This window comes from Stenella coeruleoalba, assembly GCF_951394435.1.
Source record: "Stenella coeruleoalba genome assembly, chromosome: 20".
Lineage (NCBI taxonomy): Eukaryota > Metazoa > Chordata > Mammalia > Artiodactyla > Delphinidae > Stenella > Stenella coeruleoalba.
This window is the reverse complement of record NC_137166.1, coordinates 47038669-47163179: the sequence shown is the minus strand read 5'-3', so window position 1 is coordinate 47163179 and position 124511 is coordinate 47038669. Positions and strand designations below refer to the sequence as shown.

The window sequence follows — 124511 nt, the reverse complement described above, 5'->3', positions numbered from 1 at the left end:
TTGGCTGGGATTTGATCTCTTTTGTTTACTGCTGTGCCTCAGGGCCTAGAACAGTGCCTGGCCCCAAGCAGGACTTTGATACATATTTGTAGGGTGAGGGCATGAATTCTCACCAGCCTCAGTTTTTTTACCAAATCCCTGAGCAATGTGGGTCCCTTCGACCCCCTAGGCCACCGTAGAGATTTATTCACTTCCAACAGATCTCTCTGGCCACCATCAGCCTCGTACAGTCTCCCCATCCCTTCCAGGATGTCACTAGAGGCCCAGGCCTCTTGGGGTTTGTGATGGTCCTGGAATATTAAACACAAAATTCCAGCCAGGATCATCAACAGAAGCCTAAACCACTGAGTGAAAGTTTGATGAGGAACAGGATATTTATTTAGTCTCAAAGTACCCTCCCACAGATTACTTATTAATTACAAAGGAAAAAAAATAGTATTAACGGACAACACCAGCAGACACCACCTAAAACCAGGTGATAGAAGTTAACATCACCAGTATCGGGACAAATGAACATCGTGTGCCTCCTGATATGCACTGAAAAGGACACAACATCATTTCTGTGGTGTTTTTCTGCCAAAAATGCATCATCCGAATTGAATCATGAGAAAACATGGGTCAAAGCCCAACTGAGGGACACTCTATAAAGTACTTGGTCTGTACACTTTAAAAATGTCAGTGTCATGAAAACCAAAACAATAACAAAAATTTAAAAGCTGGCAGCCAGTTCTAGATTAAAGGTGACTAAAGAAACATGACAGGGCTACCCTGGTGGCGCAGTGGTTGAGAGTCGGCCTGCCGATGCAGGGGACGCGGGTTCGTGCCCCGGTCCGGGAAGATCTCACATGCCGTGGAGCGGCTGGGCCCGTGAGCCATGGCCGCTGAGCCTGCGCGTCCGGAGCCTGTGCTCCGCAACGGGAGAGGCCACAACAGTGAGAGGCCCGCGTACCGGGAAAAAAAAAAAAAAAAAAAAGAAACATGACAACTAAACAAAGTGTGATCCCGGATGGAAAGCAGATGGTGACAAGGTATGTTATTGGGACAATGGGAGAAATTTGAATATAAACTATAAATTAGATGATAGTTTTCTATCAATCTTAAACTGATACTTGGGGAAATGTTAAACTGGTATTATGGTTATATAGGAGAATCCCCTTGTTCTTAGGAGAATTTTACTAATATAATGTTACGAATTATATTTACGAATATAATATATTTGCATATGTGTGTATATGTGTGTGTGTGTGTATGTATGCAGAAAAGCAAGCAAAAGAATTGAACAAAACTTCACAGAAAGAGGAAATCCAAGGGAGAGAGGAACATTTAAAAAGTTACTCAACTAATCATTAGGGAAATGCAAATTAAAATCACAGTGCGATACCAATATACACCCACCAGAATGGCTAAATGAAAGAAGACACCACCAGGAAGTGTTGGTGAGGATATAGAGTGGGGAAACTCTCATACACTGCTGGTGGGCATCCAAATTGGTCCAACCACTAGGCAAACTGTTGGGCAGTTTCTACTATAGCTGAATGTATCCTATGACCCAGCAATTGCAGTCCAATCAGATATGAACATATGTCCACCAAAAAACAAATTCCCATCAACAGGTGGATAAAGTGTAGCATCTTCACACAGAGGAAACTATATAGCAATGAGAATGAAAGAGCTACAGCCACATGCAATAGCATGGGATGAATTTCACAAACAAAACACTAAGCAGGGATTCCCTGGTGGCGCAGTGGTTGAGAGTCCGCCTGCCGATGCAGAGGACACGGGTTCGTGCCCCGGTCCGGGAAGATCCCACATGCCACGGAGCGGCTGGGCCATGGCCACTAAGCCTGCGCGTCCGGAGCCTGTGCTCCGCAACGGAAGAGGCCACAGCAGTGAGAGGCCCGCGTACCGCAAAAAAAAAAAAAAAAAAAAAACACCGAGCAAAAGACAGCAGACACAAAACAATGCATATTGCGAGATTTCATTTATATAAAGTACAAAAACAGGCAAAATTAATCCATATTGTTAGAAGTCCAGTTAGTGGTTTCCTTTGGGGGCATCCTGGAACAGGCATGAAGGGCATCCTGGAGGGGCTGGTCATGTTCTTTTCATGAACTGAGTTCTGGTTACCAGGTGTGTTCAGTTTATGAAATTTAATTCAGCTGTTCACTTATGATTTGTGCCCTTTTCTGTACACTTCAAAACATTTATTTTTGAAAAACAGCGAGTTAGATCTAAAGATATGGATAACTTTCCAAGATGTATCACTGAGTGAAAAATGCAAGATGTGGGAATTCCCTGGTAGTCCAGTGGTTAGGACTCAGCACTTTCACTGCCGACGGCCTGGGTTCAATCCCTGTCAGGGAACTAAGATCCCACAAGCTGTGCCAAAAAAAAAAAAAGCAAGATGTAAAAGAATATGAACAGTCATTCTGTTAATCAGTACAGCACTTCCTCAAAAAATTAAAAACAGAATTATCATATGACTCAGCAATTCCACTTCTGGGTGTATACCCAAAAGAACTGAAATCAGGGTCTTTTTTTTTAATAAATTTAATAAATTTTTAAAATAAATTTATTTATTTATTTTGGGCTGTGTTGGGTCTTTGTTGCTGTGTGTGGGCTTTCTCTAGTTGTGGTGAAGGGGGTGCTACTCTTCATTGCAGTGTGCGTGCTTCTCACTGTGGTGGCTTCTCTTGTTGCGGAGATGGGCTCTAGGCGCGCAGGCTTCAGTAGTTGTGGCATGCAGGTTCAGTAGTTGTGGCACGCGGGCTTCAGTAGTTGTGGCACGCGGGCTCTAGAATGCAGGCTCAGTAGTTGTGGTGCATGGGCTTAGTTACTCTGCGGCATGTGGGATCTTCCCAGACCAGGGATCGAACCCACGTCCCCTGCGTTGGCAGGGCGATTCTTAACCACTGTGCCACCAGGGAAGTCCTGAAAGCATGGTCTTGAAGAGACATGTGTACGCCCATGTTCATAGCAGCGTTATTCACAATAGCCAAAAGGTGGAAGCAACCCAACTGTACATCGACAGATGAATGGATAAAGCAAATGGGGTGTATATATAAAATGGGATATTATTTAGCCTTAAAAAGGAAGGAAATTCTTTGATGACCATTTTGTAGTGTATAGAAATACTGAATCATTATGTTGTGCACCTGGAACTAACATGGTGTTGTAGGTCAATCATACTCCAAAATAAATAAATAAAAATCGTCATATAATTAAAAACAACAAAAAAGGAAATTCTGACATGCACTACAGCATGGATGATCCTTGAGGACATTATGCTAAATTATTCTAAATGAAATAAGCCAGTAATAAAAGGACAAATAATGATTCTACTCAGATGGGGCACCTAGAGTAGTCAAATTCATAGAAATAGAAAGTAAATAGGTGGTTTCCAGGGGCTAGAGGAAGGGAGGGATGGGGAGTTTTTGTGTAATGGGTACAGAGTTTCAGTTTTGCAAGATGAAGGGAGTTCTAGAGATCGGTTGCACAATTATGTGAATGTACTTAGTGCCACTGAATTGTATACGTAAAGATGGTTAAAATGGTAAATTGTATGTTATGTATATTTTATCACAATTTTAAAAACTTTAAAAAGTACAGGGACTTCCCTGGTGGCGCAGTGGTTAAGAATCCGCCTGCCAATGCAGGGGACATGGGTTCCAGCCCTGGTCTGGGAAGATGCCACATGCCGCGGAACAACTAAGCCTGTGCGCCACAGCTACTGAGCCTGTGCTCTAGAGCCTGTGAGCCACAACTACTGAAGCCCGCGCGTCTAGAGCCCGTGCTCGGCAACAAGAGAAGCCACCACAATGAGAGGCCCGCGCACTGCAACTAAGAGTAGCCCCCGCTCACCGCAACTAGAGAAAGCCCGCGCGCAGCAACGGAGACCCAACACAGCCAAAAATAAATAATTAAGATCAATAAATTTTTTAAAAAAGAATAAAAAGTACATAAATATTCAGTGTGCTTCTCGTAAAAAAATGTAAAATATGCTATTTCAGTAACAACAACATAAACAATAAAAACCATCAATAATAACAAACATTTATAGTGCTTCTTATGTGCCAGGCCCTGCTCTAATTTCATTAGGCATTTGTATTCGTTATTATTGCTGCATAACAAATTATCCCCCAAAACTTAGTGGCTTAAAACGACAAACAGGGACTTCCCGGGTGGCGCAGTGGTTAAGAATCCTCCTACCAATGCAGGGGACAGGGGTTCGATCCCTGGTCCGGGAAGATCCCACATGCCGCGGAGTGACTAAGCCTGTGTGCCACAACTACTGAGCCTGCGCTCTAGGCCTGTGCTGTAGAGCCCGCGAGCCACAGCTACTGAAGCCTGCACGCCCTAGAGCCCATGCTCCGCAACAGGAGAAGCCACCCCTCGCCGCAACTAGAGAAAGCCCACGCGCAGCAAAGAAGACCCAACACAGCCAAAATAAATAAATAAATAAATAAATAAACAAACATTTACCATCAGACAGTTTCTGTTGGTTAGGAATCTGTTGATGGCTTACCTGGCTGGTTCTCGCTCAGGGTGTCGTGAAGCTACAGTCAGCATGTTGGCCAGGTGCAACAGTCACTGGAAGATTTGATGTGGCTGAAAGATGTCCTTCCAAGACGGGTCACTCACATGGTGCTGGTTTGTTGGCACGGGGCCTCGGTTGTTCTCCATTTGGGTCTCTCCGCTGGCTGCTTCACTGCTGTCACAAATGGTGGCTGGTCTCTCTCAAAGTGAGCCATTCAATAGAGAGGTGGATGAAGAAGCCTCAATGCCTTTTATGGCTTAGTCTAAGAAGTCACACAGCAACACTTCTACCACATTCTGCTGGTTAGAAGCAAGTTACAAAGTGCAGCCTATACTCAAAAGGAGGGAAATTAGGCTCTACCTAGTGAAAGAAGGAGTGTCAAAGAATCTGTGGACATATTTTAAAACAGCTTCATACATTCATTAAATCCTGACAATAATCTAACAAGGTGGGTACCATCACTCATTCTCACGTTACAGATGAGGAAACTAAGGTACAGAGAGGCTAAAGGTCACACAGAAGAGCTAGAGCTAAGACTTAAATCCAGTAGTTGAACTGGGAAGCATTTTCTTAATCACTAATGTCAACCAGTGGGAAAGAAACCAACTGAAGAAAAAAATATTTAAGAAGGAGCATTGTGTGAGACTTTTGTTTGTTTTTTGGCCATGCCACGTGGTATGCAGGATCTTAATTCCCCAACCAGGGATCGAACTCCATGCCCGCTGAAGTGGAAGCGCGGAGTCTTACCCACTAGACCGCCAGGGAAGTCCCATGTACGGGACTTTGATGACTGGTTGGACGTGGTAAGTGATGGAGTTGAGGATGACACCCATAACCTCCATATTCCTTTGATACTGGGAGATGTGTATCCAAGAGAGGCAGGACAGCAGGAAGTTAAGAACATAAGGTGTGGGGACGGAGTGAGACAGAGCTATAATCAATTTGGGTTTTCTAAAAATAAATTTATTTATTTTTTATTTATTTTAATTTTGGCTGCGTTGGGTCTTCGTTGCTGCGCGTGGGCTTTCTCTAATTGCGGCGAGCGGGGGCTACTCTTCGTTGCGGCGCGCCGGCTTCTCATCGCCGGTGGCTTCTCTTGCTGCCGAGCTCAGGCTCTAGGCACGTGCGGGCTTCAGTAGCTGTGTGGCTCGCGGGCTCTAGAGCGCAGGCTCAGTAGTTGTGGTGCAGGAGCTTAGTTGCTCCGCGGCATGTGGGATATTCCTGGACCAGGGCTTGAACCCGTGTCCCCTGCAGGGGGATTCTTAACCACTGCGCCACCAGGGAAGCCCATCAATTTGGTTTAGGGCAAACGATTTTGCCCTAATTTCTTCATCTGAAGTAAGGCTGATAATTACCCACCCTGTGGGATATCTGTGAGGATTAAAGGAGATCATGGATGCAAAACAATCAGTTTACAGCTGCTGGCACGGAGAAATCACTTGATAAATGGTAGCTTTCAAATATACCTATTAGTGAAATATTATTGAATTGTATACCTATTGAATTATTTTATCTATATAAATACTATCCTATTGAAACGTTGCCCTCTCCCTATAACTTTCAGCTGGTGACTCTAACTTTTGCAGTCCCCGTTTTGCAAAACGTAGAGGAATAAGTTCCTTTTGGACTCCCGGTCTGGGCTGGAGGAATAAGGCACAAACTACGGTGGGGAAGGCACCAGCTCAGGAAATCACAATGTGTGAGTGCCTCTGACTCAGTCATTCCCCTTGTGTCCATTACATGGATGCGATAACTGAGACCTAGAGCTGTGCAAGGTCACAAGTTACTGACAGAGTCCAGTCTTCAAAAACAGGATTTTTTGCAGATAAAGAGGCCTCAGTTCCTCATTTCTCATACCCCTTCCCCCAACCCACCCCCTGCTTGCTCAGAATCAGCACTAACAGTGAAGGAAGTTGAATTTATCATTTCTTGAGGAGCTTGGAGGAATTCTAAAAAGGAACCCCGTCCCCAACTTCTCTGAGGTTTTTTTTTTCCAGTTATGAGGCAGGGGGATGCACACAATGACGTGAGGGAGATTTCCCTCCTGGCTCTGGCTCAAGTCTCTGACTTGTGGCTCCGATTGAGAGAGAGTTTTAGGGGGCACGGGACATCGATGGATTTGCTTATTCTGTTATGAGAGTATCTGGGACAAACAGTTGGTGCACAAACTTCCTCAGCCACGCTCAAGATGGCCACATAAGGCCACGCCGCAAATGGCTGAACCGTGGTTCGCGGTTGGAGAGACGCCTTTCCCAAAATGGAGAGGGGGGAGAGAAAGTGTCCATCACAGGTTAGCCCCGCCCCCACAGATTGCTAGGGCCAATTAGCGACCCGCAGGGCGGGGACAAGGCCAGGGGAGGAGGCTGCCGTTGCCCCAGCAACAACTAGGGAGCCGGGAGGCGGGCTCGGCTTCGGAGGGATTGGCGTCTCAGCAGTCTTGCTGCCGGGAAGGTCCTGCGAGAGGCGCGAGCTAGGCCTGGGAAGTCAGCGCCTGCGGAGAGAGGGACAGGTCAGGTCCATGAACTCCAATCCCCGCTCTCGCCTCTCCTAACCGTTAGACGCTCTGAGGTAGGAATAACGCATGCGCGGGCTCAGAGGTGGAGCTAAGGTGCCCTGCACTTAGAACGCATGCGCCTCATGGCGGTGGGGGGCGGAAATCTGACCCGAGGAGGCGGTGCTTTTGTGTTGTGGGCGGAGCCATGTTCCCCTGGGGCGGGACTTTCTGCTGCAATGAGCGGGATGAAAAGGTTACTTTAGAGGCAGGCGGAGTTAGATGCCAGCTCCTTGGAGCGTCCGTTTCTCGCCCCTCATTTTTCTGCGGCTCTCCTGGAGAGGCAGTTAGTATCATGGTTAAGACCGCAGCCTCAGTGGTTTGACGAAACTAGCTTGGAATCCCAAGTACTGCTCCTTACTTGGTGGGCCTCAGTTTTCCCATCTATTAGGTGGAGATAATTGTACACTTTTCTCATAAGGCTGTGATTATATTTTCCCCAGGGCCATGGCTGAGGTGCACGTGATTGGGCAGATCATGGGGGCCACCGGTTTCTCGGAAAGTAGCCTCTTCTGCAAGTGGGGCATCCACACAGGTATTCCCGAGCATGGTTCATTTCCCCACCAAGACCCCGCAGCCTAGACGCCTCCACCTACTTTCCTTGATCCCCTGACCTCAGTCCCTGATCCTCAGCTTCCATGGGCTCTCAGGACTCCTAACCCTGACCACGCTTTGTTCATGTGAGTCTCAGGCTCCCTTCTTATTATCCCTTCCCATCCCATCTCTGGGGACTCAGACTCCCACTCTCTCAACACACATTCCCTAAGGATATGAGACTATAGGCTGGACCCACCCAGCTACCCCAGCACACACTCCCTGTCCTCAAAACACTTGACAGCGGTAACGACACTGCTTGGACTTCATTCACTGTCTTAGGGCTGCTCTGGTGCCTCCCCCATCTTAACTCTTTGCTTAACCATCTCCATTTGTTGAGCTCTTAATGTAAAATGGAAGTTTCCATCTTGAAATGAAGAGGCGAGGCCACCCTCCTGTATTCATATTTCTCTGTGAGAATGTAGGAACGCTGTTCTGACAGTTATCCAAGTCCATCCACACAGGCCCAGGAGGACCTTGGAGGTCTCAATTTTCACGCCTCTCCATCAGAGGCAGTGTAGTGTGGTGGGTGGTGTGATGGCTAGGGCCACAGGCCACCAGGTGGCCACGAGGTCTGGGCTCAAATACGAACTCCCTTGCCTATTGTGAGCCTTTGGACTTGACCTCTCCGAGCCTCAGTTTCCTTGTCTGAAAATGAAGCTAATGGCAGCCGAGGCAGCAGAGTGCTGAGGTTAAGAGCACAGACTGCCTGGGTTTCAAAACCAGCTCTTGCTTATTAATTGTGTGACCCTGGCCACTTGTCTTTGCCTCGATTTCCCTGTCTATGAAATGGGAATAATAACACTACCTCATGGGGTTGCTGTGAGGACTAAATGAATATCAGTAGCACTTAGAAGAGGGCCTAGACTTGTAAGTCCTCAGTAAGTGTTTGCCTGGCTTGTGTAAAAATTGGATGGGCTCTTGTTCCTAAAGCCCTAGGTATGTTGCCTAGCACAGATAAATGCCCAAGAAATGAGTGTGGCCATTGCCATCATCATCTTCTCAGGCCTGGGGTTCTTTGCGATTTCACTGGTGGGTAGGTTGGTGGTTGAGATTCCCTGGGAAATTGGGATCCTCCAGCTGAGCAAATAAGAAGCAAGGCCTGGAATCAGACTTGGTTTCCAGTACCCTCTTCCACTCACTTGCTCTGTGACCTGGCAAGTGCTAGTCCCTCTCGCAGCCTCAGTTTTCTTATCTGTAAAGTGTGACTCTTTGTTCTTCGTAGGGGTGTCAGGAAGTCTTGTATGTGAGGATCCTGACTGAAGGCTTGGTGCTCTCCTCACCTGGCCTGCAAGGGAGCAGTAACCAACATGATTTTTATTTCAGGGGGCTCTTGGTCAGGGAGAAGCGGGGTAGGGGGCAGTTAATCCAATAGAGAGCCAAGGCGCGGTCAGATAAAGGGCTTGGTCTCTGCCGTCAGTCAGAGCTCCATTTGAGGGATTTCCCAGGCGGTCCAGTGGTTAAGACTCCGAGCTTCCCCTGCAGGGGACACGGGTTCAAGCCCTGGTCGGGGAACTAAGATCCCACATGTGGCGTGGCACGGCCAAAAAAAAAAAAAATAACGAAAACCTAAAAACGAAAGCAGAGCTCCATTTGAATCAGCTCCACCATGGGACCTTGGTCTGCTGTGGTCCTGCTGTAGCCCCAGCATGGAGAACAGTGCTTGGCACAGAGTAGGTGTTCAGTAAAGGTTTGTGGAATGAAAGGTAAAGATTTCTTTACCTGTAAAATGGGGATTGTATTAGCCCCCACCTCCTAGGATCATTTATTTGTCCAAAACAAACATTTATTGAACACCTTCTGTATACCAAGATCTGGGTTTGAGGTTCTAGGGATCCAGTAGTTTACAACATCCCTGCTCTCTTGGGGCTCACAGCAGGGGAGACAGAAAAGAAATAAGCAGATAAAGACGTGAGTGCAATGATTACAGGTAGTGTACTAGGTACTAGGAAGAAATGAGATGAGAGATGATGTGAGAGGGACTGGTTAGTTTTGGGATAAGAGGGTGAGGGAGAACCCCTCTGTGAAAGTGGCACTTGAGCTGATCCCTGAAGGATGAAAAAAAGCCAGGCATAGGGACATCCAGGAGCAGAGTTTTCTGGGCAGAGGGAACAGCCAGTGCAAAGGCCCTGAGGAGGGGAAAGAAATAGGACCATTGAGGCTAGAGGGTGGTGAGGAATGGGGAAAGTGATGGGAGATGAGTTCAGGAAGGGGTTGGGGGGGGCACAGGCCAGGCCATGTAAGGCCTTGTAGACTCTCCTCCTGTGGAGGAGAGTCTGAAAACTGGGGGTGGGGTGGGGATTAAGAGTCCCAGAGGGTGGATTAAATGAATTCATTACTAAAGCGCTTAGCGCAGCGTCTGGCATTTAGTAAGCAGTCGGTGCATTTTTGCTATTATTTTCACCCTCAGTAGGATTGCTGTTACGACGCACCGTTCACGATTTGCTCTGTGCTTCTGCTTGTGAAGGACCGCCTCAGCTCCATCTTAGTCCTTGGACTTGGCCTCTAAGCGTGGGGTGAGAATAGTAGTAAAATGATCCCCGGCACTCATCTGGCACTCACTATGCCCCAGACACTGTTCTCAGTGCCTCATGTGTATTAACTCATTTAATCTTCTCACAAGCCTGGGAGGAATGCATTATTATTACACCCACCTTACAGATGGGAAGACGGAGGCAGAGAAAGGTAACTGGCCCAAGGTTGCATGGGCAGGAAGAAATAGTGCCAGGATTTGTACCCAGACATTTGGCTCCAGGGTCCATGCTTTGCAACCCTCCGCTCCCCAATGCCAGGGAGAAATGGGGTCCTATAGCCACAGTGGGATCCCCTTCCTGATGGCTGCCTCCCACCCCGCCCTGCCTCATCCGTGTCCTGGCTTTCACTGCAGGGGCAGCATGGAAGCTCCTGTCGGGCGTGCGGGAGGGCCAAACACAGGTGGACACCCCCCAGATAGGGGACATGGCCTACTGGTCCCATCCCATCGACCTGCACTTTGCCACCAAAGGCCTACAAGGTGAGTTCCCGGCCTGGGCCCCAGGCTAGACTAAGGGGAGTGGGTTAGAGGCACTCAGTGCTGCGGGGACTGGAAACATCAAGTGCTGTTCCTGCCCCCATGCCCTTTGGGTCCCTTTCCTGACCACGCTTGGCCCTGGAGAGGGTGAGCTGAGGCCTCCCCAGGCCAGCTGTAGAGTGCATTAGGAGTGGGGCAGAGGCAGGGGTGGACGGGGCAAGGTCAAGGGGAGAGCCAGGGGGAGAGGGAGGTGGCTTTCACAGAGACAAAGCAAGAGAGTCTTCAATCAGCAGGAAGCTGGGAGGGGTTATGAGAGAGAGAGGTGAGGGCTGGTAGCTATTCTGCAGGTAGGGCTCCTCAGCTGCTCAGAGGGGAGATGAATACGTGGGGGAGGAGGGGTATCAGAAAACCTCTTCTGGCAGAACATTTGGGTCATTAAAGAGGGGTGGGGCTTCCCTGGTGGCGCAGTGGTTGAGAGTCCGCCTGCCGATGCAGGGGACGCGGGTTCGTGCCCCGGTCCGGGAAGATCCCACATGCCGCGGAGCGGCTGGGCCCGTGAGCCATGGCCGCTGAGCCTGCGCGTCCGGAGCCTGTGCTCGGTAACGGGAGAGGCCACAACAGTGAGAGGCCCGCGTACCGCAAAAAAAAAAAAAAAAAAAAAAAAAAAAAAAGAGGGGTGGATTCCAGGAAATAGCCTAGGTAAATATGCCATATATTTCTACCATATAAATAATAGTTACTGAGTGCCTGCCCTGTGTCAGGTGAAGCCAGGGAGATATCAGTGATTGAGACAGCTCCCCAGCCCTGTCCCCACACAGTTCATCATCCCTTGGGAGAGACAGAGCTGCCCTCAGACAGTGGTAACCCAGAGTGGGCAGGACTGGGATGGGGGATCTTGAAGGGCTATGGGAGGCCAGCAGAGGTGCCTGACCCTGCTGGGGGGTTCAGGGAGGGCTTCCTGGAGGAGGGGGATGTTTGAGCTTTGCTGTGAAAGGACAGTAGGAGCTATTAAAACAGAAAGATGAAAGAGGGTTCTGGGTAGAAAACCATGTGTGGAAGCCTCAAGGGGGAAAGTGAGCCAGGGGCGTTTGGAGGACCGACGGAGAGCAGGAGGACTGCGGGGGGTGAGGTGGCAGGGGACAGGGGACAGGCCATTGCAAGGCCTTGAATGCCAGGCCGCAGAGTGGAGGCCATATCCTGAAGGCACTGGGGAGCCAGAGCAGGCGATTGACAAGTCAGGTTTTGCTTTTAAGAGATCCCTCTGGCTGCCTTGTGGGTGATGGATTGGAAAGTGAGGCAGGCAACAGTCCTTTCAGCTCTTAAGGACCCCGAGTCTCTGAGTGTGGGCATCATCCTTGCCTCCTCTTTTCTCCTACCCGCCCCAATTTTGTCCATCAGGAAATCCCATTAGCCCCACCGTTGAAATGAATCCTGAATCCCACCACTCCCCCTACCCTCTTCCCAGCACCCCGATCTGTCCACCCTCACCTCTCACTGGGCTATTACAGTAGCCTCTTTACTGGTATTCCCACCTCAGCCCCATAAGTCTGTCCCCCTGTGAACACCTAAGTTAGGTAACATTCCTCCTCTGCTCAGAACCCTCTGTGGTCCCCATCTCACTCAGGGTAAAAGGCAAAACCTTACCATGGATCACAAGGCCCTGCTCAATCTGATTCTGTCACCTCCTCCCCCTCTACCCCATCTCACTCTGCTCCAGCCACATCGGCCCCACCAGGCAGCTCCCACCTCAGGGCTTTTGCACTAGCTATTCCCTCTGCTGGGAGCACTCTTCCCTAGATATCCACATAGCCCCCACTGCCTCTCCTCCTTTAAGCATTCACCCAGATGTCACCTTCTCAGGAAAGTTTTGCTTGATCACCCCCTTTCTAAAGCCACATGCCAGGACTTCCCTGGTGGCCCAGTGGTTAAGACTCCACGCTCCCACTGCAGGGGGCCCGGGTTTGATCCCTGGTCAGGGAACTAGATCCCACATGCTTGCCACAACTAAGAGTTCGCATGCCACAACTAAGGAGCCTGCCTGCTGCAACTAAGACCCAGTGCAACCAAATAAATAAATATTAAAAAAACAAAAACAAAAACTGCATGCCTACCCTCACCGTACCCAGCTTGTTTTTCTTCAGAGCAGTTATCACCATCTGACGTACCCTATAATTTGTGTATTTACTATGTTCGTTGTTCAAGACGTCAGCTGCACAAGGGCAGGAATTTTTGTCTGCTCTGTTCACTGCTGTGTCTCCAGCTTCTAGAACAAGGCCTAGGACGGAGGGGCTCAGAAAGGAGGGTGAAATGGAGCTGGGTCTCCGAGGGCTTTGCCTACAGGCTGAGGAGCTGAATTATATTCTGAGTGAGGACACTGGGAAACCTATGGAAGGGAGAGAAAGATGCTTCCAGCTGCCAGGTGAAAGTTGGATTGGAGGGAGCAGGAAAGAAGGCCCTGAGGCCAGAAAAGAGGACAGGGTGTGGCCACGGGGAGAGAAGGAGGGAGGCATCGAGGACAAGGCCCAACATACTCACCTGGGGACTGGGCTCCCTTGAGACGGGGACACAGAGGAAGAGGCCACGGAGAGGGAAGTCAACAGATGCCAGACCTAAAGGGCCTTGACTGTTCAGGTCGGACTTTATACTGAGTGCACTGGGGAATCATAGAAGGGTTTTGAGCAGGGGAGGAATACGGATTCAGAAGGATCCCTTTGGCTGCTCTGTGGGGGTAGGAGTCCAGAGAGGAGGCTGGGGCAGAAACCTGGCGGGGAAGGACGGGCCTGGGATCTCCAGGAGCTCCTGCTGGGCTGTACCCATCCCACTTTGCCTCCCTCCCTCCTATGCTGCAGGTTGGCCCCGACTCCATCTCCAGGTGTGGTCCCAGGACAGCTTCGGCCGCTGCCAGCTTGCAGGCTACGGCTTTTGCCATGTGCCCAGCAGTCCAGGCACCCACCAGCTGGACTGCCCCACGTGGCGGCCCCTAGGAAGCTGGCGGGAGCAGCTGGCAAGGGCCTTCGTGGGTGGCGGGCCTCAGCTGCTGCACGGAGATGCCATCTACAGTGGGGCTGACCGCTATCGCCTGCACACTGCTGCCGGTGGCACCGTGCACCTTGAGCTGGGCCTGCTGCTGCGCCACTTCGATCGTTATGGCGTCGAATGCTGAAGGACCCTGTGTGGACCGCTGGCCCCCAGCCATATCTCTGGACACCCGGTGAGGGGCAGGATGGCACAGGGGTCAGAAGCATGGGCTCTGGAGACTGTCTGACCTGACCCCAGCCAAGACTGGTGTGGCTCCTATCCTGACTAGCATCTCAAGCCCAGTGGCTGCCCCTCCCAGGTCCAGTTTCCCCATCTGTAAAATGGGGGCAGTAAATGTGTGGGCTCACAGGGGTTGGGTGCAGAGAAGCTGTTGGCACATGGAAGGGCTCAGTAAAGGAGAGCAGTTCTTTCAGATGTGAGTGCTTTTCTGACCTTCATCTGTTGGATGTCCAGTGCCCCATCCTCTCACTGTCACCCTCCTTCCTCAGGCCCCCTTCCCCTGTCCTCTGCCTCAACCTCTGACCCCCTCCCCACTCTGGGTGATGCTCTTATGGCCCCCACTCCTTGGGGGTCCCCCTCCTCTGTGCCCCTCTCCCCACTGGCTCCCTGTCTTCTGACTGAGCCTCTCCCCCACTGCCCCAGCTTCCCACTCTCCACTCGGGGTGGTCGTCCTCGGATTCCCTGTACCCTGCGTCCCCATCCTCTGACTGAGCCCTCTCCGCCAGGTCTTTATTCCCTCGGTGACCCTCGCACAGTCCTCAAAGCCACACGCAGCACAGCCGCCCGCTTTGGTAGCGCTCAGCCGCCAGGAGGCAGCACCCTGTTGGTGGGGCGGAGCCGGGTGCCCGCCCCCTCCCCCCAGGGCTTAAGGGACCCCCCTCGGAGCCCGCCCACGCGAGATGAGGACTGTGGACCGGCCCCCCCCCCCATGCCCTCCCCCTGAGGGCCGCCCCCGCCCCGCGCGCTTCCTGGGTGGGGCCGGGGCGGCTTCAAAAACCCCCCGCCGCCCCAGCCGGTCGCCGCCGCCGCCGCCCTTCGCGCCCCAGGCCGTCCCACTCCCTTCCTCCCGCCGCGGATCCGCCAGACAGCGAGGCCCCCGGCCGGGGGCAGGGGGGACGCCCCCTCCGGGGCACCCCCCGGCTCGAAGCCGCCCGCGGGGCCGGCCTCAGCCGGGAACGGAGGAAGGAGCCGCCGAGGAGCAGCCCAAGGCCCCAGAGTCTGAGACGAGCCGCCGCCGCCCCCGCCGCCGCCGCCGCCACTGCGGGGAGGAGGGGGAGGAGGAGCGGGAGGAGGGACGAGCTGGTTGGGAGAAGAGGAAAAAAGTTTTGAGACTTTTCCGCTGCCGCTGGGAGCCAAAGGCGCGGGGACCTTCGCGCAGCGCTGCTCCGCGAGGCAGGACTGGGGGACCCCAGACCGCACCTCCGCCCTGCACTGCCTCGGACGCTTGCTCCCTTCCTTCCCCCCACACGGCGTTCCCCGGGCGCCCCCATTCCGGACCAGCCCTCAGGAGCCTCATACCCGACTCCCGCGAGGACTCGACCCCAGACATCGGTCGCACCCTCCCGCACGGCCCCCAACTCCTAGCCTCTCTCTTGAGCCCCCGCGCATCCAAGGACCCTTCTCCTCCGGGATCCAGGAGACGGGATCAATCTCAGACCTGCCTCAGCTTTCCTATTCAAGACCACCCACCTTTGGTACCAGATCTCGCTCATCTCGGTTTTTGCCGTGGGATACCGAGAACACACCCATCAGAGCCGCCCCTCCAGCTCCGCTCCGTCCTCCCTGAGGGCCTCAACTCCCTCCCTCCCCAGACCCTCCTACCTTTCCTCGGGAGACCCCCCCCCCCCAGCCCCTGTAGGGGCGGGGCCTCCCTCTTCCCACCCCAGCCCGGCTTGCGCTCTCGGCTGTGCCGGGGGCGCCGCCTCCCTCATGCCGCCCTCGGGGCTGCGGCTGCTGCCGCTGCTGCTGCCGCTGCTGTGGCTACTAGTGCTGCCGCCTGGCCGGCCGGCCGCCGGACTGTCCACCTGCAAGACCATCGACATGGAGCTGGTGAAGCGAAAGCGCATCGAGGCCATCCGCGGCCAGATTCTGTCCAAGCTTCGGCTCGCCAGCCCCCCGAGCCAGGGGGAGGTGCCGCCCGGTCCGCTGCCCGAGGCCGTACTGGCTCTTTACAACAGTACCCGTGACCGGGTGGCCGGGGAAAGTGCCGAACCTGAGCCTGAGCCAGAGGCGGACTACTACGCCAAGGAGGTCACCCGCGTGCTAATGGTGGAAAACAGCAACGGTGAGCTCGGAGGGGCAGGGGAACCCTGGAGGGGAGCCCCCAGGGGGCGCCGGAGTGCAGGGGTCACGGGGAGGAAATTACCGGTAGAGGAAACTGGCTGGGGGAAGAGGACCCCCGGGGGCGCCGGGAACTTGGGAGGGGGAGTCTCAAAGAGGATAGAGCTGAGCTCCCTACCCCCCAGGTATCTGGTCTTGAAGAGGAGATAGTGAGCGGAGTGGACCGCTTTTGGAGGGCTACAGGAACATGCGAGATCGTGGGCGGGGGGAGTCCCTTAGAGGGAGAGAAGCGAAGTAGTTACGGGGTGGGGGTGTAGAAAAAGACTTCCCCTTGCAGGGTGCACTAGAGTGCGGGGGTCGTGGGTGGGGCCCGCAGAGAGGGAGCTCGCTTTGGGAGAAGCGAGGACCCTGGCATTGGGGAGAGGAGAGGTAGTGGGGAAAGCTGACCCAGAGCTCACGGGTCATGAGGCAGGAAGATTCAAGGACAGAAAAACTAGGTGAAGCGAACCCCAGAGGTTCCAGAAAGTGGAGAGTGGACGCATTTGCACACGGCGCGAAGAACACGCGGGATTGGGGAAGGGCTTAGAGAGAGAGGCGGGGAGGGGGTGATCAATGCGAGGTCAAAAGGGGGCGCGAGGTCGTAGGGTGGGGGAAACTGGCGGGAGAGAAGCGGAGACCCCAGGGGGATGCCGGGGATGCGCCGGGAGGTGCTCTATTTCGCAGACGGACGTGAGAGGAGGAAGCCCAGCGGAGGAAGCGAGCCCCCAGGAAACCTAGAATACTGGGTCGTGGGAAGGGGTATACAGAGCGGAGAGACAAGCGTGGGAAAGGTGGACCTGGGAGCGGGCAGAGGAGAGATGGACGGTGCCATGCTGGGAGCAGCGAGCCTCCGCCACGCCGCGGGATGGAAGGGAGAGGGCTGAGCGAGGAGTCGAGCCGTAGAGGGAGAGGTGGGTGGGTGCGACTCTACAAGACCCGGGTGAGAAAACCGAGCTGGTAGGGGTGAGGAAGCCCCACGTGTGTGCCACGCGCGGGGGGCGGAGCCTGCGCTTCCGGAAGGGGACAGGAGAACCCCAGCAGAGCTGAATGCTGAGAGCCTGGACCCCAAACTCCTAGTTCCTCTCTAGGAGGCTGGGGAAACCCCAGCGTCCGGCCGCCTAGCCCTCCCTCCCTTCCTTTCCTTCCCGTGCCTCGGGGGGCGGGGATCGCGCGCGGAGCCTGGGGCGAGACGAGGCAGGTCCGGTCCCCGCCCTCGCGGTGGCAGCGGCGCCTCCCGCCCCCTTCACCCCCAGCTCAGGGCGGCACTACCGCTGGGCCCGCCCCATCGGCGCCCGCGGAGACCCAGGCGTTCCGCGTGGCCCCGAGGCTTGGGGGCGACCCCCCTGCTTTCACTTTCCCTCTTGGGCATTAGACTTGTGGGTCTCTGGCCCATTTGTGTACCCAGTTGCCGCTTCAGCCGAATGACACCCCTACCCTCCCACATCTCCGTCTCACCTTTTCCGTCGTAGCTTCACCTTGGTTGTAGAGATTTTTCCAACACTGATACCTTCAGTCTCTCTTCATTCCTCTTCTGCCTCCATCTCGCTCCCAAACCCTATGTCTCTCTTCCCCGTGTGTCTGTCTCCCATCTCTGCCTTTCCATCTCTCCCGCATCACCGTTACTCTCTCTGTCCCAGTCTGGGTCTCCCAGTTTCTGTCTCTCCATCTCTTCCCTCTCTCTCGCTTTTTCTCCTCCATACCCTACTCTCCATCTCTCCCTCTGACCGTTCCTAACCCTTCTATCTCTCTTTTTCCCTATCTGTCTCCCAGGCCTGGGCTCTACCCTTCCTTTGGGGTCTGCTGAGTAACTCCTGGGCCAAGATAGGGCTTTTTTTGTGCGGGGCAGGGGCTGGCCCGGCTAGAGAGGGGAGAAGTAGGGGAAGGAGGCCCACAGAAGGGGCTTCCTCTGTCCTTTCTCATCGGATGTCTCCACCATTTCCATGCCCCCACTGCAGAGGCCTAAAGCAGCTGTCCCAGTTGATCCAGGAGTTCATGGCTTGCCCCGCTCTTTCCCAACCCCCAACTTTTCCTAGACTAGAAAACTTCCTAATTTTCTCTGTTCCCCTTCCCCCGCCCCTGAAGCCATTCTTACCTAGAATGAACTTTGCCTTTTCTAACCAGCTGGGGAAGGAAACAATAATAATAATAACAACAACAACAAGAGTAATGTCACATTAGCAGGAAGGCAGCATAACCTAGGGGTTAAGAGCACAGTCTCTGGAATCAGACTGGCTGAGTTTGAATCCCCACTCTGCATCTTCCTGGCTGCGTGATCTTGGGGCCAATTGTTTCATCTCTTTGCCTCAGTTTTCCCATCTATAAAACGGGTATACTAATAGTATCTTCCTCATGGGGTTGTTGAACACACACATTAGAGTAAGCATTGTATGCAGACTCTGTACGACATACTTTATCTGCATCATCTCGCTTATTTCACACTAGCAACCTGTAATCAGTCCTTGTCTTACAGGTGAGAACCTGGCACACAGAGAGGAATTCACTTGCCCAAAGTTCCCGCGCTTCAGTTAGGAGAGCCTGGGTTGGGAGGCAGAGAACTTGATGTCAGGTTGATCTTTCCCCAAAGAATAGGAAACTGAGGCTCCGAGAGGGCTTGTGACTTGCCCAGGAAAGAAGGCAGTCGAGGCACAGTCCGATTCAAATGCCCGTGATCCCTGGGCTGCGACATAACTTGCGTTTGAGGCTCCACGTGCTGGGGAGGCCTAAGCAGTTAGAGCAGTGCCCAGCCCTGTGCCAGCTTTGTCCTGAGGGGCACTTCCCAGTTGATGGGAGGGAAGGGTGGATAAGATCCCGTCTAAAGAGGTGGAAACAAACCCAGAGAGGGGAAGCCAGTCACCTAAGGTCACACAGCCAAAATGTGTTAGGGTTAGACTCCAACCCAGGGCTCTTTGACTTGGGGTGCGCCAGCTCCCCTGCCCCCGTCAAACCCTGACATCCCCCCTCTCGGCTCCTTCTGCCTAGAAATCTATGGGAAAATCAAGCGTAGTCCACACAGCATGTATATGCTCTTCAACACGTCGGAGCTCCGGGAAGCGGTGCCCGAACCTGTGTTGCTCTCTCGGGCAGAGCTGCGCCTGCTGAGGCTCAAGTTAAAAGTGGAGCAGCACGTGGAGCTGTACCAGGTGGGGGCGAGGGCCCCAGAGGTGGCCTGGGCTGGGGCGGCTGGAAGGCTGGTGGCTTCAGGGTCCATAGTGACCGATCCTGAAGGCACGGACTGTGGGATCACAGGGCTCTGAAGCTTTCAGACTCCTAGAGCCCTAGAAGGTTAAACGTTTAGAAGGCCGGAATCTTAGGAGTTGGACTCTAAGAACTCAGGACTTTTGAAAGTTTGAATCTCTGTAAGGGTTGCAGACTTTCAAAGTGCTCTGTCCCCACACAGTAGCCACTAGCCACCTATGGCCATTTAAGTTGATCAAAATTAAATAAAAGAAAAAATTCAGTTCGTCCGTCTCACTGGCCATAGTTCAAGTGGCCTGTAGTCACATGGGGTTAGCAGCCGCTATTTTGGACACCACAGATAAAGAACTTTTCCATCATCACGGAAAGGTCTCTTGGTTAGCTCTTTTCTAGAAGAGTCTCCAGGAAGATGGGAGCCTCAAGAAGTTCTGGATTCTCTTGAAGGTTCTGTGACCCAGAATCCCTGTCATGTGGAATGTTAGATTCAGTAGTAGGTGTTAGACTCTTACAACAAGGGAACTTTGGGCTTCCCTGGTGGCGCAGCGGTTGAGAGAGTCTGCCTGCCGATGCGGGGGACACGGGTTCGTGCCCCGGTCTGGGGGGATCCCGCGTGCCGCGGAGCGGCTGGGCCCGTGAGCCATGGCCGCTGGGCCTGCGCATCTGGAGCCTGTGCTCCGCAGCGGGACAGGCCACAACAGTGAGAGGCCCGCGTACAGCAAAAAAAAAAAAACAAAACCAAAACAAGGGAACTTTGTCTGATGTTAACTTCTTGGAGTCTAGAGAATTCGCTTTTATCCTGCCAGCTCCCAGGGGATCATTCCACGTGGATGTCAGGCGTCTGCAACGTCTAGGTTTGTGGCATGTCAGACTCGTGGGTCTGTAGAACATGAGTCCTCTGGAATGTCTCAGGCTCATTGAATGTGTAATTCTTGGGGTGCCACTGAGCACTGGCGTTATGGAATGACTTCTAACATAACTTCTAGAAAGTGATAACTCGGGGCTTCTCTGGTGGCGCAGTAGTTAAGAATCTGCCTGCCAACGCAGGGGACACGGGTTCGAGCCCTGGTCCGGGAAGATCCCACATGCTGCGGAGCAACTAAGCCCATGTGCCACAACTACTGAGCCTGTACTCTGGAGCCCGCGAGCCACAACTACTGAGCCCATGTGCCACAACTACTGAAGCCCGTGCGCCTAGAGCCTGTGCTCCGCAACAGGAGAGGCCACCGCAATGAGAAGCCCGTGCACCGCAACAAAGAGTAGCCCCCGCTCGCCGCAACTAGAGAAAGCCCGCGCGTAGGAACAAAGACCCAAAGCAGCCAAAAATAAATAAATAAAAAATAAATACTTTTTTTTCAAAAAAGAAGGAACGTGATAGACTCTCAGAATTTGGGGGGCCAAATTTGCAGAACTGTCTATAGTCAGTGACCCCTACGATGTCAGTAGGAGAATCGTGGCATCGTGGGCTGTCCAAGCTGAAAGGGGCCGCCTGGCATTTCATCAGTGAGGAAACCAAGGACAAAAGGGGAGAGGAATTTTCCATGGCCATGCCGGGGTCAGGCATAGAGGATGAGCTGCCCAGGTGCCTTGACCCCCCAGCCTGGGGTTCTCTCTCCCCTCTGGGCTGCTGTGGGGTGGGTGGCTCCTGTGGGCCCCTCGGTTTGGGTGTCTGGGAGGGGACAGTCTGCAGGACTGTGTGGAAGCCCTTTTCGGGGAGCAGATGGACTCAGGGGTGCAGTGTACATGAGGGGTGTGTGGCAGCATCTACCCACTGTCTCTCCCCCCAATTCATTATCCCCCAGAAATACAGCAATGATTCCTGGCGCTACCTCAGCAACCGGCTGCTGGCCCCCAGCGACTCGCCGGAGTGGCTGTCCTTTGACGTCACTGGAGTTGTGCGGCAGTGGCTGACCCACGGAGGTGAGGACCGCTTGTCTGCCCCACCCCTATTTTTTTTGTGTTTTCTGGCCGCACTGCGTGGCATGTGGGATCTTAGCTCCCCGACCAGGGGTCGAACCTGCAGTGGAAGCGCGGACTGTTAACCATTGGACCACCAGGGAAGTCCCTCCCAACCCCTATTTTGTAATGGGGTTGACCCCATTGTTTGTCCTGGGGCTCCCCTGCCTAGCACCGCCCACCCCATGTTGGTGCCAAAGAGCCCAGACCTGGGCCTCCTTCCAGGCACTCAAACCTGAGTGATTAATGGTAAATCCATTTCCTGAGCACCTGCCCTGTGCTGGGTGATGCTGGGGACAAAACAGTAACCAAAACAGCACCATACTTGCCCTCGTGAAGCTTATCATCCATTGCTTGGGTTAAGAGATTTGGGGAAAAGACCTGAAAACCAGGTAGTAATGTCCCAGAGTGGGCAGGGTTGGGAGGGGGAGCCCAGAGGAGGTGCCTGACCCAGCCTGGGAAATCAGGGAGGGCTTCCTGGAAGAGGGGACATTAGAGCGGTTGTCTGAGGGATGAGTGGAGCCAGCCTGGGAAAGACGGAGGGGCAAGAGTGTTCAAGGCAGAGGGATAGGCTGTGCAGAGCCCTTGAGTCCAGGGAGAGCCTGACACACCTGATCTGTCCAGAAGAGGACTGTCTGTCCTGTCTCATCTGAGTCCACAGTACCCACATCTCCCTTCCTAGTCTCCGTCTCGTTCATTCCTTCACTCAGTAGATGCCAGTAGCTTCCTGCTATGTGCCTGGCCCTGTGCGGGTGGTGTGGGGGACACAGTGGTAACCATGACAACTTCTAGGCCTGCCCTCATGGGGCCCACAGTCACTTCTAGACACCTAGGAAATCTTGCCAAAGCCCTAGCAGGGAGCCCGCCTGACTCCCATTGTGATGGCCACAATGACCAGAGCTGGGATGGGGGAGCCGAGAGTGGGCATCCAAACCCATCTGGAGGGGTCCAGGAGGGCTTCCTGGATGAGGATGATTGTGTTGAGACTCATGAGATAAGTGATGGTTTGGCCAGAGGAAAAGATGGGGGTTAGGGAGCAGGTGAGCGCTGCGACAAGTGTCCTGGGCTGATTGCTGAGTCCAGAGCCCCCAGCACAGGGTCCAACACATAGTGGGAGCTTAGAAAGGCATTCACTCATTCATTCAAGAAAACTTTCTTCCACACCGGCCCTGGGACAAGAGCCCAGGCACTTGCATCCCAGCCCTGCCTTTTCCCACTTTGGGCAAGTCACCCCCTCTCCGTGGGCCTTGGCTTCTTCATCTGTAAAATGGGGAGCTTTGGTGAGGATTAAAGGAAATAACGCACAAAAAGTGTTTAGAACAGGGTCTGGCACCCAGTGCGAACTCAGGAGATGTTTGTTTTTACTGTGACTGTGGGCCAGGCCCAGTGGGGAACAAGAAAACAAGGATCCCTGCCCCCACGTATCCTGCTTTGCCACTGAGAACAAAGAGGGGAATAAATAGTCAGATACAAATGTCAGGGTAAGTGCTATGGAGAAAATAAAGTGCTGTCATAGTGGGGGAGGGGCTGTGTCCTGGAGGGCTTCCAGGAGGAGGTGGCCTTTGAGCTGAGACCTGCAGGAGGAGGAGGCTGCAAGGCAAAGGACTGGAGCACGAGGGTGCAGTGAGAGGCCAGGCAGGGGAAGGGGCAGGAAGGAGGTCCCCCCACCCCCACGCCGGGGGTTTGCTACTTCCTTTCTCCTCCCCCAGGGACTGGGTGAGCCGCCCCCTCACACTGGCTTCCCTCTCCCCACTCCCACAGAGGAAATAGAGGGCTTTCGCCTCAGTGCCCACTGTTCCTGTGACAGCAAAGATAACACACTCCAAGTGGACATTAACGGTGAGGCCCACCTCCCCGGCCCGGCCCCATGCCCACCAGTGATGTGTGTGTGTGTGTGTGTGTGTGTGTGTGTGTTTCTTCCCCTTGACCATCTCCCATTCATCCATCTGAGAGTGTGTGTATGTCTCCCCCACCCTCCCTACCGCCTGACTCCCAAACCAAAGCAGGGTTCAGTTCCGGCCGCCGGGGTGACCTCGCCACCATTCATGGCATGAACCGGCCCTTCCTGCTCCTCATGGCCACCCCGCTGGAGAGGGCCCAGCACCTGCACAGCTCCCGGCACCGCCGAGCCCTGGACACCAACTACTGCTTCAGGTGAACCTTGCAGCCTTTCCCTGACGCCTTCTGGGCTGGGGGCCTCCTTGCCGTCTGCTGAGCAGGCACCGCAGATTGGGCACCTGGCTGGTGCTACGCTTGGGCTGGCATCTGCTTCAGCCTGGAGCGTTCGGGGGATGAGGTCCGAGGCCTAGGATGCTGGGATGTGCGAACTGGGAGTCATTGAATGCTGAGAGCAGGTGGCTCTCTGGCTGGTGGGTTGCAATCAGAGACTATTAGAACGTTGAACACTGAGAATTCAATACTGGAAGGTCGCCACGTTAGATTTCTGTCCTGCTGGCAGGTTGGGGTTCGAGCATGTGGGGATTCTAGGATGTGAGAATCGGTATTCATTATTGAAATCTGAGAATGTTGGACTCAAGGGATGTTGGGATCCTAGAACTTGGGAATTCAGAACTGGAAGATTGCCCGTGTTGGATTCCTATACCATTGACAGACTGGAGTCTCCCGTATCGGCAGATTGGAGTCCTTGACTGTTGGGCCCAGAATAGTGGAGTCCTGTGTTACATTATTAGCATCCACAAATGTTGGAGTTGGAGAAAGCCAGAGTCTTGGTCACCTAGAATGTTGGGACTCAGGGCTGGAATCTTGTGAGAATCTTGGAAGGCTGTGATCTTAGAACGTGGCAGCTTGGACCTCTTGAGTGATGGGCTCAGAATTGTGGAATGTTGGAATGCAGTTTTTTTTTTTTTTTTTTCTTTTCCCGTACGCGGGCCTCTCACTGTTGTGGCCTCTCCCGTTGCGGAGCCCAGGCTCCGTTCGTGCAGGCTCAGCGGCCATGGCTCACGGGCCCAGCCGCTCCGCGGCATGTGGGATCTTCCCGGACCGGGGCACGAACCCGCGTCCCCTGCATCGGCAGGCGGACTCTCAACCACTGCGCCACCAGGGAAGCCCTGGAATGCAGTTTTGAAATATTGGAATTCAAGAATGCCAAGATCTTGGAGAGCTGGAATGTGGGAATCCTAGAAAGCTGGAAAGCTTTGGTGTGTTAGAATCTTGAGAGGCTGGTGTATTGCAGTCCAAGAAAACTGAAAAGTTGTAGTCCTAGAATGTTGAAGTTCAGAGTTAGAGTGTTGTGAGTTTAGAATGATAATGTGACCTTGGCCCTCCCCTGCTTAATATTTTGATGGTGCCTTTGGGCTTTGTTACATGCAGTTCTCCTGCCGGAAAGTCAGCTCTGCTCCCAAACTCCTTCACCCCCAGATCCTACCCTCTGCCCAACAATCCTGTGGATGAATGAATGGATTGAGGTCGTGAGTGCCAGCAGCTTATACTATTACAGTGAGAGAGTGCCAGCCACATGAGGGACACAGCGTCACTTAGGAAATCTTCCCAGAAAATCAAACCTGAAGCTGATCAGTGCGGTAGATCCAATTTTCCAGAAATATGAGAACAGAGAAACATGTTAGACAACACCGTGGTCGTGCAGTCAGCAACATCTAGATCGTGGGAAACCTGACCCAGTTTCTTCAACAAATACAATACAAAGTGGGGAAACAGAGAGATGGTTCTGTAGACTTTAAAAAAGAATATTAAATATGTATCAAATAATTGCCACGTATAGACCATATTTGGGTCTTTTTTTTTCTTTTTTGGCCCGAGCCATGCAGCATGTGGGATCTGAGTTGTTCCCTGACTGGGGATCAAACTGTTGCCCCCTGCAGTGGAAGTGCAGAGTCTTAACCACTGGACTGCCAGGCAAGTCCCCCAAGTGGGTTTCTTTTACTCGTCAGGCCCTGTTGGGTCCTGGTAGACTGGAGGGCAGAGTTGCAAACGCCTGGACTGCATGTATCACAGGACCTGGAAAGCAGCAGGCCCCAGGCATGCACCTCAGGGTCACCTGGAAGGCTTGTTAAATGTGGCCTGCTGTCTCCCACCTATCCCCACCCCCAGTTTCTGATTCAGTGGGTCTGGGGTGGGGCCTGAGAATTTGCATTTCCCACAAGTTCCCAGGCGGTGCTGCTGCTGCAGGGACCCTACAGGGAGAACAGTTGAGTTGGATAATAGAATCACACACTTCAAGTCTTAGGACCTCAGCACCCTGGCACAGTTGGACCAGAAATGAAAGATTATTCTGGACAGTGGTTCTTCCCCTTTTGTGAGTCCGGGAACCCCTTGAGAAGTCGAAAGCCAGGAACCTTTTTTCCCCAGAATATGCCTATACATACACACGTAGGTGCCTGTGGTTTGGGGGGCTCAGACCCCTCCCTCAGCCCATCCATGGATTTCCTGACGCCTCCTGGGCCCTTAACAACATCTTATTTGATCCAACATCCCTTGCATCTTTGTACAGATGAGGGAACTGCGGCCCAGCCAGACTGGGGAGGCGCCAGGCTGAACTCACGGGAATCTAAGTTTCCTAACTTCCTTCTCAACGTCCTGTGGCTCTTGGGAGAGGCCTTGTCTTGCCCTGGGAGATCCTGTCACATTGCCTCTTCCCCCTCTGCTTAAGCTGACATGGTTGCACTGGGCAGATGAGGGCACAGACTCCAGGGCAGCACAGAGTTAGCTGTGAACCTGGCCCCAAACTCCACCACATGTAGGCTACAAGTGAACAGACAACATCCCCCTTTCTCCGAGGCTCAATTTCTTCATCCTTCAAATGGGAATAATAATAAGACCTGCCTTGTAGGGAATTCTCTATTGATATTTTTTTTGGGCCGCACCGCACACATGCGGAATCTTAGTTCCCTGACCAGGGATCGAACCCGTGCCCCCTGCAGTGGAATCATGGAGTCTTAACCAGTGGACCGCCAGGGAGTTCCCGCTATTGATTTTTTTTTTTTTTCTCTATTGATTCTTGAGTAGGAAAATGCATGCACTTGGATCAAACCCAGAAAGGATACTCAGAGACCCTCCAGCTCTGGCCCCCAGCCCCTCTATGAGGAGGCTTTTATTGTATTTCTGTCTCCTCCCAGAGAGTCTCTGTATGAGACACTTACACATAGCCATGTATATGTTTTTTATTTTGTCCAAATGGTATAGTCTTTTTGGGGGGGGTGGGTACTGCATTTTCTTTCTTTAAATTTTATTTTCTGATTCTAAAAGTAACACATACCCACTATCGAGAATTTGGAAAATACAGAACGATATCCCCCATCACATTGCCACATATGAAATGTCACTGTCAACATTTTAATATATTGCCCTCCAGTCCTTCTATTCAAAACAGAATTTGGATCATACTGTACCTGTAACTTTGCATAGTGTTTCTTTCATATGTTATGAACATGGAATTTAAAGTGTTCTCCGCTGCCCATGAGTCAAGCTTTTTAGTTAAGTTCCCAGCCCATCTCAACCATGGCCCCAGGGGCCAGCACAGAAAATGCCCCATTTCCTTCCAGACATGAAGGAGCCAGGGCCGCAGACTGGGGAGGACTGACTTTTGCATCCGAGCCTGGGACAGAGATCACGAGTCCAGGGCAGTAGAGTCTTACATACCACCACTCTCCAATGTGCTTTTATTTTTTATTTTGTTTTGTTTTTTAAAAAGTATTTATTTTTTTTGGCTGCATTGGATTTTAGTTGCGGCACACAGGCTCTTTGTTGCGGTGAGCGGGCTCTTCGTTGTGGCGCGTGGGCTGCCTTCTCTCTAGTTGTGGCGCCTCAGTAGGCTCTAGAGTGTGTGGCCTCAGTAGTTGCGGCGTGCAGGCTTAGTTGCCCCGCAGGATGTGGGATCTTATTTCCCCGACCAGGAATCGGACCCACGTCCCCTGCATTGGGAGGAGGATTCTTAACCACTGGACCACCACGGAAGTCCCTCCAATGTGCTTTTTAAAAGACCTAACATATTGATCAATTATTTTATACAGCCAGTACTTGCTAAGCACCTGCTGTATGCCAGGCACTGTTGCAGGGACACATTTAGGGACAAAATAGACAAAAAGTCCTGTCCTCAGAGGAAGACAGAAAACGAACAGATAAACAAATCAGTATCTAATAAAAGAGCAGGTGGCAAGAAGGAAAACCAGTCTGAGGAAGGGGAAAGAAAGAAGTCATTGTGATGATTTATTTTTCCTCTTCTGATTGAAATTTCTTTTATTAGGGGAAACTTTAAATGTATTCATAAGTAACCAAGATGGTACAAGGAACCCCCATGAACTCTCATCCAGTATCAACAAGTATTAAGATTTGCCCCATTTCAGCTGCAGTCATTTTCATGTTTTCTCACATAACTGAATGCTGTTATTACACTGTATGGAATTAACAAACATTTGGATTGGTATTTTGGGTAGGATGGTCCAGGAAGGACTCTGAGGAGACGACATTCATTTGTTTGACTGATACTTATTGAGCACCTACTGCATGCCAGGCAGTGTTCTAGGAGTTAAGGGTTCCTGAGTGAGGGATGTTTGAGCATACATACAAATGGAGTGAAGAAACAGAGCCAGAGTGGGTATCTGTGGGAATAGCAAGCCAGGCAGAGGGAACAGCAAGTGCAAATGTCCTGAGCTGGGACTCAGGAACAGCGAGGATGGTAATGTGGCCGAAGGAGAGTGAGAGTGGGAGTGGGGAGGGAGTTGAGATCAGCCAGATCTGGTAGCGCCTTGTGGTCCATGGCGAGGGCTTGTTCAGAGCAGAGGAGCGACTGGACAGTCTCTAATATGTGGCCCCATAAGGCAGGGATTTCTGTCTGTTTTGTTTGTACTGCGTCCCCAGTAGACCGCAGCCCAGCACACGGTCGTAGCTCAGTGAACATTTGTTGCACACGTAGAACGTATCAGTACACGTGGCGCTGCGTTGTGTTTTTTATGTTCCAGTGTGTGGATGTGCTGTGGTCGGTGTAGCCCCCTCTGGACGTTCATTTGGCTTCTTAGAGGCTTGAGCATTGCCTGAGATAATGTTTATGAGGATGCCCTTAGCGCAGTGCTGGACTAGAGGAAGTGCTTTATCAGTGTTAGTGATGATCATTACTATTACTGTTATTGCTGTTATCATCACAGGGGTTGCAAGGGAGACCAAGATGGAGACCATGCTGGCGGGCAACCAGGGTGAAACACATGCACAGCCGGGGGAGGAGGGGCACCCCTCCGCTCTCCTGACTCGGGTTCCTCCCTCCCTCCGGCCTGCAGCTCCACGGAAAAGAACTGCTGCGTTCGGCAGCTCTACATTGACTTCCGCAAGGACCTGGGCTGGAAGTGGATTCACGAACCCAAGGGCTACCACGCCAATTTCTGCCTGGGGCCCTGCCCCTACATCTGGAGCCTGGACACGCAGTACAGCAAGGTGCGTCTGGAGCCCTGGCTGGGGGTGGGATGAGGGTAGCAGGAACCGAGGGAGGAGAGGGAGAAAAAGAGGTAATATCAGATGAATTGGCGAGATAGTAGTCAGAAAGAGAGGAGACAGGGAGATTGGCGGGGAGGTGGCAAAGGGGTGGGAGAGAAACTAGAGGCAGGGTCTGAGCAGTTAGAGACACGAGGCAGAGGGAGACAGAGATATGGGGAGACCCATGGAGATGCATAACTTGGGCTTGGGAAGAGGTGGGGAGATGGAAGGAGAAAGAGAGAAACGGAGGGACACAATGAGAGAGAAAAAGGCAGGAGGATAGAGAATTAGGAAGATGGAAGGAGAAAGACAATGAGACACAAGCCAAGAGTGGAAACTGGGGAGAGGCAGAGAAACAGAAAGAAACGGAATGAGATAAGACAGAGGGAGATGGGGAGAGGCTGGCGGGGTGGGGGTACCCTCCCCATGACCCCCGACCCTGACCCCGCCCACCCGCCCCGCAGGTCCTGGCCCTGTACAACCAGCACAACCCGGGCGCGTCGGCGGCGCCGTGCTGCGTGCCGCAGGCGCTGGAGCCGCTGCCCATCGTGTACTACGTGGGCCGCAAGCCCAAGGTGGAGCAGCTGTCCAACATGATCGTGCGCTCCTGCAAGTGCAGCTGAGGCCCCGCCCCTCCCGACAGGTCCCGCCCACCCCGGCAGGCCCGGCCCCGCCCCCCACCCGCCTCATCAGAGTTGTATTTAAGGACACAGCGCCCAAGCCCACCTGGGGTCCATTAAAGGTGGAGAGAGGACTGGGTCTCTGTGTCGTTGGGCGCCTAACTAGGGTTTCTCTTCCGACGTTCCCCGACCTCCCCCCCAATGCCCCCTGCATCTCCTTACATTTACACTTTCATCTGCCTCCTCCTGTCTCTGCCCATCATTCATTTGCCCCTCCTCACACAAACACTTCTTAGCGCTTGTTATGTTTCTTACTCCTGGTGAACAAGGGTTAGATTTATTTATTGAGCACCTTGGACCCTTATGTTAACTCATTTAACCACCATAACAAAGCTCTGAGATAGACTCTGATAACACCCACTTTTAATGTAAGGAAATGGAAGCCCAGAGAGGTTAAGGGAATAGTTCCTGCCTACCAGGAACCTACTTTCTGGGGAGGAGCAGACATAGTAAAGTTGTGCGAAAACAGGAAAGCAGGAAGGGTAAGAGATGGCTTTGGGGAGGAGGGAGGGCTTCTTGGACGAGGTGGCATTTGGGACTTGAAGGAAGCCAAGAAGGCAGCCTGGGGGAGGGTGTTCTTGGTAGGAAGACAAAAGCAAAGGCCTGGAAGTGAAGATGAACTTGGGGTGAGCTACACAGGCAGGAAAGGGGCCAGTGCGTTTGGAAGGGAGGGGCAAGGGGAAGGGTGTTAAGATCTGAGTCAGAAAGTAACACTCACAGGCCAGAGGATAATAACAATTCTCCACTCCACTCTACTAGCTCACGGCATTCTCCCCACAGCCCAAGAGAGCATGGGTTGGCAAACTATTTATTGCCTGCAGGCAAATTCTGACTTGCTGCCTGTTTCTGTAAATAAAGTTTTTTTTTTTTTTCCTTTGCGGTAAGCGGGCTTCTCACCGTTGTGGCCTCTCCCGTTGTGGAGCACAGGCTCCGGACACGCAGGCCCAGCGGCCATGGCTCACGGGCCCAGCTGCTCCGCGGCATGCGGGATCCTCCCGGACCGGGGCACGAACCCGTGTCCCCTGCATTGGCAGGCAGACTCTCAACCACCGCGCCACCAGGGAAGCCCTGTCAATAAAGTTTTATTGGAGCACAGCCATGCTCACTTGGTACTGTACTGTCTGTGGCTGTTTTAGTGCTACTAGGGCAGAGTTGAGTAGAAACTGTGCAAAGTCAAAAATATTTACTATCTGACCCTTGACAGAAAATGTCTGCCAACTCCTGCTTTGGAGATCATTTGCTCCCCACTCCACAGATGGGAATGCTGAGGCACAGAGAGGTTAACTTATTTGTTATGGTCACATAGTTAGCAAACGGCACAGCTGGGATTCAAACCCAGGCAGCTAGAGTTGAGGGCTTATGCCCACAACTTCTGCACTGGTCCTGCCTTCCAGACCACATCAGGCCTGTGGGGACCTGTGATAACTTGTACTCTGAGAGAGGAAGGCACCATGACAGGGTTTGGAACAGAAGAGGGATGTGATTTGACTGAAGTGCTCAGAGGGTCCCTCTGGTTGATGGTTGAGAGTAGACTGAACGGGTGTGAGGGTGACTGCAGGGAGACCAGTTGTCCAGGAGAGAAATGACAGCACCCTGAGCCGGGGTGGGTTTCCCTCTGCTGTGTTTCTTCCCATCTGCTGGGGTCTTGCTGATGAACTCTCTCCCGCTTCCTCTTTCTCTGGCTTCTCAGTTTCCCCTCTTCCTCCCTGGTTTCAGTTCCCCGTCTCTCTCCCCGGCCCTTCTCAGGTCCGGGGCCTTGACCTGTTTTGCTCAGTGACTGCCCTGGGGGAGGATGGTGTGAGTGCTGAGCTTCCTTTGCAGGTGGGTCAGTGGCACCAGGTCTGGATGGGTGGGCCCCGGGGCCTGCCCAGCCCAGCCCAGCGGTAGAAATGTGGTCACTCCTCCTGGCCCAGGTCTGGGAGCCATAGAGGGCTGGGGGTGAGGTGGGGGCCGGAGGAGTTCCCTATCCAAGGATGTGCTGCCCCACCAGCCGCCCCATCACGTGCACACAGCCCAGCCTTGGAGCTTGGCTGGGACACAACATAAGCAGAGACTTCCATAGGGACGCAGCAAGATGGAATCACACAAATACATCCTGTAGGATCCTAGGCACAACCACCACACTGCGGACACAGATACAGAGGCAGTGCCATGCACAGACACACTCCTCACTGCATCAGAGCCCCGTCAGGAAATGAAACAGAGACTCCGGCCCCGACCCACCGACAGTTATACAAACATCCTCCATGGGGTCACGGTCACAAACAGGCACCGTGTGCACGCACAGGGCCTGACACGTCACAGTCCCACCCAGACACATACCACACACGGAGATCTGACACGTCAGGATCTCGCAGACCGCCAGGCGGTCGTGCCCACTCGGCCTGACATCTGCCGGCCCCACACGCTCAGGCCTGGGGAGTCCCACACGGCCCTACGGACGGTAGCCGACCCGTCATACTTAGACTCACTGTCACACCCCGGGTCCCAGACGGAGAGTCCCGCACACCCAGACACACCCCCGGGGCCGTGGCCCTCACACGCCCAGCTCGCGCCTCGGCCAAGGACAAGTCCCGGCCGCACACCGGGCCGCGCGCTCCCGCGGTCGCCGAGCCCTGGCCACGCCCTCGGGCCGCACCCCGCCCACCCGCCCGGGCGCCGGGGACGGGGAAAGCCGCGGGCTCAGCACCTTCCCGGCCGCGGGGGCGGCTCCTGCCCCGCCCCTCCCGGCACCTGGCCCCGCGGGAAGGCCGCGCCCGGCCCCCAGCCAGACGCAGGGGCAGGCCCGGGGGTTCGGGGCGCCCCGCTCCCCTCCCCCGCCTCTGCAGGCAGGCCGGGCGGCGAGGGAAGTCGTTGGGGGGAGCCTGGGTTCCGGCTGGAGCCTCGGCTTCCCGTCCTGCCCCCAAGGGGCAGGAAGCAGGGCCGTGGAAGGCCAGCTCAGGCCTTCCTGCCCCCTCCCTCAGACAGGCCTGGGACCTGGGACGGGGTCAGCGTGAGAGGGAGAAAGGGAGGGGCGAGGTGGGGGGAGGGAGAGAAAGCCCCCTTCCCCCTAGATCTCTGGACATCCAGCGCGTTGGTGTCTTTCGTGTTTCTAATGTGAATTTGAGTGTGTCCCAGCAAGCTTTGTGGTGTGAATTTTGTGTGTCCAGCATAGGGGTCTCTAACACACGGCTGGGTGCCTGATGGCTGTGTTGGGTATGGACCAAGGGGGATTTTCAACTGGTGTCTCTCCAGCACGGGTTCGTGTGTGTGTGTATGTGTGTGTGTGTGAGACTGTGCTGCGTGTGTGTGTGTGTGTGTGTGAGAGAGACTGTGCTGCATTTGTTGTGCCTGCACCTGTGTTTTGTGTTTCTGCTGCACAAGCCAGTGTGCACTTTGGGTTCCGTGTCCGGACACGGTGTGACCCGGCTAGTCTGCGTGTGTGAGTTGGTTGTATCCCTGGGGTGTGTTATGTGTCTGGATTTTTTCTCAGCACACTTGCTCTTCTTTTCTGGGTGTAAATTTGCACATTATTAGCATAAGTTTGATGAGAAGTGTGGGTGTTTTCCGTGTATGTTCATGGGTCTGTGAGAAGTGTTTCCAGGAGGTACTGTGTGTGCGCGTGTACATTGTGTTTCCTACTCAGGATGTTCTCACTGCCTGTGTGTGGCGGTTCCCAGTGTTTGTGTCTGCGGGTGAGCAGCTTCTGGGTTACGTTTTGTGATCAGCGTGTGCATCGCGGTTATTCCGAGCATGTTTGTGTGTCTACGGGGTGTGTCTCCCACATGCTTGCTGTCCTCCTCCCAGTCTGTCCATCTCCGGGACTGGTGTTCTCAGCCTCTAGGGGTGTCTGTGAGCAGGTGGTGTCTGCATTTTGTGTCCCCACATGTGGGCTGATGACTTCAGTGTGTAAGCAGTCGTGTGGGTCTCTATTTTGCTCTATCACTCTCGAGTTTTCAGTGGGGTGAGTGTGTTCGTGTTCACAAGCAGCTGCACGTGTGGGGCTGCATTTGTGCTGGTGTTTCCAGGGATGGGGGGCATCCTGTGTCCCTAGTGAAGCCGCTGGCATCCCGAGTGATGCGGCCTCCATGCTGAGTGCAGGCTGTGCCTGCGGCGCGTCCCCTTGCCGGCTGGTGCCACGTTGGCTCGGGGCTGGCCGTGGCGGGCAGGGCAGGGCAGGGGCTGTGGTGGGCACTGGACCCACGCCCGGACCTCAGTATAAATATCTTGGGCTGCCGGCGGCTGTGTTTACTTGGCCCCAGCCCGGGGGCGGCAGCAGCCGGGCAGGTCTTGGGGGCGGGGGTGACCAGGCCACAGCACAGTCACTTCCTTCTGGCCAGACAGGCCGCAGCCTCCCTGCCCCCTTTCTGGGTGGGGGCGAGGTGGTGACCCCTCATTCTGGGCTCCCAGGGGCCACCAGTGAAGCCCTGACCCCGACACCCCCGCTGGGCTTCCCAGGATCTGGGAGAGAGACCAGCAGATGGGACAAGGGCGGTGGGCCAGGAGACAGTGGAGAGAGGGGTAGGAAAAAATGAGGGTGAAGACGAGGCCGGGGGGGGGGGGGCTCTGACAGAAAGGCACGGGGACGGGGACGCAGAGACAGAGAGGGAGGGAATGACAAGGAGGGAGAGGAGAGAAGAGGAGGCAGAGGCCCGGGCACAACGAGGGGGAAGAGAAGGGGCTGAGAGAGGGGAGACGAGAAGCGATGGGGAGACGATGACAGTCAGAGAGCTGCAGAGACAGACCGAAAGGGAAGACGGAGCTAGGGGAGAGGCAGAGGAAGGAGACAGCAGCAGCAGGGAGAAGGGACAGCGAGGCAGGCGGTTGGAGGGGATGAGAGAGAGGCAGGATGCAAAGAGGTGTCAGACATGGGGGGGTGGGGTGGCAGCCAGCAGAGCCTGGCCAGGACAGACAGGAGACACGGGGTGGGGGCCGGATGCCCTCGGAGGGGCTCTCCCTTCCCTGACTCAGCTTCTCCGCCCACCCCAACCCCAGAACCAGGAGTGGAGGGCCAGGCGCCTCTCTGGGCACCTCCAGGTCTCAGCGGGTCTCAGGCTGTGATGGGGGAGTGCCTCTGGGCTCCACCTCGGTCTCTGAGACAGACGCTCCTTCTCTGCCATCTGACTAGCCCTAATTCTGACTCAATTGCCGTCTCTCATCACTTAAAAAATGTATGTAACAAATTTAGGCATGGCACAGTGTATCACAAATTTAATGATCAAATGACAGACTGCTGAAAAATGTGCCCATCACCCAGGGCTGATGCCTGTATTATGAAAGACCTCTCACAACTTGAGGGCAGCAATACAAGCACCCGAGACAAACATCTCTCCCAACTGTGAGTCTAGCTGGCTGGATCGCCTTGGGCCTCCTCTGGGAGACACCCTATCAGTACTGACAGTTTATACTGCACGGGACCTCTGTGATGGTTCAGTGACTCAGGTACTAAACACTAGATGATGCCGTCCATCTGTGCATAGGAAGGACAGTGCCTAGCGCGCCAGGAGGGCCCCAAAGGTGTTAGCTGCTGTTATCCTCAACAGCTAACTCTCCTTCAGTCGTTACCCCTGAAGAAGTCTGTGCGTCTGTCTACTCTGTGTGGCCCTGAGCGCGGACAGGCAGGCCAGGAGGTGGTCTCCAGGACTTATGATTCTACACCCGAGTTTCCATCTCTGATGGCCACGTGGCCTTGAGTACGTGACACCTCCTTTCTGGGCCTCCTGTGACCCACATGCGGAATGGAGCTGAGCCCCTCGTTCGCGGGGCTGTGTGGAGGATTCAGTGCGGCATCGGGCACCTTGCTGGGGCCTGGCACAGGACAGAACTGCTCAGTAACCGGAAGTTTCCTTATTTAATAGTCTGTCTGAACATCCCTTGGCCTCTGTCTAGCTCTCACTTCGTGTCTGGCTCTAATTCCAGTTGAGCCAGAGGGCAGAGGCGAGGCCTGGGGGTCAAAAGCTGTGGCCCCAGGAGTCCGTGGGGTCTCCCCGGCACTCTGGGCTCCACGCTGGAGAAGGCAGTTTTGAGGGTCCTTCAGGCCTGGCTCACAGAAGTGAGGGGTCCCCGGGCCCCACCTCTCCAACACATGGCCTGTGTCCTCCCCTGCTAGCAGCTGGCCCCTTCCCTGCGTATGTCTACTGGGGGAGCCTGAGCTGGGTATGGGGGCATGGGAAGGCGGGATGCCTGGGTTCCCACAGGCCAGTGGCTGAGTCACCAGGCGGCCATCTGGCTCCCATTAGCCCAGGGCGGCAGGGGGCTCGGTGGGGCCGGCTTGGGGCAGGGATGCTGGGGCCGGCTGTGTGTGTGTGTGTGTGTGTGTGTGTGTGTGTGTGATGACTCAGGACCCATGATAACAGCCTGTGCATATTTTGGAAGTGTAAACAGGAGAGGGAGAGGGAGGTGGAGGAAGTGAAGGAAGGGAAAATTGTGGCTGGGCAGAGGGGGGGCTGGTGGGGCTGGGAGGGGAAAGTCCCTCCTCTCCCTCTATACCCGACCTGGCAGGCCCACGATCCCACGCTGCCCCTGCACACCTCTCCCAAACCTGGGTCCTGAGGGAGAGGTGAGAGCTGGTGGCCACCCCCAAGGTCTCCCCACTGCCCACAGTGAGGCCCGATTACTCCGCAGTCAGGCTCTGTGGCCCACAGCAGCCAGGACGGGGGATGCTCAGGGCCTTGCGGGGGGGTACTGAAACCCAGAGATAAAGCCTGAGAGACAGAGAGGGACAGAGCCAGCACAGAGGCTGCGAAAGATGGAGGGAGGCCGAAGGAGATGGAACGTACCAGAGGCAAGGAGGTGCCTGTGAGACAGCCTCAAGCACAGAGGGGCAGGAGAGCAGAGGCGGGGCTGGGGAGGGAGAGGCGGAGCTCCGCTCTGGGTCAACCTGGCCAGCTCCAGCGACAAAGGGCCCCACCGGCCTAGGTCAAGGGGAGGATGTTCATCCTGGGCCCTGCTGTGGGGACAGAGGCCGAGGCACAGAGAGAGGGGGAGAAAGAGAAAGACAGAAAGGAAAAAGAGGGAGGTGGAGAAAGAGCGAGAGACACAGAAAGCAGGAGACAGAAAGGTGGTGAGAAAAAGACTGAGAGAGAGGAGAGGAGAGGGAGAGAGGCACCAGGGTTCAGGGGGAGAAGGAAATGGAGAGCAAGGGGGAGGGGGCCGTGGAGACGGGACCAGGCCTAGCGAGGCTTGGTGGTATAGGGCAGCCACCCTGCTGTCGCCTAGAGAAAGTCACTGAGCCGGCCTGGCCTGTAACCAGCAGCCGCGTTGGGGCGGGGGACAGGGTGGGCGCCGCAGCCATCAGTCCCCGTCCAGCTCTGGGCTGGGTGCGTCCTCGGGCTCCTCCTCGTCGAAGTACCGCTCCTCTTCATCCCGGGCCACGATGTCCAGGTTGTCGAAGTCAGGGTTGTCGTCCACGGTGCTGCAGGGGGAGGGAGCTGTCAGGGGCTGGCTCTGCCTGCACCCCAGCCTCCCCGCTTCTGTGGAGAGGAGCTGGGGCCCGGGGCCCCCTGAAGTGAAAGGCCATACGCTGGCAGCTGTAAGTCAGAGCGAACTTACAGCTGGGTTATGTTGCCTCTCTCAGGGCTTCAAACAAAAGGCAACATTTTCCAAAGCAGAGATTTTACATGAAAACTTCTGGTTTCTCTTAAAAAGCCAGAAGACATGGTGACACATGGGCCCACATCTGGGCCCTGAGGCAGTGGTTCTCAACCAGGAAGATTCTGCCTCCCCCCCCAAGGAACATTTGTGATAACTGGAGACATTTTGGTGGTTACAAGTTGGGGGGCTGCTACTGGCATCCAGTGGTGGACGTCAGGGATGCTGCTCGACACCTGCCACACACAGGACAAAGGGTTATCCAGCCCCAAAGGCCCACAGTGCTGAAGTTGAGAAACCTTGCCCTCAGGCAACAAGTGATCCTAAGTTGTGAGAAGGACCCCCGGTTGTGCTCCAAACCCACCAGGCTCCCTCACACTCTCTTTGGTGCAGGAAGCCCTGTCCAATCCAGCCCTGCCACCCCCTGATGAGACCGCCTCCCCCTCACCCCTCGCACACCGTGCTGTTCCTCTGTGCCCCTCAAGGCTCTTGCACCTGCTGCCCCCCCTGCCAGGAACGCTCTTCCCCAGGGTATTGATGTCGCCTGCCTCTCACTTCCTGCAGGTCTTTGCTCCAATGTCACCTGCTCATTCCCCGGCCACCTCATCACCCTGCTCCCACCCCCAATGCCGGGACCCTGCTCTGTCTTTCTTCCCGGCCCCATCGCCACTAGATGTTTCGCACCTCCAGCACCTCCCTTCCGCTCCTTGCTGCCTTCCTCGCCAGAGTGGGACTCCTTCAGGGCAGGGAACCCTTCCATCGGTTTTGTCCCCTGCTTCATCCCCAGTCTGGACCCAGCAGCGCTGAGCACCTGGTGGCTGCATGCAGCTCGGAGAGGGGACAGGCTTCGCTCCCCACCACGCCCCATTCCTCACACCAGGGCCGACTTCCTCGTGGGCACCTGGCTTTATGACAGCAGTGGTGCCCTTACGAGGGCTCCCCACAGCCCAGGGACTCTACTCACTGCCTTGTGTGGAACACTGAGATCAGTCAATGGAAAAGTGCATCAGCCAGACTCGCCTCTGGAGCTGGGGGTCCCGGGCTGGGCCAGCAAGGCTCTGGGACCAGGCGCTGCTGTAGCTGTGGCAATCGTGACACCACCCCCCGCGCCCCCGCCGCCATCCTACTGACGAGGCCCTGAGGCTCTGCTTGTTCATGTCATGGGGGCTGGGTTTGAAACCAGGGCCCTCTGCTGCCACACGTGACGTTCCAGACCACAAGGCGAGGCTGCCTCCGTTGACAAAACCGTTTATCTTTTACTCTGATACTTCACTCGCCTGTCCTTTTCCCTGATGGCAAAATCCTTTTCCAAAGCAGGTGGCCCAGGTATCTTATCCCTGGGGTTCTACTGGAGAAATGAACAACCAGCACTGCAGGGGCACCCACCGCAGGCCCCTCCACGCCAGGCATTACCCTGCCAGGGATTACTTCCTGCAGCATGAGGAAGTCCGGGGTCCTGGGGGACACTTAGGAAGCTTGGAGTACTGGCATCCTACCAGGTCACCACCACCACCTACCCAAATGGGAATGTTCCAGTGTTTTATCAATACGGAGCTGAACGTCAGCCCTGCTCACTCCCCTCCTTCAGGTGAGGGGACAGGCTCGGACAGGGACAAAGCTACTCCAAGGTCACCCACTGATCTCTGATCTGAAACCCTTAGGCTGTGTGACCCCAGAGCCCATGTCCCACGGGGTGCCGGGCTGGGGGACTGGTGGGGGGTGCGGGGAGGGCACGGGAGCACCTGTAGTCAAAGTCCCCATCCTTGCCGTCCAGGAAGTGCTGGTGCATCCGGCTGGTGAACTCTTCCCGCAGGATCAGCCTCTCTTCCGAGTCGGGGACCCAGGCCTCCAAGTCCTTGTCAGGCCTCTGGTCTGTCGGGGGAGACACCCAGGGTGGGGTGCGTGAGGACTGTGCTGCACACCTCCACAGAGAGCTGCATCCTTCATGCTGGGTGACTGGGAACACAGCAGTGACCAAGACGGCCCCGCCCCTACCTTCCCGGGGCACACACTGAACACGTGACAACACAGTGCTCTGGAGGCCACAGAGCAGGGTTAGGACCTGATGCCTGAAGGGTGGCAAAGGGAAGGCACTCCTGGCAGAGGGAACGGCATGAGCAAAGGCCTGGAGGTGAGGGACTGCTTGGTGTCTTCGAGGAGCAGGGACAGGGATGCTGGAGAGGACGGGAAGGGCCAGGGCACTCAGGCCAGGTAGGGCAGGGCCGTGATCTGCTCCCGCAGGCGGGCCTGGCCTAGTGCTGTGGAGCTGAGACACACCAGCCTGGGGCCGGGCTGTGCGACACCGGGGCCTCCCCACCCCCGGGCCTCACCTTCCTGGTCGCTGTCCTCCTCCTCCTCCTCCTCCTCCAAGCAGGCCTCCTCCTCCTCCTGCTGCTGGAGCAGCCGCTGCTGCAGCTCCCGCTCCTGGTAGGACTGGAGCAGCAGGTCAGAGAGCGGGCAGGCGGGAGTGCCGGGGGGGCCGGGCTTGGGAGGCCGCTGGGCCGGGGTGCGGGCGCTGAGCTCCTCTAGGGTCAGGTACTGCCCGATGTACTGCTCATACAGCAGCGGGGCCCGAAACCGCATCTGCTCGTCGCTGAAGTACTCGCCCTCTGCACGGAGGAGACAGGGTGGGCGTGGAGGCAAGGGCCTGCAGGCCAGGCGAGGGGCTGGGCGGAGGGTGAGTGGGCCTGCGCAGACCTGTGTCCACCCAGGCGTGGACTGCGCTGACGGGAAGCCGTAGACACACAAGTGTGAGTGTGATCGTCCACATTCAGCAATGTATACAAACACACGCAGATGCCTGAGGTCGGGACCACGAGAACTCATGCACGTGTCTAAGCACGTGTGCGCGACCAGGCCTGTATCTACGTGTGGACTCACGTGTCCAAACATGTAGGGTACACAGTCAGGTTGCTGGACATCCTGGCCTGAGGCACTGCTGGCCTAGGGCCCGTGTACGACTGTGCCTGGGCAGGATTCGTGTGTGTGTGTGTGTGTGTGTGTGTGTGTACACTGCTGTGGGTCCCTGCATCTGGGAGCTGGTGTGCAGGACGTTGCGGGCAGGTATACTGTGCGTGGAAGCCAGTATGTAGACTGTGTGTGCCTGTCTGCTGAGCCCCGTTCTGGCTGTTGGTGCACACACCTGGACACGCCTGCACTGCTGGGCACATAAGTGTACATCTTCATGGAGCAGACGTGTGTGCGCACAGCGTCAGGTCTAGCAGGGCATCTGCCCAGCTGTGGGTGTCCCTGTTGGTCTTTCAGACCCCAGATCTCACCTCTCCCCAGAGCGTTCCTCTCTGCAACCACCCCTTCTGAGGGCCTGGCTTCCCCACTCCCCAAACCCAGGGCCTTCATACGTCTCCTGATGTCTCTCAGCATAGGCAGCTCTGTCCCTCAGATAACAGCTAAGCCTGCCCAGCCCCTCCCGCCGCTGGTCCTAGCCCCGCCCTCAGAGCCCAGGAATCCTGGGACCATCCCTGTCCTGCCCTCCATCTTGCCTTCTCTCTCTTACCCGCCTCTCTCTGTTCCCCATGTTTCCCACCACATTCTGTTTCTCTCCCTCCTTCTCCCTATCTTTCACTGTCACTCTCTCTCTCTGGGTCTCAGTTTCTCCCTCCCCTCCTCTGCCCCTCTGTCTCCACCCATCTCTGTCTCTGTGTCTCTCTCAGCTTCTGTCACCTAACCCCACTTCTTTCATTCACTCATCCTCCCTCCTCTCTTCATCCCTGCTCCTCATCGGTCACTGTGCTCCACTCTCTCCGGATCCCTTTCTCTACAGCCTGTGCCTTCTCCCTAACTGGAATCTTAACTCACTCTCTCCTTCATTTGCTCTCATCTTTTTTTTTTTTTTTTTTTGTCTGTATGCGGGCCTCTCACTGTTGTGGCCTCTCCCGTTGCGGAGCACAGGCTCCAGACGCACAGGCTCAGCGGCCATGGCTCACGGGCCCAGCCGCTCCGCGGCATGTGGGATCTTCCCGGACCGGGGCACGAACCCGTGTCCCCTGCATCGGCAGGCGGACTCTCAACCACTGCGCCACCAGGGAAGCCCCTGCTCTCATCTTTTAACTTTAGTTCTGGTGTCTTTGGTCACAAAGCTGCTTGTAACTACATCATGGTCAAAAAGGTACCAATCTTACAAAAATAATAAATAAGTAAATAAATAAAAAAGAGAAATGTACCAATGTTTTCCTTCATGCTTTTCACATGTGTTTTTTTTTCAAGAGGCCTTTGCCTCTCCTGGGTCAGGAACATATTCCCCTAGGTTTCTGTCAATGCCTCTGTGTACAGTGTGAGGTAGGGATCTGGTTTCCCTGAGGGGTAACCAGTTCTCACGGTGCTGGATACTGTGTGTCCTCGGCCTGCTGGTCTGAAACGGCACTTCTGTTATCTACTAAATTCTGACCCTTCTCACTGCCTGTCCCATTCTCTTCCCTTGGGGCCCTGTTTGTCTCTCCCTATCTCACCCTGTCACCTCACATTTCTGTCTCCGTCTCTCCCCGGGTCCCTGTCTTAAAACTTATCTCCCAGGATCTCTGTCTGCGTTTCTGTTCCTGCATCCTTGTTTCTTACTTCCTCTGCTTCAGTCTCCCCTCCCACCCAACCTGTCCGCCCCCACACCTTGGATGAGCTCACGCAGGGCAGCGTAGCGGCGGTTACGCAGGCGGGTGCGCAAGGTGCGGGGTCGGGTGCTGCCTTGCCGGGCCACTTCGGCACAGTAGAAGTCCGCACGGTGGTCACCGCGCAAGTGGCCAAAGCAGGCCAGGTGCTCCTCCCGGAGGCCCGTGCGGAAGCGCTCCAGGAACACCAGTGGCTTCTCATGGTACAGCTGGCCCAAGATGGCCACCTTCTCCTGCTCGGTCAGGTCGGGCTCGCCCTGCTGCTGGCTGCACACGGGCAGGCGGCTGGCCGCCACGGCGTGCAGCATAGCACTCACTGCCGCGTCCTCGACCTCTGAGAGGTCAGTGTCTAGGGCCCTTGGCGCTCCTTCTGCTGCTTCTGCCTTGTCCTGGGGTCTGGATGGGACCGGCGTCCAGCTCAGCTCCCCCCAGTGCCCAGGACTGGGCTCCGTGCAGCCTGTGGGGAGAGGGAAGATCAGCCAGTCCGGGGATGGGAAAGCGGATGGGGCAGTGGGTGAAAGGGACTGGGTGCTCACTCACTCACTCATTTCACATTTATTGAGCACCTCCTATATTCTGGGCACCTTTCTAGGCCCTAGAGATACCACAGTAAGCAAGAGATTGACAGTTTAGTGGGGAACGCAGGCATGTGAAAACATAGTTAGTGAAAACATATAGTGCGTTAGGTGGTTCCAAGAGCTGTGTAGGAAAATAAAAAGGGAAGGAGGAGGGAATGGGGGTGAGGCTGCAATTTTGAATGGACAGTCAGAGAAGGCCTTGCCAAAAAGGTGACATTTCAGTAGAGACCTGAGGTGGTGAGGGACTGAGCCATGAGATTTCTGTGGGAACTGGCAGAGGGAACAGCCAGTGCAAAGGCCCTGAGACAGTGTGCTTGGTGTATTTACTTGGTCCTTGACCACTTCATTCATTGATTCACTCAATTTTGCCTTTTCCCTTGCTCACGAAATCATCAATACATTCACTAACGCGTTCACTCACCCACTCATTCATTCTCTCCTACTCATTTGCATATCCATCCAACCACTCTTCAGCAACTCTACATCTATGCCGGGCCCTGAGCTGGGCAATGCTGAGGATCCCCGGAGGGATCCAGTTCAGCTCCCAGGGAGCACCCTGTCTGATGGGGGAAGACAGGCAAGGTCAAAGACAGCACAGGCACTGGGAACAGAAAAGCTGAGCGCTGGGCAAACCCTGGTGCAAGCTGCTTCTCAAAAGTGGTGGCAACTGGAGCAAGGCTACAGCAAGCAGGAAATAAGTGAAGACAGGACGTACAGACAACTCCTTCAGCTTGGCTGGGGTGGGGAAGAGAAAGAGGGTGGTGGTTATAGGCACAACGGGTTTCAGGGAGGGTTTTTTTTTTTCTTTTTCGGTACGCGGGCCTCTCTCTGTTGTGGCCTCTCCCGTTGCGGAGCACAGGCTCCGGACGCGCAGGCTCAGCGGCCATGGCTCACGGGCCCAGCCGCTCCGCGGCATGTGGGATCCTCTCGGACCAGGGCACGAACCCGCATGCCCTGCATCGGCAGGCGGACTCCCAACCACTGCGCCACCAGGGAAGCCCCTCAGGGAGGGTTTTGATGACGGAGGCAAGAGAAGACTGGGCTGGACCAGGTAAAGGGGCTGTGGAGGAGGGGACAGGAGGGGGTCGTGGTTAAAAAGACGCTTGGGAGGCCGAGGAGGACAAGTCATTGGAATGAAGGGCTGGGAGGTGAGGGAGGTATCCAGTTAAGGTACAGGGCTCTGGCCAGGGGACTGGTCAAACTGTCCCTGACACAGAGACATGGATGAGGAGCAAGCCTGGGGGAAGATGCTGAGGCCGGTTTGGGACATGGACGGTATGACAGGCCCAGGAGACATCCAAGGGGAGGCATTTACAAGACTGCTGGTACATGGGAGACTTCTCAGGGGAGAAGTGCGCTGGGGACTGAGTTATGGGAGTCGTCAGAGCAAAGAACAGAAGTAAAGCTGAAGGAAATAAGAAGTCGCGGGGAGGGTGGGGGGAGTGTGTAAAGTATGGAAAGAGAAGAGGGGCCAAGAAACAGTCCTGACTGGATGGGGAGAAGACATGTCTGTGAAGGAGGCTGTGAGAGGCTAAAAAATGGCCCCCAAAAGATAGTCACGCCTTAATTCCTGGAACCCGTGAATGTTACCTTACATGGCCAAAAAAAAAAAAAAGGGGGGGGTCTTGGCATATATGATTAAATTATGGATCTTGAGATAGGGGGATTATCTTGGATTATCCAGTTGGGCCCTGAACGCCATTACAAGTGTCCTATGAGAGGGAGATTTGACACACACAGAGGAGAACACAAGGTGAAGACAGACAGAAGCAGAGATTGGAGTGATGTGGCCACAAACCAAGGAATGCCAGGAGCCACCAGAAGCTGGAAAAGGTGAGGAATGGGTTCTCCCTTAGAGCCTCTGAGGGAGCTCTCCATGGCCCTGCTGACACCTTGATTTCAACCCAGTGATACTGACCTCAGACTTCTGGCTTCCAGAACTGTGAGAGAATAAATTTCTGTTGTTTTAAGCCACCCAGTTTGTGGTCGTTTGTTACAACAGCCCCAGGAAACTAATACTGGCTGAGCAGGAGCCCGAGAGATAGGAAGGATATCAGAAGGAGTGGTGTCACAGAAACCAAGGGAATATTTTCAAGAAGGATGGAGGGGTCAATGGCATTGAATTCTCCAAGTAGTCTAATAAGGAAAAAACTGAACAGGGTGACTCAGTTTAACTACACAGGGAGGTCACTGCGGACCCCGATGGGTGCAGTTTCTGAAGGTAAAAGCCAGACTGCAGTGGGTGGGTAGTGAGGAAATGGAGGCAAGTGTGCATGACTCTTTGGAGAAGATAAATGGTATCTGGAAGGCAGCATGGAATCAAGGGATAGATTTCCTTTTTAGGTTAAAGCTTTTTTCTTATTATGGAAACTTTCAAACATGCACATAAGTAGAAAGTACAATGACCCCCCCACACACACCATATATCCATCATCCAGCTTCAAAAATGACCAATTCTTGTCCAGTGATGTTTCAACCAACCTCTCAACCGCACCTCACCCCACACGGGATTACTCTGAAGCACTAGAATTTTTTTTTTTTTTCTGTGGTAGGTACGCGGGCCTCTCTCTGTTGTGGCCTCTCCCGTTGCGGAGCACAGGCTGCGGACGCGCAGGCTCAGCGGCCATGGCTCACGGGCCCAGCCGCTCCGCGGCATGTGGGATCTTCCCGGATCGGGGCACGAACCCGTGTCCCCTGCATCGGCAGGCGGACTCTCAACCACTGCGCCACCAGGGAAGCCCCCAGGATAGAATTTTAAGATGAGCAAAACAAAAGCATTTTAGGTACTGATGGGGAGGCACCAGGGGAAATAAAGAGACTGGCAAAAGAGATGGGGGAGCACAGAAATGGATTAACGACCCTGAGGAAGCAGATGGGACTGTGGACTTTCGGAGAACGGGAATTAGAATGAAATGGGGGGAACCGTTAGTATGGTCTAAGTAGAGTTTGCATGGGACAGGAGGAAGCAAGGGAAGGAGGGAACTTAAGAAGCACGGTTGGCTGGGACAACGGGAGAGCCCAGGACAGAGACGTTTATGCTAGCCTGAGAGCTTGGTAAGGAACTAGATTAGCCTAGGACACGGAAAGAGCCGGCTGGAACTTGGAAGAGGTTAATTTCGGGGGAGGGGATGGGGTAAAGGAGGTCAGCCTGCAACGAAAGGGGTTAATCTGACAAAGTGGTGAAGGGAACAGTTAGGGCCGAGGGCAGGTGTCCCCCTTTTTTTGTTTTTTTTTTTTTGCGGTACGCGGGCCTCTCACTGTTGTGGCCTCTCCCGTTGCGGAGCACAGGCTCCGGACGCGCAGGCTCAGCGGCCATGGCTCACGGGCCCAGCCGCTCCGCGGCATGTGGGATCTTCCCGGACCGGGGCACGAGCCCGTGTCCTCTGCATCGGAAGGCGGACTCTCAACCACTGCGCCACCAGGGAAGCCCAAGTGTCCCCTTTTAAAGAGTCCTCCTTCGCCTTCACGGGGAATCATTTCCCAGTGACACCGCAACTCCACCCTCCCGCCGCCTCCGCGTGGCCAGGACCTCACCTTCACCGGGTTCCGTCGCCGCCGTCGCAGTCGCAGTCGCTACGGCCTCCATCCCGATTCTCTACGACTTGTCACCTGCTGTGGCAGGCTCCGCACACCATACCCACCCCAGGTCCTCAGCGGCCACTTCCGGCCGAGCACACTCCCGGGGCCGGGTGCCCCGCAGCACCAGGAACCAAAGTTCCGGGACGAAGTTGGATTTTCCTATGCGCATGCGTGCTTCCGCCCGGCCCCGCCCACCCCAGGCAGGAAAAGGGCACCAGGGTCAGATAGATTCTTCCGGCACGCCGCACCCCCGCAATTTGAACCGCTGCGAAACTGGACTATCAAGAGGGAAGGCCTTGTTCACCCTGTGACTGCTGTGACTCCAGAGCCCAGCATGCTTAATTTGGGGATGAATGTTTTGAATGACCACCCTCCAGGGCCTCTGAGGGCTTGGGCTCTGGTTTAGACCCCAGGCTATCATATTTCCCCACCACCTCAAGAATATTTACTAAGCCTTGTCGCTTGCTTCTGTCATCACACCCAGTCCCTGCTTAGCATGAGATAGGTGGTGAGATCAGACTCAACTTCCCACTTTGTGCTCCCAGGACCTGAAGAATCTTCAGGTGTGGAGAGACCTTGGTCCTGATTTGCCCTACGTGACGGGTAGGGACTCACATTCAAGTGTTACCAGTGCCCTGAGTGGGCCGGGCTGATGGACCCAGAGGTCCAGCTAAGGGAGCTGCCCACCCCAGCCTGGAGGGCCATGGGAAGGTTCTTTTCTGAGAGTAAAGGACACCCAAAATGAGACCGGAAAAATAATCAGGAATCAGGGTAAGAGGGAGGTAGAGAAGGGTCTCATGTAGGAGGATGGGCAAGGCAAACCCCTGGAGAGGAAGGCAGGCATCAGTAGTTCTGGTTGCTTCTGTATGGCCAGGTAATAGGAAAGGAGTTCTAACTTGAAGGTCATGATCGGGCTGCAAGGATTGGAAAACCTCACAAATCTTTATGCAAAATTCAACCAACCCCTCAACCGTACACATGTATTTCCAAGGCAGAAGTTCATGGCATTTAGATTCTAAAAGGGATTTGTGATTCCCCTAGAACAAACTAGTGATCTTAAGTTTGAAAGGGGAGTGGTAAAAGGTAATGCCAGTGAGGTCACCAGGGGCCAGGCATGTGGAGCCTGTAAGCCATATTAAGTAGCTTGAGCTCCTTTATCCTGTGGGGAGTGAGCAGGGGGGTATCAGGGTAAGGGACTGGAGGTCAGAGAGATCTGTGAGGAGGCTGATGCAGTAACCCAGATATTAAGGCCAAAGGCAGAGGAATAACTTCCCGTTTGCATTCCCAGGATAAGGGATCTGGAAGAAAGTGGCTCATTTGTCACTTGGGATAGATGGAGACTGACTACACTTAAGACATATTGCCAGGAGAGGCCAGCAGAGGGCACTGTTGCCCAACACATGGACCTGCAGGGAAGGGGACTTCCCAGCCTAGAGGACCTGAGGCCCTCCCTAGGGAGAGGCCACTCTAGGATTCCCTTTAGCCCAACTAGCCATCAACCTTGGCTCCGCCTCATGTTCAGATGCCTTGCATCTGACCTCAAAAGTAGTCAACCTTCTTCCTCCCTGTTTTGTAGCCTGTGTTCCCTTCACAAGGCTCTGAGACAGTTCCTGTGAGGGAAGAGATGGAGCTGAACTGGCTGCTCCTGTGCCCCAGCCTTGTCCCTCACAAGAGGCCAGGAGTACAGCATGCCTAAGGGGATTGAAGAAATGACTCAAGTTGCTGGGGAAGGAGGATAGGCTGTGGGGATGCAATCAGAAAGTCTTTTTTTTTTTTTGCAGTACGTGGGCCTCTCACTGTTGTGGCCTCTCCTGTTGCGGAGCACGGGCTCCGGACGCGCAGGCTCAGCGGCCATGGCTCACGGGCCCAGCCGCTCCGCGGCATGTGGGATCCTCCCAGACCGGGCACGAACCCGTGTCCCCTGCATCGGCAGACGGACTCCCAACCACTGCGCCACCAGGGAAGCCCCAGAAAGTCTTTTGTCGCAGCTCATTCCTCTTTAAAAAAGTTCCCTTCTCCACGAAGGCCTCACCTCACCACCCCCCTCCACCCCAAGCTCTCACAGCTGACCTTGGCGCTGTCACCATTCCATGACAGGTCCGTGTTACCTCTGGACTGAGAGCCCCATGAGGGCAGGGTCCAGGACTGCCTTGGTCATGCTGTGTCCTCAGCACTGTCCAGAGTGGGTGTGGGTAAGGAACAGAGCAAGTACCTAACACTGGCTGGATAAAGCAGCTCCTGGAATCCCCACTAGCCTGGATCCAGGAGCACGGTCAAGAACCATCCTAAGTCCAACACAGAGGCCAGGCCTAATGTGGATGGGCAGTCACACCAAGGGATGACCCCAACAGTCCAGCCCTAGTTTCCAACCATCACCCTACCTTGCTCTCTGCCTAGGGACTTGTTCCATCCTTTTCTACTCACAAATTCCGGGAGGGATTTGGGACTGTGGGTGAACTGGAAAGGGCAGAGACCAGAAAACCACGTTAAAAATGAACTAGTGGATTTTAAACTGAGGGCCCCAGGTTTAAGGGGGCATCCCCAGCACCAAAAATGGGGACAGGCACACAAATCCCACAATAAGTGTTTAATGAGTGAGTAAATAATGTCCCCTTGAAAAGGCCCCCGCCCCAATTAAAGGCCAACTGCAGTAACACTTCAGGGTTGAAACCTTGCTTCCTTCCTGCTAGGAGGTGCCATGTCATTTATTGAAACAAAACAAAAACAAAACAAAACAGGGCAAACACATTTCTTAATAAGTGCAGTTTGTTAAAGTCCTATTAAAACATATGGGTCAAGGGGAAGTAAAAATAATCAGAGGATCACTGTAGGAAAAACCTTTAGGTCTGGCACCTGGGAGACCTTTGGAGAGGAGGCAGTGGGAGAAACTTCATGTTCTGAAAGGAAGGAGCCCCCCAACTCCCTTCTTCCCTCTCACCCGATTAATCCCACCAGAAACTACCAAGACGCCCAGAATAAAATGTTTCAAGTTCAATAGTCACACTCTCTCCAAATACAAAAGGCAGGTACAATTCAACTCAACACAGAAGCTTGTGTGCAAAGTTACCGGAAACTGAGACATTGTATAAAAAGTTAGGTTAAAGATGATTCTGTGGTTTTGTTTTGTGTGTGTTTTGTTTTGAGGGTGTGGCTCTTCCTCGGTCACCTGAACTCAGCAAAGAAATGGTTATCCTGATGAAATATCAACAGCCGACCCACAGTAAAAAGGGACAAATTCTAAAAATTAAAAAAAAAAGCATAATTACCAAAAAAATATGTCACTTCTTCCTCCCTCTGCGTTTTGCTTTTTTAAACTTGTGTGTGTTTTTAAGTTTTTGATTTTTTTTTTTTAAATTCTGAAAAGTAGACAGTAAAACAGCTCCTGGAAGAATTTACAACCAACTGCATGAGAATCTGGGAAGCTGAGGGGCTGGAGTAGGGCTGGGACCAGAGGACAGGAAGGGGCCCTCCCCACAGCCCTGTAGCCTCACTGTACGACCAAGGGAGGGGGGGGTCTTTAGTCAAAAAGGAGGAGGGGAGGAAGAGGAAGAGGAGCGGGGTGGGGGTACAAACAAAATAAATGGTCATTGTTGCCTGTTTGAATCCGGAGGAAAATGCCCGGCCCTGTGTGGGGGAAGAGCCCCTTGGAGGAGAGGCAGCCCTGGGAGGACCCGTCCCCCAGCACCACGTGACCCGGAGGGGGTGGACAAGGGGGGCCAAGGTGGGCGCTGGTGGAGGAAGCCGGCAGGGGCCTCCAGGACACACTGGCTACTGTGTGCTTGTGCCCCCCTGTGTGTTCCCGGAGTAGCTCCCGTAGTCATAGTTCCCGTAGTACGGTGGCCACTGGCCCTGGTTCTGATAGTACTGGTTCCACTGCTGGGCATACTGGGGAGAGAGAAACCAAGAGCACCAGGTTGTCGTTCATCCAGACCCACATCTGGCTTCTCCCCTGACCCCACCCTCACCCATGGTGGAGATGGGCACGGTGATGACAGTCAACACATAGGTCTGACAGAGAAATCAAGGTACCTTGGGAGGATAAGTGAATGACCTAATGTCACATGGGTGGGCAGTTAGAGACTGAAGCCCCGGTCTCCCGGCTTGCCAACCTAATGCCCTTTCAGGTACAGCTAGATACCATGTTCAAAATACTCAAAAGCAGGTATGGGGCCTAGCATGAACCAATCAGAATGGACACTGGCCATGGTACTGAATCGGGGTTTGAGGCCCCTGCTAAGCCCTCTGCTTGCTGCACTGGGGAGAGGAACTAGGATGGCAGCTACTCAGCAGCCAGTGTAGAAGTGTTCAACAAACGGGCATGGCTGTACTGTACTAGATGGACACCAGCCCAAGGCCCGAGAGCTGCCCATCTTTTTAGGGATAAGCAGGGACACAGGTCTGGGAATACACACCCCTGTGGGGCCCCTAGAAGTCTCCCCATTCTCCCCCGTCTGCTTGTGGCACTTACCTGTTGGTACTGGTTATAGCTGGGCTGAGGGTAGGTCTGTGCGGTAGGGGGCGGCGGAGGGGTGTAAGGGGCTGGGTTGTAGCCGCCGTAGCTCCCATAGTTGTAGGCAGGTGGTGGCGGAGGTGGAGGTGGTGGAGCTGTGTAGCCCTGGCTGTAACCTCCCTGGTTGTAGGGAGGTGGCTGGCTGTAACTCGGCTGGGAAGTGGAGGGAAAAAAACAAGTCTCTGTGAAATAGCCAGCTCAGCTGGGATGGAGGAAGGGCCTTTGTAAGCAGTGGGTCCACAAAGGAACTTCCCTGGTGGACGCTGTTTCAGGGCTGAGAAGGAGATGGGTCAGCTCTGTGACATGGCAGGACAGGGTAGGATCAAGAGCTAAATTCTGGACTCTAATCCCAGCTATGAGACCCTGGGGGAGCAAGGCACACAGCAGCTCTTGAAATCCCAGTGTTTTTCTTTTTCTCTGTAAAATGAGAATTACAACAGAACCACCCCTTTGGATTGCCTTGCGTATTCACTAAGCTTACGTGCACCATCCATTGGGCACAATAAATGGTGGTATTTGTTATTGGAAGACCTGCTAAGAAAAACAGTAGTGGCAATTTCCTAAGTGCTTCCCATGTCCAGGCTGGATCCTCAACTCCTCTAATCCCCCCATCAACTCTCTGAGGCAGGCTCCATTGGCTTCGTTTTACAGAGAAGGAAGGTGAGGCTCAGGGAGGTGAAATCATTAGGCCCAAGCCACACAGGTAAGAAGTGGCAGAGCTGTGACTTGCCCCCAGGTCCGCCTAGTTCCAGAGCCTTACCTGCAAAGCTATGATGTCATCTTCCCCTCACAACAAACCTTGGAAGTAAGTTCTACTACTGACTCTAGTCCTTTATGAGGAAAACGAGGTCCCAAGAGGTGAAGCTGTTTGTCCAAGGTCACAAAACCAGAACGCTGTGGGGCTGGGGTTTGAATTTGTGTCTGCCCAACTCCTGTTCTAGGAAATATTCTGGTTAGACCAGGACTAGAACCATTCATCTGTGTCTCCTGGCAGCTGCCTCCAGGCCTGAAGTGTGGAAGGTGCACAGTAAATGGGGACTGCTCTGGTTAAGGGGCCTGTGTGTACCAGAGCTGAGCACTGGCTCTCTGAGAACTCAAACTGAGCCTGGAGCTGCTCCGCAGTGAAGCTCTCAGGGCAGAGGTCAAGTCCTCACCAACCTTAGAGTCTGTCCCTACATCCTGAAGACAAGGGGATCAGCCCCTTCAAGCCTAGGTTGAAGGGGTAACTCCAATTGAGTGCTTTCTTGGGGATTCAGTGAGGCCAGTGACACAGCCAAGAGAACGCAGCCAAGAGAAATGTACTTGCTTGTGGGACCAACACATACAGCCCGCCCTGAGAGAGATGACAGAACAGGTAGGTTCCCCGATTTACTCTGGGTCTGGAAGGCATCTGGGAATATCTAGCGTCTGTCTCAGCCAAAAGCACTGGCAGGGAAGGGAGAAAGGGCAGGGCTGGAGGTAAGAGTGAAGACCTGTGGCTAGAGCACATGTTGGTGATTTCCCTGGACCCACCTCCTCTCACCTGTTCACACACACACGCACGCTTATCCTCTCACCTGTGGAGGGCTGTAGCTGCTGACAGTAGGGGTGCTGGTATTGGCGCTCGAGCCAGGGATGTTGCTGTTCTTAGCGTAGCTGCCGGCCCCTGGGGGGTTCCGAGCAGGGCTGTAGCTGGGTGGTGGTGGAGGCTGCTGTGGCGGTGGCTGCGGTGGCGGTGGCTGCTGTGGTGGCGGCTGTTGCTGGGGAGCCCGGTTGTAGCTGCCTCGGGTGTTGGAGTTGTTGTTATCCCGGCTGTTGTTACCCCAGCGGTTCTGATTGTAGCCACCACCTCCACTGCGGTTGAAACCTGCATTGGAGAATCAGGTGAGAGGCCCCACTGTTCTCAATTTGGGACCCTCAGGAGCTGGGCTGTCTTGAAGACTACTGTAGCTCCAGTGTGACCAGGCACAGAGCAGGAGTCCAGTCCCAGTGAACAAGTAAAGCACTCCCTCCGGCCTTCCCCAGAGCCCTGGGAGCACCCCCCGATGCCGCCTTGGTAACACTCAGTTGTTAGGGCCTGCTGACAGGTCTGTCTTGCCCAATGGACTGTAAGCCTGGGACCAGGGCTGTCTTAGTTTCTACTGTGTCCCCAACATCTAAGCACTGGGACAGTCCTTTTCAGGCTTGGCCAAATGGGCTGGCCTCTTCTGAGCCTTTGTGCAGTTTTCATGAGCCCAGAACCCTTCCCCCAGCCAATTCCTACAGGCTTCTGGATCTCAGCTTAGATATCAGCATTTCAAGAGGCCTTTCCTGAGCCCTGCTCCCCTGCAGGCTGGATCAGATATCACTGGAGCTCAAAGTACCCCCGGGCTGTGCCATTCAGCCCAGAATCCTTCTGGACTGTCACTACAGGGTGATATAGTGTCTTGGTCAAGGCTCTGTCTCCAAAACCACCCAGCACAAGACTGAAACAGAGTAGCATGCTTACTAAATCATGATCATACACTTCAGAGACAGCATAACTTAATAAGAACCTGGGCTCTGGATCCATCTTCACTTGATCCCAACTATGGATTCAGCTGGGTGAATCTTGGGCAAATTAACCTCTCCAAGCCTGTTTCTCCATGTGTTTCAGAAGCAAAACCAGTCCTAATATTTGCCCTGTGCCAGGTCCTGAGGTGGGACCCAGGACTGGCAGTAAACTCGGTCTGGCCGCTCTTCTCAAGAAGCTCATGGTCAGATGAGGGGTGGGAAAGATTCATAAAAATAATAGCAATGCGACATACAAATGGGCAAGGGCTTCAGGAGCAATGTCCAGGGGGAGCATGACAGTGGGAGAGTTTCCCTGAGGCCCCAGACTCTGATTTATCTTAGTTCTCTACCAGAGTTCAGCCCACTGCGGGTGACAGGGAAATGTCATCTGCTGACTGAGGAAGCATTCACAAAATGCAACCCTGAACCAGGAACCAAAAGCAGGGATAGCTCAGTGTGAGATGCCTCACCTCCTCGGTAGCTGCCTCCTCCGCTGCCTCCTCCCCGATTCTGGAAGCCTCCTCGGTTGCCCCCAGGGGGACCTCGGTTGTCATAGCGCTGGAAACCGCCGCCACCTCCACGGCCCCGGAAGCCGCCACCGCCTCGGTTGTCAAAGCGCTTTTCAGGGGGTGGCCCAGCCTTGCGGCCTTCCTCATTGTATTGCCTCACCAGCTTGTCTGCTTCCTCTCGCTGCAGCTCAATGAACAGCACCTCGTCCAGGAAGTCCCCAACATCTGGCAACGTGAAGTTGGCTAGGAGGAAGGGAGGGCCCCAGAGGGAACAAGAAGAGGCGGTCAGCACCTTCTGAGGTCTGGTCTCCTTCACCCCCAGGACACTGGCCTGCCAGAAGGGAGGAGGAGGAGGAGACTGCAGTGTGAGCGACAGATGAGAGACAGGGTCCCAAGCTCGGCCTCCCTGACCACAGTAAGGGGCTAACAAAGACCCTCTCCTCCCTTTCCTGAAGAGGTGGCTAAGCCCCACCAAACCAATGTTTTATAACCCAGGGAGTGAGCCTGGCAGGTGGAATCATCTTCCTTATTTTTACAGAGAAGCAAACTGAGGCTTGCTCAGCTAGCCCACCCAGTGGGTGCCAGAGGCAGACGGCCAACCGTGCAGGTCTCTCAGCACCTGTTCCCACACATCCTCTCCCTCATCCTGCCCCAGCCCCATCTAGTCTGAAAACCCTGCCCCAGGAGGGATACAGGCAGCTTTTCCATTCACAGCTGTACTAGACGGGGAAGGGACAAAGCAGAAGCACAGAAAGAACAAGATAAAAAAAAAGAATAATCAAGAAGCTGGGAAGGGAAAAACTGTGCAAAGCCCTTTTTCTCTTAAGGACCCTGCTGCGATGTCTCTCGGGGAACTGCTCATTTCCTACCTTTCATTTCTAAGACCGCGTGATCGGGGACATCCTTCCCTTCTTCGTCGGTTCGCTTTATTGTTCGGTCTTTTAGGTCCTCATCAGTGGGACAAATTACAATAGCTTTGCGCTGGAAGCCTTCAAATGGTCTCATTTTTCGTCTCTGGGCTGACCCATAAACATTTGTCTAGGGGTAGGTAACAGAAGAGGCAAGAGATGGTCATTACAAGTTGGTCTTTTCCTCTGTGGGGTATTATGTAGGCCAGGGACTGAGAAAGGGATACTAGTTCTCCTAAGCAGAGAAACTCAGGAAACTGCTCTTCACTTTTAAGATTCTTGAGACTACCCTCAGAAAATGAACTGACTTGGGAAAGTGGCTGCTGACAGTAACAGGACAAGGGATTCCTAAAGTTTGGGCTTTCCTTTTTTAATCCAATTTGTTCGTGGTACTGTGCATTACAGCCCCCTCAGCCCCCATTCTAAAAGTAACACATGCTCACAGTAAAAAAATCCAGAGTACAAGCTATAAAGTTTAGAGTAAGAATCCTTTCATCCACTTTCTGCCATTCCTACCTCCCAGAGATGACCTGTATTGAATTTCTTATGTATTTCTAGAAATATCTGTGTGATTTTTTTTTTCTTCTTCTTCTTTTTTTTTTTTTTTTGCGGTACATGGGCCTCTCACTGTTGTGGCCTCTCCCGTTGCGGAGCACAGGCTCCGGACGCGCAGGCTCAGCGGCCATGGCTCACGGGCCCAGCCGTTCCGCGGCATGCGGGATCTTCCTGGACCAGGGCACGAACCTGTGTCCCTTGCATCGGCAGGCGGACTCTCAACCACTGCACCACCAGGGTGATTTTTAACACTAATGGAATCAAACAACACACACTCTTCTGAAGTCTTTTTTTCACTTAATGTTTCTCTGTCATTTTTCTGTGCTGGTGTTCTCCTTTTTTTCCTTTTGGGCCACACCACGCAGCTTGCGGGATCTTAGTTCCGACCAGGGATTGAACCTGTGCCCTCGGCAGTGAAAGTGCGGAGTCTTAACCACTGGACCTTTACGGAATTCCGTGGTATTCTCCTTTAATAATATTTATAGAATGGATGCCATAATTAACCAGCCCCTTTGACAGTTGTATAGATCATTTTCATCAACACTGTGGTTCTTTTATTCCCTTAGTCCTGCTCTAAAACACCAGACTCACCCACAAGCTTCTAACCAGGGAGCTTGACAAGGCGATAACTTGTGCTTTTAGCAAGTGCAGTTTTGCTACTAACTTTCTCTTCCCTTCTTCTAGATGATGGTTAGGTGCTTCCTGGGCTGGTGCTGGCATAGAGCGGTACTCTATGACACATCTGATTGAGAGCCATAGTAAAGACAGCTTCCGTTCATTGAATACCTCCCACATGCTGGGCCCTTTGGGACTGGCGCCCAGATCTGTCAAACCCCAGTGCTCCACGGACTCAGCCTGTGTACCTGAATCACTCGGACACTACTGAAAAAGAGAGTGGCTCAAACCCCACCAGAGTATTCCCCAACCCGTCTCTGGAGGTGGGACCCAGGCACCTGTATGGGTATCTTTTCCCATTCAGACACTCAACAGAACTGGAGTAATAAGTAATGTTGCATTTAAACAACTTTTAGTAGCTCTGAAAGGTACTCAAGGGAGAAGCCACAGAGGGGAAGAGATCTGTAAAGGGGCATGCACAAACAGACAAAAAAATGTTGTATTTTGAAGATGCAGCCTGGCAGGGTGGAAAAAGCCCAGCATCGAGTCCTAGTGTGGCCAGTCCTTGTAGTTGCTTCATCTGTTAAAATGGAGGAAAAAAAGCCTCCCTCCTGGGCCTGGTGAGGACTGAGCAGGAAAAGGACCACAAAGCAACTGACCAAGTGTGAGGAACTCCTGGAGTGGGGGCTACATTGTGGCCTCCAGGGTGGAAGCTGCCTTGACAGAGGCAGGTAGCGCAGGGGGGATGGCTCAGCACACCCTGGCTCTAAGGTGACTTGGTCAAGTCACACTGTGTGGCCCTGAGTGAGTGACTTCCACTCAGAGCCTCAGTCTGCATACCTACTAAGTCTCAAGCCCTGAAAAGGGAAAACAATAGGAAGATCATATGGTCACTATTAACACTGAAGGAGCTCATGTGAGTAAAAGCCCTTGGTTAGCCCAGGGTCTGGCTCACAGCCAACACTCAACAAATGGAGGTAATGGTTGATATGATGTGGCCGTCACTGGGTGGGGTGCACTGGATCTTCTTACTGTAAGGTTAAGTTGAAGCAACTCAGACCAAGGAACGTCAAGCTATAGTGACTTCCCATCAGAAAGGCAGGGATGGTGAGACAGGGTGGAAGGAACACACGCTCTGGGGAACAGGCTTGAGGTTGAAATCGCAGCTGTGGCCTCTATTTGTGAGGCTGTAGACAAGTCCCCTAATTAGTCTGAGTCTCAAATCTCTACATCTATAAGACAGAGATCCTATCACCCTCCTCCTGGCTCTGGTGAGGATTTATAGATGTGAAAATGGCAGGGAAAGAAGTCTGCAAATATGACCAACAGGACTGACACTGTCCTAGGAGAGGCTTCCCAATGGAAAGGACCAAGGAAAGTTAAGTTTGAGGAAAAGATGAGGCACAAGAGAGCCTATTCCAAAACACAAGGAACAGGAAGCTGGGTTATGGGTCAGCTAGAGGCCAGGGACGCCAGTGCACACCTGTTGGGAGATGTGGGCTGTGGGTACAGCTGTTTTCTAAACCAACCCAACTCTGTGGCCCTGACACACACAGCAGGCAAAGATGGTCTTCCCTGTTCCCCAGGGAAAACGTCTCAACATTAACTGGGGGTGGGGGCCCTCAAAGTGGGTGTGTGGTGGGCATACACGTGTTATAATCTGTGCCTTGAGCACTGGCCCAAGGAGAGGCACTGAGCCACAAATGGTTAAAAAGCACACAGGTTACAAAGGAAAAGTCAAATCCTTCTCCTCACCGCTCTTCCTAGACTCCATTCCTAAAAGCAAATCAGGTGGCATCTGGTCACAGAAAGACAGAATTTGCTTTCCTCTAGCTAAATAATGAGGTTTTCTCCTGGCACAAAACCCAGAGTAGGCGGGTGCCAGGGGTGACTGTGGCCCCAGCCACTCTGTGGACAATCCATTCCACTGTTTGCTTGCCCGTAAGAAGTGATCCTATTTTGATTCCTTTGAACCCCAAGGGCATGGATAAACACCTCTTGGTGGTTTTCTATGGATGAGACCTACCCCGTCAACGTCCTGATGAGGGGATAGAGACAAGAAGCATCACTGCCAAGAGGGCTAGTCCCTGCAGCTTCACAGTGGGCAGAATGGGGGCAGAGCAGACAGGACTCATAAACAGCTGGTCTCTGTCCTGGGAAGTGGCTAGACTCCGAGGAATGGCTCCTCAGACATTCTGGAACTGAGGTGCTGAGAACCCTCTTGGTGACAATTTTCAAGACCGCGCCTCCCTCCCCTCCCTCCTCGGCTTGAGGAAGGAAAGAAGAGCAACTAGGCCAGCCAGCAGAAATGCAAGTGCTTGGCTTCCCTGGAGGAAAGGGAGTTAGCTGTTGGTGCCGTTGCCACAGCAAACACAGTGAGGTCAGAGACCCTGGGCTGGCCCGGCACTGCTGTGGTCACTGGGGGCTGCTGCTAAGAGACCAGCACAACGGCAGGTCAGCTTTTCCCGCTGTGCAGGCTCCCTCAGCCTAGTTCCTGCTTCTCCCAGCCCCACCCTGCTTGAAGATGCTGACTCTGAGGAGGTCGGGGGCCGCCTGTGTTCCCTGGCCCCGGGCTACTTCCATTGCCCCCGTGATGTGGGCCGAAGGACAGGGGCTGGGTTTCTCAGAGCAGCTGCGGGGGTAGTTTTGGTGTGTGACAGTCTGGGGGAGTAAGGAGGAACACAGCAGGCCGCTCACAGCCTGAGGTCTCTAAGAGCCCCTCTGTCCCCTGTCAACTCTTGTTCCCCACCCACAACTCAACAAGGTCAGGCTGGCAGCAGGAGACAGGGTTGGATCCCAGGGGAGCAAACTTAAAGCTGGTGACGTAAGAGTTCACTCTAGCCTCAGCGTGAGGTGAACCCAGGAGAACGAACCACTTGTGAGGTAAGAGACTTGGCCAGAGTGTCAACAATGGAATGGGCTGAGGCTCTGGGAGTGGGGAGGAGAGAGGAAAGAAACATCCTCTTCTCCAACGCCTGCCAACAAGAGGCAGTTTACTTTGGGTCTCCACTGTAGCCCTGGGTTTCTGTTTCAGGCAAAGGCGTGGCTCTTGCCAACAGGGATGCAAAGCAGGACTACAATCACTTGTTCTGAGGGCTGAGGCAAGGTCAGCGACGTTGTCATATCCAGCCCTGCCTCTGATCACTGCCTGGCCTAGCTCTGGGCTGTTAGAATCCTAAGAGAACTCCTAGCCTGCAGACCTCAACCCTGGGGGTGGTTTGGGCCCTCACATATGGCCCTGCAGGGGCTTTCTCAGAAGCCTCCAGGAAGGCAAGTTTGCTGCCTCACAGAGGCCAGCTCCTACTCTGCACCTTGGTAGGCAAGGGACAGGCCAGGCAGCGTTTCATTCCAGAGGATTTCCACTGGCAGCAGAGCCACCTGAAGCAATGTGGCCTACCTCTTCTTTCTTTTCTTTTTCTCCTCGGCTGTTCCACTGCTCTAACACCCACATAATCTGAAGAGAGTACTCAGGTCACCATGGAATGTAGGTAAAAGCCCCAACTACACGGTTCCCTTGGCCTAGCTTGGCTTCTGTAGCTACGTTCTCCTCCCCTCTCAAGGAGGGGCATTTCTGAGGTCAAACTACCAACAGGAGACCCAGAAGAGCCAAATGTGAGGAGGTCTGACCACTCAGGAAAAACCAGAGAAGAAAAAAGATGGTGCTGGGCTGAGATCCAGGGACCGCAGGGACTTTGCCTGTAGTACCAGTTTCTGCTCTGGGAATCCCATCTAACTCAGGAGACAGCTAAGCATCAACTTACCCCTCACTGCCAAGGCTGGTGGGGTAGGAAATGCCAGGGTCTGGCCTGGGGCCTGCTCTGTATCTCCTACACACACGCTCACCCACCCAGGGTTTTCTGGAACACACTTTTTGGGGTTTAAGCCAAAACAGGTCGAACCACTGGCTTCAGACCTCTTCCCATGCCTCAGTAATCTCTAGTTTCGGGCCCCAAGTCAATCCTCCAATCTGTGGCCAACCAGAGAACCCTGCTCCCCCACCTTCAGAGTTCACGTTCTTTGGCCTCACTGTTGGCCTACAACACTTGGCCTGATCTGCATGTTCCTCCACCAGGAGGCCAGCAGCCCTGAAGACCACAGGTGCATCTGGAACAGCCCTGGACCCTGTCCCTGAACAAGGCAGCATAAGCTGAGAGGGCCAACGGCAAGTCTTTACTGTGCTCAACTGTTCTGTGCCTGGCTGAGGGGCTGGGGCCCTGACCTCTAGAGAAAGCCCACTTTGAAATGCTGGACAGAGATGTTAAGACAATTATAACCTCTATGATTATAAACTTTCTCCATGGGCCACATATTTGAAATGGGTTTCACAGCTGATTTAACTAGTAAACTGAGAAAAAGACAGGCAGGGAATACTTGCTGGGGTATCCAAAAAAGGAATTCTCAAGGTATTAAAACACCACTGCTCTATCTTTCAGGACAGAATCCCACTGAGGCCAAGCTGGACTACAGCTCCAAAATGCCCTGACAAGAAAAATGGGGCAAAGTGAGGCTAGGGTTAACAAACAAACAAACAAACAAACAAAGTCTTCAACGGGGGAGAAGGCTGGCTGTACGCATTATTGATGGGGCTGAGCTGGGGCAGCAACCCTGAGTAGCTCTTGGACTACCCTGTGCCCAACTGTCCCCTTCCCCCATAAATATATTCTAAACATTAGCCCAATTAGTAGTTTTTTATCAAAATTTACTATTATGGGATCATGTCCTGTCTTCTTCACAAATGTGTCTTCAGGGCTCAATCCCATGGTTGCGGCATTGGTCACTGGATAAAAGTAGTACACCTTTTCATGTCTACTTTCCAGAAAAGCAGAACCCAGAGTAAATCTCACATCTCCACCATCACAGAAGAATGCCAATTGTATTGCATAGCCTTGGCCAACTGAGCATAACTGTTTCATCAGCAAACCAGATTTCTACTCTCAGTACCTAACTGCTTGGCAAGATCATTTAATTTTTCTGTCATAAAGAACTATCACCAGCCAGTAGCCATTTTTTTTGTCTTTAAGAATAAGTTCTTTGTACTCCTTTCAAAGGTTGGATATCGAGGCATCAATTTTTCAACTCTAAACACTAGATTACCAATATATTATAAAAGAATATAATGCAGGAACAGCCAGATGGAACAAACACAAAGGGCAAGCTATGTGGGAAGGGGCACAGAACTTCCATGCTCTTCTGAAGAGCACTTGTCCACTTGTTCACCAACCCAGAAGCTCCTGCTTAATTGTTTTGTGTAAGATGCTCACTCCTATGCAAAAGCACCTTGATCCCCTGGAGTTTCCAACCACGTTTCCTTCTTCCTTTTTTTTTTTAAAAAAAAGGTTGGAAGTTGGCTTTAATTTAACTTATTTATTTTTGGCCTCTCCATGCAGCTTGTGGGATCCCAGTTCCCTGACCAGGGATTGAACCTGGGCCCCCTGCAGTGGGAGCATGGAGTCCTAACCACTGGACCGCCAGGGAAGTCCCTCCAACCACCTTTCTGATCAACCACTAAAACCAGCTCCACCCTCATCAGAAGCCCTTTGAACTCATGGTAACCAAGTACTCAGGACTACACATACGGAAGGCACTCCAGTTAAGGCTGCCAGGCTGGGGGTGCTACTTAGTTTACATATTTGCACACTTACAGGTTTTTAAGAAAACACAAATACAAGGCTGAGGGGGAACAGAGGCTTGTTTGTACATCCTCAAATACAAAATCTGCTACTTGAGAAAGCCTTCAGGACAAACGTCAAGGAGGTCTCACAGGTGGTAAACAAGAAGCACTCGTTGCTCTGAGACAGGGATCTTTAACCACGTTTGGGTCACTCATACTTTTGAGAATGCCAAAAGCCACAGACGATCTTCCTATCCCAACTCAAAACATTTTAGTTAAAAAAAGATCATATCTGGGACTTCCCTGGCAGTTCAGTGGTTAAAACTCCACGCTTCCAACGCAGGGGGGTATGGGATCCCTGGTCAGGGAACTAAGATCCCACACACCATGCAGTGAGGCCAAAAAACAAAACAAACAAACAAACAAACATATCTGCATCTTCATACAAAATTCTGTGTTTAATTTCAAAAGTTCCCAAATTGCCTAATGTTAAGAACCTTGCTCTTCATTGAAATGCAGGTAAAAAATATGTAACATATAGGTACCTGACAGTCATACAAACATGCTAAGAGAAGCTGGGACACACCTATCCTGTAGGTTAACAACCACCTCCAGCTACTATGTGCCAGTTCCCGTGTTAGGTGTGCGGGCACCATTTTGAGCTGTGTTTTACAGACCAGGAGACTCAGAGGATAAAGTCAGCTGCCCACAGGCACGCAGCTAGGAGGCAGCAGAGCTGGGATTCAAGCCCAGGTTTGTCTGGCTCAGAAATCCATGCCTTTCCATTTCACAAAATTTGCTCTCACAAAATGTTCTTTTGTGCTGCTTGTGGCCTGAGCTAGGCCTGGATTGCTGCTCCAGACCCCTGCTTGCAGACCAGACTCAGAAAGCTGTGTTAAGAGTCTGGGACTGTGCCATCATGTATGGCTGACCTCTAACCAGTACTGCAGTCTAAGAGCATTACGGGGAAAAAAATACAAGGACCAGAGAGGACTTCCCAGGCACCCAATGGCCCCTTCCCTCTCCTGGGGCGTGACAGTCACCAGTAAGTACCTGATCTAGGATATAGTTGCGTTTCTTTCGGGCAGCGATCTGGATGAGGCGGTTGAGGCACTGGGTGGCCTGCTGGATCAGGACGTCCCAGCGGCCGGCGTAGTTCCTCTGACGGCGTAGGCCCATCACCTGTGGGCAGGGGGTGGTGAGGGGTGGTTGGTCCTGTTTGCTGAGCAGTATTCAGGGAGTGGGAGGTGGAAGAGGAGAGACCAGGGGCTATCCTTACCCGCATCTTATCCATGATGGCATTGGTACCCAGGATGTTGTACTTCTTGGAGGGGTTGGAGGCTGCATGTTTGATGGCCCATGTGGTCTTACCGGCGGCAGGCAGGCCCACCATCATCAGAATCTGTAAGAACAGGACCAGGAGGGACACTGTGAACCAGAAACAGTGTATGGCATGGCAGCCTGGCATCACCCTGACTTGATGGTGACCGTGAGGGTGACTCTAAACCTCATGGCCACCTCTGGGAAATGGAAGCAGTAACAGCGTCTACCTCATAGTACTGTTGTTGGGATTCAAAGAGATGAGGGTTGTCAGACTCTCAGCAGAGGGCCTGCTCTTATGAGTATTTACATTTTTGTTTAGGCGGGATTCAGGGGCCTCTGAAAGGGAAAGGTCCACGGAATAGGCACAAGGAGTGGTATAACCTTCCCGGAGTCTCAGATGGGGACAGACTGTATGCATAAGGACGAGCATCATTTCTAATCAGTACGTTTACAATTTGGCAAACACTGGATGTAACCAAAATGCCCAAAAAGAGGAAAATAGTGAGGCTAATAACAATGAGTTTCAAAAGAGGTGTTCATGTGGTGGGACAAAGCTCACAAAATAACACTAAGTGAAAGGGCATGATATCAAAATGCTTCTACCCTAAGATCTCAACTGTAAGTGTGTGTGTATAAATGGCACCTAGCACAGCAAAAGGCATAGGATAAGCTCCAAAACTTTCAAAGAAAACTTATTTGTGGATGGTGGAATTAAAGGGAACTTTAATTTTCTTTATGTTTCTTAATTTTCTAGAATAAACACAAAATCACTTATATATCAGAAAGAAACATTATTTGATGACAAAGACCACCAGTACAGCTTCTGCAACCAAATCAGCTCTAAGTCCAGTTGCTGTTTTTGTTCTCAGAGAGCCTTGGATGGGAGCATGGAGCTGCACAACCTCCTCCAAGGACTCGCTCACCAGGAAGTGCCTTCACACCCTCTTCCGCTGGGAGGAAAGCCTCCTTTTCCAAGATTCTGACCACACCCAAGGAGCAGTGTGGCAACTTCCTTTTGGAATCTTTCTGACATTTAGGTGTCTTACCTTGGCCCCTCCCTCCTTGGACTAAGTCACACACGCACAGCCCTCACCTCACTCTCACAGCAGCTTTCACCACACTCAGCTACTGAATGTCTCCCCTCTGTCTTGGCAGCAACGTGGCTCTGGAGAGGCGGCCACCAATTCAGGCTTCCAGGCCCACTCACCTCACACTCTGCCTTGCTCTTTGGTCCGACAGTGCCCCGGATTCGCTCACTCAGGGGAAGGTGCTGGATGAAGGTGAAGCCTGGCAGGACAGAACAGTAGGGCTCTGCCCTCTGCCCGAAGTTGAACTCCACTGCACAATTCTTCACCAGGACATGAGGGTAGAGGGCCTGACCCCCTAAGGCTTCCTTCTGGATTCGGAAGGCAATGCCCATCCACTTCCCATTTTTGGTGAAGGAAAGTTCCACGTCATTTCCACATTCAAAGTCCTAGGAAATAAAGCCAGAGAAAGATAACTGCCAATGTTCTGCTTAAGGCACTGGGAGGCACAAGTCAGAGCAGACGCAGGGAATGGAAACAGAGCTGGCCTCCCAGATTCAAGTGCGTCCCTCCTCAATGTACAGATGCATCGGGAAGCACCAGGGAACAGCTCAGACAACATGCAGCCCAAAGTCCTCCTTGCCCAAGACCCAAAAAGCTGGTGGATGTGAAGTGTGTAATTTTAGGAAGCTCCAAGTATTTGAGTCTTGTGCCTAGCCTGAGACAGAGGAAGGCAAAAGCAGTCCTGTCCATTCTCATCCCCAGCAGATAACAGATGGAAAGAAAGCCACAGCAGGGCCTTTTAAGTCAGGCCCTGCTCTACACGTGCATTCATTTATATGCTCTTCTTGATGCTTATGTCTACAGTGATCTGGGCCTGACACAGCTCAGAGCCTAGTGGGGAATTAGACAAGGACACCATCCTAATTCAGTTAAGAGCACCTACACAGGAGCAAGATTCTCTGAGGAGGAAGTCAAGTCCTGAACAATAAACGGGAAGGAGCCAAGTCTGGGGTGAGAGGAGAGAGTCCTAAAGAGAAGTGTTGTTTGTGTACAAATCTGGCAGTGAGCGAACTCAGACTGGCTGAAGCATAAAGGATTGGGGGTTGGGGGTTGGGGAGTGATTTCAGGTACAGCTGGAGAGCCAGGAAGGGACCATATTCTTTAATTCAACAATTTATTGAGTCCTTACTGATCAGTTGAAGTTTAGTGGTTAAGATCCTGTTTTGGAAGGCAGGCTGCTTCAGCTCTACCATTTACTCCATCTTCAGTTTCCTTATCAAAGAAGAGGGGCCAGGAACTTCCCTGGTGGTCCAGTGGATAAGACTCTTGAGCTCCCAATGCAGGGGGCCTGGGTTCGATCCCTGGTCAGGGAACTAGATTCCCACACACTCCAACTAAGAGCCCTCGCGCAGCAACAAAGATCCCGTGTGCCACAACTAAGACCCAGCATAAATAAATAAATAATTTTTAGTTATTAAAAAAAAAGAGGGGCCATGATAAGATTCTACACTGTATAGAGTTGTTCTGAGGATCTAACAGGTGAATGTGCTTACTACAGAGTGAGTGCATAATGAATGCGTGCTCTCATTCCAGATGCCAGGCACTGCTCTGGGCTAAAGTGGTGGGGAGGAGACATGGTCCCTGTTCTCAGCGAGGGAGGGGCTCTCTGTTACCTCAGACGTTCGAATTCGTGCCGACAGCAGCAGAGCAGAGCTCCTGACTTGTTTTGAATAGGGGAATGGCCTGGTCAAAACTGTGTTTCAGAAAGATCACTCTGGCTGCAGGGTAAAGGTTTACAATTAAGGGAGACTCAAAACTTGGGATCATACGGAAGACGGAAGCACAGGTTGGGTTCCTGACAGAAAAGTACAAGACGTGGTATTTCCTCCCTTTTGCATGCGGAGACCACCTTGGGACTTGCCCTTTGAGAAGCTGTGAAAGCCCCTTTCCCTAAGGAGCCTCCTCACTACCCTCCTCAGTGCTCACAGGGCACAGTTCTACACAGTCCTTTATATCTGTAAGTGTCCGTAAGCACCCACACAGGTCGAGACCACGCAGGGCAGACACGCAAACATCTGTTGGACTAAATCCTGCCTCGATCCTCACAGCACAGTCCCTGCCATGTCTTCTCACCTGAGCAAGAGTGGCCCAGGTCACCTTTGCTCTACCGCGGAAATGAACAGCGTGGGGGTTAGCCTTCCTTACGTCCACCAGCTTCACTAAAGGAACTTACCATGTTGTACACAAACCAGCACCCTCAACTGACAAACCCACCACCGACGGCGCCAACTGTCAAAGACGCAAGGGTAGCTGTGTCACTTCTGCAAAACCATTCCCGAGTGCCACACCAGGGCCTAAGGACCCAAAGTCCTTAAGCCTCGCATTATTCAAAGTGTGCCATTTTTGCAGCCTGAGGCTCCAAGTATTTTACTCCTTACGGTTTGCTGAAGTGAGTTACACTGTTCTCTCTACCTGGAAGGCCATTTTGTCCTTTCTGTTTTGTGAATGTTGAGAACTCAAGTTCTGACACAAATGTCCTCCCCACCAGTTCCTTCAGGTCACTGATTTTTCACACCCCTTCTAACCCTTCACTCTGAGTCTTTTAAAGTGATGGCATTCTTTAAACAAAGGAAACTGAACATAAAATCTTAAAAGTAGAAGTAAAAATGAACAGGCTGAAGCAAGAGTCAGGCCTAAAGTTCCAAACTGCCACACACTCACAGAACCTCACGCTCAGATGGGACAGTCTGGGGAACCCAGTCACACGCTGATGAAACATTAAATTGTTACAACCTCCCTGGAGTACAGTCTTGATGGTAGCTATCAAAAATTAAAAATACACCTTTGACTCAGAAGTTATACTTTCAGAGGTAAACATTACAACCATATTCCCACAAGAACGCAAAGATGTGCAAATTGCTCACACCAGCACTGCTAAATGTGCTCCAAAGGGAAAGTGGGAGAGACTAAATCACACAGGATATCCATGTATGGGAACACGAAAAGCCCTCCAAGATACTCTGATAAGTGGGAAAAAGATAAGCTGTCACTGCAGCACTGACTTCCAGCAAATAATTTTCAGGTCCACCGGGGAAACTGACACCTGCATCAGAATACTAGGCAGCTACTAAGTAAAAAGGTGAGAACTAACCAAATGTCCACTAATAGAGAATTGATTATATAAATATGGTAGATCAACACAATGACTATGGACTATATAAAAGAACAAAGAAATCCTCTGTGAAGCGATATATTAAAAAAAATAACTCTAAGATACATAGTTAAACAAAAAAAGATACAAAATAACATGTATAACATGCTACCTTTTGTGTAAAAGAAGAAAAATAACAATCATCTTTCTTGTATTTTTATAAAGAAATCCTGAATACCAGTGGGCTTATGTGTAGGGGAGGGCATATGTGAACCATGGGTGGAGTGGGAAGGTCTCAAGAAGACTTTATACCTTTCTGTATTTCTGGATATTTTTGGAAACCACAGGAATTTATTAACTATTCAACAATGTTTTAAATTGAGCTAGATCTATACTATCTGTGCATACAGGGAAAGATAGCTGAGATTTACTTTTTTTTTTTTTAAGAGATTTACTTTTAAATGGAAAAAAAATGCAAGGTTTGGAACAATGTGCAGAATATAAACATGGTTAATTTTTAAGAAAACATGCTTTTTATTAAAAAGATAATGAGGTTGTGAAAGACAAAGGAAGATTGAGAAACTGTTTCAGACTAAAAAAGACATGACAACAGAATGCAATTCGTGATCCTGAACTAGAAACCAAATTGCTCTAAAGGATGTTGTTGGGACAGCTGACAAAATTTAAATGTGGACTGTGGAGTGGGCAATAGCATTAAATCAATGTTAAATTTGATAACTGTACTGTGGTTAAGATAATAGCTCTATTCTTAAGAAATGTATGCTAAAGTATTAAGGAATAAAGACACAATGTAGGCAACCTACTCTCAAACAGGTCAGATAAAAATCATATACATATATGTACATATATTTGGGAAAAATGGTAAAAAGCAAATGTTAGAATCTGGACAGGGCTCTATGAGAATTCCATGGCTTTTCCTTAAGTTTGAAATTATTTCAAAGAGGGGAAAGGGCTTCCCTGGTGGCGCAGTGGTTGAGAGTCCGCCTGCCGATGCAGGGGACACGGGTTCGTGCCCCGGTCTCAGAAGATCCCACATGCCGTGGCGCGGCTGGGCCCGTGAGCTATGGCCGCTGAGCCTGCGCTATGCCCGGAGCCTGTGCTCCGCAACGGGAGAGGCCACAACAGTGAGAGGCCCGCGCACCGCAAAAAAAAAGAGGGGAAAAAAAAGAAAGAAAGAAAAAAAAAGAGTACCTGTGTACAAACATGAGGATGCAGAGGGAACAAAACCAAGAAGAAGCATCCACCTGGGTAGTCACTCCTCCCTGGGGCTTCACGGCACATTTTACAAACATTTAACTTCTAGTGATAATAGTGTTAAGTAGTATTTACTGAGCATTTATTATGTGCCAGACGTTGTTGTAAGTGCTTCTAATGGGTTAATGACTCCACATGAAATTCTAGAGTAGATGCAAACATTCTCATCGAGAAGAAACTGAAATACAGGGAGGGTAGTCCAGGGCTGTGAGTGGAAGAGCAGACACTGGGTCTGGGTCTAGGGATTCTGGACCCAGAGGCAACAGCCACACTCCACAGCACTGTGAGTGCTGGTCACTGCTCTTGGGGACTGAAGTTCAGCAGCAGTTCAGGCATCCTCTATCTTGTTCTGCTTTGCATCCATCCCCACCGTCCTCAAAGGCAACGCACTATTGGAAGCCTGGCTTAACCAATGTGAGGTGAAGGAAGGAAGAAGTTTTGGGATGAGATGATGCTAAAGTGGGAAAAGAGCCAACATCACTGCCTTTGAGAATGGATAGGCTATTCTGTAGCAAAGGAAGATAAGAAATTCCTGAGTCTGTTTAGAAAATGTAACTCTGGTATGTAGGAAGGGAGGAAGGTTGTGCACACCTGACATCCCCAAACTTCTTCAGGGTTGCCACCTGACGGCTTTGCACAAAAGACCTGAAGGGGTAGAATGGGAGAATTTTGCACAAAATGACTGCAAACATTCCAGTGCGTCAAAGAGAGACAAAGAGGTATGGCGAGAGTGGCTGGACACAGGGCAGACAATGGACAGAGGTATTCTGAAAAAGAAAAGTCTGCAGGTTGACCTGACAGGACCAACATTTGGTTCTGCCAACTCCCACAGGCTGCCAGCACTCACCGCAAAGCAGCCAATCACATCATTCTCTGCAAACTTGTCTCCGTAGTTTTCAAACCGGCTACTGGTGGACTTCTTCCCAGTGCCTCCATAGCCATAGGAGAAAGGCTCTTCGCCTGATGGAAGAAACAGGCAAAGGCAGGTTAAACCTGCGATGGTCACAACAGCCTTTATGGCTGTCATGTAGTTTTAAATTAAAAAATCATTTTCTTTACTAGTTTTACTAATCAGATGCTTTTGGCAGGGAAGGTAAGAAAGGTTCCGTTGAAAGGAAGCCCCTCATTATGCAGAACTTCTGAGGGCTTGATGGCTTTAGATGTTAAGTCTGGGAGTAGGAGCTGAACTGAACTGCTTTGCACAGAAGGGAGAATTTGGAAAAATAAAGGGAGGAGGGAAGAGAGGAGCTGGGATAGAGGAAGGTTGTATGCTGAGATGCATCCCTTTGCTGTGACATTCAATATTCAGTTAAGTCTCCTAATGGCGTCAATTTTTGGTGCCAATGAGTTTTGGTCAGAAATCAGTAAAAGGATTTTGCTTCTGCAGACCATAAGGTCTAATACCTAGGAAAGGTACTGGATTGCCTTAGGCTACAGAACTGGGTGCTGATGCAATATGACTGAGACCCCAGGGGCCCTGGCTGACATCTGGGTTATAGAGAGATCCTAGGCCAGGAACCCAAGGCGCATCCTGCCAGTAAAGCAGGAGCCAACAGCATGAACTCCAGGCCCAGTTCTAGTATGAATCAGCTGTGTAACCTTGGACATCTGCTCCACTGTTCTGGGCTTTGTATCTTTATCTGTATCAACTACTTTCCACTTATACCTCAAAAGTGAAAGAAAGATAAAAGGAGATGACACATGAGTCTTAAATAAAAACTGCTAATACGTATCAAAATGAAAAGTGTTCACTGTTTTTAACCTAGCACTTCTACTTTTAAAGATCAGACTAATTACACACAAGGGCAGCTCAAGTGTTTAACAGCAAAAATTTGCAATCAACTTAAATGACCTACAAAACATTGATAAATAAGTGATACAACTGTAAAGTGAAAAATTATGCAGTGGTCAAAAAAGCTATGCTTATTTACAAAAATATACCCATGGATATTAAGTGGGAAAAAGCAATCAGGTTACAGTAGTCCGTATAATGTGCCCCATCTGAGAAACACAAAGGACAAAACACAAACTGTCTGGAAGGCTACAGATGAAAATGTTAACACTGGTTGTTATCTCACAGGTTTAGAAGGATTTTCATTTTTCTCCTCTGTAATGGCCTGAATTTTCACAAGGAGCACACATTATTTTCATTTTTTTCTTTACACATTATTTTCATAATCAGAATGTTTTTATGACCAAGGAAGAAGGTTCTCAGCATTGGTCACTGAAATCAGTCACTTGGGGTCAGAAGGTCACTGAGGCCTGGGGTTCTGTGAAAATTCAAAACCTCTCAAGGCAGCCCCTGCCCCTCTCCACCAGCCAGCCCTGGCCCCATTGGTCTCTGCTTTCTCTTTTACTCTGGGTTAAGCTCTGGACAGAAAATTCCAGATAGGACTTAATGGGACTTGAGGAACTTATTACTTTCAGCTTGGTTGGAGAACAGGAGACAACTGGTCTTTTTTTTAAGAAAGGGAACAGTTTTCTAAAGAGGACTTTGGACCCTCTCCTTAAAGATGCAGGATAAATTTTTGTAGAAAAGTTGTTATCACTGTGGTCCTGCCAACTGAATCCTGTATGTCTGAAGATGGGAAGCGGCACAAGCCTAATCCTTGTTGTCTGTTCCATCCCAGGGTGGTTCTGTTCTGGGTCCAATGCGGGAAAGAGAAACTTAGGAAGCTTGAGAATCCAGGGACAGAGGCACCTGCTCTACTCTCTGGATTGCTTGGCTGACCTCCTCTTACCTAGCTGAGTGCTGCAGGAGTCCAGGGACCAACCAATACGGACAACGTGTGGGTCGGGCTCTGTAGATGGAAGGTGCTTCACAGAGATTTCCTCATTGATCTGGGAACAGAGAACAAGAGGGCTCAGAGGTGATTCTCTGGAGGCTGATGGGTTACGAGGCAATACAGGAGGGAAGTGCGCAGATGTTAAAAAAAACAAACAAGCAAACAAACAAACAAACAAACAAACAAAGCAGCAGGCTTTTGCTGCTGGGGAAAAGGTATCTACACTGCTCTGAAGGGCCTGTTGTACTGAAACCAGGGCCTCTAAAGGGCTTAGGAGAGTTCAGGGCCACAGAGAAGGGAATTTCAGAACCAGTTATGTTTTAGTTTTAACACTTGCTGCAGGGGAAACAGGGACTCTCATAACATTTGGTGTAGAAACATAAACTGGTACAATGTCTTTGGAGGGCAACTTAGCAGTCTTTATTAACTATAAATGCACATGCTCTATAACCAAGCAATTCAACTTCCAGTTTATCCTATAGATACATACACCCAAAAATATTCAGTGAGGCAGTGTTTATGTTGAAAAGGGAGGGAGGCAGGGAGGGAGAAAGCAAGTAGAAACCACCTATAAGGCACTGGTCACATTATGGCACATTCCTGCCACAGAATATGATGCAGTGGTTAAAAAGAATGAGGCAGGGCTGATACACTGGGGTATGGAAAAATGTCCAAGACACAGTATTAAGTAAAGCAGCAGAAAGAATAAAAGGTGCCTTCTGGGGACTTCGCTGGTGGCGCAGTCTGCCTGCCAATGCAGGGGACACAGGTTCGATCCCTGGTCCGGGAAGGTCTCACATGCCGCGGAGCAACTAAGCCCGTGCGCCACAACTACTGAGCCTGCACTCTAGAGCCCGCGAGTCACAACTACGGGAGCCCACGTGCCACAATTACTGCAGCCCACGTGCCTAGAGCCCCTGCTCTGCAACAAGGGAAGCCACCGCAATGAGAAGCCCGTGCACCGCAACTAAGAGTAGCCCCTGCTCGCCGCAACAAGAGAAAGCCTGCATGCAGCAATGAAGACCCAATGCAGCCAAAAATAAATAAAAATTAAAAAGAAAAAAAAAGGTATCTTCTGACTTAACCTTTAATTAAATCAGAGGTTAGACTGTCTAATAACCAATATCTATCTGCATTAGATTGTGGCTTTCAGAAAGTTACCCTATGTCACTGACTTTTGCACACACATCTTTCACATTTTAACATCTCCAAAGTCAGGATATATCTTACAATTGATGTGTGAAAGCCCCGTCAGTATAATTGGCAGTGTTTCTCTACGAGCAGCACAAAACAATGCACAACTTAGAATCAACGTCTTAGCCAAGCAAATACGATAACCCTTGGTCTTAGCTTCCACCTCTAAAAACAGTATGTATTTCAACAGTATGTATTTCATGATGATACTGCGAGGGTTAATAGAGATATCCATGAAGAGAACTTGGCACTGTATCTAACACATGCAATGTGTTTTGTAAGTACTACCTATCATAAATAAGTTTGGATATGCAAAGGATACACAAGAAATTGTTAACACATAAGGTATCTTTGGAGGGTAGGACGGGGATTGGGAGGATGTGAGTATAACTCTGGTTTTCACCCTATAGTCTTTTATGCTTTCTGAACTTTATTAAACACGAGCACATATTATTTTCATAAACATAACCGGACGTGGAACTGTGGAGAGATGATGGTAGAGGATGACCTGATGGCAGAACCTTTCTTTTTCTTGCTCTTCCCTGTCCTCCCTTTAATTGGTGATGAGCAATTCTTTCTAGCTCACTGTTTTTCCAAACAACTCCTTTTCCTAGTTCTACAAGTATGTCATCCTTAGAATGGTTGGCTATACAATACCTGGGTCAAACCCCATCAAGGGAAAATCTGTTTGAAGAAGCAATGTATGGTCAGCCTGCTTTCCCCATATATTATTTAGCAATGACATAGTTCTTCTCAGTTCATTTTACTTTTTTTTTTTTTTTTTTTGCTGGGACACAGTCTATGCTCAATCAAATCTCTTTTGCAATCATGGCTCTGACCAAGGTGGTTGGTGACAGGTTATTCCAAAGGATGGACCTATTTTCTTTCCCTATCCCGTCTGGTTGCTCCCACTCACCTTCATCTCAAAGCACACACGGCCCCTTCTGACCCCATAGCTGGCGCGGGCTCCTGACCACAGGTATGCAAAACCTTCAATTGTGAGTGGGTAGCCACTACTCCGGTCTCGGGCCACCTTGAAGTGGAGGTCGCAGTTATCTGTGGAGGAAAAAGCCTATATTTGGCTGATGTTTTAATGGTCCCGAGAGGGACAGGCACAGGCAGAGGTAAGTTCCCCAAGAGTGTTAACCAGGAGTACACAAGCTGACACATCACGGGGGCAGGTTCATGAGAAGCCAGCCACATCGCCTAACCAGTCTCCCTTTTAGCACAAAGGCCCTGGACTACTGCAAACTGGCCTGCACAGGATGAAAACAGCCACTCTACATAGGAACGAGGGTTTTTCACCTGGCTGAGGTCCCAGGATGGCTGTCGGGGGCGCCCCTGGAAATAATACACACATGCTTCTGATGGGGATGTACACTTGCTAGGGAGAGGGTCCATATTCTTACCAGTTTCAAGGGATTTTAGAATTTAAAAAGGTTAATCCCCACTGCCATACACTTCAACCATCTCCCATGCTAACTCTATTAGTGTGGAAGCCAGACTCCTGCTGCCAACAGCTGCACAAACATCTGACCCTGATCCACACCCACCACCCAGGACCACTGTCAGGTGCACCACAGACTCCCACCTCCTCAAGTGGGCCTAGGACTCTGCTGCTCGGACTCTCCCCCGTCTTCAAGTCTTTTCTGACCATCTCGTCCAGTAGGCTCTCTCCTTTCTCTAAAGGCTGAGTGCCATGGTCTGTACAACTGGCATTTGATCAGATGCTGCTTCAGGGACCACCGCCACCCAATACTTTAAAAAATGTTTAGCTTTACTCTGGGTATATGTCTTTGAGATCTTGAGATAGAAGGGACTGTGTACGAGATGTCTTTATCTCTTCCAAAGCATGTAGCCACTGGTCTATAAACATGAGCTTCGTAAAGAAGTACACGAATGAACTTCTGTTAACTTTCCGCTCTGTTGAAAAGTGCAGCCCTCAGACTTGATTGGGCTTCTGGGTGTGTTTAAAAATTCGGATTCACAGGCTCTACCACTTAGAATTTGTCTTAGGAGGTCTGAGGAGGGACAGGACCTTTATATTCATTCCCCCAAGTGTTTAGATGCACAGTCAAGGGGAAAACCACTTATCCAGAGGAAAGAAAACTGAACTGGAGGACAGACCAGGTTAATGCCTGAGAAGACAAAACGGCATTGGTTTCACCAGGAACGTGAGCAGCTGATGGAAACTGGGGAAACGGCCGTCAAAGAGTTAAGTTTCCCCAGCAGCACTCAGGTTCCCTTCCCGCTTAAATGACAACCCTCCGTGTTTACAGGGTGCTAGGGTTTTCCAACTTGCTCTGGTATCCACTCTCTGATGAATGTCACTCAAAGTCCTCTGAGGTATTAGGGCAGGATTATTCCTCCCTGAAGAGAAGCTCAGAGAAGTAGAATGACTTGCCCAGAATCTCACAGTTAGAGCTGAGAGCAGATCTTCTGTCTCCAAACCAGCACCCTCATTCTAGAGCTCTGCTGTTTCTCACATCTGAACTAACACTGGCTCTGGATGGTGCCGGGCAGGAATTCTCTGAAGGTTAAGGCAACCTCCCAATACTGAGTGGAAGGCAGTATCAAACAGGCATTCCAAAGACTCACATGTGTCGATGGCAACAAGGGTGTCATCAAAGTCATCTTCATCTTCTTCAGCGGGAGGCTGAGGAGAGCGGCCCCTGTGTCATAAAGAGGTATTACGTTACATGAAAACGGACAGACAAGGGAAGAAGGGAACTGAAGGTTCTGCTTGAATTTACAAGTGGCCTCCAAGCTGCTTCCTGGATTTCAAGTTCTTGCCACAGAGGTTAGCAAAAGAACTCTGGAACCTTATATCCTTGCAGTAAGAGCAATGACTGTTAACTCCTAGGGCAGGGTCAGGGACTGAAGAGGGCCGGCTCTGCTAACGAGGGCCATCGGCATCATTTAGGAAGCTTTTCCAAGAAGACTCTTCTCTCACACCCCCAGATTCTGATCCACCCCTTTACACGCTGAGAATTACCTCCATGCTGAACTCTGGGAGCCTATGGTAGCCCAAAGAGTACTGGGCCAGGAGTGGGAATCTGTAAGAATTTAGATAAACCTTTTATTACAATTTGTCCATATTCCAGGCTTCCTAAAACTCCACATCTGAAAGGATTTGAAATGAACCATTTTTCTCAGTCTCTTTCTCTTTAAAAGTGTCCTAGGGCTTCCCTGGTGGCGCAGTGGTTGAGAGTCCGCCTGCTAGTGCAGGGGACGCGGGTTCGTGCCCCGGTCCGGGAAGATCCCACATGTCGCGGAATGGCTGGGCCCATGAGCCATGGCCGCTGAGCCTGCGCGTCCGGAGCCCGTGCTCCGCAACGGGAGAGGCCACGACAGTGAGAGGCCCGCGTACAGAAAAAAAAAAAAAAAAAGTGTCCTAAATTATGAACAAGAGTCCCTCCTACCAAAATACTAAAAGGGACTATGTGAAAATACTGGTGGTTTCCAACATATGGGAATAAGGGAAAGGGGTGGAAGTGTGGAGTCTAATGTTCAGCGTCCTGCCTGAGCCAGGCTGGATGACCTCAGTCTACCATATGCTCAGACCAGGTACACTGTGCCCATCTAGTTCCTGGCACTCCCCCAGCAGCAGGCTTGCCTCTGGTGGAGTGCCCTTCTTACCCTGCCAGTCCAAGGCTAGCACAGAGCCTGGTAGGAAGAAAGAGATCATCACATGGTAGGTCTATCCTAGGAAGCTTTCTCTGTCACCCCTGGATGAAAGCAAGTGCTCTTCCTCTGCCCTCCATCAGCAAGTAGCTCTAGGCCTGTGTTCTATGGGGGGTAGTAGGAGAAACTCATAAGAGGTGGGTTCCATCTCCTGACTTCAGTCACAGTCATGAGACCCAGGCCCTGTCTTAAACAGTCACAAGCTAATTAGAGGATGGACTCCACCAGATAGGAAATAAAATGTGTCAGATGACCAGCCAAGATGAATAGAGAAGGAGTGATCATTCCTAGTTTCCCTGATTGGAAAAGGCTTCACACAGGAGCTGAAGGAGGGAAGGAGGAAGGGGTAGGTCTGGGCCTGGGGATGAAGGGAGGGGGAAGGCTTGTCAGGGAAGGGAAAAGGAAACGACCAGGGGGAGGCCACTCCCACCCATGAGCTCCTGACCCTCACACAAAACCCACTGTCCAAATCACCTGTGCCTCCACGGACTATCCCAAGGGCGGGCACGTGTGAAAGCACTACGAGGGCTGATAATGAATGAATGAACAGATGGATGGAAGGGGTGTGTTTCGGAGTAGGTCAGGAAATAAATCTTTCTTTCAACTGAGGGATATCAAGCAACCATTAAGAACAGAACACTGTGCTGGACTGCAGGGCAGTGGGGCAAAGGACTGAAAAGGCAGGCTGGCATCTCACATGTGTTTGAACTTTACCCTGAAAGTAATGGGAAGGGAAGAACTGAGGGAAGAACCAAATATTTAGCAAAGTTGAATCTGGTAGTGAGTGCAGGAAGAACTGGGGGAGAGTGTGAGGGAGGGAGAACTCTGCTCTGCCCCTCCGGGCTAGTACGAAGGTCCCAGTGGGCACCAGGCTACAGACATAGAGACCTACCGGAAAAAGGGTGACCACTGCCTCACAGACCCACCTCCTATCCTCTCGGTGCTCGAAATACCCCCGTCCCCGGTTTTCTTCGTAAGGCCTCTTGCGACTCTGGAACTGCTGTCTGTCTGGTTTGAGTTGAGATGCTTCGGGCGGGAGGAAGCTGGTGGGTGCTTCTTGCTTCATCTCTGTCTTCACTTCTACTGTCAGGACAAATCCAGATGGTCAAGACACTCAGAAACTCCTCAGCTATCACTTTTCTGGTCCCCTTTACCTCAGGAGATACTGGAAGGATCCTGACTATGGTGATGAGGTCTGGGCACAGGCAGCTTGCTGAGTTCAACAGAAGCCTGCTGAGGGAGCCAAGACGGCTGTCCTGGAGAACAGGGCTAGAATAAAGGGAGGCTGGGGATGGCCATCCAGGCACATCAGCACCAGCAGTTGATGGGGTAACAGATGTCAGTCAGATAACTCTCAGGCTTCGTGGGGAGGGAGAGAGGACTTCAGCACTAAACAAGGACAAGCTCGCTAAGGGCCTACCTAAAGGCGAATGACTGCCTTGGCTATCTTGCCAAAGGCCCCATGAAAGTTGGCAGCTACCTTGGCCTGCACCAAGTGGGAGGGAGCCCCCAAAACTTCTAAGATTCCACAGTTCCACATTCTCTAATTTCTCCTCCCTAAGAATCTCTTCACTTCAATTCTTACAAAGTTTCTTCAGTCTAACAATGGAGGGGAGAAAGTCAATTCAACAGTGTTGTGGTCCCACAGCTAACTCTACCGGCTTTAATCACTCTATGACAAAGCCCAGAATCATTCCAGAAGGGAGGGTCTGCAGTTAAGCCAGCCCACAGGTGTGACGGCCTCATTAAGTCACACCACAAATAGGAAGTCAGGATGGGATGACATGCTGTGGACCACAGGAAATCCCAGTCTCGGGCAGACTTCAAGAATCCGTGCCTACCAAGAGAAACCCGTGGACTCAGTCTAGCCTCATCTAGAGAAACCCGTGGATTCAGTCTGGCCTCATCTAGAGAAACCCGTGGACTCAGTCTAGCCTCGCCTCTCTCACAGCATCTACGGATGCCGTGGATCACTCACATCTACACACTTCAGCATTCAACTCAAGACCACCTTGGGTCACTCCCTGGCTTTGGCATGCAGACCAAACCTCTCAGAGAAGGCTCCTCGCTTGCTAGGGCAGAGATGGTGCTCACTCACCTGAAGAGAACTTCCATGGTTCCCAGCACAGAGCTGGGCTCACAGGAGGCCTTGATAAACGTCTGCACGGAAAATACTCTCCTTGGGCCAAATGATCCCACAAGTCTCACAGAGCCTGACACAAATCTACGGTTTAACCTACATTCATTAAAATCCTGAGCCACCCACAAGAAATGTCTGGGGATTTCACTTTGTGGATGAACCAGAATGGAATCAGAACCAGGTAGATTCACTAAGAAAAGGCACTGGGGCCACAGCACAGTGAAAGGAGCACAAGACTGGGAGCCAGTCCTGGCTCTGTCATTACTCAACGGTAGGACCCTGCTTCCCCAATACTAGGACACTACTGGTGAGGAGTGCTGCTTACTGACCAAGAGCAATGGCCCAGAAGCCAGTTTCCTGGTTCCAGCCCCGGCCCTGCCACCTCCCCCATCTGTAAAATTGGGAGACAGCTACATTACAATTGTGTTTCCCAAACTGGCATTACAGGGAACTTTTTTCTACAAAGACACATTTACATGTTTGGGAAATCCTGGGTTTAAACAATGTGACACAGAGCTTTTCCCAATCCAGGACTTCTCAGCATCTTTAATGCTCTAATGAGCACAGTGACTCTCCCAGAGGCGGTATAGAATACGCTGCATTTTTCAGATGTGTTTGTCCAAGGAACCTTTTCCTGAGAAGTCCCTAATAATATCTCCTGGAAAGATATTCTTCAGAACATGGGAAACACTGGACTAGATTTAGAAGGTCCTTTCTGGCTTCCACATTCTAAGATTCTAAGTAAGACTCAAATACTGGCCTCTAGGTCTCAACTCTCTAGGATGTTGGTACTAACATCTGAAAACATACCTTGAAGACTCCCCTCTCCTAACACTTGGGAGTGGGACTAAGTTCTTTCCTTCAAAAAGACCTTGCCAGAGTGACAAAGCCCAAGTGGAATGCCCAAGAGAAAGATGCAAAGTCTCTGGGAAGATAGGCACTAGGCAGAAGGTAAGGGCTACCCACACATAGATTCTATTTCCTTCAAGAGAGAGAGATCATGTGCGTTTTCCTACCTGGGCGATAGGCCTGCTGCTGCTGGTCCATTTCCAGCGTTCTCCTCTCGTAGCCTGACTCGTTCTCTTTCTTGATGACCTGTGTCTCATAGAATTGGTTCTGCATGGTAATATTGTCCATGACATCTTAAAACAAAAAATGGCCAGTTAGAAGGGTGTTTCTTGGGACTAGAGGTAGCTTTTTAATGCAAAACGACACCATCCCCACTGGGGACAATTAGTCTGCCAGAGGCTAAAAGGTGTGATAACACCCTCAGATGGAAACCCACCTGGGAAATCAGGGGCCCCAGCTGCCTGAGGACATGCTTTCTTACCCCTCAAAAGGTTGGAGATCTATCTGTGATTGGGTTCTACAGAATCCCAACATACAAAACCAAATGAAGCAGAACTGCTCTGGTTGAAGCAAGGAGATGGGAGAGTCAGAGAAGGGGTCCAGCTTGACCTCACCCTCTAAGTCCCCACTAGGGTGGGGGGTAACTCCACAGACACCTGGGATTCCATGGAGCACAGTTTAAAAATTACCAGCCTAGCTGTTCTCTGATGTGGTATAATGCTTAGAGAGTTACCTTTAGGGTACAACCTTAAAAACTGTTCAGAGCACAAACCAGTCCTCTGTCCGACCCAATTCACTATTCCCACCTGCATAGCCAACCCTCTTTAAGAATCACTTCCACCCTGCAATAACTGTAAAGACCAGGGGTAACCATCTCAGTTGAAGAGGAAATGGGGGAGGAAGGAAAGGAACTGTTAAGAAAACAGGAGTCATGATAATAGTGGCCTTCAGACTCATTAGGGATAAATCCTAAAATATTTGGAGTTAGGTGGGAAGGGTTCCAGGAAGGTGTCTTGTGGGTCCAGGACCAACTCAACTGAAGGGTGGCAAGAATAACAATATCAGGGAATTCCCTGGAGGTCCAGTGTTTAGGACTCGGCACTTTCACTGCCAGGGCCAGGGTTCAATCCCTGGTTGGGGAACTAAGATCCCGCAAACTATGCGGCACAGCCAAAAAAACAAGAAAGAAAGAAAGAAAGAAAGAAAGGAAGGAAGAAAGAAAGGAAAGAAAGGAAAGAAAGAAAGGAAGGAAGAGAGGAAGGAAGAAAGGAAGGAAGAAAGAAAGGAAGGAAGGAAGAAAGAAAAGAAGAAAGGAAGAAAGAAAGAAAGAAAGAAAGGAAAAAGAATAATAACATCAACTATTTATGGAGTACATACTACATACCAGATGCTGGGATACAGCTGAGAATAAGCTTGCCCCACTAAAACCTTCAGTTTAGTAAGACAGACACACGTTAAACAAATATGTAAGCACAAAAATTATGATTGGGTTAAGGGCTATGAAGAAGTACCAGGGGCTAAGCTCAGGGACCCGGAAAGTAAGAGATAAGCCTTGACTCAAAGGATACATAGGTGATGATAATTCAGTGACGAGAACGGAGAAAACATTCCTGGGGTTGGGATGACACATGTGAGAGCTCAGAGGTGGAACTAAAACCTGAAACTCCCTCAAGAACCTTGTAGGCAAATCCAGAGGGAACTCTGGAAACCTAGGGTTAGTAGTAAGCAGGTTCTCCACCCCAGGGGCAAGCTTTGCTAGGTGCCTCCAGAGCCCTACTAGTGGCTGTGCCAGGACTAGTGAGGCAGAACCACAGGGAAGGGCAGACTACTCTGCTGCTTGCTAACTGATTGGATCCTTTCTCAGAGGACAAATATATCTGGGCACAAACCAGGTGCGGCCAAAGGGAGGAAAGTCACAGATCACGTGGTCTGCTACAGGTCTGTTTACCAGGGTTGAAGGAAGGGTTGGAGGGGGGCATAAAAAGGGACCCAAAGGATTTTGTTGTAAGGGGTAGGGGAGAAAGGAAGACACAGAATAACTCCTTAATTAGAACACAAGGGACCCTTTCAAACCACTTTCTTTCTTCCAGGCTCCAAGCACAGTGTTCTTCTCGCCACGGAAGCCTCACATCTCTCTTTCTGAGAATCTCCTGTGCTCACAGAGGAAGCCTTGCTCAGAGAAGCTATGGTTCTGGGGCCCTTCTCCGCTCTCTAAAACATCCACCTCCTAATAATAGACAGGTCCAGTGCTAAGCCCCTTATGAACGTAATCTCATTCATAACAACCGTGGGGGGTGGGGACACTATTATTATCCCAATTTTACACACAAGGGAACCAGGGCTCACAGAGGTGAAGTGACTTGCCCAAGACAAAATCTGAGTATAGAGTCTATGCTCCAAAGCACATCACTTTTCTTTGGAACCACCTCCAGCCATTGGCCCTTCTTCCTAGCATTCCTGCCAGGGTCTCGCCTGCCCTAGGCAGGCACACTGGGCCACTCCTTCCTTCCTTCACAGGTCTCTGCAATGGGAAGTACTTTTCCCAGCATCTGAGTCCTAGACAATCGCTCTCCACCCCAAATCTACCCTCAGATTGCCCTGCTCCAGGAGATTCCATCTCTCTTCAACAAGTAAATACCCAATGCCAACCCCAAATCCAGTCTCTTCTCTGACCCCCTTGTTCTCCCCATTTCCTTAGCCCTATGGCTGAGAATACCCTCTTTTCAGAGAAATAACACAAACTCTGAACGCCAGAGTCCTTTCTACTTACTCTTCAACCTCTCCGATCCCTGTCCTGCTAGAAAGCCACCCTTTTCTAACTCCAGATTTAGTCCCTCCCATACCGGGGTCGCCTCCCTTCAGAAAGTAACAGATCTACTCCATCCCCTCTCCTTCAGAGTCACACCTTCTGGCTGATGCACAGGTTCCCAGCTACCCCTTGAGGCCCCTCCAATCCCTGGGCACAAAAATAACTGCTTCTGGGGACCAAGGAGCCCTCCTGTGGAGATGCTCAGCCCCAGAAACACTCCCCCCTACTCCACCCTGAGGTCCCCAGCCAAGTCAACAGGTTTTCTTTCACCCTCCACATGCTACACACTCTCTCCTCCCCTATATTTGACAGACCAGCTACACACTCCTGTGCTGGACACAAGGATCCTCTATCCCCTAGATACTCCATCGAGTATCTACTTGTTATCTACCCCACCCACCCCCAGCTACCCTTGTTCTCCAAACATCCCATACTGTTAATCTAAGACCATTCAGCAGTAGCCACTGCGTTATTTGTTCTCAGAGCCTTCCCAGCTCTAGCCCTCCAGGTCCCTCACCCAGTGAAGCATCCTTCTCTCCTCCACCAGCTTCTGGACACCAAGGTTCCATATACCTCCTCTATAAGTCAACCAGAAGGCCCCCAGATTGCCAGCATCAAATGCCCAGGTTCCCCATGCCTCAAGGTTGGCCTTTCAGCCCCGGATCTGAGTCCCCTAGGCCATCCTCAGCCAGATGGAAGTCCCCCCTAGTACAATCACGTGGTGGTCTCCCACATCCCCTAAGTGCTCCCCAGTCAAACACCAGAACACACAGTCCATCAGACCCTCCCCGGTCAGACACCAGCACTCCATTTTAACCAACCCATAAGAATTCTCGGTACCCCATCCAGCAGCAAACTCCAGGACCCTCCATCCTCAAAACTCTCCCAGCCCTGAAAACACGGCCCCCAACGCCCAGCCCATAGACTGGGCTAGCATGGCTCCCAAGCCTACCCAGCTGTAAACCCTAAGATCACCATTTCCAAGATCCTCCTCAGCCCGCCGACAGAAAACCTCCTGTTCTTCCGACTGTCTCCGGCTCCAGAAACCACGGCTTCCGGTTTCCGAGCCCTAGGCTCCGGAATCCTCTACACCCCCAGACCTTCCTCATCTCCGAAACCGAGAGCCCCCACTCCAGTATCTCCCCTGCACCGAACGCCAGGATCCACCCTCCGGTCGTCCCAAGGGCCTTGTCCCCAGATCCTTTTCAGCGGCGGATGGCGCGATCCCCCGATCCTCAGATCGTCTCCCCGACCTCAGGCGCCGGGATCCCGCGTCCCACAGCCCTTCCTCGGCCCGGACTCCGGGCTCCCCGGCCCTCGCCCCGCGCACTCTCACAATGTCCGTCCGGCCCCGAGTAGCCGCCGGGCTCCGGGTGCGGCTGCAGCCCGGGCGGCGGTGGCTGCGCGGTCCCCTCCAGCTCGGAGCCCCCCTCGGTCTCGACCTCCTCGTTGTTGTGCCCGGTTCGCCCCGGTTCGTCGTCGGCCTCGAGCTCCCGCTCGTCGTCGGGCTCCTCGGCCTCCAGCGCCGCCTGCAGCCGCTCAGCAAGCTCGGCCTTGAGGCCGCGAGTGTCCAGGCCGCGGCGCTGCAGTTCCTCGCGAAGTTCGTTCACCTTCAGACGGCGTACATCCATGGCCCGGGCCCCCGGGGCGGCCCCCGAGCCCGGCCCGGCCTCCCAGGGCTCAGTCCCCCTTAAACCTTTCCTGTCAGGAGGCGAAGGGGGAAAGGGGGGGGCCCCCACTCCAATGGCGGCGGCGGCGGCTCAAAATGGCCGCCGCCACCGCCTCCCCCCCTCCTCCGTGGCCCCGTGCGATGCAACACGGGTGCCAATTGGCCATCGCATGAGGGCAATGGGCGCGGGCCCAGGAGCTCAGCCAATTAGAGCGCGTCTTTCAAAAGAACGTCAATGAAAGGGCTTAGGAGTTGCCGAGGAGGAAGCGTTGGCCTACGTCGGTACTGGGACCGAAGCGGGAGGGCGGGAAAAGGAGGGAGGAGGAGCGCGCGGTGATTGGGTAGTGCCCGCGCGCCCGCTCCCGTAGGGTCAAATGAGGGAAAGGGAGTAAAGATTTGGACCAATCAGTGATGAGATCTCAGACTGAGCGGGGCCACCCCCCCACCACGGCCTTTCCTGTGCGGTCCTTTCATCAAACTACTGTCTCTGTAACACATATCTTGATTGGTCTAAATCTCCCGCCCCTAGAGGAGTCCAAGCGGGTAAAACCACTAGAAACCAATCAAATGGAGGGTCGGCAGACACCCCCGCCCCCCTTTCACGATTGCCTTTAGGAAACCGGAAAGAGATGAATTCATTAAGGACCTGCCCCTTGCCGTTAGGGCGGTTTCAAAACAGTCTGTCCACCAATCCCAGTTACTGTCTTATCTCACTAAAGCTAGTACAGTTGCATCGTTTTAGGAAAACCTACCCAGATTGGCCATTCTGGTTACTGTCGGCCTTACGAATATTGCTGTAGAGGGAAGTATACGAAATCGAGATTAAGTAAATAAATTATCCTTAATCTGGAAGAAACTCAGTTGCCTTTATGAAAAGCAACCCTTTGACTTCAGAGAATCCTGAAGGTTTGAAAATAGAGGCTAGACTAACAGCGGGAGAAAAGTTGTAAAGGGAATCACACTCTCTCCCCTTTGATAGTACATCTCACGGGGCGCCTCTTTATAGCTGCGCTACCGTCTTTCTCTATGGTTGGTATCTTACGTGGAATGGGCACTGTGCACGCGATCATAGAGCCTTCCCCTCCGGAAAGACCTCCACAATTTCAAGGGTCTCTACCCCACATCCTCTAAACTGCTGTTCAGTAGATCCGCCTTTTCGGTATCTATATTGACAAGCTCAAACACACAGGTCCGTAGTTAAGCCTCACTCTACTAAACTCCACAGAGTTTCACAATGTCTAACACTACACCACCTGTCGCCTCTAACTCAAAAGACACAAAGCTTCTGTAAGGTACACTATCGAGATACACAATGCAAACGTCCGCTGCTCACTGAGCCGTACCTAAAGCCCACAAAAGCCACACAAAACCTCTACTTAGACAAAGGCGCACACACAATACAGATAAACAAATGGCGTGTGTGGGATCAGAAGCATCAATCCAGGGGATAATACACCAAACTTCGGTGTAGATGAGCCCACTAAGGTCGCCAGAGGCAGGGGGCTTCAAATGATAAAGACACACAGGACAGTTACACTACAAGCTTACACCACGGCAAAACCTAGACACACAGCACCCACTCAGCAGCGGGACAGACACTCACGTGGGCCCGTAGGTTCCAGTCCAGACACCCCGCCCCTCGCCCACGTCCGACTTCCTCTTTCCTCCCAGCTTCCCACAATGATTTGTTCTAAAAAAGTTTGTGGCCCGGATTGAACTGTTTTCGGTTCGCAGGAGCCACCACCGGGGGGCGTCCGGGCGCTGCCAAGGATTTCTCCATCTGCTGCTGGACACACCCAGGAACTTATGCCTGCGATGCTTGCAAAACACAGTGGGCTTGCCTTGGCAGGAGTCCACTTGTGGGCTCGTGATTATCGGAGGTGCTCTGTGCCTGTGTTTCTATGTGAATCTGAACGTTTGGGTCTGTGAGTGCCCTATACGTACTCTATATGTCTGAGTATTTGTGTCTGTATCTGTTACTCTAGTTTCTTCCTATTCCTGGTGACTGCCTGCCTGTGCATGTTTGTAAACGTGTTTGTATCTGAGTAATTTTGTGTTTCTCTGTGTCTGAATTTGTGTCTCTGTATTTGTGACCAGGTGTGCTTGAGTATGTCCATTAATTCATGGGTCTGTTACTTTGGAGAGGGGTAGGGTCTCTGTGTGACCCTGTGAATATCTATGTGCCTATTCCTCACTAGGGGTTTCAGTGATGCTGCTTTTGTTTGCCTGTCTTTTTGTCTATGTATATGTTCATTTCTATCCTCTTTAGTGAGGGGAGAACTCCAAGACCCCACCAAACCCTCCTTTTTACTGGGGAAACTGAGTTGCCAGGGAGAGGGGCCATATGACAGCTAAGTGGAGACAAGAGGAGACAAGCATGTTTACAAAGTTTTATGTGATCTGAGCCCCTCTGGAGGTTTCAGAGTCCACACTCTGTTCAGGGGCATAAGGGACTGGCTCAGGGGGGCAGCATGGCCCCAAAGGAGGGAGTTTGTCCTTTGGGGAAAGGAGGCATCCTTAATGCATTGCACAGGCCTGAGGGGGCACACCCCACATGAGGGGAAGAGGAAGCAGAGGTGGCTAAGAAGGGAAGGATAAAACTATTCCCAAAAGGATAAAACTATAAGTTTAAAACCTTGGAATTGTATCTTAGAATTCTAGACCTGTAGACTTTTAGAATCTTACAACATGTGAATCTTAGAATATAGTGCCTAGAATCTTAAGACTTAGAACTGTGAATTCTTGGCTCCTTAACTAAAATCCTAGAAAGACAGAATGCAGCATAGAACTTAAAGGTGTCTAACATTAAAAATGATTAAAACTTTGGCATCTGGTTAGTCACCACCAACTGTAGTATCTTATACCATAGATGCTGAGGATCCAGAATCTTGGACCAATAGGATCTAGAGTGCCTTGGAACACAGAACAGAACAACATTAGAATCTTAGAGTTTAATAATCTAGAATCTTGAAGCATATGATCCGGAATCTTAGACACAGAGAATCTAGGTTCTTAGACTAGGTCTTGGAACATTGCATCTTAGAACATGAGACCTTAGAACCTCCATCTTTAGACTCTTAGAACTTTCTAATTGCAGATTCTAGCATTTTAGATCTTTAGGATCCAGAATCTCGTAACAAAAGTTTCGAGGATCATAAAGCCTTAGAACCTATAACTGACCAGCATTAGAATCTTAGAACTTGAGAAGATCAAATCTTGAAGCTTTATGATCTAGAGTTTTACAGCCAGAGAAATTATGCTCTATGAGGCTCGGAACATCAAATTTGAGAACATCAGACCTTAGAACCTCCATGTCTAGAACTGTAGAATTTTTACAATTGTAGAATCTTACACCCTAGGGGCTCAGAACCCTAGAAAAATAAAATCTAGAATCATAGAGCCTTAGATCCTAGAATTAGAATCTTAGGGCTTTCGAACCTAAAATCTTGTGGGCTTTATCAAGACTCTTAGAACCAGAAAAGTCTAGAGCCATAGAGTCTCACAGCCTTAGAATATAGGCCTTAGAACTTCCATGTCTAGAACCTTAGCACTTTAGAATTAGAGACTTTGGAATTTCAGGTCCTTAGAATCAGACTCATCTTTGAAACTTAGAACCTCTGAATCTAGACTCTTTAAACCTTAGAATCTAGAATCTTGGAATGTTAGACCTGGGAGGACCCTTAGGGATTGTAGTCCAATCCCTTCCTTTTACACATGGGGACACTAAGGTGTGGAAAAGGGAGAGGATCTGTCTGGGATGGAAGTGGAATGGGTAGGAGGAGAGGGCTAAGGTTGGGGGTAAAGCCTGGAGTGGGAAAGTGAGGGGGGGTCCCCCAGTGGCAGTGCCTTGCTTGGGTCCTGAGAGGGAGTCCCGAGTGGAGGGTTGTCTCAGGCGCCATCCTCCTGCCCTGGGGGTGCTGGGGAGCTCCTGTCAGCAGGCAGGGCGGGGCCAGGAGCTGTAGAAGGGCAGAGGACGTAGCGTCCAGCAGGATGGACTTCAGCGGCAGTGAGGCAGCTGCAGGAATCCTTGGGGTCAGGCTGAGTTGGGGGCTCAGCTCCTCCAGCAGCTCCAAGTGGTTCAGGATGACCCCCACCCTCATCCATGTTGACATAGAGGATTTCGTCTGGCTCCTGGGCAGGGGGCAGGGCCTTCAGCGTATTCTCCAGATCTTCCCGAAGCTCTGCAAAACTCGGCCGGTCTCGGGGGTTTAGCTCCCAGCACCGGGACATCAGGGCATACCTAGGGTAGCAAAACGAGGAGTGGGAGACTGAACGGGGAGCATTCTGGGAGTTTGGGGGCATTTTAGGACACTCAGAGGACTGAGGGTATTACAAGGGAGGGGAGGGAACTGTAGCAGTTCAGGGGGCATCTATGGGGACTTGGGAATTCTCAAGAGTTTCTGAGGTGGGTCCTGGGACAGACACTCAGGAAATGGAAAAAGTCTTGGGAAATCTCTCTGGGTAGGGGGTGATGTTCTAGTGAGGGTTTGCTAGTAAAGCTTCCCAGTGTGGTTCCCCAGAACAGACCATAGCATCAAAGCTTTGAAAGCTGTATTGGTTTAAAATATGTACTCAGGGACTTCCCTGGCGGTCCAGTGGCTAAGACTCTGTGCTCTCACTGCAGGGGGCACGGGTTCGGCCCCTGGTCTGGGAACTAAGATCCCGCATGCCACACGGCGTGGCCAAAAACAGACAACAAACAAATAAATAAATAAATAAAATACGTACTCAAATTCTTTGCCATTCCTCCCTTCAAAAGATGGAGGCTACCCTCCCTCCCCTTGAGTGTGGGTTGGATTTAGTCACTGGATTCTGACTCGGCAGCAATGATAGTGTGTGTGATTCTGAGACTAGGTTGGAAAGGTATTGTGGATTCCTCCTTGTTCTTTCCCTTGGAACGCTCATCTGGGGGAGGCCAGCCGCCATGTCATGAGGAAACTCAAGCAGCGCTATAGAGGGGTCCACGTGGCAAGGAACTGAGGCCTTCTGCCACAGCCATGTGGGTGAGCCACCTTGCAAGAGATCTTCCAGTCTCAAACTTCAGATGGCTTCAGCCCCAGCTGACATCTTGACTGTAACCTCATTAGAAACCCTGATCCAGAATTACCCTGCTAAGCAGTTCCCAGACTCCTGACCTTCAGAAACCATGCGAGGTAATACATGCTTGTTGTTTTAAGCTACTGGATTTGGGGGATATAGATAACTAATACACCAGCTATGCCGCCTTTGGCAAATGATTTTCCCTTGACGTGGGCCTCATCTGCATATGGGAATAATAAGGGTGCCAACCCACTTCGTATGGCTGTAGTAAGGACCAAATGACTTAATGCACGCAAAGCACTTAAAACCATACCTTCTAGTAAGTTCTATAGAAATGTTAGCTATTCTTACTGCCCTCAGCTCTTGGAGCACCCAAGGAGGACCTGGAGAGTCTGAAGCCCCGGGCTCTCCCCTCCCGATCCAAGCAACATCTTCTCTTTACCCCCAAAGTGCTGTTCTCTGTGTGTTCCATGGGATGGCAAAATTTGATAAGCACCACCCTAAAGGATTCTGGGAACATCTCAGAGGAGCCTGGAGAGTTTGGAGAAGCTCATTATAAGGGTTTGGCAGACGGCTCGTGTTGAAGAGCACGTGGGGGGAGTGTGGGTACTCAGGAGTCTGGGAGGAATTAGAATTCTTTGTGAGTGGGGGCTTGTCATTATTCATCGCCCACGGATACCTGGCCAGGGTAGGGGTGCTGCTCTAGCCTCTATTCCACACACAAAGCAAAGGAGGAAAGGGCACCTTTTGCTAATTCATACCTCATGGGCTAATGGTGGTTCTGTGGAGCATGGGTGACGGGGCAGGTGGGTTCCTCAACAGTCTGAGGGATTCTGTGGTTTTAGGGGGTCCTGGATACGTCAGGGCCATGTGGGGTGCTCAGAGTTTGGGTGTAAAATCTGAGATGGGGGGAGGGGATCCTGTGGGTTCTCACAATCCATCCAGACAGTCCACAGGCTGCTTCAGGCGGTTTCCCTGGCGCAGGTAGTCGTAAATCTCACTGTTCTCCACTCCTGGATATGGGGTTTGGCCTCGAGTGGCAATCTCCCACATTGTCACCCCGAAGGACCACTGTGGTGGGGTAGAAGGGAGAGAATTTAGGGGGTCTCTCCTGCACAGATGCCCTCACCCAACATACAGATTCATGGGTATCCCCACACTTATGTGTACACAGCTATCTTTGTGGGTGCATCACAGCTATTCACAGAAACACTTTGGTACAGGTACACACTTACGGAGGCAACTTGTGTGCACACGTAGACCTGCCCACCCGTGCAAACAATTATACACTTCACGGACACGTGGTCTCGGGTCACCCTCCACACCCTGGCTAGACACATGTATACACTTACCACTGCCTCTCCCAACCTAAACTGTCTACATATCCCATGTAGCAACCTGTCACCATGCACCCATGGGCCTATGCATACCCCCAGCATGTCCACACCACCGTTCACAGATGCCCACCACACGTGGTCCCTGTGGCGGACCCCCGCGCAGGGAAGCCCGCACGTCCCTGTGAGCCCAGGTCTGGTGTGAGATGATCAGGCCACGCCCTCCCCCTGCTCCCTACTCCTGCCAGGGGTGCACGTACCACATCGCTCTTGCTGGTGTAGACGCGGTCAGCCAGGCTCTCGATGGCGATCCACTTGACCGGCATCTTGGCGATGCGTCCCTGGCGGTAGTAGTCCCCGTTGTAGATCTTCTTGGAGAGCCCAAAGTCCGCCACACACACCGACATGTTCTCGTTCAGCCTACCAGATTGGGGAGAGGAATGGGGTCACGGCATCAGCCCCCTCCACCAGGAAGCCTGCCCTTACTCTCAGACACGTCTCCATCTCTTGCCCTGGCTGTCCTGCTTGGGGCTGGGGATCAGTTTCCCCGCCTTGCCCCAGACTGGGAGGGAACCGTGTGACTTCTTATACCCTCTGTAAAAGGTGGGTGGGAAAAGGGCTGCTATGGGCCTTCCCAGCTCTGGCTTTTTGCCAGATTCTAAGGTCCTTCCTAGACTCCTTGGGTTGGAGTCTCTGATTTTTTTTTAACTGTGTTTTTGAAGTATACTATATACACAGAAACATGCACAAATCTTAAATGAAGAGCTCACTGAATTTTTTTTTAATAAATGTATTTCTTTATTTTTGGCTGAGTTGGGTCTTTGTCGCTGCACGCGGGCTTTCTCTAGCTGCAGCGAGCGGGGGCTACTCTCTGTTGTGGTGCACGGGCTTCTGATTGCAGTGGCTTCTCTTGTTGCTGAGCACGGGCTCTAGGCGCACGGGCTTCAGCAGTTTGACTCGTGGGCTCCAGAGTGCAGGCTCAGTAGTTGTGGCGCACGGGCTCAGTAGTTGTGGCACACAGGCTCAGTAGTTGTGGCTCGCGGGCTCTAGAGCACAGGCTCAGTAGTCGTGGCGCACGGGCTTAGTTGCTCTGCGGCATGTGGGATCTTCCTGGACCAGGGCTTGAACCCGTGTGCCCTGCATTGGCAGGCGGATCCTTAACCACTGCGTCACCAGGGAAGCCCGAGCTCACTGAATTTTCATAAGCACACCCAGGTAACCAGAAACTAGATTAAGAAACAGAACATCGTGGGGCATCTGTGCAGTGGAATACCACACAGCAAAGAAAAAGAACTACTGATACGTACAATGACATGGACTAATCTCAAAACTTCATGCTGAGTGAAATAAGCTAGACACAAAGGAGTCAAAATTGCGATTCCACTTACATGACATTTAAGAAGAGGTGACAGAAGTTGATGGGGACAAAAGTACAGAATAGTGGTTACCCCTTGGGGGCAGTGACTGGGAAGGGCAGGTGACAGCCTGCCAAGGGCCTAGAAATGTTCTTTATCTTGATCTAGTGGTGGTTGTTTCCATGGGTCTACAGACACGTAAACATTCATTGAACTGCATGCAGAAAATGTGCATATTTTAGTGTATGTAGAATAGACATCGATTTTTTTAAATGAGAAAGAAAGGTTACCGGTCCTTCCTTCCTAGCGTATAACTACCCCTCCTAGGTGATCAAGATCTTCACATCTAGCAGCATGGATTACTTGTGCTTGTTTTTGTGCTTTATATAAATAGAAGATTCCCTGATTCTTGCATCTGAGTTTCTGGGATTCTGTCTTTTTAAGAATTGATGGGCTTCCCTGGTGGCGCAGTGGTTGAGAGTCCGCCTGCCGATGCAGGGGACATGGGTTCGTGCCCCGGTCCGGGAAGATCCCACATGCTGCGGAGTGGCTGGGCCCGTGAGCCATGGCCGCTGAGCCTGCGCGTCCGCAGCCTGTGCTCCGCAACGGGAGAGGCCACAGCAGTGAGAGGCCTGCGTACCGCAAAAAAAAAAAAAAAAAAAAGAATTGATGATTTCGGGGACTTCCCTGGTGGCTCAGTGGTTAAGAATCCACCTGCCAATGCAGGAGACATAGGTTCGAGCCCTGGTCTGGGAAGATCCCACATGCCGCGGAGCAACTAAGCCCATGCACCACAACTACTGAGCCTGCACCCTAGAGCCCGCAAGCCACAACTACTGAAGCCCGCGTGACTAGAGCCTGTGCTCCAGAATGAGAGAGGCCACCGCAATGAGAGGCTCACATGCAGCAACGAAGACCCAACGCAGCCAAAAATAAATATTAATTAATTAATTAATTAATTTTTTAAAAAAGAATTGATTATTTCTACCCAGGGTGAGGGACTTGGGTAATGACCAACCAGAACAGACCCCGGAGGCCCCTAATATGCTAGGAGTTAACCTTTAACTGCTGTGTCTGGGGGGAGGGGGGTGGAGATGGGTGATACTCAGGCATCTAAGCTGGTGGCTGTGGAGCACATGGGAAGCTTGGGGAAGTGGCCAGTTGCCAACTGGTAAGGAAGTATTTTAATATTTTAACAACTTAACAGAAAATGTGACAGGTGCATAACAATTGATTGTCCGCCCTGATTTTTGGTGTCACTGTTACATTGTGGGCTTAACTAGGATCAGCCCACGTTACAGAAATAAAAGAACTTCCATTTTGACTGAGTCTATTCTTGCCTTTAGACCTCCTTTCCAGTTTATAGGAAATAAAGGGAACACAGGAACAAGGCAAATGCCACCACAAGGAAACAGACACATCTTATACATGGGACATCCTACAAGACAACTGGCCTGATCTCTTCCAAAAGAATATGCCACAAAACTATACACAGGGCTTCCCTGGTGGCGCAGTGGTTGAGAGTCTGCCTGCCGATGCGGGGGACACGGGTTCGTGTCCTGGTCCGGGAAGATCCCACATGCCGCTGAGCGGCTGGGCCCGTGAGCCATGGCTGTTGAGCCTGCGCGTCCGGAGCCTGTGCTCCGCAACGGGAGAGGCCACAGCAGTGAGAGGCCCGCGTAGCGCAAAAAAAAAAAAAAAACTATACACAGGTAATGGTGGTGGAGAGTAATTCTAGATTAAAAGGGACCAAGGGGTACAACAACCAAACACAATCTGGGAACTCTGCGTAGATCCTGGTTTTGGGGGAAAAAATATCCTGAAAAGACATTTTGAAGGACAATCGGAGGAACTGGAACATGGATTGGATAGTAGGTTGTGTTACAGAATTATTGTTAATCTTCTTACGTGTGATAACAGAATTGTGGTTGTTTAGGCATAAGTCCTGATTTTAGGAGATACCTACTGAAGATTTAGGGGTGGAGTGTCACCATCTTGGCAACTTACTTTCAAATGGTTGAGGGGAGAGAGAGAAAGAGAAGAGAGGACAAATGTGGCAACATCTCAACAAGGAGGAGATATGGGTGTTCATTGCACAATTCTTTCAACTTTTCTGCAGATTTGGAATTTTTCAAAGTAAAAAGTTGGGGGGGGGGTGTGGAATTCCCTGGCGGTCCAGTGGTTAGGACTCCGCACTTCCACTGCAGGGGGCACGGGTTCGATCCCTGGTCCAGAAACTAAGATCCCGCATGCCCTCGCAGTATGGCCAAAAAAAAAAAAAAAAAAACTGGGGGTGGCGGGAATAAAGACATTTGTGAAAATTTGCATGTCTTATAGAAGAGTCTCTGATTCTCTTTTTTTTGGGGGCCGTGCTGCGTGGTTTGTGGGATCTTAGCTCCCCGACCAGGGATCGAACCTGGGTCCTCAGCACTGATAGTGCAGAGTCCTAACTACTGGACCACCAGGGAATTCCCAAAGATTCTCTGATTCTCCAGCTCCTATTTCTGAGTCCAAGAGTGTAATGAGACTAATATTCTAAGCCTGTGTGTACACACACACATACACACACCTCGCCCTCACTTTAGCCCTGCTTCTGACCTATTTTCTGCTTGTCCCTTGGCAGGGGGTGTGGCCTCTTTATCCAGTGTGGCCCCTCCCCAAGGGTAGCCCCAGGTAAGACACTCAGCATGGAGGGGGACAAAGATGAAGCTTAAATGTCACCACCCTCATCGGCCACCTCTGCCCTTTTGCTCACCACATGCTACCCACCGAGCCCTCACTCTTGTCACTTTTCTTCACATCTCAGTACTCCTTCAGGATCTCGGTTCAGGGCCCACCTCCTCCAGAAAGCCGGCCCCAGCCTCCCTGCTCACCTCTCTATTCCACTCCTGAGCTCTGACCTGCCTGAAGGCTGTGTGTTTCCAGCGCCCTCTTCCATCCTGGGAAGGAGGGCGGGGCGGGGGGCAGTGTCCCGGAAGGAGGGGGGATTCCTAGAAGGGTGGAACTCACATGCAGTTCCTGGCGGCCAAGTCCCGGTGTATGAATCTCTTGGTGCTCAGATACTCCATGCCACTGGCAATGTCTGCCATGAACTTCACCAGCATCTGAGTGGGCAAGAACTGGGGGGGCCGGGGCAGGAGGGAGTAGAGGGTCAGAAGAGTCCCCGAGATCTATCCCTCCTCCCTTCCTCTCTCCTAGCTCTGCCCTGCGATGCTCTCCCAGGGCCCCAAGAATTAAATCCCACCCCTTTCTAACACGGCCCTATGTCATCCCCTCCTGCCTTCCTCTGTCTTGATCTCCTATTGTTCTTGTCCTTGACGTATGCTCCAGCAGGGAGCCCCCTTTCTGGTCTTTAAACAAGCCATGCTTGTTCCCACCTCTGAGCCTTTGCACATGCTGTGCCCTCTGCTGGGACTGCTTTCTCCCAGATCTCCCCACCTCCTCCTTCAAGTTCCCCTCCTCAGCGAGACCTTCCCTGTTCACCCAGATTAACTGCCTGGCCTCCCTGTCACTCATCCTGCTCTATTTCCTTCCTAGCACTTAAATTATCTTGCTTATTTGTTTAACTTATTTATTGTCTGGTCCCCCCACTGGCAGACAGCTCCATGCAAGCAGGCTCCTGGTCACCTTGGCCTTCCCAGTGTCTGAGCGGCTCTGGGTACCTGGTAGGTGCTCAATTAACACTTGTGGGCCAGACAATAAAATGCTCTCACCACTGGCTGGTCCCCAAGCCGGGAATAGAGAAGGAAACTGTGTAGGTCTCCGTGTTTCATGAAAGGTAAGATGACCACGGGTGCCGGGAAGCCCTCTCGTTCGGAACCCTGGAAACAGACGCCTGAGTGCCCCCAGGCAGCCCTGTCACTGGAGTTGGGCAGAAGGGGAAGCCACCCCATCTCAGCTCTGTCTCTCCCTCCCCCTCAAGTCTGGCCTCCAAATTGTTGAGGAGGGGGGTGACGGACCAAGCTTCACAGAAGCCATTTCCAGCACTGTTCCCAGGGTTGTTTCTCCAGCCCTCCTGGGGACCTCAGCTATTTCTGGGAAAGGTCAGATGTCACATTCCAAGCTGAGGGAGAGAGGAAGGGGGGAACTTGCTGACTCTCAGGGAGCAGGGAGGAGGAAGCCTGGAGGTTTGCTTTTTCTCAGTGCCCAAGGGAGGGGTCTTCCCTCTGCTGCGGCCTCCACAGGGCCTGTCGACCCCCTAAATCTGCCCTCCCTCACCGATGAGCCTCATGACGTTGGGGTGGTCGAATTCTTTCATGCAGACGGCTTCACTCAGGAAATCCTCCAGCTCTGACCTTGTGCAGATGGCAACTTGGGGGAGAGAGGAAGGTGTATGAGGAGGAGGGGTGGGGAGGGAGGACTCTTTCCCTCCTCCTCCTCGGCCTCATCACCATCATCATCCTCTTCTTCTTTATCAAACGTGATTTGTAAGTACCAGGTGCTGTATTCAGCACTCTACATCTATTAACTCATTTAATCCTCTGAGGAGCTTCTATTACTTTCCCCATTTTTTTTTTTTTTTTTTTTTTTTTTTTTTTTTGCGGTACGCGGGCCTCTCACCGTTGTGGCCTCTCCCGTTGCGGAGCACAGGCTCCGGACGCGCAGGCTCAGCGGCCATGGCTCACGGGCCCAGCCGCTCCGCCGCACGTGGGATCTTCCCGGACCGGGGCACGAACCCGCGTCCCCTGCATCGGCAGGCGGACTCTCAACCACTGCGCCACCGGGGAAGCCCTACTTTCCGCATTTTAAAGATGGGGAGGGGCTTCCCTGGTGGCGCAGCGGATCTGCCTGCCAGTGCAGGGGACGTGGGTTCAAGCCCTGGTCCGGGAAGATCTCACTTGCTGCGGAGCAACTAGGGCCGTGCACCACAACTACTGAGCCTGCGCTCTAGAGCCCGAGAGGCACAACTACTGAGTCAGCGTGCCGCAACTACTGAAGCCCGCGTGTCTAGAGCCCGTGCTCTGCCACAAGAGTAGACACCGCAATGAGAAGCCCGCGCACTGCTACGAAGAGTAGCCCCCGCTCGCCACAACTAGAGAAAGCCCGCGTGCAGCAACGAAGACCCAGCGCAGCTAAAAATAAATAAATTAAAAAAAAAAAGATGGGGGAGACCAATGCACAGAATGGTTAAGAAACCTGCTTAAGGGCACACACAGCTAGCAAGAGGACGAGACAGAGCTCAAACGCAGGCAGTCTGGCTCCGGGGTCCATGTGCAGCTCTGTGCTAGGCTGCTTCCCAGCACAGTCGCAGCTGCCCTGGGATCCCTACCATTGTCCCTGTTTTGCAACTCAGGACACTGGCTCATAGAGGCAAAGTGACTTGCTCAGCGTCACACAGCTGGGATTCAAACCCAGGTCAGAAACATAACCTGGTATGCAAGAGGCATTCAGTAATGAATGAGGGAATGAGTTATAACTCCATAACCCAAGCTTTTAGCCGCTGTGACTTTGAAAGGATCATTTCTCCCTTACCTCCAGCCTGACCCTCTAAGTTTCATCCCTATGTGGAAAGGACTTGGCCCTGGACTTCCTGTGCTGTGTGAACCTGGACTGGCTCCCACCCTCTCTGATGATGTAAATAATATGGTTTTAGTCCACATTAACTGTAAGTTCAATGTGCCAACCCCAGCATTAAGTGCTTTGCCACACAACACCCTAGGAGGTAGGGACGTTATGATCCTTTTCTCCAGATGAGGAATGGGAGGCACGGAGAGGGATAGTCACTAACCTGAGATCACACAGCGAGTAAATGATGAAGCCAGGTGTGCCTCATTCTCGACCTTCCCCTGCTCTGCTATGCATCACAGGGGGGCTGGGCCCTGTGAAAACTACATTTCCCAGGCTCCCTTTCCTGCTGTTTCCTGTTGGAGTCTGCCAATGGGAAGCACTGATGGGAGATTGACAGGTGGGCGAGTGGAGGGGAGAAGTCAGGGCATTTCATCCTCTCTCTCTCTGCTTCCAGTATTGCCTAGGTGGTGGCTGTGTCTCCTTTGTGTTTCGAGCTCCCACAAGGTAGCCCCTAGCTCTGTGATTCCTAAATCCCATCAGGGAGCTCTGGCTGTGGGCTCTGGTAACACCACTTCCTGCCTCTGCCCTTCGGGCCTGGGGGTGGAAGTGACATAGTGCTGCTGCTAATTGTCTCACTGCTCCCAGCTGTTCCTTCAGTTTTCCCTACACCTTTGAGTAATCTCCCTGTATTAAGTTCCCTCTGTTGAAGGACCTGGCAGGGACTCCATTTCCTGTCCGGAAACACTGAGGTTCTGTGGTTGGGCTAAATTGCTGTTACCTTTCCTGTTCTTCTGCTTCCTTAGGGGAACAGGGAAGGGACCTGAGATTAAGGGATGGGGAACCCACATGTGTGCACATGCATGTACAGACTCACTCTTCATCGTCTTCACAGCCACCTTGAGGATGGAGTCATCCTGGTTGAGCTGGCCTTCCATCACAGCTCCAAACTCTCCTGTGGGGGACCAGAGAGAGATGCTGACCTCAGGGGGGCATCGTAGAGACTGCATTTCCTGTGGCTGGGCGGGGGTGGGGAGGACTTCATGGTTCAGGGAGATGTGTGTGTGTGTGTGTGTGTGTGTGTGTGTGTGTGTGCGTTATGGGGGGACTCACCTTCTCCCAGGGTCTTCCCCAGGGCCACCTTATGCCGGTCCACCATCACATCCCGCAGCTTCTCCTTCAGCTCTTCACTGATGCCCAGGCTGTTCACTGCATGGGAGGTAGGGGTAGACGGAGCCATGGAGCGGGGCTGACACCCAGACGACGCTCGCCCATAGGGATACAGGCGTGCTCATTTTATTGCACTTTGCAGATATTGTGTTTTTTACACACTGAAGACCCGTGGCAACCTTGTGTCGAGCGAGTCTATCGGCGCCATCTTCCCAATAGCATTTGCTTGCCCCGTGTCTCCGTGTCACATTTTGGTAATTCTGGCAATATTTCAAAACTTTTCATTATTTTTATATTTGTTATGATGACCTGTGATCAGTGATCTTTGATGTTACTACTACAATTCACTGAAGGCTCGGATGGTGGTTGGCATTTTTCAGGAATAAAGCAACTTAAAATTAAGGTACGTACATTGTTTTTAAAGATATAATGCTATTGCACACTTAGTAGACTGCAGTATAGCGTAAACATAACTTTTATATGCGCTGGGAAAGCCAAAAATGTGTGTGACTTGCTTTATTGCATTATTTGCTTTATCGTGGTGGTCTGGAATCAAACCCACCATATCTCTGAGGTATGCCTGTATACCCATTGTTAAAATGCTGAAATACTTCTGCATTCATTCAAAATTAGCTAATGCCCAGAGCACCCCCCCAGCCCCACCCTAGCTTCTCCTCTAACCCCCCTGAATCTTTCCCCAGAGCAGCAACTAAAGGGTTAGAGCCTGGCACATAATCTTGCACTAGTGGGCACCCTGATTGGTTAGCGTCCTGCCGTACCAGTTGTTAGAAATATTTCTTAACTGTTTATTGAAGTATGAACTGCAAAAATCATAAGTGAGCAGCTCAGTGGATTTTCACAAACCAAACACAACAGTGTAACTAGCACCCAGGTGAAGAACAGACCATGACCTGCCCTCTCAGGGGAGTCCACTTCCCTGACTTTTCCTACCCCAGATGAGTCTTTTCTGTTTGGGGATGTTATAAACGTGGAATCACATCATATGTTCTCTTTTGTGTCTGGCTTCTTTCACTCAACACAATGTCTGTGAGATCATTGTAGTGTAGTTGTCGTGTGCAGTGGGATCTATTATTTTCACTGCTGTGTAGCAATCGTTTTCCAACTTATTGGCCTCAGGACCCCTTCACGTTCTTAAAATTATTGAGGTCTGAAAAGAGCTTTCTTTTATGTGGGTCATCTATACACCAGTATTTATTGTGTTCAAAATGAAAACGGAAAGATTTTCTTTTTCTTTTTCTTTTTTGGCCTCGTGGCACAGCATACAGGATCTTAGTTCCCCGTCCAGGAATCAAACCCGCGCCCCCTGCGCTGGAAGCACGGAGTCTTAACCACTGGAGCGCCACTGCCAGGGAAGTCCCACGGGTAGATTTCCCAAACACAAGCATACATAAGCACATGTTCAATCAATCAACAGAACGATGACATCATCACATATTAGGAAGCCTCTGGGAAACTCCATGGAGTGCTTGCGAGAGAATGAGAGTGCCAAAGGGCAAAAGATGTCTTGGTGTTAATACGAAAATAATTTTGACCTCGTGGACCTCCTGCGAAGGTCTCGGGTACTCCCGGGGACTCAGGTCACACTTCGAGAACTGCCGCCGCACGTTATTCCGTTAGATTGCTGTGACCCCGTCACTTCCTCTTCCTTCTCCTTTTCAATAAATGTCTTTCGCAGCCCCTTCTGGTCTCTCCCTGGGGCCCTGGCAGTCTTCTCACTGTGTGCTAGGAAGATACCTAACTCTGTCCCTTTTCTTTCTGGATCTGTTTCTCCAAATGGAGAGATTAAGAGATTGGACTGGATGGCCTCTGAGGTCCCTGCTTAGCTGGGACCCTCCATAACGCTACAATCCTCTGAGTGTCTATAGTTCTAAGATTCTATGATTTTTAAGATCCTAAGGGTCTATAGTCCTGGATTATAATTCTTTCGGCCAAGATCTATTCTACCTCTCTCACATTCTTTAATTCCAAGAGGCAGGTAAGAGGATGGACTTGAGAGCAAAACGGCCTGGGTTTGAATCCCAACTCTCCAGCTTACAAGCTGTGCGGCCTCCAGCAAGTTACTTAACCTCTCTATGCTGCAGCCTCCTCATCTCTGAAGTGGGGCGGGGGGATAACGTACCTAACTCATTGGGTTGTTGTGAGGATTAAATGAAGGGACCTGTGTAGAGCGCTTAGAACAGCACCTGTCACAGAGGCAGTGCTAGGGTTGGCTGTTATCATCAGCGTCATAATCATCTCAGCAGCAGCGTCTTCTTCATGGTCATCATCATCTTTATCATCATCATCATGATTACGTTGTTCTGAGATCCTATGGCTCTAAGCTTGGTCTTTCTAAGATCTACTATGTCTAAGATTCAGTTATTCTAAGGTTGATTCTAAGGTTGTGTGTGGTTCCACAATTCTGTTGCTCTTAGGGTCTGTGGTTCCAACATCCTAGTATTCCAAGGCCTTCAGACACTTTTGGTTCATGCATCTGCAGAAGCCCAGCAGGCCCAAAGCTCTATACTTCTTATCCCAAACCCAGGCAGGGAGGCATGGGGTTCACTTACAGGTGGCTTCAGTGGTCCGACGGCTGTAGGACTTGCGAACACGGTACCTGACCACCAGCTCGCCCCTCTCCATTGTTGGTTCGAACACCTCTCTGGGGGGAATAGAGAGGAGATGAGGGCAGGGCAGAACAATGTGGAACCTCCTCCTTCCACCAACAGTGAAAGCGAGCGCCATCCCCACCCCCAGGCCTGCCTGCCCTCTCCTCCAGTGTTTGCTGAGCACGTCTTGGATGGCTTTCTGCCTTCCATTCACTCCCCAGAGCCTTGCCCTCATTCTGATTCTCGGTAACCTCTCCTCCTGCACCAGCCTCCTCATGGTCTCCCCACCTCCGGCCCCTCCATCCCAGTCCATGTTGGCCTTCCAACCCACGTGTCTCCCACTCACCCATAGCGGGTCTCTTTCTTCCGCCGGTGGACGAGGAACAGGGCCAGGATGAGGACGCAGGCGGCAGCCACCACTGCTCCCAGCAGTACATACCACCAGGGCCATGAGAAGGCAGGGACTGGGGGTTCACTCACTGTCAGGGGGTACGCGGGACAGGTCATGGTTGAGGTCTTGGTTCCAGCTCCCTGAGCCCCAAGGGGGTGATGTTGAAAGGAGGCAGGTGTGGATATATTTGATGAGGCATGTGACAGGTGCGTTCCCCTATCTGGGGAGACTGGGCTGGGCTGGACAGGGCATGCAGTGGATACGATAGATAGGAGTGGATGTTCAAGGAAGAGTGTGAAACTTGTAGGATGAGTATGGTAAGTTAAGAGTGGGATGGATAGGGACTTCCCTGGTGGCGCAGTGGACGGTAAGACTCCACGCTCCCAATGCAGGGCGCCCGGGTTCGGTCCCTGGTCAGGGAACTAGATCCCACATGCGTGCCACAACTAAGAGAGTCCGCATGCCGCAACTAAAAAGCCCGCACGCCTCAACTAAAGATCCTGCACGCCGCAACTAAGACCTGGCGCAGCCAAGATAAAAAAATAAATAATAATAAATAAATAAATATTAACAAAAAGAATGGGATGGACACTGGGGGACTGTGTGATGCGTGTGGAAGGAGTGTGGGACGAGAGTGAGAGACCTGTGCAAGGTGGGCTGTGCAATGTAATGTGAGCACGGGATGGTTGTGAGTAAATCTCAAGTGGTCTATGGGTGTGTGATATGTGTGATGATCGTGCAAGGAGGGGGGACTTGGGTGTGGAAGACAGATGAGTGGGGAGAGAACGCATACCGTGTAGGACAGGTGCACGAGGCATGTACAATGAACATGCAAGGAGTTTGAGGCTCCAGGGACCAATGGCCAAGGAATATTTTTGAGGAGGAGTGTGTGATGGCTATGGACGGGTTTTATTTTTATTTTTATTTTTGGCCTCCCTGCGCCTTCTGAGATCTTAGTTTCCCGACCAACGATCGAACCCAGGCCCTTGGGAGTGAAAGTGCTGAGTCTTAACCACTGGACCGCCAGGGAATTCCCTGGAAGGGTTTTCGTAAAGCAAGGGATGAGAGTAAAATAAACGTGTAAAGGGCCATAGTGTGCAAAGGAGTGTGTAAAGAGTGTCAGACAAGTACTGGAGGAACTGGGATATGTGAGGATTCAGGGAGTATTCAAGGAGTTTTAGATACAAGGAAGAGCAGTATTCGTAAGGATGTAACTTGGATGTGAGGTGAGTGTGCAACAAGTGCGCAAAGGACATGGGAAGGGAAGATGAGAAGCACGGGATGAATGGAAGGGGTGTGCAAAAAGGTGGGAGTGAGTGTGTAAGGAACGGAGGATGGGTATGTGCTGAGTGTACCAGGAGTTTGGTGTGGGTGTGTGCAGAAAGCGGACATGGGTTAGGATCGGCTTGGGGTGAGGGAATAACGTGTAAGGAGTGTCGAGTGAGTGTGCAAGGAGAGTTGCAGAATGTGGGATCGTGTGGACTGAAAGTTTTACAGTGCTTGCAATGTTGGAGGTACGGTGAGTGTGTAAAAAGTATGCAGAGTGTGTGAATGAGAAGTGTGGGTGTGCATTGGGTTTGGGAGGCACGTGTGACGAATGAAGGGTTATAATGGGATGAACGTGAAAGGAGGGTGGGATTAGTGTGGAAAGGTATGCAAAGAAATGCAGGAAGGCATGTAAGGAACGTGGGTTGAGTTACAAGAGGGGCTGTAATAGTGCTAGGAGGGTACAATGGGTGTAGGAGGAATGTTGGAGAATTGTTGGAGAAATATTTGAGAAGGATGGATATGAGGGGGATAACTCACCTGTCTGTTCATTTATCCATCCATCCACCCACCCACCTACTAATGGATTCATCTACCCAACTACCGATCCATTCATCCATCCATCCATCCATCCACCACCCATCCACTCATTCATTCATTTGCCATCCACCCATCCATTCATCCATCCATCCATCCATCCACCACCCATCCACTCATTCATTTGCCATCCACCCATCCATTCATCCATCCATCCATCCATCCACCACCCACCCACCAATTCATTCATTCATCCATCTACACATTCACTGATCCACCATTCCATCCATCCATCCATCCATCCATCCACCATTCACTGAGTACCTACAATGCACTGGGTCATTCCAGCCACCTCCACCAAGGACCACACAAACCCAAGAAGCAGAGGATTAGAGTGATGAGTTTGAGAAATACGAAAGGGATGTGCAAAGAGTGTGTGTGGTGATGGGGTCCTCACTCGACAATGAGGGAAGGGAGGGAGAAGAGGCGGAAGTCCTTACCCAGCTGGTGGATTGGCTGTCCTTGTCCTGTGAGGAGAAAGGACAGAGGGAGGACATGCTCAGAGAGGGCAAGACTGGTGAGACACAGGTGAGGGAGTGAGGCTCTCAGTAAGGTTCCAGGTAGGAACAGAGCCTAGACTGGGGTAATGCTCAAAGGTACAGCAAGCAAGTCACGGGCATCTGGGAGAGACGAGGTCCCTGTGGGCAGGTTGAAGGGGGCTGAGCACGGCTTTGGAGTTACCTGGGCGCCAGAGCACCAGAGGCACAGGGAGGCTCCAGGGTCCATCCCCAGCGGCGGTGTAGGCTGCCACGCACACCGTCAGGTTGGGAACAGACCTGTCTCCCCGCAGCTCCAAGGTCACTTCTCGCCTTAGCCCTACATCCATTAGCACCTAGGACGTCCAGACGTGGCATCAGAGTAGAGCTCCAGCCCCTAACGCTTGAGCCTTTACCCTCAGCCTCAACTCCCCATCTTTCTCAAAGCCCTCTCCTGTCTCCTCATGTGCAGTCCCTCATCCCCTACCTCTTCCTACCCTTCATTTCTCATCCCCCATCCCGTCCTCTCCTTTCCATTCTCCATCTCTACACCCACTAAAATAACAGCTCCACCAGGACTGGGACTTTGTCTCATTCACTCCCACGTCTTCAAGTCCTAGCATGATCCGTGGAACACGGTACTTGTGTTGAAGAACTGAATTCTCATCTTTGCACCCTCATCGCTCCATCCTCTTCTAACTCCCCACCCTCTCTCCCACCCCATCTCTCCACCCCAGGATGCTGCTTGCTCAGATAGTACCTTTGTGCCAATTAGGAAGAGGCGCCCCTTCCTCAAGATGTTATGCCACTAGCTGCTGGAAAACTGTCCTGGTACATATAGGTCTACTGAAACGCTTTGTACGTGATTCCGAAATAGCCATCCCTAACCCTCTCCCGGACCCCTTTAACCGTCCCACAATGTACCCTCCTAGCACAGTGCGATGGCGCCCTACCCGACCTGCTCAACTGTCCATGTCTGCCCTGTCATCTTCTCCCCACCACTCCTCGCTCCTCCACAGCCACTCCACCCCAACCTAGCCAGCAGCACCCACCTCGGGGGTATCCTGACCTCGATAGGCCAGTCGGTACCCTAACAGGGTGCCCTGCAGGGGCGCCCTTGGTTCCTGCCAATGCACGAGGGCTTGGCTTCCATTCCGCATGGCGCTAACGTTCTCAGGAGGGCCCAGGGGCACTGGAGGACAGGGAAGAGGGGAAGCTGGCATCCCCACCTCTTCCTGACCCCCACCCCTGTTCCCAGGAAGTAGGGCCAGGGTACAGAGGGCATGCACGTGGGCACCTCGTGCAGGCCTCCCGTGAGCAGAAGCACGGGGGAGAGATGCCAGTGTGCCATGCTGAGGAGTCGGGGACGAGGCAGGAAGGGGTTAAACGGGCGAGAGGGGATGCCGGGGATCATACTGATGTACGCGAGGGTCAGTGGGGCAGTGAGCGACGTCTCCTGGCCACCAGCCCCTTCTTACCTCCCTCTGGTGTCTCCACAGGAAGCCAGTGGGTCCAGGGTGAGGGGCCCTGGCTACTGACACACGCCACCCGGATGTGGTAAGGGGTGTGAGGATGGAGGTTGCCCAGCCGCAGTTGGTGAGGCGGAACAGATGCTTGTAAGGTGAGGGGTTCCTCTGGGGGGTCTGGCTCTCCCAGCCAGGTGCCCACCCCATCGTCTGACAGCACAGCCTGGGGAGAGAGGGGCGCGTGAGGACAGGGTGGCCCGCAATCACTGGAGGTGCTCACACAACTCTCAGTGGTGGTGATCCTGCTGTGATGACACAGTTTTGCAAGGATGTGTGTGTGTGTCACAACTCCATGTTAGTGCAACACAGGCACCTGAGTTTGCAAAGCGAGGAGACCACCCAGCTGCGCAATATGGCTCTGCCATCACTCGCAAATGTCACTTCTGACAAGACGTTCCCTCTCTGAGCCTCAGTTTCCTCATCTGGAAAATGGGGGCTTAGAGGAGCAAATGCCTTCCAGGGCTGCTTAAAGATTCAATGTAGGACAGTTGCACAGTGCATGGCAGGTGGTCAGCATCAACAATAATGACAGTGATAGTCAACCACAGGCAAAAGCAATGTCCCACAATAGAAGTCAGAAGAGGGAATTCCCTGGTGGTCCAGTGGTTAGGACTCCGTGCTTTCACTGCCGTGGGCCCGAGGTTCAATCCCTGGTGAGGGAACTAGGATCCTGCAAGCCGAGCGGCTCAGCAAAAAAAAAAAAAGTCAGAAGAGGGGGCATCTCTGGGGGCTGAGGGAGCCTTCAAGGGAGCTGAGAAGTGTCTGCATCTTGATTCAGAGGGAGGTCACACAGGTTAAGCAATCTAGGTGTACACCAAAGATTACGCACATTATGTACGTTATACCTTAATTTAAAAAAACAAAAGCCTTGGGACTTCCCTGGTGGCACTGTGGTTAAGACTCCACGCTCCCAATGCAGGGGGCCTGGATTCGATCCCTGGTCAGGGAACTAGATCCCACGTGCATGCCGCAACTAAGAGTTCACGTGCCACAATTAAGGAGTCAGCGAGCCGCAACGAACACCCGGTGTAACCAAATGACTAAGTAAATAAATAAGAAAAGCCTTTTACAAATCTGAACTCATCTGATCCTCACCTCAGCTTTGCGCTGTAAGTACGTGCTGTGTTTGTGCCCGTTATACGGGTGAGGACACTGAGGCTCAGAGAGATGAACTCACTGGCCCAAGGACGCCAGCTTGTCACTGATGAAGTTGGGACCTGAACCCCATCCTGTCTTCAAAACCTTTGCCCTACTGACAACAAGAACGTCCATTTAAGAGCATCAGTAATAGTAATAATACTTCTCTTCTGTTCAGAGAGGCAATGCAGCTTAGTGCCGAAGAGCACGGATACCGCATCTGGTATTCAAATCCGGCCTCTCCCACTCCCTAGCTCTGCACCTCAGTTTCCTCATCTGTAAAATGGGATCACAACAGTGTTTCCCTACTTCGCAGGGTTAACTGAATTGACTCTCGTAAGTGTGTAGAAGAGTGTTTGTGCGTGTCGAGAGTTTGTCATTATCATTTTGTGTGTGTGAGGTTGTCTGGCCATGAGTGTCAACCTCTGCACACCCTGCACAGCGGCACAGGCGGCTACACCCACCTGGTTGCCAGGAGTGGCACCATCAGGATGGCAGGGGCCACGGCTGGGGAAGACGTCTGTACAGCCCTTCCCCACAGAACCACAACCCGCCACAGCCACACAACCCACAGCCACACGGCTCAGGGGTGCTGCCTTCACCCTGGGGAGCAATCAGGCGATGTAACCACACCACACAGTGTGTTGGGAAGTTTATTGCTTAAGGCTCTAAAGCCAGATTCCTTTGGGTCCAAATCTTGGTTTGGATATTATTTGCTGTGTGATTTACAGTGAGTGTCTTAACCTCCCTGGGTCTCAGTTCCTGTCTCTGGAAAATGGGCTTCCAAGAGTCCCTCCCTGTCAAGGTGCGAGGTTTAATGAAATGATGCACGTGAACTGGCTTGCCATCCTGTCAACAGCTAACATTTTCTGAGTGCCAGCTGTGTCCCAAGCACCTTGCCAAGCACATTCCTGGATGAGCAAATTGCCTTCTTACCACCACCCTATGGGGTCAATTTCTTTTTTCATTCCCATTTTACAGATGAGGAAACAGAGGCCCCGATTCAGCAGCTTGCCCAAAGTCACACAGCCCCCATGTGGGGAGACAACAGCATTGCAAGGCCTGGGGAGGAAATGAGCAGATGGTGGGTAGCAGGATGGGGGGAGTAGGTCTCCATGCCTGATCTCTGACCCACAGTGACTGACCAGAAGGGGAACCTCTTCTGGGACAAAGGGGACGTGGGTGCAGACAGTCAGGCTCCCCCTGCCCACTCCACTTCTCTTTTCCCTGGGACGGCTGTGACCTCCCACTTGAACCCTTAGCCCAGGCACAGCAGGAAGTGAGACCTGGAGAGGGAAGAGGGCACACTTCTGCTTTCTTGGGGACACTGGATGGATGTGGGTTGTGGGTACAGTCGGTGCCTGACCTAGCATTTGAAGTCTTCCCAAATCAGCCTGGCCTCTGGGATTGAAATGGTTTTATCTTTTCTAGCCATTGGGGAAGGCAGGTCACTTCCCCTCTCTGGGCCTCAGTTTCTTATCTTGAAAATGGGAAGATGAACAGCCACTACTTTCTGGGGTTAAAATGTCAATTCAATGTGAGGTTGTCTCCAGGGCCAGAGTCTTTCTTATAAGAAAGGCAGCTCCCGTTCAATCAAGCACTGGCTCTAAATGGTCTTTAGGAGGTCAGGAGTGCCCTTTGGGTTTGGCGAGACAAGGGTTCGAATCCCACATCTGCCACTTCCTGTCTGTGACTTTGGGCAAGTTGCTTAACTACCCTGAGCCTTAGTTACTTCATCTGGAAAATGAGTGTATCCATAGACCCTACTCCACAAACACTTGAGAGGCTGTGTGAAAAGCTGTAACGCAAGGCGCAGCACATAGGTGACATTCAATAAAAGTTGGTCATTTTCCATTATTGTCATCTCCCGTCACAGACACTGTCCCATCCTCACTTAAACTCTCAAATCTCAGAGAACTTCAGGCCAGAACTGGATCTCATATTCAGAGATGTGTGTCGCTTTGTTTTTCTTATTCTAGAGTAGGAACAACTTCAGGGCCGAAGGCTGGGTCTAGCTCATCTCAATTGTTAGGTATTCTTCCAGCAAACATTCCCTAGTCGACGTCTGGCCTTGCGCTGGGCAATAAATAATAGGGACCCAGTGGTGGCTAAACCAGGCCAGCCCTGCCCTCCCAGAGCTCACAGTCCAGGGGGAGACAGACTCACCCCCAGACAGTGACAACCCAGGGTGGTCAGGGCTGGGACAGGAGAAGTACAGGGCTGTGGGTACCCAGTGATGACTCCGGGCCCTGCTGTCTCAGGGCTCCCATTCCAGCTAGAGTCAATATCACTAACACTAAATAAATGAAAACAGCCAATAGTGGTTTTTTTTTTTTTTTTTTTTTTTGGCAGTGCCACATGGCTTGCGGGATCTTAGTTCCCCAACCAGGGGCTGAACGCACGCCCTCGGCAGTGAAAGCACAGAGTCCTAACCACTAGACCACCAGGGAATTCCCAAAAGCAGCCAATAGTTTATTACACATTTCCAAAGGTCCAGATACTATTTTGTTAATTGCATTCACTCATTGAATCCCCACAGCCAGCCTATCAGATAGGTACCACCATTATGCCCATTTTATAGATGAGAGAACTGAGACCCAGGGAGGTTGTGTCACCTGCCCAAGCTCATGAGGCCAGCAGCTGGTGGAGTCAGGATTTGAACCCAGGACACCTGGCTTAACCCAAGGCTCTACTGCTTCTCAACACACGAATGGGTGGGAAGGGCTGGTTTCCCAGGGAGAGGATGAGGGCCTGTGGCTGTGGATGGAAGGAGGGCTGAGACGGAGGTGAGGAAAGCCTGAGGTCTCACCTGCAGGGTGCAGTGGGTGAGGGGATAAATGCCACTCAGGCCTGGGGTCCAAGCCACCTCCAGCTCCGTTGGCTGGCTGGAAACCAAGTGGAGGTCGTGGGGCCGCTGGGGGAGCACTGTGGACAGAAGAGGGGAGGAGCTGACCCCTTGCCCAAAGCTCCCCACCCTGCCCTCAACTCCAGCTCTGACCTTTGACCCCAACGCCCCACCCTCTGACACCCAGCTCTCCAGCTCCCTTTCCTGTCACCTGTGATGGTGGCCGTGCGGGATGTGGTGACCCCCTTGGCGTTATGGGCTTCACAGGAGAAAGAAGCAGTCTTGTTCAGGCCTGGGGAGTCATAGGAGGGAGGGGTCCAGTCAGAAAGGGGAAGGAGGGGCTCCCGGGCCACGCTGAGCATCCCTTCCACCACGTCCTACCCGACAGGGTCAGTCTGGCACCCAGGGGCACCTGCTTGAAGGGAGATTGTGGGAAAGGGAGATAATACACTGGGAACACAGGTCTCCATCCCCAAACACAAGGCCAGCTAACACCCTACCCCACAGACACCCACACAGACAGAGACACATGCACACGCACACACACAGACATGTACACTCAGAACCACATACATAGACGCACACAGGCACACACACTCACACACACGCTTATGCACAGAGATACACATACATACACAGATATACAGATGCACAGGAACACTCATACTCACACACAGACACACCAGACGCACGCACCAGCACACACAGTTATACACACAGACGCACACAGAAACACACACTCACATACAGAAACGCACATACTCGGGGACTTCCCTGGTGGCGCAGTGGTTAAGAATCCGCCTGCCAATGCAGGGGACACGGGTTCCATCCCTGGTCCGGGAAGATCCCACATGCCGCGGAGCAACTAAGCTCGGGCGCCACATTTACTGAGCCTGTGCTCTAGAGCCCGCGAGCCACAACTACGAAAGCCTGCACGCCATAACTACTGAACCCTGCGCACCTAGAGCCTGTGCTCCGCAACAAGAGAAGCCACCGCAGTGAGAAGCCCGCTCACCGCATCGAAGAGTAGCCCCCACTCGCTGCAACTAGAGAAAGCCTGCGCACAACAATGAAGACCCAACGCAGCCAAAAATAAATAACCAAACAATAAATTAATTAAAAAAAAAACACAAGGTAATCAAAAAAAGAAACGCACATACTCACACCTAGACACACACAGACGTACACACACTCACATATACACACAAGAATAGACACAATCACACTGAGCCTCACAGACACCCGTCTCGAGGCATACACATCTAATAGATACACACTTAAGAAACAGGCCCTCGTGGGGGTGTGGAAATGTAGAGGTGTTTGCTCATTGACAAGCTTAGCTGCTACCAATCCCTCTCCCCCGCACTCACTCACTCTAGCTCCATTGGCCTCCTGATGTTTCTAGAAGGTACTGTGCATGCTCCCACCTCGGGAAATCTGCACTTCCGTTCCCTCTGCTTGGAACAGCATTCCCACAGACATCCACGTGGCTCCCTCCTGCCCACCTTCACATTTGTCCCTCAGAGTCCACCTTCCAGTCGCCTCTGTCCCCAACCACCTTGTTGAAAATTGGAACCTCCCCTCCACAACTAGCCTCTTCCCTGCTTTACTTTCTCTCTGATTCTTCTCAACACAGCATCCTTTACACAGTCCTACGTATCCTGTTCACTGTGCGTTGACCCCGCTAGCACGTCAGCCCAGGAGGGTAGGGGTTTCTGTCTGTTTTGCCCCCTGCTGTATCCCCCCAGGGGCCTAAGACGGCCTGGCGCACAGTGGGTTCTCCATGAATGTTTGTTGAATGAGTGGATGAATTTATGTGCTTATGAGCACTTCCGGGTGTGTACGTAGCAACGTGAGCATGTGTAATGCCGTGGGTGAGTTCGTGTGTTTTTGCGTGTCTGGGGGTGGATTGCCTCCCCTTTCTCAGTGTGGTGGTGGTGGGAACACAGACAGATACACACACATGCACGCACACAGAGGCACGTACAAGTACACAAACACAAGAGACGCAGACACACAAACACAGAGAGATACACAACACACAGAGCTATAAAACATACACAGATTCACACACACGGCAACAGAGACACGCGCACCCATAATGTCTGGGTGATAGGGTGTAAGGAGGACCAAGTCTTCAATCTATGTGTGACTGCAGATCTGTATCTGCCTGTGTTTCTCTGCGTGTCTGTGGACGCTATAAGCGTGCGTCTCCTGCGTTTGTTCTGCGCTGTGCTGTGTTCCCACCACCACCAGCTACCCGCACACACAAAGTTTCCTTTTCTCAGTTAGCAGAGGGAGAAGGAGGGAAAGGCGGCGAGGCCGGAAGGGGGGTGGGCAGGGAAGTTCCCCAGCTCCGCTGCCCAGGCCGCAGTTCTCAGCCAAGGTCAGGTGCCCGGCCCGCAGCCCCCGCTGCCCCGGGGAGGGACAGGACAGCCCCGGGCGAGCTGCCCGAGGGGGCGGGGAACCTGGGTCCCGTCCAGCCACCTGGCACGTGGGGGTCCGCCAGGGTCACCGCGCGGGAGACCGCGCTGCCCGCCGCCGTTGGAGCCCTGGGGTGGGAGGGGGGTCTGGAGCCCGGTCCAGTTCCGACCGCAGCATTCCTACCCCCGCGTGAGTCACCGGGGCGCCCCCCCACCCGGCACTTCCGGCCGGACTGGGATCCCCCTTCCCGGGGCCCCAGCGGCCCGCACCTCGAGGGAGGGGCAGACAGGGGCGAAAGGGCCTAGGACCCCCTCCCCTCCGGCGGGCTCTCCCTCTACGACCAGCTCCAGATGTGCTTTCCAGATGTACCGTCCCTCTCCCCCTCGGCGCCCGGCGCCACCCTCCCCCACCCCAGAGCGCAGTTTGCTTTTTCCGAGGGAATTGGAGGGATGGAAGGAGAGAGGGGGCACGCCCTGAGTCAGATCCAGGGACAGACACACACAAACGGACGAAATTCTTTGAGGCAGCACACACCACGAATTCCTACACACACAGTGAATCACACTTAACGTACAGGGGCCTACAGGGCACGTTGCTGGCCCTAAAACAGAAAACTGGTTAACTACACAGGAGGACGCTGTTGCAAGCACGCAGTGACACAAAAACATTCCCTATGACTGACATGTATACACAAGGGGCTGACACTGACGCACATACACAAAGAGAGACGCACACACACACGAACACAAACACGCACTCGAACGAGCACACGCTGACTACAAACACCTAGCAGCACAATACACGCCTAGGCTGAAGCTGACAGACACACAAACCTCCCCGCAGTGCGAGATACACCCACCAAGCAACACACGTACGTTGAGGTTGACGTGGACAAACGGATACACAACAGGACACAAATCAGGTTGATGTTAACTGGCTCACACAGAAACACACCCAAGCCTTCAAAACACAGCTGGACACACTCAGGTTGCTTCAGACACATTCCTCAAGATGCAGGCTGATACGGAAACACACACTTGCATCGACACACGGGGTTACTGCAGACACACAAACGTGGAGACGCTGCCTTGTGCATATAGGTGGCACAGACACATATATACACACTGGCTGGTGAGTACCTCAAGTTCGTCCACCAAGAGGCAGTCAGGGCTGGGACCGGCATAGCAGGAGAGCAGACAGAAGCAGAAGGGTGTCGTTACTACCTGCCGTGAATCACACACACACACACACACACACACACACACACACACACACACACGTCTATAGGGGTCCATGGGACAGAGTCACATACCAACATGCTCACCCTGTGACATATACACAGATATCACAGAGCCATCCATACACAGCCACAGGCAGTGGAACCACACCAAGAAACACACCAAGTTGTCCAATGACACATCCTGAGTCCACGAAGAAACAGAAGGTCCCACTAAGACACACTGACACCTAGAGGCACACGCCTGTAAGCTGGCATCGTCTCTATACAGGGAGGTATGGAAAATAGCCACAAGGCACACTGCCGTCCACCACTCTGCCATCTCTCCTCACACACACATGTGCACTCCACCCTCTCACAGAGAGTCACAGCTGTGAACACACAAACGCAAAGAGGGACAGATAGCAGGCCGACACTGGAGTACTTAGTCACACACACCCACACACACACCCACACACACACACTGACAGCCCCTGAGAAACTTACAGAAACATGCCATAAAGACCCAAACACAGTGGGACAGACACCTATGGCGACAGTAACATACCTAGTCTCACACACACACGCACGCGCGCGCACACACACACACACACACACACACTCTGAGACATGCACAGAAGCCAGCCCTCACTAAGGTACACCCTCGTACAAACAGGTAGTTGCACTGAGACACAGATCGAGAGGGACAGGGACACCCCCAGACCTCCCACCCCGCCCCACACACAGAGACGCACACAGAGATCCCCACCCGGCAGCTCCCTCACACGCTGATACACACACAGATCCTCTCACACCTGCGTCCCCCATTTCTCCCTCTTCCTGGGATGGGGTAGGGGAACCATCCCCCTCTCCCTCCCCTTTGCCCGGGTCCTGCCAGGCTGACTCAGGCCCCAGAGCTGTGGGCCTGAGTCACCCCTCTGGAGGCCGTCATGCTCACCCCTGCTTCCTCGTACACTCAGGGCCCCCGGAATGCTGGGAATGTGAGCACCTCCTTCCACCCTAAGAGACTCTCCGTCAGGAGTCCCCTCCCCATGCCAGCAGATGGAAGCAGCAGGTTGGGGATGCTGGAAGCCGATGCCCTCCAAGGTCCAGCCGCCTCCCTCTGACTGACTCAGCCTCCCCCATCTGTGTTCCTCTGCCTCTCCTTCCTCAGTGAGGGGAACCCCCTGTGCTCAGGGTCCCCCAACTCTGGCTGACCGCTGTGTGACCCCAAACTAGGTCCTGCCTCATCTGTGAGGTGTGGAAGGGGATGGTCACCCTGAGGCTGGGAGGGTTTCTCCTGTCACTCAGACCTGTCGTGTCTCTCTCCATCTTGGGTTACTTCTGTAAGGAGCTAGGGGAGAGGAAGGCCCAGTTGATTCCTGTGCCCTGCTTAGGGTCAAGGGCTGACACAAAGGGCATCAGACCCCCACACACTTGGCCATGGAGCAGCTCAGAGGAAACCCAGGACAAAGAATTCTCTGCAGAGAGGCTGGCATGAATGGAGGGGGAAAGAGCAGAGAGACGGGGAGACACACAGAGCAACAGAGAGAGATGGAGAACAGAGACAGAAAGAAAACATACAGAGGGAAACGAGATAGATGGGGGCAGAAATGCAGAGACAGATACTCAGAGACAAAGAGAAAAAACTAGAGGGAGAGTCAGAGACAGAGACAGACAGAGAAGGACAGCGGGACGAGCAGACCCTCACACAGAGGCATGAAGGGCTCCCCACTTCCATCCTGTCTGGCCCTCTACACTGAGCTGACCACATCCCTGGACTCACCTGGAACACGGAGTGTGTGCTGGGCACTGTGGTCCACGGTTGCCGCTAGGGAGACGGCATCCTGGAGCCAGAGTAGGTCCACGGGCTCTGGGGGTCCCTGGGCCCGGCAGCTCAGGTTGAAGGGAGTGTTGGCAGCCACAGTCCTGTCCTCAGGCTCCTCCAGGAAGTAAGGCAGACCTGGGCGGGGGGCAGTGGTGAAGGCTGGGGTCCCTCTGAGCCCCCTAGGTGTCTGACTCACCACTAGGATGTTGTAGGGTGCAGGGCCTTTGACCCCTATGTCTGACCCCTCAAGACACCTCTACCCCCAGGAAACATGATCCCAATATCCGACTCTCCCCACCCATGTCTGAGCTCCAGGACATCTGAGCCTCTCATGTCTCTTTTCCAGAATGTCTTACTCCTTCCTGCTCTGCATGCCACCTTATCTATGAGGAAAGTGAGGCCCCTGGGGGGTGAGGTCAGACCCTTGATCTGACCCCCGAATGTCCTGCCCCAACCATGTGTGACCTCAGGACAGCTGACAGACCCAAAGATATCTCCCCCCACCCGCCCAAAACATATAATCTTGTGCAGGCCTACCCCCAATAATTTATAGACCCCTCCAGCTGCCTGACCCTCCAAGATCTCTGACATTCTTAGGTTGTACGTCCCCAACGCACGCCGTGAATCCTCCAGCACCCTCTGACCCCTCAGGATTCTTGGTCTCCCAAGACCTCTGAGCCCAGGGCTCACCCTCCAGCCCGACGTAGCCAGGCTGGGACACGAAGGTCTTTCTGCCCAGGACCACGGCACACTGGTACCATCCAGCGTCTGAGAGCTGCAGGGACGAGATTCTGACAGGGCAAGAGGAGGGACAGAGAGGTTCAGGGTCAAAGCTGCACCCGGGAAGGGGGTCCTCAGGACTGAAAGAGGAGAGTCTGGGCTGGAAACTCGTAAGACCGAATAAGTGGGTACTATTATTAACTCATTTTACAGAAGAGGAAAGTGAAAGCCAGGGTTAGTTACGTCACATGCTCAAAGCCATGCAGCTAGCGAGTGGCCACACTGGGGTCCAGCCCAGGTGGGCCCCTGCGAGTGACTCTGCAGCCGGCATGTGGTGGAGGTGGGGACACAGGGGTCAGGAGGGATGCGGGTCATGTCTGGTTAGCGGAGGCCGGGCACCTGAGTTGGCTGACCACTTTCCAGTCATCCTGCCCGTCTTCGCCCAGGGGCACCTGGGTCTGGGTGCTGTCTGCCAGCTCTAGGACCTGTCCATCCCGAAGCCAGGTCACCTCGGGGGGCTCCCCCTGAACCTGGAGCTCACACCGAAGGGCCCCCATGAGTCCTCGGGCACCAGTGATGTTCCCTGGACTCCCCACAAAGGGGTGCCCCTCAGCCTGCGGGCCTGCAGGGAGATGGGGAAGAATTCACTCAGGAAACCCTGCTCCCCTCCGACTCCTTGGTTCCACCCGTGCCGGCCTGCCTACTGCCAGGACCCCGCCAGGCCCTTAGGCCCACATAGTTGCAGAGTGACCTCAGCAGGGGGTGTGGAGGGTAGAGGCTTTGAGGGGAAGATGGGAGCCTTCCCAGGGGACTGGGGTCCGGCCTCCAGCCTCCGTCCGTTGGGAGTAGGCCCGGGGTCTGGCAGCCTCCCACGCCCTGACTGCCCGGCAGGCCTGCCCTCCCTTAGCCTCTCTAGAGACTTGACAGATTAGTCTGGTGGATGGTGGGGAAGAAAAGGGAATGGGAGGGAGAGGAGAGAGAGAGAAACAGGGAAGGAGAGTCAGAGAGAGGAACCAGAGAAAGTCAGGCAGACAGAGAGGGACAGACACCCGGAGCGACAGAGGATAAGAGATGGAGAGAGACACCCCAGAGGGGAAAAAGTGGTAGGAGAGACACACAGAGGGAAATGGACAGAAAGAGACAAAAACAGACTGACAGAGACAGTGATAGAGACACTTAGGGCACAGGGAGAGATAAAGACAGAGACTGGAGAGAGAGAGAGAAATGGAGACCCACAGAGATGGTAGGATTGGAGGCAGAGCCCCTGGCCCCAGAGGTGGAACGCGCAGACAAACAGCCCTGGGGTAAGGAGAAGTGGGGGTGACAGTGACGAGGGACTTCCCCTAGGGCTCTGGAGCCTCCTCATCCCACTGCCTGACTTAGGGGTCCTTTCTGGAAGATTCCTTTCCGGGAAGCCCCCAGCTCAGCCCCTCTCCCCAAGGCCCCCAACTCAAGTCCAGCCCCTACCCTTGCCCTCAGCTTCTCCTGTCTGTCTGTCTGTGTCCATCTCTTCCCATCTCTGACCCTCTTAGTTTGTTTCTTGCCCTTCTGCTCTCTCAAGAGTCCCTTTTTCCTTCCCTCTCTTGGTCTGTCTCTGTGTATACCCTCCCCCTCTGTTGTCCCAAGAAAACTCCCTGAGCCAGACCAGGACTCCCGACTCACCCCCCTCAAACACCTGCCATCCATCCCTCTCCTCTCCCTCCTCCCCCAGCGCCCCCCATCACTCACCCTTGGGAGCCACGCACCCCCAGTAGCACAGCGCCCAGCACCAGGCCAGCAGGACCCTGCCCATCCTCGGGGCACCACGCAATCAATGTCAAACTTTCCTCAGAAGTTGCTGGGCACCCCGTGGGGGAGGGGGCAGGGCCGGGTTGTGCCCGGCCCTCCCCCCAGCTCCGGGCTCCCCGGATTTGGCACTGCCCGCCTGGCACAGCGGAGCGGGGGGCGCCCTCACCCGGCTCTGCTCAGCGGCGCCTTCCCAGCTCCCCTGCCTCCTTCTCTCCCTCCCAGATTTCGGGCAAGGCTTTCCCCGCCCCTGGCTTCCCCCCCCTCCCCGCCTCCGCCCACCGGCCGGAGCCCAAGGGGCCACCTGGACTTCAAGGGGTTAACGCGGAGAGAAGAGGACCAGCTCTGTCTTAAAGGGGCCCTGGAGGGAGGCTGAGGAGGGGGAAGGGGGCCCCAGGTGGCTACGCCCCTAATCGTGGGCCAGCGAGGCAGGGAAGCTGTGCGTCTCCCTATCCCGGCTCTGGGCGCTGTCCCTCTGGGCTCTCTCAGTGTCTGGTAAACATTCCTCCAGAACTCCTCTCCCCTCTGCGACGCCCCCCTCCCCTGCCTCCACCCCCAGCCCAGCCCAGCCAGGCACTCCCCCTCTCACTCACAGCTCCTCAGACAAGGACACACACACACACACACACACACACACACACACACACACACACTCACACACACTCACAGATGTCATCCACACACAGAGGCTGGGACAGGAGGAGACACGCAGGGGCACGCCACCGGCTCACACTCAGACAAGCCAGGTCAGGAGCTCCTCCATTCGTGGAGAAACCAGAAACCGGAGGACACTGCTGCGTGGGCATCCCTGGGGGAGGACTTGGGGAGACGTGGATCCTCATACAAAAGAGATCCACATGGGCACGGAAACAGGACATCAGTGGATGGGCACTCACAGGGGTGCCCAAAGACCTGGGTGGGAATCCCGCCTCTACCACTAACCCTGTGACCTTACAAGTGACTGGCCTCCCTGAGCCTCGCTTTGTCCATCTGTAAGGTGGGAACAGCAATAGAACCCACTTAGCAGGCTACGGAGAAGCTGTCCTGGGACAGTGCACGTGCAGTTTTTTGCACGTGGTGACGACAGCTGACAAGGTGCCCTTGATTTTTTGCATCTCATCTGTATGTCTCTCTGTGCACTTGCATGGCTGTCTCCCTCTGGTGGATTGTGTATCCTGATCCTTGTAGATCCAGGGCCTGTGTGCTGGTTCTCCTGCTTGTCCGTTTACTTCCCACCATGTGTTTTGCACGTGGTGGAGGTGGCGGGGGCGGGGGGGGGTCTCTGCAAGCCTGAGTGTCTGTGTAGGAGGGGGCTGGCCACCCATCTCTCTGCTCTTGGCTGTTCTGTTTGTGTATTGGCATCCCTACAGCTCCTTATAAACTCCTCTTTCAGCCTCCCGATGTCTCTCCCACCTGCCTCTTCTCACTCCGAGGAGTCCAGCCCCATCCTTTCCCACCAGGACCCTGCCTTGGCCTCCTCCCTGGCCTCCCCCCAGGCCTCCTTGCCTCCACTCTTACTCCCTCCAACCCATCTCCCATTCATAAGCAGAGGGATGTTTCTGAAACTCAAATCTGACCCTGTCCCCTCCCTGCTTAACCTTGGCTCCCCACTGCCCTCAGGGCGAGCTCCCGGCTCCACAACCTGGCACTCAGGGCTCTTCCCCATCAGCTTTCCTGAGCTGTGTCATTTGTGTCCCATTTCAGTGACAGCCTCAGCATCTATTCTGCCACCCAAGCCCGACCCTCAGGGTCCTCTTGGACAGCCCCCACCCTCAATAAGTTTCCAAGTGCCAAGGAGGATTCGATTTAGCTCCACAAACCTTTCTCCTGCCTGGCCTTGCTGTCCTTCCCATGGTCTCACCCTGGTCCAGCCCCATCTTCTCCCACCTGGACCCCTGATCTGGCCTCCTCCCTGGTCTCCTGGCCTCCACTCTCTCTCCCTCTAACCTGTCAACAGCAAGAAGAATGTCTCTCAATCCCAAATCAAACCCTTTTCCACCTTTGCCCCAAACCTTCCAAGATAAACCCCGAAACTGCTTGCCTTGACCCCTCATGTCCACCTGGCTCTTTTCTCTTGTTCACAAGCTTTAGGGCCTCCTCCTGCAGCTCTATGCCCCCAACTCCTACACACCCTCAGCCCCATCTCAATTGTCCCTTCTCCTTGGCATCACTGCCTGGTCCTTCCCAGTCAACTCTAGGTCCCCGTGTTGTTCACTCCTAACACTTTGTCCTTTTCTTTGGCTTGGGTTGTCACAATATATTTATTGGTGTGACTGTGTGTCTCATGGTCTGCGGGCTCTGGGAGTGTAGGCACTGGGTATATCTTGGGTACCACTGTGTCCGCACCACCATGTAAAAGACCTTTCCTAAAGGGGCCAATTCATTATTGTGGCATTTTGGGGGGACGCAAATATGTGCAAAGATCTGCCCACTTGTTTGAATACGCTGGGTGGCCCTACACACCTAGGACACAGTGGGCCCAGCTGTGTGCGTGGCCAACTTGAATCTGTGTTCGTTCTTTCAAGAACTATTTGCTGAGTATCTAATATGTGTTTGCAATTGGCTTTCAAATGCATTTAATTTATTTTTTTTTATACATAGTATTTTTATTTTATTTTTTATTTTATTATGGTCCCGCTGTGCGGCATGTGGGATCTTAATTCCCCCACCAGGGATGGAACCCTAACCCTAGCCCTACAGTGGAAGCACGGAGTCTTTTAAACGACTGGACCCCCAGGGAAGTCCCTCAAATGCATTTTAAAAATGAGATGGGGGAATTCCCTGGCGGTCCAGTGGTTAGGACTCGGTGCTTTCATTGCTGAACTGCTGAAGGTGCAGGTTCCGATCCCTGGTCGGGGAACTAAGATCCTGAAAGTCGTGAGGCGCGGCCAAAAAAAGAAAGGTGAGATGGACAGGTGGATAGAAATGTTCCCTGTGCCAGAGGCGGGGATTCCACAGTGAGCAAGACTGCCCTCATGGAGCTCATATTCCAAGTGGAAGAGGGAGAAAAGCCAGAGAAATGTTTATCAGATTGCAACACGGGAAGTGAAGAAAAATAAAGTTGGGGAAGGGATATCAAGGGGAGCGGGGGCAGTGCCATTTTAGAGAAAGTAGTCAGGGAAGTGCTCTCTGAGGTTATGATCAAGTTCTGAAGTAAATTAGCAAGTGAGTCATATAGGAAAGGGCATTCCAGGCAGAGGGAACAGCCAGTGCAAAGGCCTGGGGGCAGGCCTGCAGGGAACTTCAAGGAGAAGACCCGTGTGGCTGGAATGGATGGGGGTCAGGGAGTAGGTGAGATCAGGGAGGGCATTGGCCTGGGGAGGAGGACTTTGGCTTTTATTCTAAATATGACAGAATGCACTAAGGGGCTATTCCCCCCACCCAGCTTTACTGAGGGATACTTGGTCAAAATGTATAAATTTAATGGGGCATTCCCCGGCGGTCCAGTGGTTAGGACTTGGCCCTTTCACTGCTGAGGGCCCAGGTTCGATCCCTGGTTGGGGAACTGGGGAACTAAGATCCCACAAGCCATGCAGCGTGGCAAAATAAATAAATAAATAGATAGATAGATAAATAAATAAATTTAAGGTGTACAACATGATTTACTACATGTATATATTGCAAAGGGATTACCACAATAAAGATAATTAACCCATCCATTACCTCACATAGTTACCATTTTTTGGTGTGTATAGTGAGAACATTTAAGATCTACTCTCTTAGTAGATTTCAAGTATACAATACAGTATTAGCTATAGTCACCATGCTGTACCTTAGCTCCCCAGAACTTATTCATCTTGTAACTGAAGATCTGTACCCTTTGATCAACATCTCCCCATTTCTCCCCCACCCCCAGCCTCTGGCAACAACAATTCTTTTACTTAATTAGGTAATTATTAATTAATTTTTATTGCGAGACAATTGACCTATAACACTATATTAGTTTCCGATGTACACAGTGATTCTGTATTTGTATATGTTGTGAAATGATCACCACAGTAAGTCTACTTAACATCCATCACGACGCGGTTACAATTTTTTTTCGTTATGAAACTTTTAAGATTTACTCTCTTGGTAACTTTCAAATGTATAATACAGTTTTATTAATTACAGTCACCATGCTACATGACATCTCTCTGTTTCTATGAATTCAGCTGTTTTAGATTCCACATATAAGTGAGATCATACAGTATTTGTCTTTCTCTGTCTGACTTAGGATAATGACTTCAAGGTCCATCCATGTTTGTCACAAATGGCAGGGTTTCCTTTTTTTTATGGCTGAATAATATTCTGTTATATATCTATATCACATTTTCTTTTTTCTAATTTTTTTTTTTTTTAAATTTTGGCTGCGTTGGGTCTTCGTTGCTGCACGTGGGCTTTCCCTAGTTGCGGCGAGCGGGGGCTACTCTTTGTTGTGGTGCACGGGCTTCTCCTTGCAGTGGCTTCTCTTGTTGGGCGGAGCATGGGCACGTGGGCTTCAGTAGCTGAGGCTCGTGGGCTCTAGAGCGCAGGCTCAGTAGTTGTGGCGCACAGGCTTAGCTGCTCCGTGGCATGTGGGATCCTCCCGGACCAGGGCTTGAACCCATGTCCCCTGCGTTGGCAGGCAGATTCCTAACCACTGTACCACCAGGGAAGCCTGTCACATTTTCTTTATCCACTCATCTGCTGACACTTAGATTGCTTCTGTATCTTGGCTATCGTGAATAATGCTGCCATGGACACAGGGGTGCAGATATCTCTTTTGGGACGCTGATTTTGTTTCCTTTGGATATATACCAAGGAGAGGGACTGTTGGATCCTATGACAATTCTATTTTTAATTTTTTGAGGAACCTCCATATTGTTTTCCATAGTGGCTGCACCAATTTACATTCCCACCAACGGTGCACAAGGGTTCCCCACTGGGGGGCAGAGCAGGGGAGAGACCTGATTTGATTTGGGTTTTTTTTGTTTTTTTTTTTTTGCGGTACGCGGGCCTCTCACTGTTGTGGCCTCTCCCGTTGTGGAGCACAGGCTCCGTACGTGCAGGCTCAGCGGCCATGGCTCACGGGCCCAGCCGCTCCGCGGCACGTGGGATCTTCCTGGACCGTGGCACGAACCCGTGTCCCCTGCATCGGCAGGCGGACTCTCAACCACTGCGCCACCAGGGAAGCCCTGATTTGGTTTTAAAGGCCAGTAAGTGAAAAGTTGATGGGAAACTTTCTAACAGAGGGATCAGGACCTGGACACACTATATGGGAACATTTATTATTGAGATATGATGTGCCTGGAAGGGGCCCAGCCCACCCAGTGAGGAGCTCTTGGGCCAGAATGAGCCCAAATCTGATCTAACTTCCAGTTTACAGAGAATTCCTGGCAATGGAAAGACATCTTGAGTAGCACCCCAAAGATGCCATCAGCCAATCTGGGATGTGAAAAATGACACAGGGCAAACGACCTATGTGACTAGTTTCTTGAAGAAATTAGTGGCATTACCAAAGGGGAAAGGCAGGGAGGGATAAATTAGCAGTTTGGACTTAAAATATACACCCTACTATATATAAAATAGATAACCAGCAAGGATCTACTGTATAGCACAGGGAACTACTCAATATCTTGTAATAACCTATAATGGAAGAGAATATAAAAAAAAGAATTATATATATTTATGTATATGTATAATTGAATCCCTGTGCTGTACATCTGAAACTAACACAACATTGTAAATCAACTATATTTCAACAAAAATTAAAAAAATAAGTGGCATAAAAAAGGTGGGGAATGGTTACAGCTTTAGAAGACCTAAGCATCCGAATGAGGCACTGAATGATGAGCCTTTGGATGTAGATTTGAACAAACACGCCTAGGAAGTACATTTCTGCAACCGTCAGGGAAACGTGAACACTAACACAGCAAAATTGCTAACTGTGATAGGTGTGAAAATGGTATCTCGGTTGTGACTCTTCTTGTTTTTTTCCTTGCGGTACGCGGGCCTCTCACCGCTGTGGCCTCTCTCATTGCGGAGCAGAGGCTCCGGACGCGCAGGCTCAGCAGCCATGGCTCATGGACCCAGCCGCTCCGCGGCATGTGGGATCTTCCCGGACCGGGGCACGAACCCGTGTCCCCTGCATCGGCAGGCGGACTCTCAACCACGGCGCTACCAGGGAAACCCGGTTGTGACTCTTAAAAAGTGGATTTTAGGGAATTCCCTGGTGGTCCAGTGGTTAGGACTATGCTTTCACTGCTGTGGGCCTGGGTTCAGTCAGGGAACTAAGATCCTGCAAGCCATGTGGCCAAGAAAAAAAAAAAAAAAACAAAAGAGTGGATTTTAAAGGGGAGTTATTTTCTTAATAAGTTAGGAGTCTTTGTTGGGCGTAATGAAAGTTTTGGGTGTAGATAGTGTGAAGGTTATACATTGTGAATATATTTAATGCCACTGAATCGTACACTTACAAGTGGTGAAAATGATAAATATTATGTTATATATATTTTACACCCCCCCCCAAAAAACAAACTGAACCCCACACTGATTGTAAAGACTTTTACTTTGGGGTCCAATAATTATTGTTTAAGACATTCTGAGTTTTTGTTTTTCTTTTGCCTGCTCCTGGAATCATCCTAATTCATGTCAACTTTCATATTGATGCAGTGCAAGGTCCATCCTTCCTCAAATAAATGAATTTGCTGGTATTTCTGATCCCAAGATTCCCTGAATGTGAATTTTGAGTGCAAAGGAAAGCAAGTCATTGCCTTAATTTAAAAGGAGGAAACATCAAACCTCATTCATTCCTTTTCATATCACACTGACATAAAAAGTAGTAATAATAAATCCAAGAACTTAGCACGTATTTTGTTCCTATTAAGTTCCAGAATTTTTCACGTCTCTTCTTTTAAGTTTGGCAAGTCTTTTAGATGCTAAATCTTCAGTGAAGGTGTCATCAACTAGAAAGTGGCAAAGTTAGGATCTGATCCCCATCACATCTTTCTATTTTCCATCATATCACTGTTTTGTGCTACCTCTGTAGAATGTAAGCCAAAAAATAAAGTGATAACATCATGGAAAATTAAAAAAAAAAAAAGGAAACTTTAGCTAACGATCTATGCATTGCTGAAGCATTCAGAGGTCGATGTCTGCAATTTATTTTTTGGTTTGTTTTCGGCCGTGTGGCGTGGCACGCGGGATCTTAGTTCCCTGATCAGAGATCGAACCTGCGCCTCCACAGTGGAAGTGTGGAGTCCTAACCACTGGACCGCCAGGGAATTCCCTGCAATTTATTCTGAAATGCCTAAAAAAATGAGCTGGCTGGGCAGGTGGAAAGAAATGTGCTAATGCAGCCTGGCAACCGAAGTGGGAGAGCCTAGGCGGTAGCCCATGGGTAATTCCCTTAACTTTGCTGCGTGTTTGAAAATTGTCATAATAAAATGTTGGGGGGAAAAATGTCCTCTACTATGAGAAATGTGTATTCAATTATTTTCTGAGATTTGCTTTAAAATCACTGTAAGAGAGTGATAGATGAAATAAAATTAGCCGAAAGTTGATGATTATCGAATGAGGCCCGGTCATGGGCCCACGGGTTCATTGTACTATTCTCTCTACTGGTGTGTGTTTGAAAACTTCCTTATTAGATAATTGACAAAGAAAAAGATACTTCTGGCTCTCTAGTGAAGAGAAGGGAGGAGGGAACGGGTGGCAGGAGAGGCCAGAGTGAGGGTAGGGTTTGTGTTTCGGCGTGTGCTTTCAGTTTGGGAGGGCGCCCAGGGTGGGAAGTGGTCACCTTCGGGTTTTCCCTAACTGAGGCCCCCAACTCTCCTACCCGCAAGCCTCCCACCCCCTGCCCTAGGCCTGCAGTTCTGCCCACCCCCCAACATCAGCTTCACCGGAAGTGAGGCCCAGGACAGCTCCCCCCGCCCCGCACGCCCCCCCTCCCCGTCCCGCCACCTCCACATCTGCTACTGATGTCAACAGCCAGGGTAGGCGGGGGCCATGTTTTTCGGTTCCCGCCTAGCCTCCAGGGAGGGGTGGACCCCCTCCATCCCCACTCCTTACTCACAGTGATGGACACTGTCACACACATACTAGGCCCTGCCCTGGGCCAGAGACAAACTTTTATTGCAAAACGGGGACCTTCGAGTCACAAGGACGTCAGACCTGGCCTCTTCCCTGCAACGGGGAGTTGGAATCTGGCTCCATCCACTGGGTCTAACTGGAGGCGGGTAGGGGGAGCAGGGGAGGTTTTCAACATGGTTATATAAGCTGGAGTGTGTGTGTGTGTGTGCGTGTGCGTGTGCATGTGTGTGTGTGTGGTGTGTTCCCCTGATCTGAGTTTCCACGTATGTCCAAGTTTACTTTGTCCCCAGGCTTGTGCACAATTGCACACTGGGGTGTGTCTGTATTTGGGAGCATTTGGGGGATCAGGCTGCCTGGAAAGGGGTGCCCTTGAGGGCTGAAGGTGCGGAGGAGGCCAGGGCTGGGCCTCCGCAGGAGTCGTATATCTTAGCGGGAAGATACCCCGGAG

General features: G+C 52.1%; 5 protein-coding genes across 10 annotated transcripts; 2 read left to right on the top strand and 3 right to left on the bottom strand.

Moving 5' to 3' along the window:
• Positions 1-6905: 6905 nt before the first annotated feature.
• On the top strand, positions 6906-14127 carry B9D2 (B9 domain containing 2). 3 transcript variants are annotated; one of them, XM_079907773.1, is made up of 4 exons: positions 6906-7046; positions 7532-7623; positions 10570-10695; positions 13542-14127. In XM_079907773.1, the coding sequence occupies exons 2-4, from the start codon at positions 7536-7538 to the stop codon at positions 13853-13855; spliced, it is 528 nt and encodes a 175-aa protein (XP_079763899.1). In that variant the 5' UTR covers positions 6906-7046; positions 7532-7535; the 3' UTR covers positions 13856-14127. The 3 variants fall into 3 exon arrangements, with proteins under 3 accessions (XP_079763899.1, XP_079763898.1, XP_079763900.1); XM_079907772.1 differs by having other exon boundaries at positions 6906-7105; XM_079907774.1 differs by lacking the exon at positions 6906-7046 and adding an exon at positions 7229-7452.
• Positions 14128-14770: 643 nt separating this feature from the next.
• Positions 14771-30608, top strand: TGFB1 (transforming growth factor beta 1). 2 transcript variants are annotated; one of them, XM_079907428.1, is made up of 7 exons: positions 14771-16015; positions 19030-19190; positions 21045-21162; positions 22960-23037; positions 23205-23352; positions 28446-28599; positions 29103-30608. In XM_079907428.1, the coding sequence occupies exons 1-7, from the start codon at positions 15661-15663 to the stop codon at positions 29259-29261; spliced, it is 1173 nt and encodes a 390-aa protein (XP_079763554.1). In that variant the 5' UTR covers positions 14771-15660; the 3' UTR covers positions 29262-30608. The 2 variants fall into 2 exon arrangements, with proteins under 2 accessions (XP_079763554.1, XP_079763553.1); XM_079907427.1 differs by having other exon boundaries at positions 23202-23352.
• A 3887-nt stretch (positions 30609-34495) lies between these two features.
• CCDC97 (coiled-coil domain containing 97) lies at positions 34496-45749 on the bottom strand. Its single transcript, XM_079907429.1, has 5 exons — positions 45619-45749; positions 41508-41963; positions 39218-39496; positions 38630-38759; positions 34496-36711 (listed from the first exon to the last, which is right to left on the bottom strand). The coding sequence occupies exons 1-5, from the start codon at positions 45668-45670 to the stop codon at positions 36591-36593; spliced, it is 1038 nt and encodes a 345-aa protein (XP_079763555.1). The 5' UTR covers positions 45671-45749; the 3' UTR covers positions 34496-36590.
• Positions 45750-48339: 2590 nt separating this feature from the next.
• Positions 48340-82889, bottom strand: HNRNPUL1 (heterogeneous nuclear ribonucleoprotein U like 1). Of its 3 annotated transcripts, none has more exons than XM_079908653.1 (15): positions 82458-82889; positions 78480-78605; positions 76250-76406; positions 74238-74311; positions 72556-72695; positions 70401-70500; positions 68507-68619; positions 63413-63679; positions 62162-62284; positions 61936-62064; positions 54063-54231; positions 53155-53436; positions 51730-52019; positions 50132-50326; positions 48340-49548 (listed from the first exon to the last, which is right to left on the bottom strand). In XM_079908653.1, the coding sequence occupies exons 1-15, from the start codon at positions 82750-82752 to the stop codon at positions 49432-49434; spliced, it is 2577 nt and encodes an 858-aa protein (XP_079764779.1). In that variant the 5' UTR covers positions 82753-82889; the 3' UTR covers positions 48340-49431. The 3 variants fall into 3 exon arrangements, with proteins under 3 accessions (XP_079764779.1, XP_079764780.1, XP_079764781.1); XM_079908654.1 differs by having other exon boundaries at positions 76250-76403; XM_079908655.1 differs by having other exon boundaries at positions 82564-82693.
• A 2310-nt stretch (positions 82890-85199) lies between these two features.
• AXL (AXL receptor tyrosine kinase) lies at positions 85200-116507 on the bottom strand. Its single transcript, XM_079907736.1, has 20 exons — positions 115958-116507; positions 114629-114851; positions 114200-114300; positions 113468-113644; positions 108253-108333; positions 108006-108121; positions 104012-104222; positions 103586-103725; positions 102739-102889; positions 102498-102524; positions 100150-100282; positions 99765-99856; positions 97138-97233; positions 96902-96979; positions 94738-94830; positions 94233-94354; positions 93529-93638; positions 89425-89584; positions 88765-88901; positions 85200-87030 (listed from the first exon to the last, which is right to left on the bottom strand). Exons 1-20 carry the CDS (start codon positions 116019-116021, stop codon positions 86679-86681), a joined length of 2664 nt encoding a protein of 887 aa, XP_079763862.1. The 5' UTR covers positions 116022-116507; the 3' UTR covers positions 85200-86678.
• Between the last annotated feature and the right edge of the window lie 8004 nt (positions 116508-124511).

Excerpts from the sequence above, each read along its gene's own strand:
- HNRNPUL1 (XM_079908653.1), bottom strand. The coding sequence starts at position 82,752 with ATGGATGTACGCCGTCTGAAGGTGAACGAACTTCGCGAGGAACTGCAG. Across the intron at positions 68,620-70,400 it reads CTCCTGCAGCACTCAGCTAG|GCGAAGAGCCTTTCTCCTAT; the intron begins GTAAGAGGAGGT and ends TTCTTCCATCAG. Across the intron at positions 53,437-54,062 it reads CGCGGTCTTAGAAATGAAAG|CCAACTTCACGTTGCCAGAT; the intron begins GTAGGAAATGAG and ends CCTTCCTCCTAG.
- B9D2 (XM_079907773.1), top strand. The coding sequence starts at position 7,536 with ATGGCTGAGGTGCACGTGATTGGGCAGATCATGGGGGCCACCGGTTTC. Across the intron at positions 7,624-10,569 it reads CAAGTGGGGCATCCACACAG|GGGCAGCATGGAAGCTCCTG; the intron begins GTATTCCCGAGC and ends CTTTCACTGCAG. Across the intron at positions 10,696-13,541 it reads TGCCACCAAAGGCCTACAAG|GTTGGCCCCGACTCCATCTC; the intron begins GTGAGTTCCCGG and ends CCTATGCTGCAG.
- AXL (XM_079907736.1), bottom strand. The coding sequence starts at position 116,021 with ATGGGCAGGGTCCTGCTGGCCTGGTGCTGGGCGCTGTGCTACTGGGGG. Across the intron at positions 114,301-114,628 it reads AAAGTGGTCAGCCAACTCAG|AATCTCGTCCCTGCAGCTCT; the intron begins GTGCCCGGCCTC and ends TTGCCCTGTCAG. Across the intron at positions 108,122-108,252 it reads CCGCACGGCCACCATCACAG|TGCTCCCCCAGCGGCCCCAC; the intron begins GTGACAGGAAAG and ends TTCTGTCCACAG.
- CCDC97 (XM_079907429.1), bottom strand. The coding sequence starts at position 45,670 with ATGGAGGCCGTAGCGACTGCGACTGCGACGGCGGCGACGGAACCCGGT. Across the intron at positions 39,497-41,507 it reads CCTGCGTGAGCTCATCCAAG|AGGGCGAGTACTTCAGCGAC; the intron begins GTGTGGGGGCGG and ends TCCTCCGTGCAG. Across the intron at positions 36,712-38,629 it reads GATGGGGACTTTGACTACAG|CACCGTGGACGACAACCCTG; the intron begins GTGCTCCCGTGC and ends CTCCCCCTGCAG.
- TGFB1 (XM_079907427.1), top strand. The coding sequence starts at position 15,661 with ATGCCGCCCTCGGGGCTGCGGCTGCTGCCGCTGCTGCTGCCGCTGCTG. Across the intron at positions 23,038-23,201 it reads ACTCCAAGTGGACATTAACG|CAGGGTTCAGTTCCGGCCGC; the intron begins GTGAGGCCCACC and ends CCCAAACCAAAG. Across the intron at positions 23,353-28,445 it reads GACACCAACTACTGCTTCAG|CTCCACGGAAAAGAACTGCT; the intron begins GTGAACCTTGCA and ends TCCGGCCTGCAG.